The sequence below is a fragment of the Haemorhous mexicanus genome, chromosome 6 (assembly GCF_027477595.1).
Source record: "Haemorhous mexicanus isolate bHaeMex1 chromosome 6, bHaeMex1.pri, whole genome shotgun sequence".
Taxonomy (NCBI): Eukaryota; Metazoa; Chordata; class Aves; order Passeriformes; family Fringillidae; genus Haemorhous; species Haemorhous mexicanus.
Genome location: NC_082346.1, coordinates 22,996,974 through 23,141,152, shown reverse-complemented (window position 1 = coordinate 23,141,152; position 144,179 = coordinate 22,996,974).

Here is a 144,179-nt window from a genome sequence, read left to right as displayed (position 1 = left end):
TGCTGTCGATTATCTATGCATAGTACACCATGTCAAAATGTCATTTGATTTCCAGAGTGTTTAATTTCCAGTTTTGTATGGGTTTTCATAGTTTTAATGTCTATCTGTATAAAATATATATAAACCTGGAGCTCAGCTTTTAGGGAGAATTATACACTTAACTTCTATATATTCCCTTGAAAATTGATCTCTCACACTTTCACCTCTCCCCCCAATCCTTTTAAAATTTGTATTACCAGCTATATAAACCTTCAATTTTTAATCTTTTCTTAAAGTCTGAATTTTGGTCTTAATGATATCTTTTGGGATTGGCTGCTGCAAGTAGACTAGACATTATATACAGTTTTTTTATATGTTTTTATCTCTTATTTAAAAACATTCAAAACAATTAAAGATCTTTAAAGCTGACTATTTTATTATTATCTTACAGAATATTTATTCTTCAAAAACAGAAAAGCAGTTTACTTTTTTTTTTTTTAATTTATGTATCTTATTTTTTAATGTATCGATATTTTATCAGGAATTTGTGTTTCAGAAACTATGCACATGGCAAAAAATAACATAATGCATCTTTCTGTCAGGGCTATTTTTTCCTTCCTCAGTAGGAATAAAATTTTATATTCCTGTTACCAGATATTTTTCTGCAAAATCAATACTCTTGAGTAACTCAGATGTCACAAAAACCTGTCAATAGCACAAACAATTAAAATGTCTTGCTTCAGTAATAATTCTTTTCAATATTTTTAGACTATTAGCATCTGAAACCTCAAGACATTTGTCAAGTCATGTTGACTTGACTACAGTCCTTTGTAGGGAGCATCTCCAGGTTTATCTTAGCCAACAATGATCACTTTTGAAATATTTTGCAGAGAAGGTCTCCTTTTAGCCAGCAATAATCCTCTTGGGTCTGAAGCCCAGAGTGTAGCAGTCTATATTACTGGTGCTTCAGCCCCCATAAACATCTCAGGGAGTCAAGCAATCAGGAGCTTCTTCAGAGAGGAAAAACATTAAATTTTGAAACCACTGAATTGTCAGGACAGTTCCTCTTTTCCACATTTATGATATGTGTCTACACAAGATGAGCAAGAGTTTCTGCTTTTTTCAGGTGTTGATGGATTTGTGAAATGACAAACACAAGTATTTGATTTTACAGACATATGAAAAGTTTTGAGAAAGAAAATATAATAACGGAGACAAGGAATATCACTCCCTAAATTAAAATATGTGATTGGACGTTAACAGATGCAAACCACAATTTTACATACCTCCTATTATAATTAGGTAAAACCTCCAGTGAGATCAAAACATTGTAAAATTAAATCACTTGCACACATGGCTCATTCCATTTTATTTATTTTGTTTTCCAGAATAAAATGTCCCTCTGCCTCAAGTTTTAGTGAAGCGTTTTGATTCTGTATTTGTACAAGACAATGCATTCCTGAATGAATTTAGGAGATTGATTCATTAGATTTCAGAAAGTGTAGGTTACTTCTTTGTCTCAGGCATCAAAAACAGTGTAAGATCCCACAGAGGTAACATTCTTCTATACATTATTTGTTACTATTTCTGGTCTTACAGAGTAGGTGAAAGCATGTGGCCACACAAAACTATTTATTTAAAAATGGGTAAAATGGGTGTTCAAGGAAGAATTGTGTAGAAGTTTCTCAAAGATTCCTTTCTAGCTTCTGACTCAACTGAGTTTCTGAAATTAAAATGTGAACTTCTTTCTGTGTGTGCTCCTCCTTCAGGTCCATGGTAGCTGCATGTGACACACTTTAGAAAACAGATGTACTTTAAAGATAAATATCTGATTTAGGACTTAAAATGGACCTTTGAATGTTCTGCAGTAGATGATAAGTATAAGATTGTGATCTTCTTAACATGAGGAAAATTATTCTGTAAAAAATATTGTTTTGTCTTAGAAACACCTTGTTCTGTGTTTATTATCCTGGAAAGCTGCTGAGTGGCACAGGCAATCCTATTGAGATTTGTGTTTACTAGAAATAAATGGAAAAGACCTGGGATGGTCCATTTGGTTTGTAAATGAGAAAAAGAAAGTTGCTTAATTCTAATAAAAGTTCAGCTGTGAAAAAAACAATTTGCAAAGAGCACAGGGATTATGTTATACTTAGATACTGATGCAGGGAGCAGACTGAAGGTCTTCCAAGTATGCTGCTTCATTGGCTACAGAGCTATTTCCCCATTCTCCATGGTTCAACAATTATTTAAATGTTTTCTAGAATGTAGAAGAGTTTCAATGGAAGTGACACTTCTCAGTAAGTGTAAAAGCTTATATCTGCTAATGTTCTGACCTAGCTGAGCATTTAGGAAGCAGCAGTATTGCTGTCTTTTTATAGGTTAGATATAGCTCAGGTGTCTAACTCCAGTAAAGACATGGCCGTGAGTAATAACTGGCAGAAAGTATCTCAGTGGTTGAGAAAGTGAGGCAAAGAAATGTTACTTTTCTTGGTATTTTGTGCTGGGGAACTGTTACTTCCTGGCTTGTAGAAATCCTTTTTTTTTTTGTTTGGTGGGGAGGAAGTTTTGTTGGTTTGGTTTGGTTTGGTTTTTTTTAGTTAAACATGCATTATATGGGCATCCTGGGCATGCACCTTGGAAGTGTGAATACCCTGACAGGGAGGCAGGCGAGAAAGAGGAAGTGAAAGTTGTTGATATTCTAGTTTAATGTGACAGGAGATAATGTCCTTTTGAACCTGAAATGTCCTTCCACAAGTGCATAATGCACACATAAGCACATCAGAAATTGCACAAGTTGAAGAAAATGTAACCGCTATAGGAAGTGGTGAGACAGACTCTCCTCTGAGCCTAATGCAATAAAGTTGTGCCCACAGTATTGTGCAAATGGTTAATGAATCAATTATAAACAATAAGAGCCTATTCTTCTCTCAAGGCACAGATGTAATTTCTGCTGACTCTAAATGACTTTTTCAAATCATAAGTCATTTGCATATCTAAAGTAAAGAAGCAAATAGACATAAACAACAAAGGTAATGTTAAAATTAAGCAGAGATAAGGTAAAAAATTAACTAGGACTCTTACGGGTACTCCATTCCATTCCATTCCATTCCATTCCATTCCATTCCATTCCTTTTTCTATTCCTTTAATTCATAAAAGTGCTAAGATTTTCCATCATTCTGTGCATCAATGGTGCTTCACAGAGATGGAAATTCATTAGTGTCAGGAAAAAAACCTAGTGTTGACTATGTGTGTCATAGTATAGATGAGCTTTCTTTTTCCATTAATGTTTGGGTAGTGTCTTCACTAAGGACTCTCAATAGAGGAGAACAAGTGGATGATACCAAAAGGGGGTCAGAGTATTGCACTGAAGAGAGGAGATAAATAAATAATCATAGTGAATATTCAACAAGAATTGAGCTCTTTCTTTAGTCTTCTTTGAGAACAGACTTCATCAATTTTTGTTGATGTAGCAATTTACACTTGTACAAAAATGATGACAAATTTAAGATATAAGTTACTTCCATAGTAAGCTGTTTTCTGGCACTTCTATATGCCTAGAAGTATCTTCAGACTAAGTAGGTGGACATTCAGATCATCTGTTATCTGGAACCTTGACGTGTGGCATATGTTCTTCTCTAGAAATGCTATTTAAAGACTGTGGGCTCTTTCCTACATCTTCTAAATTATTGATTTATTATGGTTGCTGACTGTGAAGATAACATTATTTTTAATAAAGAGAAGATTTTTTTGTGCCACAGATGCTTTTGGTCACCTGTGAATATAAGACCTTGTGTACTAGATGACTTTTCTTCAAAATGTATGAGAATTAGAACTGCCCTCCACAAATGTGCATGAATAAGTCTTAATAAGAAGGGTATGGTTGAAGCAGACAGTAATTCAGCATTAAATAAATATACTTATACTGTGGTTTACAATGTTCAATCAGCTCTAGTGATCAGTTTCCCTGCCAGAGTTATCTGCTGTCCTCTCAGGTTCTCTTCATGCTGAACATGCTGCTTGCTCCATCTTACTGCACATAACACATAACTTAGTGGGTCTAGATTTGCACTTAGTGCTCCTTTTCAAAATCAACCATGAAGGAGATGCAATACGTTTTTTCAATATTGCAATCTCTTCAGAAAATCAGATAATAGCTGTCAGATTCATTGTATATGAAAGTGTTCATTCAGGACAGTTGAAGAAAAAACAGGCAAAATATTCTCTCATTGTGCTGTGTATGGTTCAGTAGTTCATTAATTGCTGTCTTACTGTCTGTCTGAACATATGCCTAAATACCCTTCTGACTATATGTATTTTGATGAATGAAGGCTTAAATGCATGTCTGCTACAGTTGTGATAATCTGCCTAATTATGTATTTTGTGTAGATTAGGCTGTATGTGTTTAAACAGTACACACCAATTTTCTTGGAAAATGGTCCTCACATGAGCATGGATAGAACTGGGTCAAGACAGAATTTTTCTGGAGGAAGGTTATGATGGTAGTTAATAATAATAACAACGTGCATGGGTGCTACAATGGACAAGAAGGGGTTTATCTTACTCCTCCTAAAAAAAAGGATGAGGATTTTGACATAGCTTATTCATGGAGCACTGCAGTCAAAGTCAATGTTCTTTTTATGAAGATATTGTAGGTGTTCAGATTTTTCAAGGAAGATGGTAACAAGTAATGTTTAATGGAAGGGAGGAGTCAGAGAATTACTTTAGCTGTGTTCAAACAGACATCCATGAGGAAAACTCATTACTAAATTCTTGAGATTTTTTTTTCTGCACTGGAATAAAATAGGACTGGGGCTCTTGGGAATAATTTATATAGAAACAGAAGATAAATTTGTGTCAATAAGTGACACAAATCAAGATTGGATGAAAAACAGGCCATGTAGTCAGTTGCCCTTTGCCAACAGCTAAACTCCCACCCTTTAGGTCAGGCCTCTGTCCCATGAGATGGGAAGGAAAAAGAAAACTAAGGAAGGCAAAAATAATTGGGTTGAGACAATTACATTAATGAAAAAAGCAAAAACTGCTCGTGCAAGTGAAGCAAAATAAGGAATTGATTCAGTACTTGCCATCAGCAGGCAGATTTCCATCTGCTTTCTGGGAATCAGGGCCTCAGCACATATAATGGCTGGTTGGGAAGACAAATTAATGTCCCTTCCTTTCTCTATCTTTCCCGCAGGTATTACTGCTGAGCACAACATCAAATGGTGTGGAATATCCCTTTGGTCAGTAGGGGTCAGCTGTCCTGACTGTCCCCTCACAACTTCTTGCCCACCCCCTCCTCACTTTGGTGAGGCAGAGGTGGTGGAGAGCGAAACAGGAGGCAGCACTGAGGTGTGTTGTCAAACATGTGTGCTATCAACCCTGTTTGAGTCTTTAAAACAGGGCACAGAACCACACAGGCCACTCTGAAGAAAGTGGATTTCATAACTACATCCCAGCATGATGCTCTCCTCAGCACAGGTGGGAAGGAGAGGATGAATGTTGACACCTTGCAGCAGAACTAGAGAGAAGGTAAGAGTACACAGCAGCCAGGGCAGAATATCCAGCAGCTGTCAAGAGAAGGGAACAGGCAGAAATAGGAGAGGAGAAAGAATGGGAACTAAATGGAGGTCAAGACTACTGTACTGAGTATGCAGCAGCTTCAATAGAAAGCTTCATGCAGGCAGTTTTAGCAATTAAAGAAGCTAGTAAATAAGGACAAAAATATCAGGATGTATTCAACCATTTCAATGCTAATAGAAATAACTACACTGTTTTTTTTTTTTTATTGTTTCTAAACATAAGGAAAACAAGGAGAGACACAGAGATGGAGACACACACACAGGCAAAGATTAAAACATGCTGTCAGTTTAACTATATTGTCCACAATTGGTTCCTGCTTGCCTGAGAGGAGGGTATAGACCCTAAATGTCCAGTTCAGAGGCTTATATTGGAATAAACTTAAAAAATCCCATTTTTTTCTTGCAATGAAAACAATCCTCAAATTCTTAATGTTTAATTTTCCAGTTCTGAACAATTTCTTCAATGTTTCCTATCTGATTCTTTTTTTATCTCATAGACATTGTTACTGACTTCAGATAAAATCAGTTTATCTAACTTATTTAATTTCTAAAAGAAATAAAGTTTGATAAATCATGTTAATTACTTTCTCTTTCAAAATGATTTCCATTAGCTAATGTCTATATATTGCAGGAAATATAAACCAATTTAGGAAGAGAGTTTTCTTCAGTCTTTAACACTCAAATAGCCACCACAAGTGCATTATGAATGTAGATACTGTATTGGCTTCATGGGATGCTGGATAAAAACTTTAATTTCTCTACAGTGATATGCAATTTCTGTTAAAAGTTTATAACCATACTAGATTTTAGAGTATTTTTAAATAAAATATGACTGTTTGTTAAGAGATTACTGCTAATAAGAATATAAGATACTAGAGTTCAATCTTACATGCTATGCCAATAAAATTTTTGAAATATAATGTTCCTATTCATTTTTAAAGGATATGTCTACAAACAAGTTTTTATTTTTTGTGCCGAATTTAAAGAAGAAACTCTCATTTATCTTTAACCCTTACATCTAAGATGCAAGTATAAATACATAAAACAAAAGCTTGAAACGCCTAAATATTACAGGATTGAGTACAAGCAGTGTAAGTTTTTTATTTCTTCTGAAGTTCTCTGTATATTCCTAATGTTTACATTACAGCCTACACTAATTGGATATTCCTCCTTTTTAATCATCTTTAAAAATCCATGTCAAATTCTCATTTCAGGCTACTATAATTTACTAACTTTATAATCTAGTGGGGTCAATGAGAAAGGGCATGTGATTCCTGTGATTTATGGTAGTTTAGACTGTTCAGGAGAAAACGAGGTCTCTGTAATCATTAAATAAAAAGTTATTTTAGCTACTAGTGAAATAATTTTATATGCCCTTATGAGGTACAGTAGAATTGGGATCTTTCCTAATGAAGAGATGCAAATGTGTGGGTATTTGCAATATATAGAAATTGTGACTTTCCAACTGATAGATGACTCTCAATAAAACCTGTTTGAAATATTCATTAATTATCCTTGAAGTTAGCTAAGAAGGAATGAGGATTAGAATGAGGGGATAATATGAAGATAATGTAATAAAAAATGCTGCTGAGTAGGTCTTCTGAACAAATGAGGACATCTGAAATATCACTATTTCCCAAGACAGAGGAATGAGTTTTATTGGTAGAAAATACAAATAGCAAATCAAAGTCAAACATTTTCATTACTGAGGACTAGAATAGTGGGGATGTATGCCATAAATGATCTCAATTGGCAGAGCCAGCTTGAACAGTCTCACTATCAAGTGATATACTTGCATGCATAATTACAAATGTGGAACTAAAATACATTTAACACATTGCACAGACTGAGCCAATTTTTATAATTGATCAGAATACAAAATCATGCCATGCTAATAAAAAATTCTATCTGGAAACTGGACTATATTTATATGTAGATGAAATGGTCACTGGATGTATCTCAATCTCTCTCTTAGCTCCCTGCCTGATAGTATTCTACTTCATATAGTCTTTTACTTCATATAGTCTGAAATTTTTAGGTATTGTGATATATATATGTCTATGTGTTTGTGAACATGGGCATATCAAGATGCATGAAGTCTTTTTGGCACATACATAGAAAATTACTGAAGTTTTTTCTGCAAAAATTATTTTTACAGAGTATTTATGTCTGATGTGTCTACTTTGGTGAAGGAGAATTTATTTTTAAGGAGAATGAATGCTGCACTTTCACTAAATTGCTTTGAAAATCCTTTTCAATTTTTTTCAGACAAGAAGAATAAAATTCCTAACAAGATTTTTAAAGATGATTCACATAGAGATAGAGATTTCAGTTTATTTGGATCCTGGTTAAAATTTCAAAAAGGACATATCCAAGATTTTTGCCTTAATCCTGTTTATTGTGCAATTTAAATCTCACAGCACACAGCACATGATATAGTGCAGGGAATTCCATAAGCAGCACCAGGGGCACAACAAGGGATAAGCCATTAAAACCCAGAGAACTTCCAGTGTACAGAATTGTTGATGATGTAGTGTATATTTACTTCATGTTTCTACTCCTCTACACGTGCTGTAGCTCAAGGGAGTCTAAAGCTCCATCAGATACACTAACACTGCAACATTTTTAAATGCTAATTAGGAGTTCTGTGTGGGTCTAAAAGAGGAAACCTAGTCATAAGCTGTCTTGCATTTTCTGTTTCTGGCCTGAATAGTCTAACATCTCTATAGGAATGTGTATTAACTGCAGCAGCAGGAGAGCATCTTCCACAGTTTCATGGTTAGAGCATCTTAGACCAAAATAATATGTGAGCCGGATGCTGTTTGGCCCAAGGAAAGAAGGAAACCCATTCTTCTGATCGTTGGATGAGAATTCCACACATAATGTAATGTAATTTCCAGCACACTCCATCAGCAGTATAATGAGCAATGTCCTGACAGCGCTGTGCATCCTGTGAATGTGTGTTAGTGTTGCATAGAGCAGCAGGCTTGCACGCTCCCAGGGTGTCCTGATTTTCACAGCTGTTCAATAGCTCTGAAATGTAAGCCTCTACTTTTGTATTTAGCAAAGATTGAGAATTTCAACTTTCAGCAGCTACTTTTTTTCAGATTATAACTGGGGACTGACATGTATACAATTTTATAGAAATCCACATGCATTGCAAATTTAAATAGTTGTTTGATCTTTACTAGGCTTCCAGAATGTAGCTTGTCAACAAGTTCATCCTCCCATACATCTTGTGTGGTAAGTTTGTTAGCTGGTAGATATAATTTTTATCCTCTCTCATAAGTAGAAAAACTGACAGGAGAAAATGAAGTCATTGTTGTCTTTATTTTTGGGGATGCCCTGACAACAGAAAGCATACTAGGTTTATGTAAGAATATTGGATGCACAGCTTATGAAAGAATAAGCCTACCTGAAAATTGTCAAGAGCTACCCACTTTCAATCATTCCTTCTTTGTTAAGTATGTAAAAATGACAGATAAAAAATCCTTCCTACGCAGTATTAAAGGGCAATATGGTACTAAAAAAAATAAGACAAAATTTATTCAGTTTTGTCATTTTTCCTTTAACCAGTTTAGATCCTGAAGGACAGAATAATTATACCCGTAAGACTCACAGAGAATAGAAGTGCTGGAAATATGCTGTAGTGGAATCAAATCAATAACTCTGAGACTACTTTGAGCTCATTTTAAATATTACTCTCTGCTCTCCCTAGATTTGAGCTATTGATTTAGAAATTTCTGTCAAGCCTGCTTTTCTGCATAATTATGTCCTATACTTGTTTCTGTTGTTTGCTTATTTGTTTTTTGTAATGAAACTAGAAAATATGATTGTTGGATGAATGCATAATTGATTAAGTTTGATCCTCAGCTTTCCCACTTTTTCCAGGTAATTCTTGTTTTCATAAACATGAACGTAATTTGGAAAGCTATATGAGGTATCATGTATTAACTCTAGTCTTTTCAAATAGGAGCAGGTGAGGTACAAATATCTTTGGATAAATGAAGGACTTAATATAAATTAAGTATTTGCAGTAGATTATCAACTGAATGTTTTCTTAAAGATTTTCTTTCTATTTTAACTAAAGAATTGCATTGAAATGTAAGCAGCAATGGGTGATCAACTGCATTAGCTTTAGGTTCATTCTCTGAGGTGCTGAGTAGCCTTCATTTTCATGGAAGGGAGCTGAGACAGCTTAGAATTTCACAGATATTTGCAATTAGTGGTTAGATAAATACCTTTCTTAAGAAATAGATGTATTTGCAGAATTTTATACCAGAGATTTGCTCAACCACAGAGATGTAGTTTAGAAACTGGAAAAATTTAGTTAAATCTGCTGAAAGCATTAAAACGTACATAGAAGTTTGCATTTCCCACCCCATTCCCCCCCCCCCCCCCCCCCCCCCCCCCACCACCTTGCCCCTGCATTCCCTTAGAATATTGAACAGAACAATTTTCTTCTATGGTTGAACATTGCTATTAAGTGCCTAAAGTGCACTGAGTGGTAGGAAATTATGTGCTTTGCATTTATTCAGAATAAACTCCAATTTGCCAAATGTTACTTTCCGAAAAAATTAAGAGAAACATAAACATTACATAAATACTCATATGAACATTCTTAGATGGTATGTACTTCCATTATTAATTACTATTGGACTAAAACATGGATAGTGCATGACCTATGAATTCAAAGAATAGTGGTTGTGTGAGAGGGTTTGAAACCCAATATTGTCCTTTGCTGTGGCTTTCATTGTTACAATATTTCACTGTTACAGTCCAAAAACTTAGTGAAAGTTATGATAAAAAACATGAGCTTTTCTAGGTGCTTCTCTCTCTGTGAATACAACATTAGTTTCTGGGTCCTGAAGTCCTACACAGTCACAGCATGGACTCTCTGAATCAGGGAGCAAACCATGGAATCATCTAGGTTGGAGAACGACCTTAAGATGATCAAATCCAACATAAACATACTACTATCAAGTCCAACAAGTGTAAACCCTGTTCTTAAGGACCCTGTCTACACACCTTTTAAAAGTTTCTCCAGGAATGGCAACTCAACCACTTCCCTCAGAAACCCATTCCAGTGCTTAACAATTATTTTGGTGAAGAATTTTTTTCCTAATACGCAATCTAAACTTTCCCTGGCTCAGCTTGAGGCTGTTTCCTTTTGTACTATCACCTTTTGGCAGAGAAAAGAGACCCACCTCTCTACAACCTCCGAAACATCCACAGCCTTTTCCTCATCCACTAGGCAGGTCATCTTGTCCTAGAAGAAGACCATGTTGGTCAAGCAGGACCTGCCTTTCCTAAACCTGTGCTGGATGGGCCAGATCTCCTGCTGTCCTGCACATGCCATGTGATGGCACTCAGGATGATCTGCTCCATGACCTTTCTTAGCACTAAATTCAGACTGACAGACCAGTAGCTCCCCAGATCCTCCTTCTGGCCCTCGATGTAGGTGAACATGTATAATGATAATGATCTTCCAGGATTTAAAGGCTCTTTTAAGCCTTTGAATCACAAAATATTCTGCATACTTCACTGACTTACAAACTTTGTACCTGTTCTTTCTGTCCTTGAGAAAGACAGAGCTTTTGTTTTCCTCTGCAATAGATCTTCTGCTTTAATTCTTGAAAAGTCATAATCTACTGAATTTTCATGCTTTAGGTGTATGTAACAATATATATATATATATATGTATAAATAAATAATTACCAGTATCACTGGTTATGTATTTAATATTTATTTAATATTTATGAAGGACTACAGTCATTTGAAAGCTAATCCATGGAAACAGAGATAAGAGTTTTTAAAATGCTTTTAAAAAGTGGCAGACGTTTAAAGTCATATGAAATAGGCACAAAAGGCTGTCGATGTGAAAAAGGTGGTGCAACACGTAATTGTGGAATTTGTTATGTTAGTATTACCAACATGCAGTCAGTAGACATATGTTTATATCATAAAAGATGGTAAAGTGTGTTGTTAAATTTAGACAGACAACTGAAATCTAAACAAGAATGTTTTAGCACTATGTAAATTTAATTGGACGGAACTGGACCAAAGGGTCATAGATGTTTATGCAATCCTGTTACTGTTCAATGCAGAGAACAAGGTCAAAGTTCAAGCAAAACAAGGAGGAAAATAGAATTCTTGATCTTATGGTATGCTAATAAACCCTAGATGGAAGCTCTGAACTGCAAAACAGACTAAATTTAGGCTCTCTGCTTTTTTTTTCTAGAAATGATTGCTGCATGGTCTGTTAAGGCCCTTCTTATTCTTTGGTTGTTCTTCCCTCAGGAAAAGAATTGATTTACAGAGAAAAGGAAACAGACCAGGAGGCAGAGTAGAAAGGACAAGAAGAGGACTATCCCACGTGTGTCAAATTGCATTCATCATAGGTCGTGACTGAGCACCAGCTACCCTCTCTCTGGTCCAAACAGGCTGATAACCTCCCATTTATATAAGATGCATTACTCATTTAATTCATTTACTGTGTGAATAAATTGAAGACTGAATTAACTGAGTACATCTTTGCAGAGCAATAGCATAACTGCCAAGAATACAGCATTGCTCTGTGAGCTGTGAGTTTTGCTCTATTGTCAAGTTAAACTTAAAGAAACACAGTACTAAAACAATGTCAATCTCAGAGCTTTGAAAGAGTTAAATCTGCACTCAGTTGTTAAAAATATTGTACTGAAATTTAGAATTTTATATTTCAAGATACATATATATAAAGGAATAAAATTGTGAAAGAAAGTTTATAATGATATTCATTAAAAAAAATAACTGTCAATTCCTTCAAAATGGAGATAATAATTCTTTTAGTCAGGGAAAAAACCCATTAATAAACCAGGGAGTACTTTACAAATGATAATATAAATCAGTTCATTCTGATATGACTTCAGTGGCTTACTAGAAGCACCTGAAAATCTTCATTGATGGTGAGCAGTTTTTGCTGGGGACTTGTCTGTATTGCAGTGCTCATCTGTTCTCAGCTGTCAGTGAGATTTCAGAGTGCAGCCTTGGAACTTCTGGTGGAGTTGGAAAAAGCTATGAGTTTCTTATTGCCTAGGGCAGGAATTTGGGGAAAGATACCAACTTTAAAAGTGTTCTTATGATATCTGAGAGTATTGCAATCAGATCTTGCCACTGACACAATCCTGGAGAACCACAATTAGTCAAAGAACTGGGAAGAGATTAAAGAAGTTATATAAGTTGTCATTTGCCTAAAGACTGAAAATGTACTTAAAAATATTCTGGTGTAGATTGCAGGAATAGCATTCTTCAAAAATAATAGCTATTACAAATGAAACAATTTAGAAATATAAAAGATGTGATGGCCAATACAAAGCAAGAAAAAATTATTCCTATTTCATAGGACATTACCCATTTAGATTCCTTGATTTCCCTTTTTCTGGCATATTGGTACTAGTTGGTAATCCAACAATTCCGTGAATTTCCAACGTAGCATAAATGTATCCTTTAGTGAAGAAAACTGTTAATGGTTTGTTTGGAGTAGGGTTTGTGTAGTTTTGGGGGTTTTTTTGTTGTTGTTAAAATTGTTTCTTATTTTAAAAAGAAATGTATTTTGTCTGCAAGCACTTCTCCCTCAAGTCATGGAAATAGCAAAATGCTTTTAATAGCTGCTTGTTACCAGTTATGAAAAAGAAATAACTTCATTGTCTGTTCATGTAGTAGTCAGAAATGAAACTGCATTAAAAAGATGAGTTGTTAAACATTTGAAAATTGACAGTGAATCACTATATGAAGCTGTTAAAGATATTTCTGACTTTAGCAATGACACTCTTTGTACTGTAAGGAGCAAGGGAAAGGAATGTTTTCACCCACAAAAATGTCCAGTTCACATGTAATAGAACATAACAAAGCACAGTACATATGATTATGACTTGACTCTCATAGCTGTTTAGCTAACATTCTCTAACACTTTTCATCTGTCTAAAAGTTATTTCATGATATCCTAAAGATGTCTTTTAATATAGCTTTATATGTATAACTAAACCATATAATATACCTAAGCCAATCTGGCTGTACATGAGTTACACTTGATCATATCCTTGAGCTACTTTCTTAAACACTACATATGGAAAATTCTTCCTTATTAAATTATTGTTTAAGATAGTAATACTAAAAAATGTAAACCAGTCCTTTTCAGTGTTAAATTGAATCATGGACTACTTTTTAGGGAATAAAGAAAAAAAAAAGTATTTCTTAAGGAACATTTTGTTTTATTCAGAGATTAAATTTTGATGAGGATTGGATAATGTGAGTTATTTGCATAAAGAACTGTTCAATATAATATGTAAATCCTTGGAAGTGTTCAGGGCCAGATTGGATGGAGCTCTGAGCAACCTGGTCTAGTGAAAGATGTCCCTGCCCATGGCAAGAGAGTTGGAACTGAATGACCTTTAAAGTCCCTTCCAACTCAAACCACTCCACAATTCTGTAATTCTTTGGAAGTTCTGTGCTGTTTTAAGGTCCAATGTTTAATAATCCAATACAGGTTTTCTCAGTTTTTCAGAGTTCATGAAATATATTGCATTACTTTCTACATTAAAACCATGGAAGTATCACAAATATGTATATTGTTTGTATGTAATCAGATATGGATAAATTATAGAAAATTAGTACATTTGGTTTTTAACCTACCTTAATTTCATATTAATTTTATTAAAGTTATAAACATTTAAAAATATTTTTAATAAAATGCTTGAATTGACTTGATATAAACAGTCATATAAAACTAAATTGAATTCTGTTTGGATGTTTGAGGATACTTGTCAGAAAAATCATTATATGGTTTTCAGAGGTGTTTCTCTACAACAAATCTTAAAGTAAACCATATCTTGTTTTTCATTAGGTCATTCCCTCTCTGCATCAAACTGAGGGAGTCTCAATTCTAATGACAGAGCACAGAACCAGAACTGAATCTGAAGTAAATTAGCAGTTGTCTGCCTTTCTTGGGACATCTTTGAAAATTATCATCTTCTCTTTTGTGTTTGTTAATATTTTTATTCTTAAAATTAAGACTATGAATTAATAGCTTGTGTCCTTTGATTGGACGTTACAAAATTTCAAAGCCATTTTCATTCAATTTTTTACTGTTTCTTCCTGGTTTCTACTGGTTTACACTGGCTATCCTCCTTTCACTGCCCAAACTGAAGTAAAGCACTCCTAGTTTTGACTAATTCTGTATTAATTTTCTTAGATTCCGCTCAGTCAGTGTTTGTATCTCCATGTTCATGTCATCAACTTTATTGAAGCATGATAAAATATTTGCTCAAGTTTAGGTGGATAAAGAATATTGATCCTATTAATTTTTCCTTCCAAAAAGAAGAATAATATTAATGGAAAACTTCCCAATTTTGACTTTAAAGAGGGTTTTGATTCAAGATAAACAAAACCTATATACCGTAAATATTGCAGGCACCTAATTGCTGTGTCTCTTTAATTCTTGGAACAGACTAAGAATCAACAGCAGTGTGAGCCAATATAGTTGTTGACAAGACCAGCAGGTCCCATTCATATTTCACATTTCCTGTACAGACACAGTTTTTTTGCCTGATGGGGTGGGGAACACTTAATGTCACTGTAATGCAAGGAGGCATGTAAGGTGTTGCATTTGATTTCACTCTTTACAACTCCAAACTAGATTTTTCTCTGGCTTAACCTAAAGCATAGTCCAGACAGAATCATCCTGAGGGCCTTTTCTGATGGCATCTTGAAATACAGTGGTGGTTATACTGACTACTCTCTGGTTTGCCATCTGTGCTGCTAGGCCCTAATGAAATGCCACTGAGGCTGCAGTGGAGCACAGCCACCCCTTTGCTGCTGGAGCACCAGAATTGTTTTGGTGTTTTTTTCCTTGCATGTAGGGTCATAAAGTGTGCACTTTTACTTAGTGACTTTTTAAAGTTATTGGTGTATTCAGAGAAACTTTACAATCATCTTTGGCCCCCAGAATATTCTCAGTGCTGCAACCATGTTAATGATTCACAGACACACATGAAGATTGTTTGTAACTCTCTGCATCTAAGGTGCCAATAAGCCTTCACACAGAGAGAGGCCATGTCTCTGTTATGCATGTACAGCTGCTGCAACAAACACATCTCTGATCCTGAGAGGTATTTTTGCTCATTACAGTGCTATATGTAATAAACAGCCAAGGGTTGCATTTGCCAGCCTTAAGTGATGATCACAGAATGCAGTTCTGTCTTGCTCTCTTCTGTCTCTGTTAGTGCAGCATCCAGGAAAAACAATGAGTATATGAGTCAATTTATAAAACCTGTTTTTTCTGCAATGATATATAGAAAAGATAATGAAAAACATTTAGTTTTTTTACCTCATCCACATATGATAATAATTTTAAAGCTGTTGGTTTTGGGTTTTTTTTTACATGCAGCGTATAATCTGTGAGCTTGAGGAATCCTTAACAATTTGTACTACTTCTACCTTAATGTGAGTGTTTCACTTTCTGAACAACCAAGCAGTGTTTTGCACAGGTAAAAATGCAGATACAAGTTCCAAGCAGCAAAAAATCAGACCTTAAATATGCATTTTGAGCCCTCTTTTTCTTTGTGCCCCTTAAACATGAGTCACTCTTGGCAGGAACAGCCAAGCCTTCACGTGCACACAAATGGTATTCTGTTTTGACTGGCTATGCTTCAGTAAATGATTTATATATTAACAAAGAGTCAATGACAGACTGATTTTGGATCTGGAGCCCTGGACTGAATCCATTGCAGACTCTGGCACAGATGATTCGTGATTGTTAGTGTTCACAGTGGCAGCATTGGCAGGGTATTAAACAAAAACTTATTTCTGTCTTCTGAATTGCTGTCTTCAACAGCTCATGATTTCTTCTTCAGTTGATCCCTAAATGTAGCAGATAATAAGACAGAAACTAGGGACAAGTATAAGTCAAATTATTTGAAAAATCATCCTCATTATTATTTATACCTTTTCCTCCAGAGGTGGTAGAATATTCAGGAAGTGTAGGTGTTTGTAACTACTGTAAATATCTGTGGGGTTTTGTCTGCAGTGAGAGCAGCTGTGAAATTTTGCTAAATAATCTAGCTTTGCTGATTGGCATAGGTTATTTTTTAGGGTCATATCAACAATGTGTTACTTAAAACCAGATTCAGCTTTTGAAAACAGAACATTTTTCTTACTTTTTTATAAAATTTGTTCTTTCTTCACTGGAAAAAAAAAGTTTTCTTTGCTGCTGTTAGCTTTTTCATTTAATCCTGTCAGTATTTCCAGATTCACATATTGTTTTATCTCTAGCTCAGAAGACTTAAAACTGAAGCAAGTTTGGAATTATTCTAGTAAATGTAGGTGAAAAGAAAGGGAAAGTGATGGCATTGTCTGCAACAGAAGTATTTTGAAGTAAATCATTTTCATAACTTTTTATTCCAGTCAGCTCAATATTATAGCCAAGCCACCACTGAATTGACAAAAGCTCAATCATAAATTTGCAAAAAAAGTTCAATGATTAAAGGTGAAAACTACTGCAGTGTACCAAGGAAAACAGATGTTTGTTGTGTTCTGAGGCTGAAGAAAGTAACAAAACTCTCAGAATAAAGAGTAAGAATTCTTAAGGTCTTAAATTTTTCTTCTCTAACAAGGATCGCAAAAAGAGCTAATGAAGTTCTTCAATTGTCACTCTTAGGAAAAATTTTGAAATTTCAGCTGTAGAAAGCAGAACTCTACTGGCGGAATAATCAGTCAGTTTACATAAGGCTATTCACTCAGAACCCTACAGTCTGGACTTTGTTGGCATTTGACTGCAACATCCACAAGAAAAAATCAAGGAAATGCACGAAGTAATGCCAATTATTTAGTCCATGGGTTTGTTGAATAAATAGCCTGAGAAAAAGTAAAAAGTCTTCAGAATTTATGTTCTACTCTAAATGCTACCAACCAGACCCTTTAAAATAAAGTAAAGGAATTGAGCTACTTGTGTTGCTGTTTATTGTGCTGTAGGAACAAAGAGCAACCCCTACATTGTGCATCTCCTCTTGATGTTGAGGATTACAAAAACAAACAGCAGAGGGAACAATAATAAAAGCTTACAATCTTTGTGTCAATGGGGTTTGAGAAGCAGAGAAAAAAGACCATTTAAGTATGTTTCAGAAGCAGAAGTAGCAATCTTGGTTTTTTTTTTACCTTGACTGTTTTATTTATATTTCTTTGCTTTTTAACTTGTAGTGAAATGAGGGTCTGAAAGCAAATGAAGCTTTTTAAAGAATTAGTAATTTTTTTTAGGATTTTTCTTATGCTTTAAAGGTCACCAGTGAGAGAATTTTCATGGTGCAAGCTATCTGTGTAGATATGGGAGAACTTGCAAAGACTTCCATTACTTAAAGCTGTGCAAACCTGAAGAAAATAGCTGAACTCACATGCTTGCACTGCTTACCTAACCTTCTTACCTTATTTGCATGTAGCTGGTGTCAGAATTGGACCCATTTTTTCTTGCTGAAGGAACATGAAGAGGATCAACTTTTTGGAAAGCAAAAGCCATCTTTCATATCAAACAGTAAAAAAAACAGTTTTAACATTTGGTAATGCAGCTCATGTGCCACACAGGAAAGTCTGATGGCTTTTGTGGTGACTGGGTGGTGCACCATGCAGCTCTGCTAGGTTTTACATTCCTCTGCTTGGACTGGATTTGTTTGGCAGAGAGTATTCCTGTAGTTTGAGTACAAAAGGGAGAGAAATATGATTATTGTGTGCTTTTTAGGCATAAATGCATCCCCACAAGGTGTTAATTTTGTAATTTTCAAATATGAAAGGAAAGGGAAAATTCCTCCTGGCAGCTATAGGTATTTGCAGCTTGGGTTGAAATAGGCACAATCATTCCCTAGTTTTCCACAGTTTTGAAAAAAACAACTTTTTACATGAATACCTTTGAAAAACATCCAAAGGATTCAGTAATTCATCTCTTAATTAGAAGAAACTTCCCAAGAAACCTATTTCTCTTAAATATGGGAACTTCCAGCTTGAACAGAAGTATGAAGTCTATTTAAAAGTCCTTGGAGCTCTCTTCTTAACTTGACTACTCGCTTGTTGGGGTTTTTTAAATGACTGAAAAAATTCTCCTCAAAGAGAGAGATTACAAGCACCATATTTATAAGCTAAATCTTCAATTATTCTTTTTATTTAGGCTAGATTCTGCTGTCTTGAAAAGGAATAGCATTTTTCTATGCATAAGGCCTGGTTCAATCCTAGCCATTAACCCACAGGATAAAGTGAGTAGAGGAAAAAAGGATTAGCTGTAGATATTGGAACCTGATCATTCTTAAGCCTTAGTTTTTCTTCAAACTTCAGGTATTAAAGAACAGCAAAATCAAGATTGGGATGTATCCAGATCTAGAAAGGAACATAATATATCATGGAAGTGCTCAGACAAATGTACAAGACCACAAAAGGCTATCACACATTTTCTTTTTTTCTGCAAGTATGAATGGACTTTATTTGTGCTCCATAATTTTTAATTAACATACTGGACCTTAGGGTTCCTAGGAGCCCTAAACCCCCTTGAGTTCCAGAGAACTCAGGTAGGTTTGATTCAGTAAGGCACAGTACTCCAATTCAGCAAAAACATTAGAGCTGAACATTTTAGAATGTTTTCAGGATAGAATTTACATCTATCTCATTGACTGTCTTAGTGGAATCTCAAAAGACTTTTTTGTTTTCTTACCAAATACTTCATGAATTAACAAAAATGCATCATTTTACCTCAGTTGTCTCTGAAACAAAAGTAATGTTTTCTATTCAGATTTTAAATAATTTAGTTTTACCCATTTTTAAATAGATATACAAAGGTTGTGCTGGTATACCTGCATTTTTCAAATTCCTATTTCTGCCCAATCAAAATCAATGGTGCATTGCTAGCATAAAACTAAAGACAGGGGGAAACAACTGAGAAATTCCTATTGCGTGGAGACCTTGTCAAGAGAGCTACTGCATAGTTCTCTGGATAAATATGTGCTGAAACACTGAGGTCAGAAACAATCATTGCCTCTTATACCATACTGTAGAAACTGAAGTTAAGGAATCACGTAAGGTTTTCAGCAGAGGTCAGATTTTTCAACTCTTTTTTTCCTTTTGGTCAGGAAATGACCTTCTTGCAAATTTGACCTTCATATTATTTGAACTAAATAAGGCAAATTTAATCCTATGGGTGCATGGGGATAACAATACATTTATTTTGTTCATTCCTTTGGGCATATATATTCACTTTTTTCTTCCTTCACTAGTCAAGGTGTCAGGTGTTTGATCAGGAGGAGATTTTTATTTTTCAAAAAAAAAAATGAATGTTAAAGGGTGGCTTCATATGGTTTTGATCATGTCAAAAAAATAAAGCAGCCTGTTAATCTAGCATTGTCTGATAGAAGAGAGAAAAGCTTTAAAGGTTTATTTTTCTTTATTTATTTCTTAAATAACGTATTTATTTGGAAGAATTTTTAAAAACTCAAGGGAAGGAGGCTGTAGTTTTAGCTGGAATATTTCTTCGCCTGAGTGAGCAGAAACAAGTGTCTGCCTTTGATAACTGTGCAGACATTAGACTCTGAATATTAAAGAGGGTTGGCAGCTACAGTATAAACTGGGGCACTTGCCATTTCTGGACAAAATGTGTCATTCTTACTGGAAAGTCAGCTAGTAAATGCACCAGCATTTTTTCTGCTGTGGTTCTTTTTTGGCAAACTTGAAAATGAAGAATAAAATGAGCTGAACTGGGAATTTGTTAATCTAGTTATTGTCAGGAGATGAGTTTCCAATTTAACTTTAAATGTTGTGTTGTTTAGTGGAAAACCAAAGCTCAGGGAGATTTGCTCTATGTATAAAAAAATGCTGGATAAAAGCACAGATAGTAGATAAAAAGAGAAGACTGCTCTGGTCATTACAAAGCTTACAAATATTTGGACAGGCAGAAAGGTAAGTCAGTCTGCACTATCTCCCTGACAATCCATGCACACCCAGCCAGTATTCTGTAATGTGCTATACTGCAATACACTGCTTGCGTGACTACTGCTACAGTAGTCCTAGACTGCTACATGACACTGTGCTCCTGAAAAAGCTGCATGTCTGATATTGCTGAGATTGCTGCTTGCTCTCAGTTTAGGTACTGCACATTTTAATCCTTGGAAGAGCTGGGGTTATTTAAAGGCAATGTCTCTCTGCTGTGGGTTAGAGTTGGCATGGAGATGGCAAATACTTGCAGCGAGGACCAAAACTTGAACCTTTTCTCGCTGGTATCAAACATGAAAAATCAATTGCTTTTGGTACTTGGAGAGCTGGGCTGCTGCTCTGGAAATGCTAGTAGCTCTTATCACCAGTTCATGTCCATGAACAAAAGGGACCTGTGCTTGATTTCTGGTGCTGATGGTGTTTTGCACACCTGCAGAGCAGCAGTATCAGACCAATCCCTATAGTCTTTAAGTGCAACATCTCTGTCACCTGATTATGTGAGGGAGCTCTTCATAGTTTTTGTATCCTGCTTTCTGCCTCTACTGCTTTAGTTTGACACCTGTGATATGAGGAAAGGAAACCTTTATTCAGCTCAACTACCTAGCACAGCAAACTTCTGTGGAGCAAGAAATGACTGGTCTGTATGAAATTTCTAGACATGTTCTAGTTAAGCGAAAACTAATAATATTTCAAAAATGTGAAATCCACATTTGCCATTAATGGTTTTTTGAGACATCTGTTTATTTCATATTGGGAGCAATGTAATTAATAATACCTGGTTGATCTTTTCAAGTTGCATTGCAGGTGTTCACCAGAGTTATTTGTAGAAATACAATTAAAATTTAATTTTTATATTTATAGTTATTCTGACCATGTTTTCTTTCTCTCTCACTGATCCTGATAGGCCAAAATTCTACCATGTGAACAAACCTTCAAGACTCCTGAAATTATTCTAAATTCCTGTCCTAACTGTCGCTTTCCTGCTTTTTTTCAACTTTTCCTGTCTCCTTGTTTTGCTATGAGATTGTAGCTATCATATGCAGAGCAATTTGCACTTCTGTAGCTAAGCTCTCAAAGTGCTGATCAAACATTAATAAAGCTTCACAGTGGAGCTGCTTAATATTTTGATCACCTTTTTCATGGAACACATATATTCATCTCAACCAGGAATGTGTTTTGATAAATTTTCCATTTAGCAAACATTCTCACAGAGTTCTGAAGCAGGCCAAGCCTGTATATTTCAACAAGAGTTTCACATATCTTGCAAAAAGTTTTTCATTTGAATGATAATTAATAATTGAAAAAAAGTGAAGCCAAATTAAGCATCTTAAAAGCAGAAAAATAATTTAAAAAACAGAATGATAAGATGTGAATTGATAAAATATTTTGCTTTGAAATATTTGCAAAATTTCAGTTCAGTGTCCTATTTGAGATCAAGGAAAGAAATGTGAAAGGGAATTGAAGTGTGTGAATATATTGCTGAATTGTGTTGCATTAGATACCAAATTTTGTCCTGAAAAAAAATGCTGAGAGAAAAGAGAATTTGCATAATCTAATGCATACCTTATGTATTATTAGTAGAATATCAGGTCACTTACAGATATCATTCTTTTTCAGACTATTCACAGGAACACTTTCTGCAGTAACCAATACCAGGCAATCCCAACAGCAGCATTCACTTTTCTGTTTTCTTCTTGCTGTTCTAAACTATAGCTGACATTGTCTCACACCAATTAATGCCTTTAATGATTTTTAGCCTAAGAATGTTGGAATCCCTAATTTCCATTGGCAAAATTAAATTTCAGGTACATTTAACACTAATGATTTGACTTACTGGCCCTGTAGATATTATCTTTGTGTTTTAAACATATATGTATATTTCATGTATATTAACACAGGTAAGTGCTATTGTACAGTGCATTGTACCATTTGAGAAGCAGGAGATATGAGCAGGTGAACAAAGGCTGATGTAACCCCTACATGCATTGGCATCACACTGCATATAAGACACATGACATGCAGGCCTCATATAAATGAAAAATTTCAGGCAGCAGTGAAAAGAAATCACTTAGAGCTTGTTTATGTGAGAGTCTTGGTTCGAAACTGATCTGATTTGTTTACAGACAGATGCCATCAATGCTAAATTCTGAGGAAGGAGACAATACATAATAATTATTCCCAAAGCTATTTTCTAAGGCCTGGATAGGAAGCTTCATTCAGTAGGGTCCTGGGGGGGCTGTGGAAAGATGCTCAGCTCTCTGCTGGAAGATGCACAAAATTCATGCCTCATAGCAGCACTCAGTATCTTCCAGGATGAAGCCCATCCAGATCAGCAAGCACACTGATCCAAGATTTTAATTTAATTTCTGCTCTCCAGAATCAGGAAGTCCATCAGTAAGATCCGCTGTCATTTGGCACAATAGGATTATAGGGTCAGCAATTAGATGCTGTCATGAAGACAATATGCTTAGCACTGGCATTTCTTATTCCTTTCCCATTCAAAATTATCTTCAGCATTTAGCTGATTTTTTGCAGCAACTAAATGCATAGGCTTTAAATAATTCTTTCTTGGCTACATCAGCGTTAAACTTCATTCAGCTGATAACCCTGAGTGGGGCCAAATTACAATGAGGAAATAAAGGAAATGTACTCTTTTATTAAGTAGTCTCTTATCCAATTTAGTAGCCTCTTATGTTAATCCAACTCTCTTTGTTGGATTTGTTTGTTTGATTTCTTGATATTATATCCAGATGCGACAGGAGGCATATTAATAGGACTTGCCTTGCAGTCAGTTCTCTTAATCCCACAGATCTTTCCTAAATTAGCCAGTGTTAACTTGCTGCTATTCTCCCTTTGTGGAAGTGGACTCTAGACTCATTGTTGGGCTAATCAAACCAAAGGAACATTCAATCAAGCCCTGCTCAGTGATGGCAGGCTGTCATTAAAAGCAGGCAAATGTCTCCTCTCTTGCTGAAGTGGTGGGCAAACAATACACAAAATAAAGTTCCTGTACTCCTGTGGTTGAGAAATTTATCTAGAAATGAGGAAGATTTTGCTTTTAATAACTACTCAGCAAAGTTTTGCATAAAAAAATTTTACGTGGATGAGAAATACAGAACCAAGTCTAGGAATGGTGACTAGACATCAGGACTCGATTTTCTTCTTTTTCTCTCAGCCTATGCTGTATGCTTAAAATATCAAGAATCGTTTTCAATCTATCTTTGAAAGATTTTAGCTTTAGAAGGCAATTGTCTGGGGAGGAATGTCAGATGCTTTTTTTCCAAAGTGGCCATTGCTCAGTTTTCACTCAGCTAGCTCTAAATGTGTCTCTTTTCAGTATCCAATTGCCTTTTGATTTTGTTTTGAGAGGTCTTGCATAATGCAGGGAGAAGTACATGCCTAACATAGCTTTCTGTGCTCCACTTCAGAGAAACTGGAGAGTAATGTGGGAGGGAGTGAGAAGTTCTCAAAAAGCTACCAGGATCTACCTTTACCTTTTAAAATTCTTTATGTCTTGCCTAAGGACAAAGGAAAAAAAAATCTGTGTCGTGCTGAGAACTGAATTTTTTTCACATGTTTTTTTCCTCAAGCACATGTCTATTCTTTTTAAGGGCTGACCTAGTGTAGTTTAATTTATGAAATCTGATCAAAATGCAATTCTTTTTTAAATTCCGGCTAATTTACTTTTTATGTTATTGTAAAAGTTTCAAGCAATAGTTAAGATGTGATTCTGCAATTTCAGATTTTGCATAGAAGGCCAAGTTCTACCTTGCAATTAGCCCAGTTGGTCATGGTGCTAACAACAGCAATGCTATGGCTGCAATCCCTATGCAGGCCATTTACTTAAGAGTTGGACTCAATCATCCTCCTGGGTCCCTTCCAACTCAGAATATTCTGTGGATCTATGCCTGGGGTGTGTAGGCCATTATGAAATAGAATGTATTCAGAAGGTAGGAAGGCAAAGGTGTTTCCAATGTTTTACAGATATAACGGGCACAGGTTAGCCCTGCCAGAATTCTATGTTGCTAGGATAGCCCAGAGAAGCCCACACCTTCTGAATACATTCTATTTCATAATGAACTTACACCCCTGCCATTTTCTGAGTTTGTAAACCTGGCACCAGGAATGCAGCACTCAATCTGCTGCACAGGAATTGAAAGGTGAAAACAATGATCAGCCAAAGTCTATTTATTTATTTATTTTTCCTTTGCTGAACATGCAAATAGTTCAGTACATGCAAAGTTATTATTGCTGCAGAAGAGATATCCCAGCATCTGGTTATTGGTTTATGGAAAGGAGAGCTATACTTTTGAGAGTGGAGTTTTCTTATAAAGCATTGCAACTACTGGGTTTATGAGCATTTAAAGATTCTCCAGTGTTCAATGTTTTATATTTACAGTGCTCTAGATTCAGGAGAATTTCAGACCAGAGATGAACAGCAAAATGCTTGATTAAAAATAAACCTCTTAAAATCAAAACAGTTTCTGGCTTTTCTTCCTCTGCAATTTCCAAGGAATTCTTACAGCAGTATGATAGAAAGTATGATTTGATTTTATGACTTTTTTAAAGTCATAGTTGAAAGTTAAAATAACTCCACTCTTACGCTGGAAGTAGTTTTATACTAGGAAAAGAAGAAATGGTTGGGAGATTTTATGGTCTGCAGATGAAATGGAAACCTTGCCCCCAAGTTCTGTTTGCAAGAAAGCAGAGAAATTGCAATCTGTAATGGCTGCAGTCTTTTGAACATTTAAAGTTTAAAAAGAGAAAAAATTAGAGAAAGACCTTCTGTATCTCATAGCTGTGCAGTTCCAACAGATATATTTTATTTTTTTTAAATTCAACTAAAGATAGCCTGAATTACTAGATTTCCTGGGATATACTCAAACTTTTAAAATACTCCATTTATGTTACTTTTACATAAATCTCCATGGAAGTAGAACATTGAACTAGCTTGTCACTTACCAGGTTTTGAGAAGAGAATATCAATTTTATGAATCTGGCTATTGCCTGTGCTGCAAGCTGTAATCCGGTGAACGAGAAAACATCCATCTACTGGCCTGTGCTTTAGCAGTAAGCTGTCACAGCTGTGGCAGCAAACTTTGGCTGTAAGAATGGATTCCAGTCAATAAGACTCATGAGACAGTTTCAGTCTGGATCTGAAAAGACATTAGTACATAACTTACAATATACCCTGACAATAAGCTGTCTCTCTATTTTCTGTTTTCATTGGCAGGTCCTGAAAAGTCCAGTTCTACCTGTTGATTTGGGCACTCATGTGAGTTTTACCTGATGTCATTTTGGCTATATGGAAAACAGTTTCATTAAGAAGCCAAAGCTACAGGCTTGCATATAGGAAAAATGCACTAAAGTTGGAGAGTTTCAAGTCAGACACAAAGAAAGCTTCCTGAACTAAGTGTATCAATCTCTTATAAGGTTTAAATTGCTAAAAACCCAAAGATATTAACAGAATAATACTTCATGAAAGTACCTTCAGAACATCACGAAATTAAGTGACCCTCTGAAAAAAATGAACTATGTCATTCTGCTTTTTTAATATTTGTGTGATGAAAACTAGTATTTTTAATGGCCCAGGAGAAATACACAGCCAGTTATCAAAATGATAAAGAATTTTTGAAAATACTGCACTGCCAGAAAGATTTTCCTTTTTAAAATATTGGCTTCATATAGGTAATAAGGAGGAAGAAGACTTGTAGAAATGTATTTCATCATTTTGAAACCATTAATCTGAAGGATTCCTAATTTAAATCTAGATTATGACTGAAAGTCTGCAACCACCATAAGGGTTTATGGATCTTACTGTCTTGAACTAAAAATGGCAATTACATTTTTCAAGCTGATGGAACATTTTGGATTGAGAATTGAACAATATTACAGGGTAATCACTTCACAAATTAATAATTGTTCCTGTTTATGAAGACATTCCCTTGTCAATTTTGAAAAGTTACAAAAGATGAGAAAAGGAAGACAGTCACACAGCCTGGAGGGAGGTTAATCACATCAGGTTGTGATGTCTTCCTGATGACTGGGTGAATTGTTTCTTAGATTATACTGAGTGTATTAGGTTGGCATTGACTCCAGTGAGAGACTGGCCAACTGGTTTGTAGAGATGGACTCATGCTGTAAATATGGAGATGGGGTGAAAGCATCCTATGGAACTCAACACAGGAAGAAAAAGTACTCAGTTATGCAGGCTGAACTTCCTAGAAGTTTGGGGAGCAATGGAAAATGCTGAAACAAGATTTTTGTCTCTTCATTAAGCCAATAATGTTCTGCTGTTTTACAAAGATGATGTGCTTCTTAGAAGGAAAAACATTTTGCAGCATATAAAGGAAAGGCAAAGAACCCCACAGAATTGTACTTGAGAGAGCAAGAAAAATTATTTTCAGGAATGTGTAACTACTGGAAATTATTCAAGAGGCAGTTTGTGGGTAGAATCAGACATCACTGAACAGGACATAGGAGCAGAGCATGAGGCATGAGTAAGTATGATAAATACCTGAGGTAAAAAAATAAGGAGAAAATAGAAATAGAACATATACAAAGATAACTGAATATGTAGTGGGCAAAGAAGTTTTTACTGTATTACTCAAAATATATTTTTAAGTAAAATAATATTTTAAAATTTTGCTATTGTTTTAGAAAGTAAAGGATGTCAGCTGAAGTTGGCATATCAGATAATGTATTCTTTTTGAGAAAAAGATAACAATGAAGAATTTAAGCCTAAGGAACTGTGAACTTTAAAATAACTAGAGTAACAAGTGAAAAAAAACCAAGACACCAGACAGAAACAGCATTATAAAAAATTAAGTCACAGAACGTATCTCAGATATATGAGCTGTGGAAAACCAGCTATAGCAATGGCAGACAATCAATCATAATTCAATTTTGTGCATTTAAATATTTTTTTAGAAAGGTATAAATCTAAACACAAAAGTCTAAACCTAGGGTAACCACATTCTAATAGCCTTAAAAAAAAAAAAAATAAAAGCACCATTTGGTGAATAATTGGCATACACATACAAAAAAAGTAGCAATTTATTGACTTTGGGATTGTCACTAACTTGTCACAAGTTAGAGAATTTTTGGACATGACTTTTAAAAGAAGGCTACCAGACTATGTAACCACCAAATGATAAAAACTGTTCTAACAAATAGTAGAAAAAGGTCAAAGAGAAAATATGCCACCGAGATTAGCCCAGCTGATTAGAGACTGATGCTAATAATGGCAAGGTTGTGGGTTTGATCCCTGTATAGCACACTCAGGAGTTGTACTTGATTATCCTTGTGGGTCACTTCCAGCTCAGAATATTTTGTGATAATGTGATTGAACACCATGTGTGACCCTTTGCAGGATGCAAAGTAATGTTGTGTGCAGGATGACTTCCAGTCAAAGAGGTTTTGTGCAAAATTATTCCTTGCTTCTCAAAGATGACTGTTAAATGAGAACAAACTTAGGAGCTGAAACCTTCTTCTACAACAGAAAAATGGGGGGGGGGGGAATAAGCACAAATCTCTAAAATGCTTAAACTGAAAAGGAGAAGAGAGTAGGTTAAATAGCACAATCTAAAAACAAGGTAGCAATCCAATGCAAAAATTTAGTAAAAACTAAATGATGAGTACTAATTTGAATGAGAGCCGGCTCGTGCATTTTATATTAAAAATACATTTACAATTATTTTCCTTTAGAAAATAAATAATGCCAAGTACTCACAACTACAAAGCTTTGCACACTGGAACAGGCTCCCCAGGGAAGTGATCACAGTACCAAGCCTGACAGAGTTCAAGAAGTGTTGGGACAAGGCTCTCAGGTATGTGGGGTGACTCTTGGGGTATCTGATGCAGGGCCAGAATATGGCCCTGGTGATTCTTGTGCACCCCTTCCAACTCAAGAAATTCTGTGATTCTGTGAATGGTTCTGAGTGAGACTAATGGTATGAACACCTTGAGTTCGTGTGTCCCTAACACAAATTCTTGAAAACATTTATTAGTTATACTAACCTCGTAAATAAAAGAGTGCATTGAACTCACATGAATCACCTCCACCTGTGAATACTGTCTGCTGTCTGCTGCTTGTCCTCTGCCCACTCTCTCCTCACTGCTTATTTCCCTTTGTCTGGAATGTATTTCGTGATTTCTCAAAGGCAGTTTCTATAGTTGTCATTGAAATTCTTTCAAAGATTCTCTTTTTCTTCAATTCCAGCAAATATAGTCCCAATATCTTCTCTCCCATGGTGTTTTGACAGAAGAGAAGAAGAGGTATGTCAAAGAAGCATAAAACAATTTCAAATATTCACTTTCCTGTTGCTACCATCTTTTTATGTCTATTCTTTCTTGTAGTATTTTATATGCATAAGACTATCTTTGCATTTGTACTTAGCCACAGCTAGTATCATTGTTATTACCTAAAAAAGAGACAACACTTTAGTCAATGACTTGGAGGCACATTTTATAGTTTGTTGCTGCAAAAGGCCTTGTTCTCCATTCAGCTACCACATAGAGTAGCAGCATAATGGTCCCACTGAACTGCAGGTTTAAATGGTGCAGATGAAGGAAGAATCTAATAGGGAGAAATTACAAGAATTAGGAGACTGGTGAGCAGCCGCTGGTGAGGATCCTAGCTGGCTGTTCTCTTCTCAGCTGCTTTCAGGCATCATTAGTGCTGTGTGCTGGCTTGTGCTCAAGGAGCATGGAAGGAAACACCACCCACCGACAGGGAGGATCACAGACTATTTAGCATCTCACTTTCCAAGTGAGATCTAGTTTTCATTTGCCTGTTTGGATACAGTACAAGCCCTGGTTCTTTTGCTGATCATTAAAATGTTGTAGCTCTGATATAAATGTCACACCAGGACAGCTACACTGAAATTCTAGGAGGTGCTAGGGGTATTCAGCAAATTGCTGAACTTGACTTTGCAACAATAGACACTACAGGGCCTGTACAGTATTTCTTCCTGTGAATTGGAAGCAGAGGTGGACAGAAAGTAGAAGTGGTAAACAGAAGCATATATACATAATTTTTTAGATCTAGTCTTCTCTCTTTTTCTGTGTGACTTTCCTAAGTTAGACTGTCAATCCCAGAAAGCTCAGTTCTTGAGACATAGGACAAAACTCATAAACCTAGGGTGGCAAAAGAAAAATTACTTCTCTCAGAGGCCACCATAGAGTGGCTGCATATCACCATGCCATCTTTAAAAAAAAAAAAAAAAAAGAAAAAACCCCTTCTTCTGCAGAATGTGTTATGAGGTTGAGCCTCATTTAGTAGTACATGTGTGTGAAATTGTAAACATATACTACTTCCTAACTTCTTCCTGCTTGGGCAAGCAGAAGATGGCTCAAAAGAACAGAGAATTCACAGTGGAGATGTGAATTTTGGGTTAAAGTTTTGTAACTTGCAGGATGAAATAATGCTCTCCTATGGTTTTAACTCCCTGTGCAGTCCCCTGCTGCCACCTTCTCTTTCGTTAAGTCACTGAAGTTCTAAAGTAAAAGTGCCACTTTCCACTAAAGTGAAAAGCAGTTTTCTACAGGTTTGGGATTTAGTCTTTTCCAAGTCTTTTATTTAATTGGGTTTGAATGCTATTGAAATCTCAAGATTCCTTCCTTTCAAGTGAAATAATGAAGTTTTATTGACTCATATTTTGGGTGATCAGTTAGAAACACAGAAAGAAAGCATGATTTGGAAAAAATACTGATCATCAACCCTCCAGAAAAAAGCCCTGTCAGACATTTTCCCAAATATTGAGGAAGGCAAGCCAAAAAATAAGGGCTTTTTGTTGTTGAGGTTATTGTTCTCTGCTCTTCTTAGTACCTTGTTCACATGCAGATTATGCATTGGTGTGCTTTATGTAATTACAGGCAAATAAATAGTGACATATATATATGTAAACAAAATATGATTCAAACAATTTTTGGTAGTTATTCACTTGACAAAGCAACTAAAAATAGCAAAAAATGGTACTAAAAATAGGAAAATATTAATTGCTTTCATTCTATATAGTTTTAAGTAACACCAAGAAAGGAAAAGGAACTTTTATATGTATGACACGCTAAACCAAATCAGGCAGAATACCAAAGTGTGTGTTGTAAAGAAAAAGTGAGCTGAAAAAAATCATGCTGAAAGCATGTGAAAAAGTACGCTCAAAATAAACTCCAAATCTTTTCTAACAGAAAAAGCTTTGGATCTGAAATGCATGCTTTTGCCTCCAAAAGCTGAGATTTAGTTTTCTGTACTGATCTCCTATATAAATAATCATCTCAAAAATAGTAATAGGACAAAATCCAAAAGTGCAAACAATTGAGGGAGAATAAGCTTTAGAAAGAAAATTTTGGAAATTTCTGGAAAGAAGTTATAGATACAATTTTTGGACTAATCTCTCCTCTGCTAAGTCAAAAGCAGAAGAAGAAAATAATTGAAAGATCACTATTTATTACTCCTTTGTTCTGAAAGTGTTCAATTTCTCTTAAGAGGAAGACTTGCTGATTCATATGGCATAGAGAGCAGAAATGTCCTCAATTTCTGCAGAGTGAAAACATCAGCAATTTTTCAGCATGAAGAGACAGAAAGCTTGACTAAAAATACATAAAAGCACATTTGGAATAAGAGGAAAAACAAGCTAAAAATATTACTTGGATGAGCATAACCTATTTAGGTGCTGTACAACTACTGCTCATTTATGTGGTCCCATATTTCCAGTGTTTTTACAAGGTCATCCATTAACCCTGATTTCTTTTCAAAATGTCTCAATCCAACTGTATTCAGCAGAGCTGTTGTTTAGATGCACACATTTACCTCTAGCTCTTCAGTTCACTTCATCCCTTGATTGCAACCCTCCTCTCAAATGAGTGACTCATCTATGGTGATTGAAATTACCAGTCCTGGAATAGAGGAAAACTCAGCACAAACATTTGAGTTAACTTCAGAGAAGTCATGCTGATTTTAATTTTTTTTCTTTCCATTCCTTAGATGGTAAGGAGAGTGTGGACTTAAACCTGTGTGAGCACAGAGACTGCAATCAGTTTTCAGTACTGCGTATCCATATTTTGTGAATAGTTATTTGGATTTTTCTCCTATTTTTTCTCTCCATCATCTCTAATACCAATAGGCAGCTATTTTACAAACACAGCTGATAAAGTGTTGCAGGGTAAAGTAATGATATTTATGTTGATATTTTTCAATAAGAAATAATCCCCATCACACCTGGTATCACTTCTAAAATCTTCTGCTGCATTATAGTGAGCTACACAACCTCCTGGGTTGCACAAACTTTCAGAATACTTTTAGGCTATTCAGAAAAATGAAGAACAAAATAAGGTAACAATTCTGGAAATCCAGATCAGGAGGTCCTAGAAAGCTGAGTGAATTTCCATGAGGGAAAGGAATTCTTGAAGCTCTGAGACTGTTTTTCTGAGTTGGAGGAGCAGGAGCATCTGCTCCTGCACTTAAAAAGCACCTGGCCAGACACTCAGATGCAGAAAAATGCATGTTCCTTGTCTGTCTCCAAGTAAAAAGGCTCCTATTTTGAACTAGTTCATGCTCAAGCAGTTGTTAAAAATCATCTGGTTCCTGGTACCCCTCTTAATGTTACTGTCCCAAAAGATGGCAGAATCCCATGCTTCCTAGGAGCCCAGGCCTAAAAGTAGGAAGATTTAAAGCAGTTTTCAGAGTCAGATCATCAAATAGGAAATATTTGTTATCAAAAAGGGTTATATATTAAAATAATTTGTGATCTTAAAAAAATATCATTTCCTTGCAAAATTACAATGGCTACCCTCTGGTCAGCTGATGCTTTCACTGGGTAAAGTGTTACAAACAGTCTAGGAAGCAGGTGTCTTGGTGAATCATGCGATACAGAGACAAAACTCAATCATTTGGGGTAAATCTACCATTTCTCTCATTCATTTATCTCTAATTTATTAATTTATAAGAATGATACAGCTTTTATTGTTTGTTTGTTTTTGTTTTTTTGAAAAGGCAAAATAAGGAACAAACCAGATTGTCTGTATCCAAGAAAAGGAGTGGATTCTAGAATGTGGAACATGAGTGATCATTGTAATTTAGAATAGTGAAGTTTTATACTTGATTTACCCTACGCCGTTGTCTGACTCTAAAGTGAAAGAAAATAAATGCAGGCTTAATAAGAGTGAAAACTGCTTCTTTCTCCCAGGGCTTTGGGTTATTGAGTTTGATTTTTGGTTTTGATATTTTTGCTTTTTTTTAACTTTTTTTCTGTTTGTTTGTTTGGTGGTTTTTTGTTTGTGTTTTTTGTTGTTGGTGGTGGGGGGGGGTTGTGGGTATGAAAATGCAGAATTTTCTTATCTAGGAAGAGCAAATAATGAAAGATGTCAAAATCACGATAGATAAATGCATTTAAAGCCTTCTAGCACCTAATAGTTCCTTTTTTACTGTGATAGGACCAGTCATAGAGACATGCTTTCAATCTTCACACAGTGACAAGAAACACACAGCTTGAGCTTGAGATTTTTCCTGGGAGATTGCCAGCTCCTCAGGGAAAGGGTTGTTTTGCAGAAAAGATGGAACAAGCCACCTTCATGGTGGTGACATAACCTATTCAGAAAGCAAGAGAAACTTTGAGAACTTACAAAGGCTTGAATCAAGTGATATTGTGGAGTTTGTTGGTTTGTTTGTTTTTCCAAAATGTTCAGCCTGAAGCTACGGTGCAAGTTCTCCAGCCTTCAAGTTAGGAGTGCAACAAATAGCCTCTTTGTAAAAGGTTGGGTCCTTGTTCCATCTCAAGGGAATGAGCTTTCCCACTACAAAGTCAGAATGGATTTGGTTTTGGATGGAATATGGTCTGGAGATAAAGGTACTTCATGGAGTTTTAACTACACCAATGCAAAGCACTTGTGCTTCTTTCTGATGGATTGTGGAAGGAACAGTATCTTAGAAAGCACAGAGACCAGTCTCCTTCATTTATCCCTCTCAGGAAATACAAGAGGAGGGATGGCATGAAAAAAAACCAAAACCAAGTCAAATCAAGAACAATCAAGCAAACAAAAAACCCCATCAAAACCAGTAAAACAAACTGCTTTAGGCATTTCCCTCTAGCAAACCCGTACTAGATGCAATAATAGTGGCAATAATGATTAGCCATGGTGGATTTCAGCAAGTTAAATGAAACCCTAACTCGTAAAACCTGAGCTATTCTCCCAGCAGGTCTAATAGATATTCCCAAGGGAATATCTATTAGGCAGCCTACTGTGACATCTAAATCTCTACATATTCAGGAGTAAAGAAGGAGAAAAAAGCTGAATTAAGATACAAAGTAATAGAACTGGGGCACACTGACTCCTTAGAGGGGTTTGTTACAAACACTGTAATGCCCAGCACGTACATCCCCAGAGGCTTTTGAGAACATGGCATCAAATAAAGTACCCTGACAGATTTCTGGGTTGCCAGATTTTTGGTAAAAAAATACATCCTTAAAGTTTTATGTCTGAGTCTCCTGACACAAACAGAAAAAATGAAAGGAAGCAAATACAACAGAAGCAAGAGAGACTGTTGAGAAATTTTCATTGGAGATGTTATCTTCATGTTGAAATCCTGGCTTACAGGAGTTGGACAGTAATGTTAAGTGGCAAACCATGATGGCTGAATCCACTTCTGACTGTCAGTTGCCAACAGATTTTTGGTTGACAAGAGGAATTCAATCTGACACATGCAGAAGCATGACTGCCAATTTTGTGAGAAGTATATTTTGCCTCCTAATCCTCAGCTTTAACCACTGCCCTTCCCAGGCAGGCCAGTTTCCATAAAACACTGGGAGGATCTCCTTCAGTGTCCCAGTGATATTCACCTGTAATTCCCAACAGGTTTTTCTGGCTTGCTGGGTGTATATCTATAAACATCAAACAGATTGCACTTTTTTGTTTTCCTCTCAGTAGTATTGGGAGTCTAGTACTAGGAGTCTAGGTTTGTAGAATATTCTCTTGCAATCATTAGATTAAATTGGTAAGGAGGTAAAGAGATTAGTCTCTGCATTTTTAATCCCTAAAATCAAGGGAGGTATTCCAAAGCACAAGTACAAAAATACAGTAACAAACAGCAAGATATAAACACCTATATTTTGGATTTTGAATGTTAATACTGCACACTCCTGGCATATACTTTTCCCCAAATCAGATGTTGTCTTCAGGTCACTTATACTCTGTGGAAATCCTGAAAGTGGAAGATGGCTGGATTGGATGGATGGATGGATGGATGGATTTCCATTTTGGAGCCTGCTTAGCTGATACTCAGCTGCCACTGACAAAAGAAATTTTATAACATTTTGAGCCAAACCATTGACTTAAGGGATTCTTATCACTGGCAAATTTCCTGATATCTCATTTAGTTTGTGGCATCCGTTAAGGTTTTTCTTTTTAAAAAAATCAGAGCATCTCTGCATGTTATTGGGTAGACATTTTCAAGATTCAGCTGATATGAATATATAATGGAAATGCCAATAACCACCATGGAGGAGTAATGAAAACATAGGAACACATCTTTCCTAGTTTTTAACTCGAAATATTATCTAGTTACACATTCACAGATTGAAAATTGTCAATGGTCAATAAAAAAGCACATTTTGTTTATCATTACTCTAAAACCAAATTAAAATTCTTTCCCTTCTTCAGACTGTTTCATATGTAAATTTCATCTATATATTTTAGATGCTTAAATGTGTAGAATTACTAGCCGAAAAAAAAGAAAATGAGAATGCCAAAAGCTATGATGCCTTGATATTTTAAAACAATTATGTCTGCAAAAAATAACACATGAGACCATGTGTAGGTCTATTTGTGGGCAAAAGCTGAAAACTATCATGAGCCAAATTCTTTTGTGAGGTTTTATGGGGATAGAGGGCTTGGAGGAAGATAAGAAAGAGAGTCTTATGGATAAAGTCTGTTATTTGAAAAGATGAAAGTATACCTAGAAAGTTTTGAAATATGGCATCACTTTTTCACAACTTGAACTTCAGGCAGCATATTGACATTAAATCAATTTGGTAATATGAAAGGGCTTCCCTTAAGAAAGGAACAGAGAAATCTAAACTGAGATTGAAGTCTCCCTTGGTCCCATCTTACTTTATTCTCAACAGCAACAAAGTCAAACAAGACTATCAAGAACAAAATCCCAGAAGGCAGTAATTTTTGTTTTCCTTTGAAAATTTTTATGTTTATAAAGACATTGTCTGGGTTTCTGCCTTTAGAATATTAACTAAGCTTTGTTTAAGAGGAAGGTACAGAGTGTGCCAGGAAACAGGAATTAGTCTCTTTAGTCATGGAATTTATTCTCAGTTGTAGTGATGTGTGAATTTGAAGCAACTTCTCAGCTATGGTCAGCTGAGAGAGAGGTGAAGTACTGCATTCTCAGCCTCATAGCAAACGTCTGACAAGCAGAAATAGTTTATGAATAATAGCTAAGGCAGTATGCTCAGCTTTCTTATTTCATCTCTCTCCTTGTGTTATAAATCCATGCTGGCATGAATTTAATTTTGACTTGCTAAGCCTCCTGGGGAAAGGAAATAAATAAAAATTAGCATTTGACCAAAAGAATAGATTTGAGATCTGCATTGAGTGCTTTGTATTCACTGTGTGATGGATGCACTGCCTCTTTCTTGCTGCTTAGGAGTTATTTAAAGGTCCAGCTGAAATGAGTTTCATAATGAAGGAATGCATGAAAACAAATAGTGCAAAGAGCCATTGTGCTGTCCCTCTATCTGCCTTACAGGAGTAAATGTAGTAAAGGAAATATGAGCAGGAGGATGCAAATGAAACATTGACAGGAGTTGTGATAAGTAAAGAAAGATTGTCAATAGAATCTTAGGAAAACAATGACAGCAGGATAAGAAGCAGTACAAGCCCTTCACACTGTTTTCTCGGGTTTTTTTCTTTTTTTTTTTTTTTTTTTTTTTCACAGTGGAGCTTTACATGCTTGAAGGGTTTTGAGCATCTTGAAATGCTGATCATTCATGCCTTGTAAAAGCCAGTCTAAATAAGAGTTATGTTCATTGCATTAAAACCAAGGAAATATCTGTTAGAATTTTTTTTATATTTTCCTAAAGTAACTACGGGTTTCTTTTTTCCAGGGCATTTTCTAACTTTGCAGCTAAGGGCCAGTTTTATATGATTTTCATCTATATTATTGGAGTTATTAGCTGAGAGATCTCAAAAATGAGAAAGAAATTAAAATCACAAAACATCTAGAGGGAAAAACAATCTAATTGCAAATAAGACAAATTAATTCTTCACTCATGTTTCCTATCGGAAAAATGTAAATTCCCTAGAAAGTATCCAGGAAAATGCAAGTAGCCTAAAAAGTATTTTTCAAACCAAATACTCAGTTTTCTATTCAGAAATAATGGTAAAATACAGAGTGAAGAATTAAAATGTATGAAATAATTAAAGAAATTATTAATTTTAATCTTTCTTCCTCTTCATTAAGAGAAGCTTGTGGATAGAAATAAGGATGAAATGTTGACTAGCTACCCTGAACTTCAGTGATAAAGTTTATTCAGAATAAAATTGTGCAAATTGGCACACGGGTTAGTGTATACATCAATTCCCGCTCAAACCTACCTGTTCAAAAGCTAGTAGATGGACTAGTACTAGAGAAATATAGCATTTCCATTAGCAATGGCAGGAAAATGAGGAAGACTAACTAAACATTCAAGTAGAAAAGGCAAGGAGTTACTGTTAGGAAGGCTGGAGGCAGAGCTGGAGGGGAGTTGCATTCCAGGAGAACATCCCCATCCCGATCCCCATCCTGTGCACAAATGTTGCTGAATGTCCCTGTCATGGTGAGGAAGGAGGCTGACTTGTGTTCTAGTCCATGCTGAAAGGCAGAACAGAAACCAAATCAAATGCAGATTCTTGAAATAAGTATGGATTTCTGAGAGCTGAAAGTGATCATGGAACAGGAAGGGGAAAAGGAAAACCAGATATTGTCTTTCACACTTATTTATTTCATTTGGAAACAGCTGGACTGAGAAGACTTCAAAGATTTTGTCACATGCCTTTGAAAAGTTGTTTCCCAGCTGTTTCCTTTTGGGTGCTGGTAATGTGGTCAGTTCATTGCCTTTCAGCAGGCACTTAAGACAGAGGGTAAAAATCATGATCCCATTATTCTGAGAGGGTCATTGTAATTCTTTCCAGCCCATTAGGCACAAATATATTTGTAGACCATTCCATAATTGTAGAACATCACTGAGGATTTCATTAATTAATGTAAAACAAAAACTGTGCTTTATTAATACCACACAAGCTGTAAAGTTCCTCTTTAATCAAACATGGGGAAAGGCTTGTATGTTTGGATTTACATTCATGATAAAATTTTTCAGTGTAAGGTTTTACTGGCCTACATACGATCTATATGGATGTAAAAAAAAATCCCAAACAGAACTAAAGCAGAGAATGAAGTGACTTTGTCATTCCTGTTGGAGAATTTCCTGCTAGAGGCAAATATTGACATTGTGATATCCAGGGACCAAATATGATGAAACTATTGTCCTGGTGAGTCACACACTTTCTCCTCTTGCAGTTCCATGAGAATTTCATCTCCCATTTTAACTTCAGTGTCCAAGACCGTGTTTAGACATTGCAATGGTTTATTTGGTATAACCTGCCTTGGAAAATCTGTGTTAGGCATAAACTATGAATCAATTTTTTCCTAACAGAGAACTTCAAAAGGCTGCACTAGGAATAGTGTATTAGAATCACTATTGTTTAGGCATAAAAATAATCTTTTAGCTTGATACAAATGCTTGCATATTGTTTTCAAAATAAGGTACATAAAATTATAATTAGTTTATGGGTATCAATTTTCAATTGCTATTACAAGTCATTAATTTTAAAAATCACATTAAAGTGCACCCTACCAGTGTAGAAGCCCTATCAAACAGAAATGTACATTAAAGGGGGTAAATTAAAGCTTTATTTTAAAAATGACAGAGTGCTTACTTGCTCTTATGGCATCAGAGTAGTGATGTTGATAAGTGAGCGACAGTCTTCATCTCATTTGCCCAGGCCACACAGTCTGTGGGATTTGATGTTTTGGGGAATTACACATGGCGGATCTATAGCTCCAAAAAAAACCTGGCTTCTCCTTCACATGATTCCATCAGTGGAATTATTAATGATTTATCACTTGTTGTAGGGATTTATTCCTTCAGTAAAACTGAAAAGAGATGACTTGAATATGGATTATGCAAATTCCTCATCTATAACTTTGACACTATTTCCATTGGTTTTCATTCTGCTGAGTTTGACTTCTTTTTCTCTTCAATTCTTTCCCTCCTGCTGGTTTCATTTGGCTGATATTAATACATTTTTTGTCTGAGTACTGCATACCTGCACTGAAATTATAAGTTTGGTTATTTTTCTTTTCTTCATTATTTCACAGATGTGAAATACTGGGGTTGGTAAATACTTCAGGGGAGCTGATCAGACATTGCAAGGTCCTGTCCTATCCTCCAGCACCCTCACTGGGGGTGTGACTGCTGTGTTTCTTGACACTTTTAATTTTTTTCTTTTAAAGTTTCCAAACTCTAAATTCATACAATACATTCAAATATATACAATATATTCAAATCAGTTATTTGATATTGTATTAGTTTTGCAACTAAAAGAAAAGCTGCAATCCAAATATTTTGCAGGAATGCATGGAATTGAAAGTGGATATGTAGCAACTGTTAATCCTATTGGAGTTCAAATAAAGATAGAATCCTGAACCCAAAACTATAGGTAGGTTAAAATATGTGGTTTTATTTTGTGGAAAGCTTTCAACTGCCAGCAAACCTGTCAATGTGCATCTGAGGTATTCTAATTTATGGTAAGAGCTGTGAAACCACAGGCTCTACAGACAGAGCACATATTTAAAGGTTAAGTCCTCGCTATGTTGCACTATTCTTACAACTGTAGCACTGTTTTTGAATGATTCTTATCCTTGCAGCACTTGCTGAACTGTGCCACAAAATCTTATACAAATTTATCCTGGAAATAGAGTTGTAACTAAACCACATTTCAGCTGTATCTTCAGCTGTACTTCTATGTTTCCCATCAGTTCTCATCCAGGCCTTGGTATTCATCTTCTGTCTTTGAATTCACGCTGTAATTTCCAGGCCCATGGAGCAGGAACAACATTTATTACATGTTTGTAATCAAGAAATGAAATCAGATCTTATGATTTGTATCCAAAAATATATTTTAGAAATATGAATAAAATTAAAATAATAGTAATCACAATAAATAACCAGACTAATTAAAATGTAATTCTACTCTATGACTGCATGTTGAACATTTTTTAAATTAATTGTAGCCTTTCCTGAAGAATTAACAGATGCCCCATGTACACCATAATTTGTGCATTTGAATGGGGCAGACTGAAGTGAGAAAAATTGTTCCCAAAAGTTTACCCAAAGAAATATCATGCACACAAATGCTCACAGTCAGTAAAGACAGGAACAATAGACAAAGAGGTTTCAGAACATAAATTTGTGATCCTTAAATTTTTATATAGTTTCATTATTTCTGTATGATATCTGAAAATCTGTCTGTCTTATACCTGTCATATGGTGCTTGAACATCAAAAAGAATTGTCTGCACTTACATAGTACATTTTCCTCAGACATCTTTAAGTGCTTTACAGGCAACTGAATCTCTAAAATGCTGGCTGAGGCTGAGAATCATTGTTTTTTCAATGATTCCACTTATTTATTTTGTAATTATACAATTTTCACAGAAAATCTGTAGCATATTAACACTGGAATCTTATGTTGTAAACTGTTTGTCCTAAACTTCTCTTCAATAAAATTTAAATTCTATATTGTTAGTATCAATATTATTGCATCTGTCTTTACTATAATTTTAATCATCATTTATGTAATAAAAAAAGTGAAGCAAACTAATGCATGAATATTAAATCTGTTTTGAAAAGATAGATGTCCTAGTCACTGCTTTGCATTAATTTTTCACAGTTCCTATAGTTGCATGTTCCTGTAGAGCATCAATTTTATTTAATTTCCTTTTTTGTTTACTGTTAATGAATATCAAGAAGACTTTTTAGATACAGATTCTGTCATGAAATTCTCATTTAAACACAAAGGTAAAAGCTTAGAGTGGTATTGAGATAAAAGCCCTTGAATTTGATTACTGTATTAGAAAATCAATATGGTTATCTAGTATTTTATGTCTAAGATGGAGAACATAGAATCACTTTCAATCATTAAGATAGTTTCAGTGAAAAAATATGAAATAACACCTGTTTGTCATAGGAGTTTTCTTCTGACTCTTCATTTCTTTTTGTGTTTTATACATTTGTTCTTTGCTTTTCTTATTTAGTTTAATCCTACCTGCATGGTTTCCAGTATGCAATGCTTTTCATAAAGATAGTTATGTGTCTGAAAGCTTTTTTAGGACTGAGACCTGTTTCAAAAACAGTGATATCTGCCATGAAATGTGGTTCAGCCCCCTGACCCCAACCAATGCCATAAGCTTCCACAGAGAACAATCCAAGGAAAGGGACAACAATAGGCCTCTGTATTTCCTAAAATTGCATGTCTCATGTTAATAGTTTGTTGCCTTGTCTGAAAATAGTGAGTCTATTCCCCATTCAGCTGAAGGAAACAGAAGTGTAAAAGACTCCAAGTGGCCTCAATGAGTACTGTGAGAGCAAAAAATCCTGATAGTGAGTGCAACGTGTGCCTGCTAATGACAGCTAAATTTAAATACTCTCTCTCTGTTTGAATACCAGCCCTAAATCCCTTACTCAGCTTGAAATCAATTAAATTAATTAACTTCAGAACATTAATTCGTAATTTACTGCAGTCTTCCTGTGATATGAGTGAAGCCTGGATTCCTCCTCAGTAGATAATATCTTTGTGCTAACAGTCTTGGGCTTCTGGGACACCTTGATGGAGTTATTCTCCTTTTAGGGGTGTTGTTGTTTCATTCATTTTCACTTTCAAGCTCAAATGCTCAAAGGTCCAGATCCTGCAATGCCTACACCCCTGGCTTTTAAGGAGTTTAAAGGACTGGTAGCTTAGGTAAGATTTGAAAGTCTTTGGAACACGCAGATAGAGCAGAGCGATGCTGCAGCAGGGAATGCACCTGGGCATGGCAGCTGCTGCCTGGGCTTTTCTGTCCCTCTACACAGGTGGATAACAAGTGCAAAGTCTTGTCAGGGCAGCATGACCTATCCTTGCAATTAAGTCCAAGCAGCAATGGATGCAGTAACTGGTAAAAGTATGGACTCTGAGAACCATTGTAATAAAAAAGTCATGTTGCATAACCACCAATGGGTATCTTGGGACTGTTTACTGTGAAATTTTACTCTTTCCAGAGCTGTAGGGTTTCCTTCCAAGTGTTGGCCACCAAGTTTTTTTCTTTGTTTGACTCCTGAAGCAGGTACTGACAGCGGAAGACATATCATATTAAAGAAAATGAGTCATTGAGAGAACTGATGAATCCATTTCTTTGTCTCTAATTTTTGGATTATCCTAGAACATCATTTATGCACAGGTAAAAAATAGAGGAACGCAGATTTGGGCATCACAGTAATAAAAATTCAGATCATTCTGAAAAGTCTGCTTATTGGTTTCTCTGCTGTAGGCAGAGAGATGTACACAGGACATCAGGACATCTGTCAAAATGGTGTTATAGTGCTTACAGTGTTGATGCTTTTGCAGTCTTTGGAAGCAGAGTTATGTTTTATACCAATCTTATGAGGAAAGTGAGTGCTATCATTGGTTTTGATGCTTTAGTTTCAGAGACATAAAACAGGTGCTTGCAAACTAGAGATTTTTTAAAAATAAGAACTTGCATTTGTTCTGTAACTATTGTATTAACAGCCAAAGGACTAGAGGCTGAAATTGCCCCTGTGTCTCTTCCTTTGGTTGGTAGCTGTTGATGAGCTTTGGTCAGCATTGTTGGTACCAGTGTGCCATCACTGCTTAGTGATGGCTGTTGGAGCATCATCAGAGGGTGCCAGATAGACTTCTCAAAAGACACATGGATAATTTTTAATTTGGTAGGTCAGCATGGTTTTACAGCAGCTGTTGTCTTTTGTAGGTAGAGGATCAGACAGGTATAAAACCACTGATTCCTGTTTTTAATGGTGCAAGGTTTCAACAGGTTCAGGCTCCTGGCTTTAGCCAAAATGTTCTGATATTAAGATTGCATTGATTGGCTCTAAGCTTCTTCAAGCCTTCCCATTCTGGAGCGGTACTGATTCCCACCTGGCCTGGATTCAGCTGCTGACTCCCAGGTTGCCTACAATTTTGTGGAGTACAGCCAAAGTTTTTATCTTTCCAAGGGACTTTAGGATCATCAGCATGCAGATCTTCCTGTTTGTACCTTCTTTTATCTGACTATAGGGCCATCTTGAAGGAAATGCCATCACACCCACTATTGTGATCCTGTGACATATGTTGATTCCCTGTTGCCAGTTAAGTGAGCCTTGAATTGCAGATTTCAGTGCTACAGTTCTGCAGCCCTGCATTCTACAGCAAAGTATCTCACTTTCAGGTTATAAACCAAATGAGGAAATTCAATAAAAATGTAAGTAAATTGCTAACAAAGTGGGCATGACTTGTTTGCGAAAACATTTGTGAATCCAGAGAAGAAATTCCAGTATTATTCATGTCTTGTACTTATAAAACTGTATAATTAAGAAAAGAAGTACAATTTTTTGGCTAATTTCTATAAAATATTTTCATGGTTTGTGTTTTGTCTCTATTTTATATTCAAACATTGCTCTATGATGTACTTGAAGGCACATTATGTTTTTTAGAAACGTGGGAATTATTATCCAAATCCAGTGACTGTTAATCACTTGAGCAACTATTTACATGAAAATTATTTGTTAATATAAAAGAAATTGCTACTAGCTTGAATTTCTTTTAAGGAGATATTTGATGAAGAAAATCTTGTAGCCATAAGTCCAAATGTACATTTAGATGAGAAATATCTTCATTAAAATATTTGGTAGTTTGAATGTAGATATTTAGAACAGCCATGTGACACTTTATGCAAAACCACCTGTGCTGTTCTGGGAATTCTTCAGAATAGTCATATTTTAAAGAGTCTTTATGGGAAAAAGTTCATTTCAAATAATTGCTGTGATTTTTGTACATTTCTAGGCTAGCATGAGGTCAGGATATTGACATATATTTCTATGTATGTAAAATATAAGCCAGACTAGGGCACAGTACTAGCAAGCTATTTAGTATTTTTAGTGTCTATTTACTATTTATTAGTGCCTTCTCTATTTAGCTTTGCTGTGGGTGAAATGGAGCTCTTCAAGGCTGTATCTTTGTATAGCTGAGAGGACAAAGCATTCTGAACTGGCAGTATGAAAAGGACTACTGCAAGTTTTACTCACTTTGCTATTAATTTGCTTATATTTTATTCAATGTTATTGGAAATTTCCCCCCCAGCTAACATTATAAGCCTTCATACCACAACCAGTGGCAAGCAGCACTTTCCCTCAGGCTCATAATATTAAGAACATGTTAATGCACAGTGACAGTGCCCTTAGATCACTACACCTACAGGACTAAGGGAGTAAAACAGGGCTAACAATAACCTAAAGCCACAGCAGACCCAGGGATAACTTCTGTCATGAACAGACACAGCCAGTGCCACTTGGACTTAGGGAAATATCACCTGGCCCTGTTTAACTTGTCACTGCAGATATAGTCTCACCTTTACACTAATAATCCCAGATTTATAGGCTTGTGGTTACTTGTGGATTAAAGTTTTGTTGCATTGCAAAGTGGAGAAACAGGAAACAGACTCTTGAAATGAGTATACAGCTACTATCTCAGGGACAAAGTATGCATGCTCCATCTGCTTTTTAATGGGGTTGTTGAAGAAATCACTTGCTTGCTTATCAAAAGCACAGAAAAATGGTCTGTTAGAGGAAATAAATATATACAGTCAATTTTACTTCTGAGCCAAATAGGGTACTTCCAGGTTACTTGAGGTACATGTTCCATTGAGTTGTTCTAAAAAAAAGATAATTGATTTTTTAAAGTTTTAATCTCTATGGATTTATTTTTATTACATAATTTATGTCCAAATATTCTTCTGAAGGTAAGTGCTATTTTCCAAGCAGACATGTAGGCTGAAGAAATAATTCAGACTCTTTCTCATTTGGGGTTTCATTACACCTAGGGGGTGACCTAGTTCAACCCTACTTAATTTTTAATATCTCATGAAAACACTGCCCATGGTGTATGGCTCAATGCACAGTGAAGAGCCGAGTTGGCCTATGATTTGTGATTAAAATTATATTTAATGCAAACAAACAACTACAGATGAACTTGATCAGAAAAAACAGAATTAATACATCAGTCTTTAGACAGTTTGTGAAGTGAGAGAATGCTTTCAGCTGCTTATCATGCTCTCTGGGCTTAATTGAGTTTCTGACCAATTTACCTCTGCTTTTAATTGCAGCACAATGTAATACTCCAGAATCCTTATTTATTCCCTCATTCTCAAAATAGGGCTACTGATTTCTATGAGAGTGTACCTATGGCAAGGAATTGTATCACAGCTGGTAGAACTGTTATGGTACAGATATCAGAAACTATTATCTTGTATAATTTCTGAGATAGCCTTCCTGTTATTCACTTGACAGAAATTTTGCTGTAACTACCTTCTCTTTCCTTTTTGTAGAAATATTTTTATTTTAATGTCTTATAGTTACCTACCACCACTCTCAGAGGTGGACTTTGATCCTTATGTGTCCCTTCCAACTCAGGATATTCTATAATTCTATAATAACACTATGTGTTCCTACACATTCATGGTCCATAATGACATTATGATGCAGGCAGTGGTTTTGTTGGAAGGGGATTAAGAGGGGCCTTGGGGAGAAGGTAGCATGGAAATCCACGTTTGGTTTGCACAGGTATTTCAATGGGCCAGTGCATGTCAGTGCAATGATCTAAGAGCAGGCAATGACCTCTTACTGCTCAACCCCACCATCCACCCTCCCCCCCCCCAATAAACCCTAACCTCATTTCTCATAAATAAATTGGAAAGATGGATAAATTATTACCAGCACTCTTAAACAATCCTGGCTTTACATGGCTTATCAAAGTCTTCCCTACCAACAGCTTCCTTTCACTGTTTTGGGAGAAAGAGGGTGAAAGAAAAGCAAACAAGCCAAAAGGCTGCACACTAGCCTGAGGCTGAAGTAAATGTATTTTAAAATTATGCCCAGACACTGTGACAAGAGCAATGTGCTGTTAAGGGGTTGGCAGCATCCAGCTGGAGGAATTAAATCTTGCTTGTCTGGCAAACACTTAATAACTTTTTGCAGTGATGATGGAAATGATTAATCCAGATCTGCCTGTAGAATGTCTGTTACCAAGAAAGGCATATTTAGGAAATGCTTTTTTGTCTCCAAACCAGTTGGCTATGTCCTGATTGTAAAGAAACAGAACTTCAAAGTACAGTGAAATAAAAGTCCTCCAGTTTTGGCATAGAATTGATGCTTGCCAACTCTGGGATACCACACAGAGCTAGCACTGAGAATCTTTCACTGAACAGAGCACTCAGAGATCAGAATTTACAACATTGTAACTTAAATGTTATCTTAATTATATTAGAAAATTAAATTATTTCTATGCCCCTACTATTATGTGATTTCTCTTCCTGTATGAATCCTAGGTCATTCTAACAAAAATTCTCACTCACGTGTTATGAGCCCAGAAGGTGAAAAACAGTTCCTCCACCTTGTGGGGATCAGACCTCTCATTTGAGAGCAGGTGACCTTCTTGTTACTCCATCATTACTAAAGACATATTGAGGGGACAAGAAAGTGTTAAAAACCCCCAAAATATCTGTAAAATATTTCTGATACTTTTATTACAATGCTACTGTGCTGCAGGTACTTAACTTTAAAAAAGGTACCTTTAATTTTCTTTCTATTAGAGCTGTGGGCATTTGGGAAAGCAAGCCTGGTGGATTGGTTATCTTTTCTTATATAAATAAATTCCTTAATTAATTTGATTAAATGAAGCTCATAATACATAGCAGCAGCTGAATTAGAAGCAATGGAGGAAAAAAGTATTTAAAATGAGGTCAATGTGAAAATAAATCAGAAGAAAGACACTATAGAAAATAGCAACAAACATCCCTAGAATAATCCAAATTGTAGGCTAGTGCTAGTGCCAATCAGAACATGCAAATGGTGAGATCACATTTACACTTTCTGTGAGCTTGAACTTTGGAGCTAGCAATGGTAATGCTGATCAACTACAATACTGAGAGCAATATTTGTGCTAAGCTTGGGATATATATTTTAACAAATATAAATACGTATTTTTCTTTCTTGATAAATTCCTTACGAGGGAAATTATTGTGGCAAGGACTTAATATAAACTTTATTTAATGCAAAGAGTATAACTGTAAGGTGTACTTAAATTCAGATTTAGCTCCTCAGAGTAGACAAGAGAACTCAGTTTTCCATACTGATGCAAAATGCTTTAGCAAATATTTAGTGGCACATTTTTTCACAGGTATTATTTAGTTAGGCAGGAAAGCAGAACTTTGGACTCCAGAATTCCATTGACAGATCTGCCAGTGGGAGGCCAGCTTCTATAAGTCTTAGCACGTGAATTTAACTGTCTGTTCTAACAAATTGCTTTGGGAACTGAAGTTCTCATGCTTGGTTGATTATTTCTGGCTCTCCAGCACAATTTGCAGCCTGTACACTTGTGTCAGCAGAACTCTGTGCAGGATTGTGTTGAAAAGCAGATTCATGAAATGATCCAGGTTTTAAAGAAGCCTCCTGAAGTGTTTGTTAATTTAATTCTGATCATGATTTGAACCATCCAGTTTATATTAAGGCTCTTTAAACTGTTGTAAGATGAAGAGGCAATAAGGTGATACTTGGATAGGATTGAACAGTTGGGGGTGAGATTTTTAGGAATTGGTAAGCTGAATTTTCTGCCAGAAATGTTTTGAATAAATCTACAGAAGCATTTTTCATAGTTGCTGGAAGGGATTTCCCTATCTTCCATCCATGCTCCATCAGGTGACAGGCTGCCAGTTGAAATATTAAACTTTGTGTCTTATTACTGAATATATAACTTTCAGAGACAGAAAGAAAACCCAACAAAACAAACCAAGTAAATACAAACCTATAATATTTTATTTTCCCTACCTACAGATACCTTTTGAGATGATTGATGCCATTTTTTAAAATCAAAGATTTGATTTGATTAAAATTTTTAGTGCCTCAGAAACGCAGACAGTTCTAAAATTTTTTGCTCTTAAAAATGAATAAACGAACTGATAAGTAAATTGTTACTCTTGTATGCATATTTTTGTAACAGTCTTTTTCTCCCAGAAAGACCCATGGGAGAGTAGAATTGCCAAATTATTGCATTGCATCAGAATATCATCAGTCAAAATAAAATTACAAAAAAACGCTGTTTCAGAAGTAATGGAAGCACCTTAAACTTTGCTATGAGATTTGTGCTTCTTTTCTTTTCTTTTCTTTTCTTTTCTTTTCTTTTCTTTTCTTTTCTTTTCTTTTCTTTTCTTTTCTTTTCTTTTCTTTTCTTTTCTTTTCTTTTCTTTTCTTTTCTTTTCTTTTCTTTTCTTTTCTTTTCTTTTCTTTTCTTTTCTTTTCTTTTTCCTTTTTCTCTTCTCTTCTCTTCTCTTCTCTTCTCTTCTCTTCTCTTCTCTTCTCTTCTCTTCTCTTCTCTTCTCTTCTCTTCTCTTCTCTTCTCTTCTCCTCTCCTCTCCTCTCCTCTCCTCTCCTCTCCTCTCCTCTCCTCTCCTCTCCTCTCCTCAACGATTTTTCTTTCTTCTTTCTCGAAAGTATTAAGCCTTAGACAAAAGAGGGATTGTCAAAGAACATTGCTGGATAAAGCTTTGTATCCCCTAAGGCAAGAGAGTGGAAAAGGAGAATAAAGAAAGGAAACACAACCTAGCTGTGAAATGAAGGAACAGCAGGTACATTGCTGAAGCTGGCAGAGGACAAACGATAAAAATGTCATCCTTTGGCACCAATGTCCCAAAGGTTTTTTGTAATTGCTCCAGAGGACCAAATTGCTGAGCAATGATACAGTATTTGCTCAATTAAAACTAATAATAAGATGCATCTGTGGTGATCCAAAATTACATTGAGGTCTGATGGCATCGGTGCCAAAGAGACATATGGATACTAATGGTAAAGGTTTTCTTTTCCCAAGTTAGTGTTAACATGGCCACCAAGAGATCCTTAAGATGTTTCCCACCAGGCAGCATGAAAGACACTCCTGATAATACTCACAGCAGAAATTAGTTCAGTAGGCAAAATAATTCAAGTGAGTAGAGTTGGAGTTTTTTTCTGTCCTTGGTAGTTTTTTTCTTCTGCTGCTAACTTCAATTTCAGGTTTTAATTAGAGCAAGTGCTCAGTCAGAATTCATCTGAAACTACTGTGCTGCAAAGCAGAAACCAAAAAATTGTGTGGTTTACATCTGAACAGATAAATCCCTGTTTGTTGTCCAAAATTTGAGTGATTTGGCATACAATATCTGTATGTTTCTGGTGTATTTTTTCAGATCAGGCTTGAGATTGAGTTTGTGCCTGAATTTACACAGCCAATTGAGTTAGTTCCATTTGCAGAGCCAATGCACTAATCCTGTCTCACTGTCCTTCTTACTTCTGCAGTGCTTGGGTCAGGGAAAGGCTGGGATGTGGGTACAGGCATAATAATTCTGGTCTCTGCAGGAGTGAAGTGGTACTGTGGTGATGCCTGCTTATTAACACTCTTTGCAGGCATTTCTCTTTTCCATTCTGCTCCAGAAGAAAGACAAACAGGAAAGGTTAAACTATGGGTAAGGAGAAGTGGGAAACTGTTCATACACAAATATGTTGCCCTGGCTGGCCAGTTTTGATATCTAAGCTTTTTTTTTTTTTTTTCTGTTTTCCCTTGGAATCAAGAATTTTAAACTAATCATCTGTGATTTACACTGACTAGGCTGATTGCTCCTGAACAAAAAGGAGGACAAGGTTTTCCACAAGGATACTAGCCTAATGACCTTCACCTCTCCTCCAAGGCACTTCTTTGTGCCCTGATCTCAACAAAGTAAGGCTAGGTCTATAGGATCAGAGTGCAAATATCAGACCCAAATCAGACTTGTCAGCCAGAGCTCTGTTTCAGATGCTGTGTTTTACACAGAAATATGACTGTGTGTTCTCACAGTCCAGCTTTGTTGTGTTCATCTGTCATTCCACCTGAGAGAACCTCAAATGTTGAACACCAGCTTTCCCATGTAAAAGAAATCAAAAGGAGGTTCTGGCTATGTTTAAGGATCCATATGCATGGAACAGTTTTTAATCTAACCCTTAAGAGCTCTAATACATAACTAATGCGGTATTACTGTAGTTAAAAATGCAAATTACTTAAATTTAAAGATAATCCTAACAGAGAATTACATGGGTATGATGATACAAATCTAATTATGATGGTATATTTCACCATATAAGTCCTACCTATTGCTTTTTTTTTTTTCCAAATTTACATAAGAAACAAGTTCTGGAATGAATTTAAAAGCTACACCTGCACAATATGCCTTTCCAGGAGTTCCATATCACATACACAAATGCCCTTTTCCCAGATTACTTCATTTCATGTTGTAATTGCCTCTAAACAAGAAGAATGAAAGCCAAATTTCACTTCTGTATCTAGCATGTCTTCTTTGTCAGAACTGTCACTAGTAAAACCTAAGAATAATTTGCTTTTTTCATCAAAGGTTTGGAGCACAATCATCTCACGTTAAAATCAATATAAATTTTATCATTGAATTGTAGTGAGGAAAATTCTCTCAAACCTCTAAATTCTAAGCTCTTTCATCTGCTTCTAATAGTGTTCATGGTATTATCTACCCGATAAATTCTTTCTTGAGATGGGAGAATCCATATGGTCTAAAGTGTGTCTTGAGAGCTGTAGCAGTTCGAAAATTTGAGGTTTCTTGGAAGTTAATATGTTTGTGTTGTGTCACAAAAAGCTCCGAAATTTTAAATTTCTGTATACTCCCGTATTTTTTCATGTTAAATCACAAAAAAGAACACCAGAAATGGGGATGGGGGATGGATGTGAACTGACAGATCAAACTGATCATGAATTATTCACGTAAAGAAAAAATGGAGAGATAATTTTAGTCACATACTGATTGCAGTTCAGTCTAATCAGAACTCAAAGCGTTTTTAGGTCTTGTTTTTGGCATTTTTTGGTTTTGGGTTTTGTTGTTGTAGTTTGTTTGTTTGTTTGTTTTGTTTTGATTTTTGTGAGACTTGGAAAATAAGAAAAGATTCATAACAAATCCCACATTTCTTTATATTTGTTTACAATCAGCAAAGTGATGCTATCAGCATAATATCTTTGGACTTTAAATCTACTCAGCCACTATATAAATGGATTTGACGTGCATAGTCTGCTGCTAAGATTTATGGTGAGCATTTATTAAAATATTAAGAAGCAATGAAGCTGTTCAGGGTTGTGCTACTATATATTTTGCTGCATATTTACCATAAAGGAATGCATAAACATAGCAAGAATTTCAGCAACTAAAATTAAATATAGTTTTTTTCCCAAATGCTTGCATTGCTTTGGAAATTCTTACATGACCAGATTGGGGGTAGGTGGCAGAGGAGGAAGGGGGAAGAGGCACGTTCTACTATGCTGGAACTTAAATTGAATTTAAGTGGAAAAAAATATTTGCTTTGATATGGATTCCTTCAGTGTTCAAGGCATTTAATGACTTAAAATAATACGTGAATTAAATATTCTGAGCTATGCCCATAAAAAGATTTATGCTCCTGAGCTTTAGATATTGGTCAGTTCTCAGTTTAGCTGCTGTGGCCCTGGCAAATGCTCATATTCCAATAGTCCAACAGCATCTCCTTTTCCTCTTAGTAAAGTTCCTTGAGCACCTAAAAACCTGCTTCTGAATGCTCCCTAGAGAAGCTCAATCTGCACCAAGCTAACCATCTAAGGATGAATTCATGCTTACACATTTCCTTGGGCAGGAAAATGATTCTTCTGCCTTATGTAGGGATCACCCACTCTGTCTTCAGCTGTGACTGCTCGTGGGTGCCTAAGATAGCCTCCAAGCATTAGAGAAGTGGGCATTACCACCTCCTTTCCTGCAGCACTCACCAGTTCTTCGGCAATCTGAGGTTCAGAGACTTCCTGAATTGTATTTTGTCTTGTATTAAACAGCTCTTGATGTGCATGTTTTTCTTCCAGACTTTTTAAAAAAGCTTTTGAAGAGTTTCAACACTCAAACTATTACAGTTAAACTATTGCACAGATTAAAAAGCTGTTGTATCAAGGAGTAATTCCGTTCATTCATTTTGAACCTTCTATGATGATCTTTTTTTCTTTTTTTTTTTCTTTAGGAGATGAGTCCTATTTATTTTTTTCCATGCCACCTCCAATTTTACAGACCTTCATTATGTTCCCTACTCATCCTTCTCTTCCAGGTGGAAAACTATAAATTATGTATTTTTTCATCATACAAAATCCATACCATATCTTTGAACATCACTTCCAGACTTCCCTGTACCTTCTCCATTTTAGCATATTCTTTTGAAATAGAAAGCAGGTATTCCAGATTCAGATGTATCATGAATTTAGCTACGGCATACCAAGGCTTCCTCTTTCGACTTCTTTTCCTTTTGAAATAGTTCCTGGCCTTCTATTTGCTTTCTCAATAATTATTCATGGCTTTACACTTTCTGGAATTTATGATTATAAATCCATATCACAATCGTAAATAATAACAATTTGTTTAGATCCCACTTATTTACAAGTAAACTAAGAATATGGTTTTCTCTATATGCATTGCTTAATATTTATTAATATTTAATTTTGTCTGCTCTTTTGTTATGAAGTTACTCAGTATTCTGAAGTTCTAGAAGTCCTTTGCTGCAGACCATCATATTTCTTTCCTTTAGTATTTAATTTGTTACTGTAACTTGGCCACCTCCTACATTTCATCTCCTTTTCTGATTAATTTGTGATTATGTGAAACAACACAGATACCAATGCAGAGCCACATGTGAGATGTTCCTCTGCTTTAAAAACTGACTGCTCTCATCGTCTTTCCTATACATTACAGAATCTTTATCCATGTGAAAATGTTTCTTTTCATTTAGACAGCCTAATTTCTTTAAGAGGCTTTGATGAAAGACTTTGCAAAATGTTTTTTGAAAATCAAAGCAGGCTACACCAGCTAAATGTCTCTTGCCAATATGCTTATCCACTTGTTCATTGAATTTCACTGGATTTTTGTGACGTGAGTCATGCTGATTCTTCACCAATATATAACTTTTAATCCATGTGGCCCTTAAATTTCATTTTTAGAAAGCATTCTTTCAATTTACATGATAAAGATATCAGATTTACCCATCTGCAGACAAGTTTAGGAGCCTAGGAGGCCAGGGAAGGACAGACCTTAAAAGCATGGCATCGTGATGCTAAAGCCCTCAGTGAAATTAGGCTATATTTGCAGGAAATAAAATTCATAAAGGATATACAGATATTTTTAAGCTGAAGCAAAGTTTTGATGCTGATGTCTCAAGATAATTCATGATTCAGACTTTTCATACTAGAGCCTTAACTGGTTATTAATATTCTAACTGCCTAAATTTGCTTTCTCTATCATTCCCTGTATGAAAGTTATGTATTATCTTGTCTTCTTGGCTGCTAAGCAACCGTAATAATGCCTCTCACAGTCAGCTAACAGATAGCCCTGACTGCTGTTTGCTTAGTCTACTGGTGGTAATAGTACATGAATGTAAATAGGAGAGGGTAGGAATGGCAATAAGAGAACAAATGTCATTGGAACTGACGAGAAATCTGAAGTTAAAGCTTAGGCTGGATAGGTAGCTGAGAGAGTTTCATGTCAGGGTCTGAAATTGAAGGAAGAGAAGCAATCACTGTTGTGGGAGTGAGCTGGCAACTCATTAATTGTGAATTAATTTCTGTATTTAACAGCTTATGAGCAGTGTTAATCATATTAGTGCCTGAGTTCTTATAATCAGCAGTGGATTTATTCTCAGATCATCTGAGTCACATTAGAAGCATTATTTCCTTTGATTTACTGAGACACAAAAAGACATGTAGATCTTGCTTAATTTAGCACCTATGTAAACCTCCGTGAGAGAAGAATTAGGATCTTAAAATCCATCCCCACCAAAAAGATAATATTTAAATTATTAAATATAAGTATTTCACATAGATGTGGGTTTTTTGGGTGAGACTAAAAGGTAAGGATTTTTTGTTTCATTTCTTTGAGATGATTAAACTTCAATCTCATGACACAGATTTTGGAGGATCTATCTACAACACTAATTACATTAATTAATCTTTTCTTATTAATAATTTCCTTATTTTGATGGCCAAGGCTTTCTTCAACATGAGGCAAAGTTGACAAAACTTCAGCATTACCTTTGCTTTTAAAAACCACAAAACTCCATCCATACTCCAAAAATTCCATCAAATTTCATTCTTGTAGAAATTATTAAGACTTCAAAGGTGTAATCTACGTTCTTTCCAGTGTCTCTTCAAAAGGGAAACTTTTGTGTGACCACACTGAAATTGTGCCAGGTAGCCTGCCATCCACACCAGAAGATCAACAGCAAAGAGCAAGAGTTTTTCTCAAGTGTGTAATGATTCCCCAGTTGCTGACACCAATACCAGGAGAGCCATGATAGTTCTTGTTACCTCTTTCTTACCACTGAAATGAATCTGCTTGTTTATAAACAACAGAAGCCCTATTAGATGGTAAAAAATTTTGTCTAATAATCCAGAACTTAGCATGTTATAATAACAGTTTTCCTCTTCTGAGTGTTTTGATAACTTTACCAGAAGAAGCTAGAATTAGAAAGAAGGACCTTGAGGTCAAATGCTCTTTTCACTGAAAATAAGTTCTCGAAAAGAAAGTCAAAGAGCACTGAAATCAATTAAGAAAGTACAAGGTGCTAATGGAACAAAGGTAAGACTTCTTCCTACAGAATATAAACTAAACCTGGCAAAGGAGATCAAAAGCATGAAGTACTTAAAGGTGGGAACATGCTATTGAAATATCCTGTGTGTTACTTGTGGTTCATTTGCTACCTTAGTGTCTGATTTTAAACAATAGTTTTTATCCAATTCCTGTCTCATACTACTACCTGTCTTTTGACAAAAAGATCTTGCAATCTTCCCATTTGCAGTACTAGCAAGGTATGCCTGTCTATAAACTTACAGTAGTACAAGGATTTGTTTTTTAAGCAGGTCATGTTAAAATTTGGTATCAGTGCTCCAAACAAAAATAACAGAGTAGGAAAAGTCTTCATGTTTCAAAAGGTTATTTCTGACTAATACTGCTACTATTGATCTTAAAAATGTTACATTCTTCCTATATACAGTAATTTTATTACAACAACTATACCAGAACACTTTAAAAATTTCGGTGCAGGTGCATACTTTTAAAATTTGTGACTTTGAACTACAGATGCAATATCAATTTCAGCAAAACTCCTTGGCAGATCCATTTGTTATATTCTTCACGTCATAACATCTGACATGCTGATTTGCATGTTTTAGAAAGTGAAAATGTCTAGACATAGATTATTGGAGAGCTAGTTGAAGGTAATCAATCATCTTTGAAAGTAATTAGGAAGTCCATACAACATGACAATCTCCCAGGTACAAAACTTGATAGAAGCATATCAAATCTTTCTAACAGGTCCTGCTAATATTCAACAGAGTTGTTAAGGAAGCCCACTAGACAGAATAAAGAGGAATGGTTGGCAATACATAAGGAGGGAAATTTGGAACTTTTTTCATATAAAGTGTTGTTTTCAGAAATGAAGGCTAGGATAAGCAAAAACTTCATTGATACTTACAGGAAATTGAATATATGTACATGCATGACCCTTAATAAAACAAATTATTTTAATTCTTACAAAAATTATGGTCTACTCTTTACATAAATGTCATTGGAAAAACTAGAAGCCATTCCAGCAAAACCAACTAGAATAACTCAATGAATGAAAACATCACCTTATGGAAAAAGTGCTAGGGAGCAAAAATAACCCCACAGAGCTTGTTTTCTGCCAGGTGCTGGACTGGTCTAGAGCAAAATCCAATATAGTAAAGTCAGTAGAATCTGAGGTGCTAGAAGCTGGAGAGATAAAGTCTATCTGGCTCCATCTGATAGCAATTAATAGTATGCAGTATATTCTAGATGCTGTATAGCATTACTATGCAGATCAAGTCCTCTTATTCCAGTTACATATTAAAAATATAAGATACTAGATGCATCAGCATTGGTCCTGAATACTGCTACAAGATTCAATTTATTTTCTATACATGAAAAGGATGAAAGGTGGTTTTGGTTTTTTTTCCCCCTAAACTACTCAGGTTTCTCTCTAAGACTCAATGACTAATACAAAAATATACTAGATAGACCTTACTGGAAATTTGTCTTCAGAATATTTTTCCCAGGAAAAAATTAGGTTTAGCAAAGTAACCAAAGCCTTCATGGGAATGTTTTCTAGAACTGAGCTGGAAATAAGATCTACTTCAGAATGGATTGGTGATTATAGCACTCAATTAAATTTAAAGCTATCCTTTGCCTCACCCCACTTCTTCCTGACTCAGCTAATAGTCACAGCCTGGAATTTCAAATCGTCCCTGGCAGGTGCCCTAAACTCTCCCTTCTTCCAGTCCAGGTTATCAGCCATTCTAATGTGCTCATTCTTTTTTTAAGAGAAACAGTTTCTTAAACCTAAGGTTTGCACAGATTAAACTTCTTCCTTAATGTTTTGCAGGCTGTATCAAGTGGGGAAAGGTGCATCTGGGTTTACTCAGCCCCCAGTTCCAGTGTTCCACTGGAACACTCAGTGCTCACCTGCAACATTTTCTTTTGTGTCTCTGTTTGTCTACAGCAGTGAGGGAAAACTTCAGAACTCATTTAGGGGTACTTATTTTTAGACAGCTATTGACAGACAGAAATGCTCACATGAAATAGCAGACTTCATACAAAATGGTGAAAAAAAACAATTGGAACAACTAAACTACGAAACAAAAAAACCCAAAGTGCTCACACACTATAGGAAAGAAATGAAAACAAGAAATGTTTTTTCTATTTTTCAAAAAGCAAAGCTGATGCAACAGATCAAGCTCTGGTGCACTTTGCTCAGTGCCAGAGCTATGAAAAATAAAAATGGATTCATGTAAATTTTCAGCCTCCAGGTTCTCACTCCCGGGCTACTATACTCACCAATGATTAGTTCAGAAGCTTGGCAGACAGTAGCACTTTGCCTGCAACTCTGCCAATGGGAATTACTCAAGCATAGAGAATAATCTCAGATAAAGCAGCTGTGAGGAAAAGTCACAGACAGAAAGCCTTTTAGGGACATACAGCTGAATTCTTAGTTCTTGTCATTTAGCTAGCACATCACAACATGAGTAAAGAACATATAAATGAGTGTGTGTGTATGTGTGTGTGTACAGACCATGACATTTGTGTTGGGTTTTTCTATCCTTGAAAAAAATGTGTAAGTTGTATTTCTAAGCAATGATTCTGTCATCAAAGAAGACTATTTTTAGGTTATACCCTCAGTAGCGGAAATCCGTATTTTCTATGGAGCAATGATGAAAACTTTTGTTTATAATCTGACTTCTCTTTTTTAAAGGTTATACTTAAATAGCCAAAACAATATAAGGATTGCACATGAGGTGTTTCCTAACAGAGAATAAACCGTGTTCAAGGTGATTTTGGTGCATTCACTCCATCTAGAAAATATTTCCTCTGGCATTTCCTAAGAGAAAGAGACTGACAGAGTGAGAACTCAGCATGAGAGGGAAATTTTTGAATTCTCTTGCATTCTGGAGAGCATGTAGGTTAAACAGTATCTTCAGATGTTGTGCATGTAGCACAGCCAGACTATGAAGCACAGAGATCAGAGGTGACTTCACCCCATGTGAGCTGAATGCAAAGGAAAGCAATAACGTCTGAAAATTTAGGTTGAAGTGCCCGGTTATAGCATGCATTGCTACAACTTTAAGGAGGAAAGGAAGGTAGAGAAATTGATAGAGCTATTAACTTTTGTCTCTTCATGTGTTTTCAAAGACCATATGCTCTCATGCAGTTAAAAACAGCTTCCTAACAACGTTGGTATCAAGGTGACTTTGATTCTGGCTGCCCCAGTCCTCTGTGGTTGCTCTCTGCAGTGCTTTAAACCAACAGGGATCTGTGACATTATTTATTAGAGAAACCGCTCTTCTTTGGATTCTTCAGATCTTTGGGAAGATAGTTCAAAGCTGTCAATCCCTTCAAGGGAGAAATTTAGAAAGGTAAAAAGAAAAAACAACATAGCCAGGGAGTGATAGGAAGAAAGTAGATGTCAGGGCTCTTCCTTGAATCATACAAGGCATGGATAATTTAGCACACCTGCTATTTCCCACAGAATAAGACAAGTAATTAGGTACATATCCATGTGCAAATTTGAGATGTAGGAATCCACTCACTCCTTCTTTATGGCTTCTAAAGACATCATGAAAGCTTCTTATGCTCATTGACAGTACTTCTTCCCCCAGTTCAGAGGCCATTTCACTATCTATGCCTAGAGATTATGTCATTCAATCAATAAGGAAGCCTTTGCATGCAGTTTCTTTAACTCTGGCACCTGTTAAGTGGGGCAGGTGTGCTTCCTGGAATTTCTATTCCCATAATTATCGGTGCTTACTTAACCCGTATTACATGATTCCAGTAACTCTTAGCAAATATCTTCACCAGGGCATAATGAAACAGTGCATTTTCACAAAGCCCAGAAGAACAATGTGAGATGTCAGGATAAAGTAATCAGTAAATATGTCTTTTTTCCTCAGTAGTATTTAGCACTTGAGGAGATGGATGGAAGGTTTTAACGTAAAAATAGAAACTCTTATTTTTCAAAGCATGATATTTTTGCTTTTGCTTGCTGTCCAAATACTACTCACTGAAAAGTGTCAGTGACCTAAGCACTCTACCTCATTACTTTTTAATACTTTCCTTGGTATCACACAGCATCTAATGATTGAGAGTAATTTTTAAAGAGTGGCTTTATAAACAGCTTCATTTGATGAAAAGAAAGAGGGATAGCGTTCCTTGTTTCTACCTAAAATGATTAGGATCAAAACTAATTTTCAGCATTCATAATGCTCATAATTCAATACATACAGACTATTTTTGGATTAATAAAATTTAAAAATGCGAATAAGAGATAATTGTGGCTTTGCCAGAATATTATTATGCCTAAGATGCTCCAGTTCTGTTTCTCCATAGCATGCTGAGAACCCACTGGCTTGCCTTGCTCTTTTGCATAAGCATAAAGCTTAGCCTACAGCATTTTATTTCCTTTTACCATTATCAACAAGAGCATAGCTATAAATATTAACTTTCCTGAAATACATTTGTTGCAGAAACATAACCGAGAAACTTCCCTCTCATCTTATGCTATGTTATTACTTGCTTTCTACACCAGATGTTCTTCTGCCTGTGAGACTGTTCTTGTTTGGGGAGACATTTAGGACCTCACAGAGTCTGATAGAAAAGTGATCAGAGATAGGAGAAGGGCTCATATCAAATAGTTTCAAGAGAGTCAGAGTCCAAGACCTAAATATTTTCTCTCTTTTTAGAAAAAGGTTTATTTTATTCTACATATACAATGAAGCTACTGTGGTAAGTGCAGGGATGATGAATGTAAAATTACAGATAGCAGCTTCAAGCTATCTATTAAATATCACTCAGTTTGTATAAACCTCTTCAAAGGTTTCAAAAGAACATAGCTATAGGATCCTCAATTATCTTGCTCAGGAAGACTTTCTCTCTTTTCTGTACAAAGTGCCTGGTTAAGAATATTTAAGGCAACAGTGACAAGCTAAATATCATATAATATGTCAGAGCTGTGTTGTCTTATCCAAGCCCGTCAAGGAGTGAATCACTCCAGTGTCTCTGGCAGACCAAGGTGTGCAGTCAGAGCCTTGTGCACGCACAGGCTCACTGCAGCAGAGCAAAGGCAGTGCTGTTTTGGCACCGCTTCCTGTGCCAAACCAGTTGGGTGCTCACCAGCTTGTGCCCTTGCAGGCAAACAGAGCCTTCCTGCAGCATTTTAGGGGTAGCAAGGTGGGGCAGAGCAGAGCACAGCATAGCCCCAACTCAGAACCTCCAAAGCAGCCAAAAGCCAGAATTGTCGAACCTGAAGGTTTCAGCAAGAGAAGCCAAGGACTACCATCCTCTTGAGGGCAGAAGTTTGGCAGAAAGGCAGTCTTTTGGCACAAGGTTTTTAACCTAAAGCTTGGTTCAAAACAGCCCTTTGGCCCCACCCACCCTGGCCAAAGTAACTCCCAAGGAAATGGATGAGTGCATTGCAGTCAGGTATTGACAGGTTTTTGGCAGACAAGATTTATTCAGAGCCTTCCTGACTTTCTGTCAGGACCTTGGTAATGTTGAAATGGGGTTTGTTAAATATTTGATTTTGAGGAATCTACATTCTCCAACAGATGATTTTTCAGCTGAAGAATTTCTGTCGGGTTCTGACAAACTTTCCTGTACTTGGCATATTTGACCTTTCAGCAGCTTTCCTACTAGTTCTGACACATATGGCTCAACACAGGGCCATGAAGTGCTTCATTTCTACTAGCAAAAAAATTTGTCCCTTTATACTGAGAGATGGTAACAGAGCATTTAAAATCACAGTCTGCTCTAACTCACAGCATACCTCTGCTCAGTTTAAGTATACATCATTTAATTTTCACCATTACATACCCAGAGTAGATTGGGACATTAATCCCAAATCATAAATTTTCTCAGATGAAAAAAACCAGGCAGAATTATTTTTTTTTACAAAATAGAAATATTATCTGCAAATATTCATCTTGTTTTTTAATGTGGTTTGAAAGAACAGCAGCGACAACTTGGCATTGAAATAAATTCAATTTTGTTTATAATTAAGCAAAAATGAGTACAGAAATTCAATAAAAGCAAGCAGTAACTGGAGGATTGAGTCAGTTACCTTTTGCTATTATACTATAATCATGTTATATAGAGAGGCTTTCATGACCTTTAGAGCCACTTGAGAATCTAACAAACAGCATCAGGTCCCGCTCTGTCAGCAGCAAAGATTTTTATCAATGTAGTACTGTTACTGCCAGCAAGATTTTGTGCTTCTGCATGTCATTTTGTTTTAATCTAGAATTTTAAAATGTTCTACCTTTTATTTTTATACAGTACACTAAGCTGTTGCTTAGGGAAGTAACTGCAACATTCAATATATATATAGTGCATGGGCTTCTGCCACTAACCTCATCTTGTTTCCATGGTTTTCTCTGGTTCTCCACACATCTAGTCTGTTTTTAAATTGGGTGTTATACATATCTTTGGGAGGAGGAATTATCAGGCAGTGGCAAACAGAATCTGAGAGAGATGGAGCCTTCAGATTGTATTGCTACCTGTTTAACCTGGAATAACCAGCTAAAGGACTGGGGATCTGGATGCTAGGGGTCTATTTATGCTTCTGTCACCAAGGCATTCTATGAACTGAGGCAAATCACTCTACCTCATTAAAAAATGGCATGAGGCTTTTGCAGAGCCACCAGCAAAACCCTACTTCTTCATGCATATTTCTGGTGGATTATTCTTTTCTTGTAGAAACTGTTTTTTGAAAACAGTTGGGTTTCATTTGTTTGGTAAAAGCAAAATTGAATTGCCTTTTCCTGCCAAAAAAGTTGGCTCGAAACTGAAAAAAACCCACCTTATTTCCTAGTAAAAAGGAACTTAGAGGAAAAAAAATAAGGTAATGAATAAATCATTTTCTGCTAGGGAAAAGGTGCTTTGGAGGAAATATTTATCAGTTCTGGTACTGTATGTCTGAGATATCTTACCAAAAAAGGCAGCCTAAAATGAAATATGGGCAGGGAGGAGATGGGATAAATTAGGCCAGAGGTAAATTAGAATTCTGTTATTGTTCAGTCCTTAGGGAAAGAAAAGATTTAATGGTCCAACTGATCTCTAAGATTCTCTCTACTCACTTCCAAATTTGTTATAATATTTACTTCTGGCTTACAGAAGCATGAAAACCACCAATGAACATTTGTAGACATCATATAATAAAAATTCAGATAGTCAATTTACATTTGGGCAAACAGTTTTCTAATATGAGAAATGCAGAAAACATGAGCAAAAAATCTGCTAAAATAAAGAATCAATTGATCAGGAGTGGTCAAGGTTCTCACATTTTAAATTACACCAAAAAAATTAAAAGGCATAGGGGGAAGAATTTTCCTACATTTCTGTCTGTGCCTGTAATCCTGGCCTACACTGTGGGGACAGATATCAGTGCATGACATCTAGTGGTAGATGAAAGAGATCCATCAATCTCTGCTGTCAAGGAAAGGTTCTTAAATTACTGCAGCCACCTGTACCCAGCAAAAATGAAAATTACTCCTATTTTAAACCAGGTGATCACATAAGAAAAATTCATTATTTAAGCATCATCCAGACTGCACTGGAGAATCCATTTCAAGATCTTGGTCAGCGTTCTCAGCTGAGGGAAATATTTGAGCTTTTTGAATTCCTTTCACTGCTTTTTTTTGTTTCTTCCTCCCCTTCACTTTCCTTTTCCCTCCCGGCTAACAAACACAGTTCCTAAAAATAGTTTGATGTGTCTTTTCAGAACTACTTGTCTGAAAAATTGATACTTTACTAAGAAATATTTTTCCAGAGATTTTTGTAATTTTTCTAGAAATAAGACTTCCCTAAATGAGAAAAACACCAAGAACAACAACAAAATCCCAGCCATAACTACAACAACAACAAAAGCTAAAAAACCTCCAGCTCCAAAGAGAAACATCTTCCTCAATCCTGCAGCAAGGCACTTCAAGTTCAAAATGGGGAAGATGGAAGAATTTTTAATCTGAAAAAAATAATGCTCATAAAGTACCAGACTCTCTTATTTCAAATGAGGTTCCAGATGAGTTGGCCTGATAACAGAATGTTAAAGGGTAACTCTCAGCCCAAAATATTAAAATCAGCAAAAGTGTTGACAATTGCAAACTGGGATTTTTTAAATAAATCCATGAGCCACTATGACTGGATGGTGCCAGTCGTGCCACTCTAAGTCAGCAAGTATATCTGTCTCCCATGTGTTTCTCTAATATAAAATGCACTTAAGCTCTTTCAAAGTTAAAATGTTTGGAAAACAATATGTCAACCACTGGGTGGGAATGACGTGGGGCTTTTTCCCCTTTGGACATTTTCATGCTAGCCCTGATTTATTCTGCCTTATTGAACAACCATAAAATGGAAAATATTTGTGATAGAATGTCCAGCCTTGGAGGTGCATTGGCTGCTTTCCACCGAGAGCAATGAAGCCCAGAGCCTGGAAGGTTTAGCAGGTTCAAGAACCTTGTGGTGTTGTAGCCCTGTGTGTGAAGGGGAGAAATCAGGGCTGAGCTGGGCTGATGGAGGGAGGCAGTTGAGACTCAGCTGTTATTCAGACAAACGTCTGTATAAATAGACATGGGCATGAATCTGAATTATCATTCTGAACTCTACCTCCTGGACCATATAGCAGTAATAACCATTAACCTTTTCTAAGGTCTGAATACAGAGATCATCCATTTAACATAATGGCAAAGACATCACAGGGACAGAATGCAGCACATAAAGAACAGAAATGAACTGTGAAAGGACAGTGCAGAGAGGAATTTCTACTCAGCCTCCTTCAGTAACAATGACCTTTGCAGAGTCCTTAGTTTTACTGAGAGTTCATACAGCTGCTGAAGAAACATTTGGAAATATTTGTTGTGTAATGTGAAACAATAATACAGCATGAGTTACTTTTGGTAAGCAGTAATGTTTAATTAAGCTGCAATCTGTGTGTCTTTTCAATCCCACTTTTTCTCCACTTTTTCTAGTACCTCTGCAAGACAGCACTAAAAACTCCTTATGATGATCTGTTTAGAAAGGGGCAAATATTATAAAAATAGTAAAAATATGACCTTGTGTACAGAGCTGCTGCTGGAATTGTTGCTATTACCCATTTGAAGGATGGAGAATTGCAGCAAGACTGGGTGAAGAAGAACAAACTGGTAACTCTAGATGTAAAATAGGCCAGAAAATGCTTGTTCCTTCCTTGATGCAACGCCCATCTCTCCTTCTCTGCCATTTGCATGCTCTCTCTCTTTCTCTCTTGCAGTCTCCACGGTAACAGCAGCTCTGGGATTTTGCTGCTGTTACTGCATGCCTTGGATGCTTCCTTTGCACAGGGAACCACTCACCCAGCCCTGCTGGGGCTTGGATCTTACAGCATCACCCACCAGCAACTCTGCATGTATCCAAAGGGCCAACAGCTGCCAGGCACCCTGGGCTGCAGTATCACTTGACCTGTATTTGTTTTGGCTGTGTGTGGTATATGCTGACAGGTGCTCAGGACAAGGGCAGGAGCTTTCTAACTTGTGAGTTAGGCAGAGGGATTAAATGCATGGAGGTTCATTTGTGCAGGGAGCTACCAAGTCAAGAAAAAAGTCCACCATATAATGAGTCCCTAGAAACAGGAGTGTCCTCTTTTTGAACCTGGGAGAAGAGGTACACTGATGATTAAGATATGGCTTGCAGCGTCTCCTGGCAGTAGTCACACTACTTACTGCAACAATCTCCAAATCCCCAAAGATACACAAGTCAGCTCTGATGTACCATGAAAGTCAAGTGTACAGAGACACAATCTTGCCCTTTTTAGGCTTTTTATGGAAGAAGGAGCTGAACATGTGCAGAGGAAATAAAAGCCTTTTGTTTCACCAGCTCTCATGGAAAATGATGAGAACTGTTTTGACTATCTGCTGATAAGCACTTTTCTAAGTTGGGAAGTAAAAGCTGGGTGATGTTCATAAAAGATCATGGTTGAAGACCACCACAGAAGATTAAGAAAGAAAGAAACCAATTGCATTCCATATATTTTTAGGTAGACACTTGTGTGTCTTCCTGATGCAGGTCAATAATATTTTGTGTCATGAATTTCTCTCACAAAGTGAGATTTTGCTCAGTGGTGGTGGTGTATTACCCATTATGTTATGTTATCTAAACAGGTTTATACAATTAGCATTGGTCCAATGCAGTTTTATTACCTTTAACTAAAAAAGCTTTTTTTTTCTTTTTAATGTTCTACCTTCTAATGAGGAGAGAAATCAGAATTGTTACACAATGGAAAGTTGGCCATATATCTGGAAATAAGAAAGCTTTAAGTCTGTTCACTAAGAGGGTAGCTAGGAAGAAGAGCAAGAACACCAGATCTCAAACACTGGATCTAAGAACTTAAGTAATGTAAGCTGGAATTCCAAATTCTGTGTTTATGACATAATAATAGCAATAATAATAACAACAGCATTTTTCATTCATAGCTTCCGTATAACATTTTGTCCTACAGCTGTGTATCCACAGTCATCACTGAAATAAATTTAGCTCAGGGATAAATGTTGGCAAACAAACAGATCAGGGAAAATCAGCATGCAGCCCTGCAAGAGAAACAAAGACAAATTTTGGTCAAGGACTCAGGGACAAATCCTGCTGGCAGTGAAAGTGCCGTAGGCTATTTAATGTCCACTCAGCATAGAAAGACCAATGTGCAGTTAATGCAGAGGCGTTCCATTTATTTGCTCCATATATGCTGTTTAAATGTTTACCATGAAACACAATCTTTCCAACAGTGCTTTTCCTCATTCACCATTCCAGTGCAGAGATTTGGTTTTTTGTTCATTTGCATGTCAATTGTCCACTTCATTCTTTTAGCTATTTCTCTAACATAAAGCTTTAGATATTTTTAGCTTTCTTACAAAAGATGTCCAGTCAGTCGGCAAAGGTCACTAACTAGCCTATCTATTACCTCTATTCCCCTATTTCTACTGAGACACCTATTACTAAAAAGAAGTCAGGAGTGTCTTGTGCCTAAAGAGCTGGGTTAATATTTCATGCACATGCACAAAATAAGACTTGTCTCAAAATCTTCAGAGGAGAGCTGTTCATTTAATCAGGTTTCTGTTAGTGTTAAATCTCTCTTGCATATTTCATCCACTTATTCTCATTACACTCTTGAGTTGCATGGTATATTTAGTGTTAAATAATCTTCCTGAGTCAAGTGATGTCCTTTGATAAGTTTATAATTCTATTAAGCTTCAATCCTAATGAAAGCATTAGTGTGCAAATACATCTTTTTATTCATCATCAGAGTAAATTCAATGTATGGATAGTGATGAGGGGGGTTTTTTCCACTTTTTTTCTTGAGCTATTTTTTTTTAAACTTAGAATTTTATTTTTTTTTTTGTGAATTAGATCATTAGAGAAGTATAATACTCAGACTTAAATGCCATCTAACAAAAGCATCTGAGATTTGAATAAGTAAATTCAAACAAAAACAGAGACTAGGAAAGACAGACTTCACTGATGTATGGGTGCACACTGGAGAGTAGTTTGACTGTGAACAGGAATGTAGTGAGCCTGGGTTGTGGCATGAAATAAAGAAAAAAAATCTAAAAGGGGAAAAAAAGGAAAAAAGAAAAAGCAGGAACCCCTGCAGCCATTGCATTTGACTTTCTAATAATGTCAGTTTCAGAGGAGAGGAGAGATGGAAATGAGAAAGGGTGCACTTGCAATGCAGTCATTCTTGCTGTCATTGCCTTTATGGCTTTTCAGCAGGCCACAAAAGGCCAATCCACTAGAATATGAATGAGACACAGTCATGGCCCCACCAAATAAGTAGGAGGCAGGAAACCTCCCTGTTTGGGTCCTAATAGCTTTTTCTGGCTCAGTAATCTCTCACTATAAAGGGAAAACAAGACAAGACAAACAAAAAATGATCCTCACTCCCCATATCCGGTCTGTGCTTGCTTTTCTTTGATAATTGCTCTGAAGGGCTTCAGAGAACTGGAAGATTAATAGTCTACAGGGATTTGGTGAAGTAAATCATTCTGAGAGGGAGTTTATTCCCATCAACACATCTTCTGTATTAAATGTGCAATATTGCATATTTAATGCAATAATGCAATTTAATGCAATTCTCATTATGTGTGGAAAGATCTCACAGATAGACATAGGGAATAAAAACATTAAAGGGACCAACAATTTAAACAATTGATGTTCTCCTCTACTGTGTATCTGAAATTCCTTAGAAGAAAAGAGAGGTGCACTGGAAGGAGATATTTTAGTTGACACCACCCTCTTATCAACGCCATGTCTACTCTCCCTTTCTTATCAATTAAACTAAACGCAGCTTGCACTGAATTCAGTTGTGATCTTTGAGCCAACGTGACACATGACCAAACCCATATTTATGATTCTCAGACATCATTCTGTCGCTCTCGGGATTTGCACAGAGCTCAGAAATCGTAAACCACAGCAGAAATTTCAGCTGGCAGAGGAGAGCTTCGTGCTCCTTGGCAGACCACTGCCCAGAGTACTTCCAGCAAACTCACTCTGGAATCTATAGTGTAGCCACGTGCTGGAATTGTTTTGCTTATGAAGACTTTTTTGATGGAGTTAGAGAAAGCTCTTTGCAGCTGTTCAAATGTGTATTGTACCATACAGATGTGCCAGCTCAGTTGAAGGTAGCTGAGGAATATGTGTGGGATCATGCTCTGGGGTGGTGTGGAGCTCCATGGGGTACTCTGCAGGTGACCAGGGATCCTCTGCAGGCAGTGCTGACTCAGGAAACATGAAAGCAAGCTTTCCTCCAGCCCCCTGCTCCTGTTGACAGGAAGATAATTATATAATAATTGCAACTTTAGCTAATTCATTCTGTCATGAAATTACCCAAATATTACTAGTCCCATGAAGTTAAAGGGAAAATGTGGACAAGATTAGGTAATTTGGACCAAGGCCATTTCAGAATGTTAGAGCAATGTTTATGACACAAAATATTTTGCTAGATCATGTTAGCTTTTACTCTCTGCTGCTGCCAACCTTATGAGCTAACAGGAAGCAGAAGTGACAGATCTACAAACCCGACTGAATTAAGTGTGCATGCAAAAAAACCACTGTTTGAGATACATGTAATTTAAACCCTGCATATACTATTACACTAAAAAATCTTTGTGCCTGTGAAAGGCAGAAATATTCCTTGACATAGGACTTCAGCTAATATTACTGTCAGAAAACCAGTTAAGATTTTTTCTTACTACAGTTTCTTTTGTATCTCTAAATTATTTGAGAGAAGAGAGTTGAATAAATATTTTGGGGGATTTTTGCCTTGATTAATCAAGAAAAAAGTGGTGTTAGAAAAAATGAATCTTTGGCAATGCACACTACCCTTGGGTATTTGGATTATACATTTGGACAAGGAGGATTAAGTTGCTTGACAAAATGTTTTTCTTGGACAATGCAATCTCGATTAAGGTGATTCCTGAAGGATGAGAGTCAAAACAATTTAATTCTAGAGAAATGAAACTGGGAAGATTGATCTATATTTTAAAAAAAGCATTCTGCACTGCTATTATGTTCACTGTCTGAAACTAAGAGGACTCATTTCTATCTACAAGGCACAACTACAGGCTAAAAATATGAAAAATATGACTTTTGAATTCAAAATATGGGTCTTTAGTTAAACCTAAACTTTGCACAGTATATATTCATTGTTTTAAATATAAAAAAAAATCTTTAGCATCTAATTCTGACTGATACAGTTTTTAGAAGGAAATGAAGCAGCATAGTATTTTTTCCTGATGTACTCAGTACAAGGCAGGGGAGGGAACAGAAGCTACTCATTGACTCTTTCAGCAATAATTGTCTCACCAATAGCATTGAAAACCATAATTTGATTCTCAAGTCATCTTTAATGAGGTTGTATACATCTATCACTGTGTTCTAGAAAAACATGCTTTGAACCACTAGTCAGTGGTGTCTTTACCACCATCTGTTTATACTTGATTTTTTGGTTTTGTTCTTGTTTCATCTCCTTATTTCTGATGTAAATTAGATTACTATTTCCTTCCTTCCTTCCTTCCTTCCTTCCTTCCTTCCTTCCTTCCTTCCTTCCTTCCTTCCTTCCTTCCTTCCTTCCTTCCTTCCTTCCTTCCTTCCTTCCTTCCTTCCTTCCTTCCGCCACTTCCTTCCGCCACTTCCTTCCGCCACTTCCTTCCGCCACTTCCTTCCTTCCGCCACTTCCTTCCTTCCTTCCTTCCTTCCTTCCTTCCTTCCTTCCTTCCTTCCTTCCTTCCTTCCTTCCTTCCTTCCTTCCTTCCTTCCTTCCTTCCTTCCTTCCTTCCTTCCTTCCTTCCTTCCTTCCTTCCTTCCTTCCTTCCTTCCTTCCTTCCTTTTTCCTTCCTTCCTCCCTCCCTCCCTCCCTCTCTCCTTCCCTCCCTCCCTCCTAGATAAAGCTATCCATAAAGTAGCAGTAGGAAAGAATTGCAAGAGTATTTTTTGTCCAGAGTTTAGATTTTCCAATGCATCATTTTAATCTCTTATCACTTTTACTCATATTTCAAGGAACTAAACATGTGAAGGCTGAAAAAGAGGGAATGAAATTGTAAATTATTCTTATTCTAGGTTCATATCTCCCACCCACACCTGTTCTACTTCAACATCTGCCCTCCAGCACCATCAGGGCAAGACTGAGTCACATAAAAACTGTAGTAGTAGCATGACAACTACAGATAGGAACTCTTAAGTTACTTGATTTAGCCCCTAGCAATCCTTCCAAGATTAAAAAAAGTGGCTTCCTCTGTTGCATGATGCCATCAAAAAGTTCCACATACAACTTTAATCAACAGGATGCCCATTTCACAGCACTTACATCTCATACCCTAACCTTTTTAATTTTCTGTTCTTGAGTTGTTGGGGAAAACTTTTTGTCTTGCTGAACTGTGTAATTTGCAAGCGTCGTAATGTCCCTTTGTGCTCCTCCAATATAAAGAACTTCAGGCAACTTAAAGGGACATACATGGCTGTCCTAGTTACAGCCAGGACAGGGTTTATTTTTACAGTAGCTGGAAAGGTCCTGGCCTAATGTTATTTGAAACATTTCCTGAACCATGAAAGAGAAAACAATTACTTTGAAGCAAAGTAATCTGGATTTATAGCATGTCTACATAGCTCAAATACAGAAGTCAAAATATGTGAACACATGCTTGGTGCATATGTGCATGAGTGAGCAATATATGAAGAATGTATGAACTTAGTTCACTTTATGATGAGGTAGAGAAAAATACTTGAAATACTATGTTCATAAAAGAAGATGAGTTCCAACAGAGTATTTCTATCACACTGAAGAGCTGAAATTTTCTAAGTATGGACAAGTTTGAGATAAACCTACACTTTATACTAATCAGTTTGAATTTGACCTTAGAGGTACAAATCCCAAGTTGCAATGAAGGGAAAGAACTGCTGAGTGAATGTTTCTGAGGAAAACTACTAAATTGAGTAAGATTTGGTTTCATTTTAAATTAATAATTTATTACTGAGAAGTGTTTGGATAAGGTCTATGAAAATACAGAAATGAAACTCTAAGCTTTGAGTTTTTGATGACTCTTTTCACCTGAGAATTTATCTCTGAAATGTAACACTTGATATTCACCAGCCAGAATTCACTTGTTCCAAGAATCCAAAAGGAAGATGCATAACCCAAGTAACCAAGCACACCTGAAGTGCTGAGTACTACACTGCTTAATGTGCATTCAGCACATATTTCACAGCTTTTGATTAACAACTCTCAATCAACTTATTGATTACATACAGATATATAACATATAGGGGCTAAAAAAAGCTGCTTTTCAGACAATTTACTTATCAAAACAGGGGTGTTACAGTCATAACATTATTCATTGAGAGTAGCTTGAATAATTGACCTGAAATGCATTATTTAACAGGAATAAATATTTAAAACCAATGTATCTAATCAAAGGTGAATTAACCACTGCTTGTCACCAAAGAATCCATTGAAAATTGGCCCTTTCCTCTTGAATAAATCAACATACTGAACAACTGCTGAAGAAAAAGGAACCATCATTTATCATTAGAACAATATACTGTATGTGGGAGAATGTTAAATTCTTCCTAGAGACATCTCAGTTTTATTAAACCAGAGCATTAAATACAATGGAGAAATAATTGTAGCAATGGAAAGAACAATCACTTAAATGTTATTAAAATAATGATTAGTCACAGAAAAGTTACTAGATTGAAACATCTCTACTCACACCAAGCACTTTTTATCTGTTGTTACTTTTAGGCTATGAAAATAATGGAGAAACTAGAGAAATAAAACAGAGAAGATGAAAAAATGTTCAAAAAACAGTAAGTAGCAAAAGAATAAAAATCTAATATTTAATTCTGTCTGTCCATGCATTTTAATTGGTCTTTGGCCAGTTTTATATGCTCTAAGGAAGATAAATATCTGAATCCCACAAATTCAAAGCTTTTGTCTCAAAAAATTTACCTTCAAGTTTGGAGCACTGAAAAAAAAAATTAAGTTTATTTTGGCCATTTCCATTTTATAACCTAAAACATGTAAGGTACATGAAATACAGGTCACAAGGGATCTATGTATAATCACTACAGCCATGTTTTTGTATGTGTCTGGTGTGTGTGAAGGGCAAGATGCCATGTTTATCAAAACCCAGTCCAACAGAGGTAAAGGCATGCAATGAAGTTTCTGTGGAGTTTTAAGTTAGAGTAGCAAATAAGGTGTTTTTTTCTGGGACTTTTGCAGCATTGGTTTTTTCTTAATAGGTTATACCTTGGTTTACGATAAAGGTAGAATGGAAGTAAAGAAATAAATCTCCACAAAATTTTGTTGTTCAAAGTTACCGGTTTTTTTCTTTCTTTTTTTTAACTAGACCTGAATGACCAAGGCAAATATGTATTGCATTAGTGCTTTTCCTCAGAGAGCCATGAGTGATGGCAATGAGATATGGAATAGCAACTAGGATGAAATAAATGAAGTCGTATTGATGATGTTGTATCATGGTGTGAAACATTAGCTGGTTCTTTACTCAGCAAGTCAGAGAAGGGAGTACAATGTTATGGTAGATGAGCTTTTAGATATCATATGAAAATCTCTCTGGAGTGTCTGATTCATTTGCCTTGCTTATATGTTCAGGATTATATTCTTCACTTAATTTAGAGTCAGACAGGAACTTCCTTCTTGTTTAGACTGATAAATTTCTAATGCTGGTTTTGCTTTCACTTTCCAGCCTTTCTGTAAAATACATAACACACTTCTCATGATCATTTGAATAGCATCTCTTGAGAACACCTCAGGCTTTTTCTGCTGATTTTGCCTCAAAATCTGCTAAGAATACAAAAGCACAAGCCTCTGAGTTATAAGAAACAGAATCAACATTGTAATAAAGGAAATAAATAACCTGTTGGTGTGTCTTTTTTGGTGAGAAGTATGATTGTTTCTTAACATAACACCAACCAAATATAGGTAATAATGTCACAGGTGTTCCAGATGTTTACTTCAAATTTTGTCTAGTGCACATCTGTCTTGATTAAAAATATTTGACTTAATAAATTGGACTACGCACACTAAGTGATAAATTATGGTGAACTAAGTTGTCTAATGGTTCCCCCTGGACCTAAACACACCTGAATGCAGAAGTGCAAATGGTGCTAGAATGAGAGAAGAACAGCTCATTTCTTTTTCACACAGCAGCAGGGTCTGGCTCATAAAAAAATATCAGATATGAGACCTATTTTTTAAGCATCTAAGGTCTTTGTTTCTTTGCTATCTAAATTTGGAATAACTCGTCTACTTATATCATCAAGAAATTCTTATCTTTATTTGTTTATTAAAACTTTCAGCTCCATTTCCTTCTCTTCTCCAATGCTTATTCTGCCTGTGTCTCATTTCATGCAGGCAAACTTAGCAATCTGTCCACAAGAGAAAGCGTTTTTTTTCCTGCATGAACCAAGACAGAGTTACCTTCTTCTGGTAGTTTTATTACACTGAACTCCCTTGAAGGATTATCAGGGAGAAATACTTAGTCAATCCAGCTTCACACACTTAAGTCAATGGGTTACAGGGGTTGACTAAAGTCAGCACATATGAACATTTGCTTCCATTGCTCCTAGCTGAGGATGCACAATGCAGAACCTGACGTTGGATGAGTTCTCAGCAGCAGGCATTCCACTCCTGCAAAAAGTGTGTATGTGCTATAGATGTACAGAGTTACATGACTATGTAAAAGAAGAAAATAATCTTTTTGGTTTAATAATCTAGCTGCTAAAACCTTGTCTTGTGAATTTCCTGGCAGAAATCAGCTAACTCTCCAACTCTCTAGTCCCACTCTAAATTGTAAGAATAAAAAAGGGCATTTTTTTAAAAAGTGCATGTACTTCAGTGATGCTTTCATACATTTCACAAGTCAAATAGGCATCAAAACAGCTGTGATCCCTTTGTCCTTGGCAATTATCAGAGGATTTGTCTTCAAATTTTGAGTATTTTCATTATTTCTGCACAAATTTGGCTACCTGACAAATTCTGTGTGGGTGAGACCTCTTTATAGGACGCATGAAAGACTCTGATTTGCAGCAGACCCCCTCACTACTGTGCCAGTAGAGCATTTGGAGTAAATACATGCAAAAAAGGTGTACAAGCCATCCTGTTTTCCCTCCTTTTCTGTTATTTAATTTTGTTCATTCGGGTAGGGATTGAAAAGGAGTAAAACTGATCATTACAGAGGCTAAAGAAGGAGGGTTTCCTCAACAAAATGATGACCATGTCATTTTCTTTCTCTAAACTTTAAGCTCTGCATGCTGAAGTCCCTTTCTGCAAATCACTGTATGCAAAAGAAAGCCATTTTATTAATTCATCTGTTTTATAAAAGCATCTGTTTTATAAAGATGTTTTAATGCTGTCATACATGACTGAAAAAATGTTTTTTCAAAAGTGATTCTTCATATGAAAATAACATTTTTTAACATTAGCAGTATTAGATAATTTACACTGAAGAACATTGCAATATAAGTTGTATCAATGATTAATTTAATTACAGAATGACTGAGGTCAGTGTAATTCTTTCTGACTCCTGATGTTTACTTTCAATAACCTGAAGTAAAATTTCAATATAAATTTGACTGGTTTTGATCTGGAGGTTAGTCAGAACCCCTCCATCCCCCAATTTACATTTCTATATTTGTAGCTATACTTCTAACAGATACCACTATTATTAACTAAAATGAAAAAAACAATTGATTTGTTCAAAATCACATTCACATGTTTCTGGCATTAAGAGTATCTGAAAAATGTCATAGCAAAAAATTTAGGTTTCCTTGATATCCAGCCTGTAGAACCTCCCAGGTTTTCGATTTCAGGTCAGCACAAAATGCAAACTCAGTTCTAATCTAAGTCTATAAACAGCAAATAAAATTTTTCACTTCTGGTGTTCCTGGTCCATTGTGAGGTTTCTGTTGTAGTGGGTAGTCGGTTTTGGTGCCAACTTAGAATAACTTCATCAATATGATTTTTTAAAATAGAAATGATCACAAATTAATTTGCTGACCAAAGAAAATTGATAATTAAGGGGTTTAGGTTCTTTCTCTTATTTGTATGGACATATAATTATAATGAGCATTGCCACTTATTCAGCTGAATTATTAGAGATTCCCAGGAGAAACTGAATAGTCTCAATGGCTTTGTTCTTCAAAGATAAACCACAAAGTAAGGGAATAAAGTGCTGTCATGCCCTTTGTGTGAGGAACACGGGGAGTTGTAAAAAGCCAAGAGAACATGGATACATTTTTGAAGTCATTAGGTGGAATTTTCTGTCTGTAGTCAAAAGGGAAATGTCTTTCTTCATATAGCCTTAAGAAACAAAATTTCAGCTGGAATATTCCTGGTCATAAGTATTTATAATCAAAATCTTCTAAATCAGCATGCTGTATTTCCTTTCAGGGAAGCACTGAAACAACTAAAATCTTTTGACATGAAATAAAGCTTTACCTGGGATAGAAAATGTGTAAATAGAAAAGGTGTAAACAGTATGTTTACAGTCCTTGAAAACTGAAATAACCATTTATAAACTAAGACTTATATTTTTGTTTTTAAACTTTTAAATTAATTTGCCATAAATGGGAAAGACTGTACTTGTTTTCAATAACAGAAACAAATGCAGATGCAACTATTTTATTAATTGGAAGAGACATTTTAAGATCTCATTTGGGAAGCTGAAGTCAGTAATCTTTGTCTCTTTTCTTATTAATTATTCTCTATCTGTTTGATGTATTGAGAGGTACTTCAAGGGAAGCAAATTTCCGTGATGCAGATGAATATCAAAACTCATAGCCATAGTTTGATGGGCCAATAAATTAGGACAGCAAAACTGTGAAGAAAAGATTCACCTGTTTATAGCTAGATGATAACATGCAATTTGTGTTAATAAAGAAATAATTCATTCCTACAGTGGATTTTTTTTTTTTTTTTGTCTTAAATTTAAAAGATTTTAAAAGATTTTTAGTTAAACAATCTTACATCTGCTGAAGAGGAAAAACACACATTGGTTCTTGCAGAGATGACAGATATTCTGCGACAGAAATGTGTGGCCACTGATGCTCTGGATTGCAGTAAATCTTGAAGATGAAAGATTTTGTCTGAAATTGAGTGCTGATGCATGCCTGATGCATGCCTGTTTTAAAAATGTATACACAAGCATGCAGGTTTTAAATTATGATATTTTTTCCTTCAGTATTGAAAGATTTAAGTCATTGCCATGGAAACTGTTTGCATCAGATTACTACTTTTCTCTCCAGCTATTTCAGTATCATTATATCTTTGCTAATACTTTATTATTCGCTATCTTTTAAACCCACATGAATTTTGCTATCTAATTTACTTAACAAATTGTGTCTGACAAAAGAGAAAAACTTATAGTACAATAAACAACACTATTAATTACTCTGTGGAGCAGTGAGCCACTATGTTTGTCACCAATGTTACGCCTTCAAAATAATGGCAACCAGTAATTAGGTATGAACATATTCTATTATTAGAGCATATATCCTTTTTCTTTCATTTATGTGTAATAGAGAATAATGAAGTTGAATTTATTATAGCTGTAGCCTTTATCCTGCTAAAACAAAGCACAAGGAAAAGAAGAAGGCATTCAGCCTAGGAACATATAAGAAAAATTATGTCGCTATGGCAACCAAAATGTCATTTGTTATACTTTACTCATTAGAGCTTTGGAGATTATTAAAAGATAAAAAAGCCCTCTAAATTTAGAAGGTCATCAGTTGCAAAGTATTTCCTTCTGAGGGACCAGGTGGTTACAGTTTGAGGACAGTATCTTGAACCTCTTATTCACATGAACAACTCCTTTGTGTAGAAATTTTCATTCATATTATGAAATCTCCCTGCTTAAGCAATTCCTACATAGAAGATGCTGGGATCAAATTCCTATCTGGGAAACACCAATTTAAGTAAACTTTAGCCTAACTCTAATTGTCTTCTGCATCACACCAAAGTAACCAAGATAAGATGCTGACCTCTACTCAGGGAAAGCTGAAATCTGCTTTAAGTTTGCTACTTACTGAAAATTGCATCTAATAAGAAGAATGAACAGCTCCTTAACTAGTTTCTACAGACAATGGAATACGCCTCTTCAGAAATAGAACATTTACTCTGGAACCAAGTTGGATTGTGCATTCTGGAATTGGGCTGTGCAGTTAAAGGGATTGGAAGGAGAAATCCTTGGCAAGAAAAGGAGAAAACTCACTGAAATGTTCAAATTTCTTTTGGGAGACATGAGTTTTTTTGTTTTCTGAGACCTAGTGAGAATAATGTGCTGTTTCCATTCTGCTCTAGCAGCAATGACAGTGTTGAAATGCAATGACATTGGACTGGCTCACATAATTCATAGCCATGTTATTCAGGATTGTGATCAGTAACAGTTCTCTTAATACCTCTGCTACACTGCATATACAATTATGTGCAATTATTGCTATAATACTGCTTTTCCAGCTTCTTTATTCCTTATCATTATGAGAATTTCTTTCTTGTAAACTAGATGCTTCTTGTGTTGTGATGCTTTTTGTTCCTTTTAGAAAAAGATATTTTTAGCCTTTTTCAAGAATAAAAAGTAAATAAATGTTTGCATTTGCATCATGACCCCTGGTATTGCTGAGAGCTATTGTTCTGGCAGAGTTATTCAGGCCTTTTGAGAGATCCTCCTGCCTTTGGTGAGCTCCTCTTAAAGAAGCCACTTAAGTTGGCTTCTATGCTAATGCTTTTCCCTGGATTCTCTTGATAATGCCACTGTGAAGTGTATACCCCAAACATTCAAGAAAATATAAAATACCACAAGTGTGCTGATTTTGTTGTGATCTTGTAATACAACTGTCCAGAGGATATGAATAATTTAATGCAGAAATTTCTGAATACCCTTGTTTGATCTTTCTTTATGCCTGTTTGGTAAAGCCCTCATGTTCATTGCCACCTGGCCACCAGTAACCTCAAGGAGCAGGGATTGTGATTAAATGTACTTATGCAGTTTGTCTTGTGCTCTGATAACATAGAATGATAAAGGTAATGAGGAGGAAGCTGCCACAAGTTAATTTTCTTAAGATCTTATTTTCTTTAGTGCTTAGTCACCTCCCATGATAGTCCTAACCACCTAAATACTGAAATAGACATAATTTTCTAGAGAGATGGGCCAAAGCTCAGAAACTATGCTGATGCCTCCATGAGAGAAAAGTCCAGAACACTGTAATCTGATTGTTGCTTTTTATCCTCCTTCAAAAATAATGTGAAATGTGAAAGTACATTCTCAAGAGAAAATGCCTTTTTCCAGATCCTAAAGGTTTGTCTTAAGTACTGTCAATATTTCTATCTCTATCACTGTGGTATTTTCTGACAGAAAAGGAATCTTTGAAGTGCTCAGGCAATTTGTTGAATACTTTTAGAGAAAACCATCTGATTCCTCTGCTGTATTTCAATACCAAAAGCACCAAGTTGGTCTCAAAGTTGTTGTGTCTGGTATGGATGATTGTCCAAGCTGAACACCAAGTTTTGGAGCTGCTATTACTTACAACTAAATATAGAGAAAATTTCATAAAGTACCTCATGATTACCTGTGCACCATCATTTTTGTATTGCTGCTGATCCCTTTGTGTTTTGCTTCCAGACTTTGCAGTGCTGTTTGGAGGCAGAGGTAGATGCCACTGAAAAAGCAATGATGTCAACCCTTTCCATGATTTTTGTGGATGCAGACAATAGGGATTTATAACTGAATGTTGATTTCACTTGCTTCCTTTTTCCCTGGGCATCCCTGTATCAGCAGCCTTGCAGGAGACTTCGTATTTGAGAAATTAAGAATCTAGGGCACACTGTGTCTGGTCTGTTGGGTATTGCTCTTGGAGAGCCCTTATCTTGAAAGTATTGTCACCTTAGAAATCTGTGCATAAATCCCCCTGGTCCAATTACTGTTATAGGTAGAGATGGACTTTTAATAAGAATTTCGTTTTTTGATAGCTCAAAATAGCTACAGATGGACTGCTGCCACCAGCAGTACTTTTCTCCAAATGTTTTGAAGATGTGCATAAGAGCCCAGATTTTCAGAAACACATAGTTCACACACTTGTGAGCAGTACTGGTTAAAATTGTCTTGAAAATTCAGCACTATACCAGACATACACATTGTTCTTTCCAAATACCATCTTTGTTTCTTCAGTAGTCTGCCACACATATATAAATACTTGGGCTCTATTATGTAAATGTCATGAGGATAATGATATATGAGCAAATAGAATCCTGTTTTGAAAGAATCAATCAATCAACCATAACAAAATGAACACCTGCAATAAGACAGCAATTATAATAAGCACTAGAGTTGGATAAAATTTTTCCCTAATCCACATAAAACAAGAATTCAAGGTTTGGTTTTGGTTTTAGATTTTTTTTTATCAAATCAGTTTGGCCAAAAAATAAAGATGGTTCTCAGATTAAACAGTATTTTATTTAGAAATAGAACTTATGTTCACATCCTTTAAGATGGGTATTTAAAATGGGATGTACTGCATTTAACTTTGGCCAAATAAATAATAATGTTCAGATATCTAATCTATCTGCATCTCTAGGAGCACTTCTTTTTGTTTCTAGCCCTGAAGCTACTGAAAAGTGAGAGACTTATTTATAAATATTTTTCATCTTTATATAGCTCTTCACAGAAGTAGGATGAATCCTCTTTTGAATAAACCTGTTTCCAGTGATTGTGCATGGAGCACATATTGTTCAGTCTAAGCATTTGAATCTCAGGTTGCATTGTTTTACCTAAAACCCCCCTCATTTCCCCTCCACCCCTTCTCCTTTTTTTGTTTGGCTTGTTCAGTCAGCAATCCAGAAACAAACAAACAAACAAACCCAAAAACAACAACAAAACCAAACAAAAAATCCCTCCAAACCGACCTTTTCTATCGCTCTAAAAATGTTAAATATGCTAAATATTCCCATCACAGGAATACAAATTGTCACAAGCAATTCTAGGCCTGTTGTGAGGGTTATGTACAAACATATTGTACATGTATTGTGAACAATAGTCCATTCCCAAACTGTTTATTGTCTCTTAGCTGGGGCATAACTCATGGATAAAGTAAAAGGAATAGGGAGGATTCAATGTCAGTCATAACAATTGAGTCTTTTAGTATCAACAGTAACAGTAATCACAAAAGAAATAAAAGCAAATTGGTCAATCCAACCTTTGTTCAATAGAATGCAGATGGGAAAGAGAGAAAAATAAGAAAAGCAAATAATGTAATGCATATGTAAGATGGATGATAATACCATTCATAATACCATTTATAATTAAGAAATATCAGATGTTCATGCTGCTGGTATGTACAATTTCTGCAACATATACCTAATCTGAATTCAGTGAATCTGTCTTTCCACCCAGCCTAGTCTAATATCTCACCCACACTCATGATTGTAGCAGGCTAGTAATCTTGAAATACATAGTTCTGACTTCAAAAATTGCCAGATTCTTAGCAGGGAAGTATTAGAACTATAGAAGTATTTCAGGTTAATCTGAACATTAATTTTTGATAACATGGAGACTGAGAAACTAGAATTAAATGTCCTGTAAAAAACCCTTTAATTCAGAACACATTAATTGGTTTCAGCTTTGGGCACAGGAGGACAATGCAGAAAATATCATGGCTTGGTCCCAGTGATGGCTACATTGTAGAAATCAGATAAACCAAACTTCAACAGCACAACAAAAAAAGAAAGTTCTCATCCACCTATAAATATGTTGAATTTTGTCCTTCTGACAGTTTGAAAGAATGATGCTGTCATCCATTTTCACCTCAGGGAATTTTTAAAAACACCACAGCAATAGATGCCATCTGTGAGAAGAACATGAAAGATACCATGTGTAGCTGCCCTTGGGATATTAAGGATATACTACAATCCTCTGGTGGCACGTTTTTCCTTGGCAACCCTGAAACAGTGCAACATAATATGAAGGAAGAAGTCAAAATATGATTTCAACAAGAACCTTTCTATGGAAAGGGTTTAGTGTCTTTTCCCACCTTGCAGTGCTTTCCTAAAGAGAGGTGTACCCTTGGGCTGGCTGTCATGGGCACCCAACATGGTAATGGGATAGAGGGTGCTACCACAGGGCACTTGGATTGGGCATGTGGCACCCAGTGTGGCCATGGGGTGCCCAAATTCGTCATTAGGGTTCAGGGTTAGGGTTGAGGGACTTTTTGAAGGGAATAACTTCAGAGACTTACCAAAAAGACTATGTATAAGAAACCATCAGTTTTGCAGAGGATTTGTACCTAGTGGTCCAGCTGTTTTCATGTTTGATTGCCAGAAACAGATCCTATCATCATGCAGACATTATCCTCACAATTTCCTTCTGTGCCTGTGCCTTCCACTTCCTACTGGACTTCTAGAAGCAGGAACCAGCAGGCTGCACTGTCCTGTCTCTTCTGAGCCTGCTCTGACAGTCCAGGCTTTCTAGCCTGATGCTAACCCGGTCAGGTACAAACTGAATCTAATACAGAAATAATAACTGAAATCAACCAAATTGCTATACCATGAAGGCTGGCTGCAGAACACACACAAAACTTCTGTTTATTCTTGGTTTTATAATTACTAATGAATTAATTTGTGTTTGCAGCTGAATAATATAAGTATTTCTCCAGATCACTGAACCATTTCAAGTTATTGAGTTAGTGCTGAAAAGGAAAGAACCACCTGGTGATTCAGATAATGGATTGAGATCTTCTGGAAAGGATGAAGAATAAATAACTAAAGTGACTTAGCATTTTTTTTACTATCTTTTGGTGTTTTTTATTATGATGCACATTTTCTAGTAACAAGTATGGAGAAGTAGAGGTTACTGTCTCTACAGAAGAGAAGGTTGGTTCTTGCTCTACCATTTCTGACTTGCGACCAGCTAAACAGCACACAAATAAACAAAACTGAACTGCTTAACTTTTTTCAGCTTATTAAAAGGCAGTGATGACACACATAATTGATACTTCCTGTTGAATCCTAACCCAGTTTCATCCTGACTTTTCCACTCCCCTATAATCTTGGAGTGTTTATTAGTTGCACTAATTTTATACAGGCTACCACCCCCAATCTAAAGGTACCAATGTAAAGCCTATTTGACACACTGTTATCAGAATGAAATTTCTGTACATTCAGAGGGATCTGGTTTTAGAGAAATATGAAAATATGTTAGCTGTTAACTTTATTATTTAAAATAGCAATTCTGGTGGAAAATCAGAAAGTTTTAATATTAAACTCCTTACTTAGTGAGTTTATTTTAGCCTAGTAATGTTAAAGTTCCCTCTGCAACAAAGAAAAAGTTAGAGCCCTCAAAAAACTCATTTACTTACTCTGAATTTGAGCTCAGAAGAATTTCTCACTTTTATTCACAACAGAAATTACATATGTAGATTAATCTCTCAAACTACATTTAACATAATACTCCACAGCATGTGATTTTTACCTATAGCCACACTACTAAACCAAGATCAGTTATAAAATCAGGACCAACCAGTAGATCCAGACACTGCATCACATACATGCGTAAGAGGCACTGGAGTCCTAAACTGTGTTTCAGTCCTCAGTGAAGCACTGCATTGCTAAAGGAAAAATTGTAATGGGCTTCTCTTTTCAACTATGGAAATTTAACTTCCAGTTGGTACACGTGTCCTCTCAAGTATATATTACCAGGACTTAAACAAAAATATTTCAGCCTAAAAGATAAAAATAAAAAAAAAAAAAAAAGTGAGCATGCTGAGACATTTGTCAACTTGGAGTTGATATTTAATAATACTGATATTTTTCTTATAAAATCTCTACATGTAGAAAAGTTGCAATGACATAGAGTTTGAGTCTCTGTTCAAAGTCTGAATTTTATGAATTGCTTTCTAGACATGGAAATGCATGGTAGAAAGCCTGAAAATATGAATAGGAATATTGGCATCAGTAACTACAGCAGCACAAACAAAATGAAGAGGGATATACTGAGATATAAGGTCGCATAATATTCTGCAGAGCTTTGAAGGTGAGAATGAGAGCTTTAATATGATGGCAAAGAAGGAAATTAAGAAAGGAATTACAAGGATGAATTTATAGATAATGACTGATAGGAGAAGTAGATTATTACAAATACCAAGAAGTTTTATTTTTAATATTCGCCTCCTATTTTGAGCATACAGGTTTTTTGTTGCAAATATTTGTACTAACTTTTCATTCTTTTTCACGTGCATGTTAGAATTATTCCCATTATGGAAAAAGTTCATGTGAAATATGTTCAGGCTTGTGCATTCAAAGTGTTTCTTAACTTTGCCTGCAGATGTGACAGAAAATAGCTTGCCAACACTTAAAAAGGAAGTGGCTTGAAGACATTATTATCTTACACTCTTTTTGAATGGGAGACTGTCTGGTTTGTACTGTAAGAGTTTGTTTTGAGCCTTTCTAATGGGGTGTATTTTGTTTAGAACAAATTATGGCTCATGCATATTGGCAGGAGCTGTGAAGAGTCTTGTAGGTGTCCTGACATGGTGTTTTCTACTCCTGTCCATTTTACCCCACTCCAAGAAGAGCCAGGTTCTGGCCTATGGGTCCTGGCTGGACTGAAGTTAAACTCTGTTATGGGTGTTCTGCCTGATTTTAGTGATGAAAAACCCAACAGGTTTCTTTAATTGCACCAGATCTCTTCCAGTTTAACTGGGCAAGAAAAAACAGCCACCATGTCCAAGTGTGTCTAATTTCTGTGACTTTGAAAAATTGCAGTTTTATTTCAATTACATCTTTAAATATTGTGTCTGTGCAGTGGAACACAAGCAGCTAAAATGAAAGGCTTAGTCATATTGGTGTGATTTCCACACACACACAGACATAAAGCAATCAGAAGTTGTTACATACATTCCTTAAAGCAGCAGCAGCATTTTTCTGTCTGAGTCTAGCACATTATATGCGACAGTGAATTCTCCAAATACCATGACTTAACCACATGGTTTTCATTTTTATCCCACCCAAGCCTACACAATCATTCCGACTCAAACACCTACATCGATTTTAATGAATATGGTTTAAAAATGAGGACAACACAAAATACTGATGTGAAAGGGTTAGCATCAAAATGTTATCAGCACCAGGCTCCAGTGGCTGAGTGCTGGTGCCCTGGTTCCAGTTAGAGGTTAGCAAAAATCTTCTGCTTTGAAACAGAGAAAAAAAGTAATTTGAAAACTTTGATGAAGCTGTCAGGCTCTGAAAGTCAGAGACTACCCTGGGGACAAAGATAATATTACTAGGTAGAACAAGGCCTTTTGGTACAGAAAGATTCATTCTCTTAGAGGTGTGGGTTGAGGATAAAAATTCTTTTAAGGTATTTTCTGATGGAATTATGTTGTCAGAGGTTTTGTCTTTCTAGCTTTTAAAATATATATGGAACAAGGACATCATTAATATGACAATTTCATAATGAACTTTTCAGCTGTTCTCAGCTGAAGAAGGGCAAAACCTGTTCCCTAACTTACATTCAAATACACTTTTAATTGAATGAGTGGTAACTTTTCTTCTTGTTTGAATAGACTGCATTTTTTCCTTTGGAACATCCAAGGGAATAAGAAACAAGGTATGTAGAACACTTACAGAGAGGTGTTAGAGGAACAGATCAGAAAGAAAATTTTAAAGTAGATCAACCACAGACAAAAGTTTAGAAGAAACTTTAGTAGATCATCTAGTTCACTTCATGATTTTACTTCTAAACTTGACAGAGAGGCAGTCAAAATATGAAGGAAAATGTTACCTCTGCTTTGGTGTTGCATGGCAGTATTTCCTTCCTTCTTTCTTTACCTTTTACTCAAATGCACAAGCTGTCATGTAAGCAAATCCCCATCTGTGATACCTGTAATTTTATGAATGTTCCTAATCTTAGCATTTAGTGAACATATCTGGAATTAATTTGTATAGTGAATATTTGTTGTAAGAACTAAGCTAAAATCAGAATCTTCTTCTCTGTGTCCTAAATTGCAGTGGCTGAGATAAGGTGTAGAAACATCAAATTTTCCCAGACTGAAAATATCTGTGTGACATTAGAGTTGCTCAGCCTGATAAGAAAGATATTTGTTTTGAGAGAAATACTGAAGAACAGCATTTGACAAAGTCTTGGGAAAAGTTTTGGTAAAATAAAATGAAATGTCAGGCTTACTAAAATATACCTTTTAAGTGCTATGCCATGTCACTGTGTGGAATTCAGAAAGAAGGATTCAGAAATGTAATATATGCCAGTTGTTTGGGGACTGAATGAGGCCTAGATTTCTAACATCTGTCTAGTACCATGCCAATTCTTATTTTTATAGAAAGTTGCTGAGAAATTTTAGAACCATTTGCTAAGTAAGATAGCCAACACTTTATGTGAGGTTGTGACAAGGCAGCTTGTTTTCTTCCTTTTTTTCCCTTTAAATTTATGTAATATGCTCAGTTTTTCAGTATACACTAGTGTTAAATCCCAGTTTATTACTCTTATGGTACTGGAGAGAGAATAACCTCGTTATATTAAAATTTATATGTAAAGAGACTTGGCCAGAGTTAAAAATTATATATTTTAACGAGTCTAACAGAGGCTCCTGTGGTTTGAGCAACTTTTGTTGCCACGGTAACTGTATGTAATGTTTTCAAAAAGTTTTTTACTCTTTCTTTTGTTTTTGTTTTTCCATGAGAAAGTGAAATAAGTAAGAACATTTACTTAGTAACTAAATAGAGAATTTTTTATTTTATGTTTTGAACTGTCCAGATGTCAACATTCTAAAATAATATGAAATTCTTTGATCATCTAAAACATTGGCAGAAAAGATAAAGGAGAAGCTACTGTATGGATCATGCTCTAGTCAGAAAAAAATAGCTTTTTATCATTTTTGCTTCTCATATGTCTTTCGTGACACCTGAGTGTAAAAGTCAGCTTAAAAGCTTGTCACATACCTAATTATCTTCTTTAGTAATGTGAATTTGTCCATCTCTCCCCTCTTTTGCCTGTAGGTCAACTTCTTCTCAATCCCTCCATGCCATCCTTTTTCATGGAATGTCTTCCTACTTGAATAGGAGCCTAGAAACTCTGCATTAAATTCCTGAGCTTTAAGGAAGGTATTCTCAGCATCTACAAGGTAAGCAGGTGTCAGGGAGAGACAGCTGATCTCTCCAGTTTAATCCAGACCCATGTAGCTGCATACTGCCCCTGTCGTACTGATGCCTTAAGTTTTGGCTTTCACATATTTCAGGTTCTGCCCTGCCTAGGTGTGTAGCTCTGAGCTTCACATTGAGTGTTAGCAAGTTCTCTTCACAGGAAGGCAGACAAAACCATCCTTTTCCAGCCTGAGACCAAAGAACACCATTGCAGCTTCAGGCCAAAATGTATAAACAATGGGGAACTGAAGAGAGCAGACAGGGAGGATGAGACTTCAAAGCCTGAAGCTGTAATTGGACAATCAACCCCAATATGCAAATGGACCAAAAACTTATAAAAGTGTGAAACCTCATGACTGGTTGTCCATTTTGTGACCTTTTTGGGTCCGTCTTGGCTGTTGCCATGGCCAGGGTCTTGTACTCCCAAGTGTATCTTTTAAGGCCTTTTACTAAATACCTACTTTATTCTTTTAACTCTGTCTAGTCTCTGTCGTAGGTCAACCCCTCAAGACATCAGTACTCTTCCAGTGCTTTCCAAGTGTTTGTCATATTGTGTTCCAAATTTTCTGCAGCCTCAACAATCCAGAAATCTGCACTGGAATCAACAAGACAGTAAGTGAACAGCCTAATAAGAAACTAAATTACTTGACTTGTCCACTTCTGCTACATAATACAATTATTTATCAACAATGGATACTATCCTTGTTGTTTCTAAATTGAATGAATATTCACGTAACTGCCTTCAGGACTTTCAACTTGGTCATACACTTAAACAACAGAATTTGAGACAGTTTGGGTACATCTACAGACCCAAGAGATACAATTTGGCCATTATTAATTCCCAAAAGGTCATAGGCAATGTAGCTAATAATACTGAAAAAAAAAAAAAAGAAAATTTGTTTTATTTCATATCTAATGTGATTTTTAATTTTCTTGTCCGAGATTGGTGTAAGCCTTATCTGACTATAAAAAATTCATACAATGGGGGGAAAAAACATGTCACCTTAAAAAAATAATAAAAATAATCCCAGAATGTTTATGAGACTTTCAGGGAGAAAACTCTTAGGTGAAAGAAACAAAATGCACAGTAGAGGCTGCCCCTTGTTTTGGGTTTTCTGCCTGTGCATATCGTGTGCCCCTGCTACCCTGTTGGTCTGCGTGGCAGCAAAACCTGCCTTTTGTCCTTGTGATTTTATGCCCTGCTATTGCAATTTGTTCTCTCTTCATACTGTCCCCAGTGGTTATACTACAAATCTCCATGCCAATAAGAGCTAAAAGGATAAAATTCATATCAAAGTCAAGAATAAACACCTCCTAAAAAGGATTTTATCACCAGGTAGGGAAGCCACCACATTTGATCATTGAATACCTGCTAAGTTCTGTACAATTCACAAAACAGATTCAATGGAGACTCTCATGCACTAAGGATTTGTCATCAGAAAAAGTAAAACTCAAAAATGTCAAACTGTGATGAAGAACTGAAGAATTCTCTCCTGCTTGAAAGCACAGTGTGGTAATGGCAGCTTGCAATACTTATACAGAGCAGCACCTAAAAAATCTTTGCTTGCTCTCACCTGGAAAAACATTGATTTTACAATCTGAAAGGACTGCAGCCAGGGAATGCAAAGACAAACTGAATAACTGAAGTTTTACCATTATCCCCAAAGAGGAAAATTAGAATGTACTTGCTTTTTTTTTTTCTGATAAATTATGCTGATAGCTGAATACAATATGAAATGTGCAGAATCCAGGTTTTGTAATGCAGTAGCTGAACTACAGAACTGCATGATAGGATAAGAGAACTTACAAATTTTTCTTATTCAAGTTTTAAAAGACAATAATAGCATAAATACTTTCATCCTGATAGAGCATGAATCATCTGTCCAAGGCTGCATTGGATACTAATTAATATATTCCCCTTCTGTCACCCCTATGCAATGTTAGCAAGACTTCACGATAATCATTAAGTGAAAAAGATGCACTGTGGAATCTTTTCTAAGTAGTTCAGATTATCAAAGATACCAGTAGCTGTAGCAACACTGGTACTGGCAAGACAGCAAATGAATCAAACTTTTTCACTCTCTGCATTACAGTGAAATTTGAATTGGTTTAATAGTAAACTTTTTACCTAGCACACTGTCTGTACCTTGTGTAAGGGTAAATTATGGATCCATTTTATAGGCCCTGAAAAGCAGCCTCATTCATCTGCTTCCTGCAATAGCACAGCAGTTAATTTATTCAGTGCAAAAATGAAAACTGAGCATTAGCATACATTGAATGATAGAGAATGATATAACCAAAGTCTAATTTTATAGTTTTTATGGTTTGCATGGGAAAGGGTAGAAACCTTACAAATTCCCTTTTATGGATAGCTATGTCTTTTTTTTTTTTAATCAAATCTAGATTGAATTTTTTACAGCTGAAGTGCTAGTTACTTGTGATGAAGCCCACCTACTTGAAACATCTATTTTAGGAAGAGATTAATCACTTGTTGTGCCTCTCTTTCTCTTGACTATGGATGAAGCATAAGGGAATATTCATCTAAAAATAAGACATCTAATCTGAGCTAAAGTTAGGCCAGAGGAATCCTAGGATAACTACCTAAATATGTAGGATCATTTAGTGCTTAAAAAAAGAAGTCATATTGGAAAAATGGAGCACAAGAGACATGCTTTTAAAATACATCTCTCAGCAGATATTAGGCACCTTAACACCCTTGGAAGTAAAAAGGCAGCAGGAATGCATCCAAAGCTGACTTGTGACACCTATAAATATGATGTGCATTAGGTAGGGTGATATTGGAATTACTGAGCCTTGAAGACAAAGATAAATAGAGATTGCAAATAAGTCTATAAAGGTATTTTACAACACTGTGACGGCATAACCACCCAGAATCTATTAACATTTTGCATAACTGTGAGCATGTGACCAACAAATGGGAAAAGAAAGACAGGTGTATTTTTACACAGAAGGCACAGAAGAGACAAGAGTTGTCAAACAAAGAAGATAAATGGATTGCAAATTGATGGAACTTCTATCTGGAGAAAGAAAAATGGGGATAAGTGGTATGGGGAGAAAGAGAACCCATGCTTTGGGAGCAGAGAGCAAATAGCATAAAAATGTCAGGCATTTCCATCTAAGGAAAATCACAGGAGAAAGAATAAATGGCTGGCACTCGACCGTTGGGTTTTTTTTTTTTCCTTTTTATTTTTTTTTAACCATTGGGCAATTGGAAAGCAACGTTTCTGAAACATAGATTACTGGATTGCTGCGCATTGCAGACTAACAAACTTAACCACAGAGTCTAGGCTTAAAGTGTCAATAAACTGTGGTGACAGGGAAGCATGTGGTAAAATGACACCTTTGATAGGATGGCCATGCTGCTCAGTAGCAAGTAATGAGATATACATAGGCATACACATATTTTGAGAAGGATAAAGAGGCACAAAAAATAGTACTTTCTTGTTTTGTACAGCCTTCCAACAACTTATCTAAAGCAACTGATGTCTTAGTTAAGAAGCTGAACATATAGCTCAGTGATCTGGACCTTGCTGTTGAGTTATGCCTTAAAATACGAGTCATTTTAAAAAACTGTGAGGCTTTATTAAACACATTTTTCAAACAGTTGCAGCTCTACAGAGAGAGCACTCCACATCCCTAGTGTTTACATAACAGCCACTTTCCTATTTATTTGCCTTCATGTTTTGTGATCATTCATAGCTGCTAACACCGAGATGCAAGAAACAGTCACCTCCCTTCCCATGTACAGGAATAAAAGCTTTTTCTTTACTCAAAGATGATCTTTCTTTAAGAAATCTGACAGCAGTACTATCCTGACCTAGATGACCTGTGACTGAATTGTTACTAATTAACGATTTTTTCTATCTTTTTATCACCACGCTGTGGGATAGATAAGAGACTGCAAGTTTTGCTGCACTTCTCTGCCTTTGATAAAATATATTATTTTAGCCAATTGAGTGTGAAAGGGAAGGAAACATCCATTTTCCATAAAGAAATGGGAAGACTGGGCCAAAAGGCCACATCTCTAAGTTGTGTTCACATTAATGACCCAGTGTGAAAATAAGGATAACTGATTCAACAGGAATCAAGGAACAAAAAGTCTTGTGACATTCTTGTTGCAAGCAAATATGTTAGGCAATATATGCATTAGGGAATTAGATATCACTGTGGTGGAAGTGTAGAGGACCACTACTTCATTAAAATCACATTTTTAAACAAATTTACCAAGTTCACTCATCACAAAACCTTTATATGCTAAAGGAGCTGTGAGTATAGAATGTTATATGACCAGATGAGTGGTCCTTGGTGATTCACACTTCCTGGTGTTCACACTGCTCATGCTCACTTAAAACATTTATCCATTGTGTCTGGTTATGTTGTGACAGTTTTATGAAGTACTTGTATATAGTTAGGTAAAACTGCTTTAGGATGCTTATATTTAGGTTCAAGGCACACTATTAGTATTTTTTCCTGCTTAGCAGAAATGCTTGCAATTGATAGATGTCACAAGTCTCCTTGGCTGCAATGCAATTCAAACAAGGCCAATAAAAACTCTAAGAGTTTGAGGTAAACATCAAGACTTGGTTTTCTGGTCACTATGCTAAATTATGAAGATTTAATGCCAACAATAATTCTGCCCTGAAAAAATTGTTGTCACCTGATGCTTCCTCACTAGATGCTGCCTGGATATGGTAAATGCAAAACTGCAGTTTCATTGCCTTGCAGTAACAATCCTACATTTTTGATCAGTGCAGTAATTCCCCCCCTCCACTAAAAAAAGAAAACTAAATCATAAAGCACCAGAAATATTCTTATGCTCATTTTTTATTACTTTAAGTATGTAGGAATTATAGTCGACAGAGAAAGCAAGGTTGCTCTGTAATTAATTTTTATAGATACTGCTTCACTGGTCTTATCTCAGCTCCCTGAGTCCTATGGAAAAGCAGTTTCCATGAACCACAGTTTGGAGTGTGCTGCAAATTTTGAGGTTGTTGGGTTCTTTTCAGCAGATGGTATGAACAGAAATTTGCTCATGTGTTAAATCTTTCTATTTGGTGTCATAACTGTCACTCCTCTTAGGGTTTTCCTTATGTTGTGCTTTAACCCCAGACAGCAACCAAGTACCAGGCAGCTGCTCACTCACTCCACTCCACCTTGCCCTCACGGGGAGGACAGGTAGAGGGAAAGGATAAAGCTCATGGTTTGAGAGAAGAGCAATTTCATAATTGAAAAAAAGATAATAACCATAACAACAACCTGATCACACCAATAATGACAATAATAATTGTAGGACTGAGGAGAGAGAGAGTAGCAGAATCCAAGAGAATCTAGTGATGCACAACACAATTTTTCACCTCCCCCTGACTGACAACCCACTATCTAACAGCAATCATCCCCTTTTTGGGTAAGTCTCCCCAGTCTCTATACTGGGCATGACATTCTGTGCTCTGGAATATCCCTTTGGCCTGTTTGTGTCACCCATTCTGGCTGTGCTCAATCCCATCTTTTTGTGCAGCTCCTCCTTGTCAGAGCACAAGATGCTGAAAAGTCCTTGACTTAGGATAAGCACTACTTATCTGCAAGCAAAATTCCAGTGTGTAATCAGCATTATTTTCATACTAAGTCCAAAAACCACAACACTACACCAGCTACTCAGACAAAAATAAACTCTGCCATCCAAAACCGAGACATCCTGGGAATTATGTGAAGCAGATTGGCTACAGAATACTGCTTAGAAGTGTATGCCTCTAGGCCCAAGATAAACATATTTTTCATATCTGACAGCTTTTTTTTTTGTTAGAGAATATATCTAGGTATGAATAGAGCACAGATCTTTGGCCTTTCCAGCGATCAATTGCCCCTGTGCAAAGAATCAAGCAAGTCCTTGTCAAGAAGCCAATATATCTGCCTAAAAAAGAAGCTGCATGGTGGTCTGTCCTGTCACATACTGTTTTCCATCTTTTACTGGGTACAAGAGATATTCATAAGACATACACCAGTAAACATTCAGGAAGCCAAAAAAAAAAAAAGCACCAAAAAAACCCCAACCACATTGAGAAAAAGCTGTAAAACAATTCTGTTCAGATCTCTATAAATCCATTAATGTAGATTTTGATCTGGTGCTGGGGCCTCCTTTACACTTTGATTTCATTTTCAAGCTTTTCTGCTCTTGGGGTTTTCCTATAGGAGTAGCATTTTGTGACATAATTTATTAAAGGGATCTGCCTTCCTTGACAAGGTATTTGTGGCAGTCCACCTGGGAGGCAAACGTGCCTGGAGCAAATCTGCAGCCAGACAACAGACACATATGGGATGTCCCAGACCAGGGGTTTCAACAACTTGCTGAATGCTTCCACTCTGTCTGAAGTATACTCTGAGCTTTTCTCATTAAGGTCTTGGCACTAAGGCAGCTTTCCCCTTACTCTTATCACCACTTGCTCCACGTCAAACACACACCCACACTATACCCACTTTTCACTGGTATGGCTATGCATTGTTGAAAAAGCCAACTCTGCTTCTGATACCTTACACTGGTATTTTAACAGGCAATAATCATTAAAGTCAATCTTACCTTAGAAATGGGTTGAGCGCCTTGGAATTTCCTCAAGCTTCTTTTGGCTCTGCCAGTGTCCAAAACATATTCTGATGCAGAAACAGGACTAAGATCAGAGTTTTCTCCCAGTATTCAGGATTCATGCTTACAGGACTCAATGGCTGAAATACTAAATTTGTTGGAGAACACGTCCCTGACATAATACAGAAAACAAAAAACTCTCCCAAACTAAAATTTCATTCTAAACACATTCTAAAATTAAATTTATTTGCATTTCTGACACTGGAAAATATAATATTTTTCTTCCTACAGTCAATAATTTTACTTGTCCCAATAAATCCAGCTAACTTGAAATGGGACACTCGATTACCCCAGCACAACATGGCAACTTGAATAAATGAGTATGCCAAGTAATTATTCATAAAACCTATTTTTGTGCCATCCAGATAGGAAACATTTCTTCATCAGAGAAGAGAGAATGCCAGAAGCTCATAAGGTCAGTGCTGCCTTTCCATTTTTTTTTCTTTTTTAAAGTCATTCTCTTGTATATAAAGCTTGTTGGTTTGGCATTGATACAACATGGGCTCTTATGATATAGAGAGAAAATCTGTCTGCTTGTCTCAGTGTTTATATTTATATAGTCACTGCTCAGCCCTAAAGCTGTTCTTCAGATCTCTAGCTAAAATAAATGTCACACACTGCTGAATTATTATAAAAATAATTCTGTTTATTTACAAATATGACAACAAGCTGGTAACTTACTGAGATTCTTGAAAGGATTTTCAGTCTTTACAGAGATATGTTCCAGCTAGCCTATTTCCACTCTCCCTGAATATCGTATTCTAAATCCAGCTATTAGCCACTTGCCAATAGATGTGTCCAGTCTTAGTAGCTATGTATTATGATGGATATAAAGGACATTATTCAGTATTGGAAAAGTACTCCTAATGAAAAATAAAAATGCTCTATCTCTTCTCACTTTTTATGACTGCACTTGGCAGCAACTTTTAGGATTAAAACATGATGAGAAAATAAGAATAAAAATTGAGAATGAGATTTCAAATTAAATAGTATATATTGAAAATGTAATATGATAACAATGAAATACAGCATATTTTTGCTTAGTGCCAGTATTTTACTATGCAACATCAATTTTTTGCACATTTAACAAAGAGGACACATTTCCCAACACAAACATTTTCTTTCAAAACCTGCAAAAGCAGTAAAATGTTTATCAATGCACAAATAAATACAAAAGCAATCTCTTCTTTTTAAAACAAAGATATTTGTTCTGTATTTCTCTCAGGTAATTAACATGAGCAAGAAGAAATTGCCATGAGAGAGACTAAGAGAGAGAGAGCACATGAGATTGGGAAAAAATATCTAATGATCATTAGATATCTAATGATATCTAATGATCTAATCTATTGTTCACCTAAATATTTTGGAATATTCAGTGTAACTTTGTCTACAGATTTACATCTGACTTGTTCCAAAGTATTTCAGGCAGTGAAATAATTTCATTAAAAATTTCCTCATGGTGATCCCAACCAATGATCCTGATCAAGGTAGACTAAATAGTTTTAATGTCTATCAGCCAATATCGATAAATCTCTTCTGTAGTAATATTCACAATTTTAAACAGGTGAAGAAAACCTCTCAGAGAGTAAGGGAGGAACATACTTCTGACAGCTTTCTTTCCCCTTTTTATCTAACCAACTTGTGTAAGTTATCAGCATGTGTACATTGTCTGAAAATATATGTGAAGTGTTTTTAACAGTTATGAACATAAATGGAGGATGGAAATAAATTTTCATACAGAATCTCTATGTTGAGTAAAGGCATATTTGCAAAACTATGTCCAAGGTTCTTCAAAATATAGAACTTTCCAAAGGATTAAAAAAAAATCTATTTCAGGAGTTCAAAACATTTGGCCTTAAAGTAAGTGCAGGCAGCTCATTATGGAGTATATGTGCTTGAAAAGACATAAAGAAATGCATGAAAGTTTATTTTCTACATATAGCAAGATGGCAAAAGGTGTGTTCCCAATTTATAATGATGGCATTTCAGTGGGTACAAAGGAGGGCCTTTTCCTCCAAAAGTTATTATTAGCATGCAGAAATCACATAGGAGCAGTGACTACATTGCATTGGGTATTCTTATTTAGAGCAAGTAACCAGGATCATTTGAAAAGGTGAGGTGTACATACTTAACATTGGTCACATATGGAGCTCTTTCTGGTGTTATAAACTGGGATTTTATATTGCACTGCCCAATAATATTAGTAAAGCTGTTTGATGAAAAGTAGAGATTTCCATCCAATGCCAAGGGATTTCGGTAGATGGAATAATAATTCATCCTCTCCTTCTCTCTCTAATGAACTCATCACCGTGATACCTGACAGCCATATTAAAAACCACAGAAGCCAGAAAAAGCAAAAATCCTGAACTGAGCAGCTCTTCAGCTTTTGCCTCCAGCACTGATTTATGCCTTGAATGTAAGAATGTAGTAGATTGATTTAGATTTTCTTCTTGGATTTTCCCACGCAGCTCCCCTCTCTGCACCAACTGGAATTACAAATAGAAACATCTTGCCTTGGTGTGTGACTTTGTGCTGCACACCAGGAGCCCACACTCGGGACAATATCAACAGCTGCACAAGTTTTGGTAGATTCTGCAGAGAGATTTGCTTCCTTCCCTCTTCCAAACTTAGTGGATTTCTACAGATCTCAACTCTGTAAATTAACAAGCAGCTCTTCTCATAATTCAACTCTACCAGTGCAAATGTGAAATTGTTGAGACATTGTGTTAATCTTCTAACTCTGAAACACAATTTAATAAATAATTCCCCACAGGATTCAGGTAAGAACAGATGAGTACTCTGAGATGTAGTTGGGAAAAAAACTAAAGAATAATGCTGGTTAATAAACTGAATCCTGGATTAGAGGTGGTGGAGAAACAGATATCCCATGCATTTTAAATTAGCTTCCATACGATCAAATAATTAAACAGTCTAACAATAAAATAGCACTCATCTAACAGAAGAAAACAAAGGCTTTTTATTTTTTCTCTTTCAGGTGGAGTTGAAGACCCTAATTGGATCTCTTTGGCCTTGTTTAGATCAACACCCTAAGTGTCCTTCTAAGGAGCTTTGGATGATTTGTCCACATTACAGTCTTCTAGCAAATGTGTGTCTAAAATATGTGACGACCACAGATGACCCAGCAGTCCAATAGAAATGAAAAACATATAGTGTGTCATATTTTTCTCTCCAGAGAAAGGAATCTGAGGGTAGTCATAATTTAGATTTGCTCTTTCTTGTATGAAACAGCTCTAGTTTTCCATAGCATGGCAAATAATAACATCTGAAATAAAATATGAGAAGGGACAATACATTTAAGTTGTTGCAACATTTTTCAGAGAATTTCAGAGATAACAACAGTCCTTGTGTGGAGAAGGGGGGGGGGGGGGGGGAAGCCTTCTGACTACACTAGAGTACAGAAAAACCATATACAGCTTAAAAAGAGGAAAACAGTATTTCCTGGATGCCAGAGATAGTAAGGGAAAATAGATGCCCTGGGATCTGCCCACACATCAGCAAAAACAACAGGCTTTCAGCCACAATAAATTACTGGTGTTAGATTAGCTTCAGGGAAAAAACAACCAATACCAAAATAATATCACTTATCTGTACTTGTAAGTTTCAAACCGGATTTTCCAAAGTGGCTGAAAAAGTCACCAGCACGAGTCAGCATCAGAAAGTTCAAGGAAAAGTGCTTGTCCCAAGGTCCCATTAAAAGAAATTTACATACATCTCCTAATTAGGCCAACTTTTCAGTTCTGAGGTTGAAATTATTGAGGGTATAAAAGAGATCTGATTACTTAACAGTTTATTTGGCTAAAAACAGGAAGTATAACCTCTAGAAGGGTTTAGACCTATTCTAACAAGGAAGACAAAAAAATATAAAATATGGTAAAGGTGTCCTTTTTACAATGACTTAAATCGACACCTTGGTTGTTTTAAATGAAAAACAGATTAAACTAGTATGAGACTTCAATTTTTCTTTTGATGGGATTATAAAAATGTAAAACCATTTAAAACAATTCTGTGACATAATTCTGATGCGAAAGAGGGACATGGGGAAAGTTACTAGTTTGTGTGTTTTCTATCTCTGGACCTGCCATTCCTCAACTAAATTTAGAACCCAAACAGTAGAAAATCATTATGGACAAGTTTTAATCTGAGATTTAAGAAAAAGAAATAATTATTCATGTCAAAGCTGCAAAAAAGTTGAGGGCTTTTTTATTTGAGCTTCTAAAACATCAAACTTTTTAGAAATGAAGAATTCCTTTATGTCTTTACTGATGAAGCCAATTGGAATTTGCAAAAAGTATGAGAATTTCAAAGCCAAAATTAAAAATTCTATTTGAGAATCCATGGATACAGAAGTCTCTAGGCTTGTATGTAATCTCTGTAATTTTCTTATATAATGGTAACCCTTCTTATATAATGTTTAAGAATCCAGTGCAGCAGATTTTGATTTTACAAACCACAGAACAGGCTTCAGTCTTGCAGTTAAGGAGACATACTGATATTCCTACAAATTACTGCAATAGTAACTTTTAATTGAATGAGAGCCTGCTGAAAAGAGAGAGACAAAACAGGTTGGAGATGTGCAAAGTAAACAGAAGCTTGCAGAAATACAGGCTTTTTGAAAAGATTCACTGTTATTGCTTCAACTTAAAAAACAGACAAGGGTACAAAGAACTAACATATGTGAAATCTTACATTAAAGTGAGATAGACTCGTTTGGAAGCAGTAATACAGCAGGAAAGCAGCCTGCAGCCAGCAAAAGTGCTGCACAGTGGGAGGCTTATCCCAGCAAACAACAATTCACACCTGTTAATTACTCTGAATAGGCTGGCACACTGCGCTAGGCACAGCGTTTATCCAATGTTTGGAAGCAATAGCAACGTAATTTCTTACACTATTGTTATAAGTGAAATTAAAACTTAACATGAGTCATTTCCTTGCAAATCATCAGTTAACTCATCAAAGCACTTGCCAGAAGACCCTTAAAGATCCAGAATGATAAAGCTATGTAAATAATGTGTATTTCAGTTTCGCTGACAATTATGGTAAAGCTGTTGATGGTGAGATTGCATAAACACTCAATTTCAGGTAAATTTAAACCATCATTAGTTACTTGAAGTCTAAAGTACATGTTTGTATCAATAATAATTTAAATAAAAACCTCGCAGAAGTTTTAATTACAAGTCCGACATTTTCTAATTAGAGAGAGTCAATTAAATTTGAAAGTTTTAAAACAATGTTTAAGTAACTTGAACGCTAGTCCAAATCCAATCATTTAACTTGACACACTTGAACAACTTGAGGCTTTTTAAATTTCATTCTAGTTTTTCATGTTAATGCTTGGATAAACTCAAAACAGAAGGCATGAAATATTTTGGGAATTCTTGCTTTATAAAAATTTATTTAATTAAAAATACTTTTTCTACCTGTATCTACTTGTCTGCCTAAAACATTTTTTGAGCAGAATTAGCAGTCTTGTCCTTAATACTTAACACTAACACACTCTCCCAGCAACTCTGAAGGTGGTTTTCAGTACTAAAGAATTATAAAAATATTGTCTCTGCTTTCTGTGTATTCAAAAAGTTCAGGCTGAATATACTCCCAGACATTCTGCACATTAAAAATAGTAGACTATATAATCATGTCAAGAAACACTTTAAGACAAATAGAAGTCTTAAAGGAGAAAACACACTATTAGGGATTTGATAAAAATTTTATATTTATACAGGCTTTGAATATGAAGAGGACTGTTCTGATTTTTTTAAGAGTTAAAAAGTTCTGAAAATCCAAACCAAATGACAAAAAACCACAGCCACATCCAGTGGTTTTGGAGGGGGTCAGTAAGGAGAAAATTTAGACATATCAGCTGCCTCTAAAAGCATTAAAATTTCAAGTTAATATATTTTATGCTGGCCTTTTCTCAGAAAGCAGGGAGTTGCTCATTTGGAGACTTATTTACCTTTATTTCTGATTCCATCTATATTGACATTAATTTCGCTTTAAAAGCAATTTCCCACTGATTTTAGACAATCTCAATGACCTAAATTACACAACCTTTTTGTGCTCAGGGAACATGAATCCTTTCTGAAATATTTGTACTTAATAATGTATTTCAGGTGTCCACAAAAAAATGAAGGGATCCTGGGCAATATATTCACTCTTGGTTCTGGGCAATATATTCACTATTGGTTTGGTTTTGCCCTTCATTTGAACAAGGAGTTCAAAGGAGTAAGCCTGGTAGTCAGAGTTCACAGTCACTATGATTTCTTTTGTCAAATAGCTTTTCACTTGTGTAGCTAACAATGAAAAGGCCATTATTTGTTACTAAACACAGAATGATTGAGGCTGGAAGAGACGGCTTGAATTCTTCTTTCCCAGACCCCTGCTGAAGCAGGGTCAGTTACAGCATGCTGCCAAAGACTGCCAGTCACCTGTTGAATATCACCAGGGATTTAAATTCCACAAACTCCATGGACCTTTTCCAGTGCTCAACCCCTCTTATAGTAAAAATGTTTTATCTCACATTCAGGTGTATTGTCCTCTGGCTTCATTTGTGCTAATGTTGGTCAGCAACTGCTCATCAAGTTTGTTCAAGGGCAAAATATATTCAGAAAACTTTTAAGTGATTATAATTCCAAGAGTTCTTCTGCAATGATGATAAATTGGGCTTGTACTTGGCCATATTTATAAAATGTTCAATTCCACTCATTGAAATTCCCAATGCTAATAACTTTTCCTGGTGCAACCAACATGTATTAAGTAGACTTTTCTGTACTAATGCCTTATTGATAAACCAATGTATAAATGGATAAATTGATCAGTGGTATGACAAATGGTGAGGTCTGCCTATGGCACTGATGTCAGAAAAACTTAAAAGGCCTCATAGCAACTACGAGTGGGTCTTGAAGTCATGACAGTATGGTGCCAGAGCAATGGAGCTGTGAAGAGTTCCCAGGAGAAAAAAAAATACATTGTTTTTATTTTGTTGACAATTAATTCTTCAGAAATATTCAAGCAGAAACTATAATAAAGTATAAGGTTAGATAATAACTTGGTGGTGGCTGATAGGATGAAAATACCACCTTGGATTACCTTAGATCATTATAATGTTTAAAAACATACTCCTGAGAATAATTTATGTATGTGAATTATATTATAATGTGCTGGACCAAGATCACCAGGGACTCAGGGTGCTGACTGGCTCATACACTATGTGAAAGAGCCCTGCTTTAAGGACAACAGTTTTGCTGACCCAGATTGAACAGCTGTAAAGCCTTGAGAAGATCATCCTACTGTCCCAAGCAGGGGATCAGACAGGATTCCAGTGCACACCAACCGGTTTATCAGGTGGTCCACCTCATTCTCTCCAGTGTCCAGGTGGTAAGAGACTCAAAGGTGCAAAGCTCCAGAGACTTGAGCAAGGACAAAATAGCTGTGGATTCCTTGACTGACAAGTATATTTCATTTCTTCCATTGGAAATAATCACTGGTGTGCACAAAGAAATGTGGTATAAGAAATTTTTTTCTACCAGGTAGCTGCTTGATATCAGAGGAAAAGGTGCCTTTGTTGATGCATCAGGGCAGAGAGTAAGTGGTACAAAGTGGTGGAAGCCCTTTTTCCCACGTAGATGCTCAGTCCTGAGGGAACATGAACGTTTGCTGATGAATTTGGATCTGAGTGCAAGTGATATAGGGTATATACATATATATTTTTTTTAATACATATATACACAGAAAAATAGAGGTGCCTTTAAGTCAGGCAGTGAGGTCAGAGGGTTGACGATTTTTTGCACATGTTACATTTAGTACTTCAGACTTGTTGAATTGGAAATGATGTGTTGGCTCACATCAAGAGAATCCTGGAGGAAACCATCAACTTTTGGAAACTATCATGCTGCCTCACAGCCCTGGTTGAGGAGAAATGCAGGTTATATTAAATGCCTTTACTACTACAGAAGAAAAAATAATAGAACAAGATAAGTTGAAAGGATATACACATGTTTTGGGGTCTGAAAGTCATCTCCTTTTGACCTGAATCAATGTGCTCTTTGTAAGCAGCTAGGACATTGGAAAAATAAATGTTCCAACAGGGAAGGGAAGGATCAATCAGAGGAAATTAATGTTATGGTGCTGGAGGATTCTGACAATGACTGAGAAAGACCAGGGGAAAATATAATGGCGCCCCCAGTAAATCTTCCCATTCCAATAAAGCTGGGAAATGAAACAATGGATTTTTAATTTTTTTTTTATAGATAGCAGAGACAGTAATAACTAGTTGTAAGAGCCCACTAAGTAAATACAAATTGTTGGAGCGATGGGAATAGACCTTTGTGGCCATTCTTCCAATCTGTAAAATGTACCATTGGACATATTAAACTGGTTTATGATTTTTTACATTCCATATATGCCAGAATGTCCTCTTCCATTGTTAAGATGAAATTTGTTACGCAAGTGATATTCTCAAATAACTTGTGAAGACTCTGGACAGCTATATATCCCAAAAGAAATGCAATGAAAGGCTCAGATCCACTGACTAATGGGCCAGACCTTGGAAGAACCTGAGGATGATGTCCCTGATGTGGCATTGAATGTCATAATTCCCTGGGTATCAAAGTAACCAAGTAAAGGAAAGAATGTGACTTCACTTCAAACTACTAGCAAAGCCAGTGAGGGTAAATCAATATCCCATTAGACTGGAAACATAAAGGATTGGAGTCCTTGGTAAATACTTTCTTGAAGTATGGATTGCTTAGATAGTGCCAATCTGGATTTAATACTCCTACTTCAGCAGCAAAGATGCCTCATTTCCAGGAGTACAGACTGGTATGGGAATTAAGAGTAACACAATAACTAGCATTGACTCTATCATACCAAACTCCAGGTCTCGCAAGCATGGAGCTGGCTAGGAGAATCTCATTCCTCAACCTGTTGGTCATGTTTTTTTGATGCACCTCAGGGCATGGTTGGCTATTTGGACTGCAAGCACAGATTTTCAGGTCCTGTTAAGCTTCTTCTCCACCGAAACTTCAAATCCTTGTCCTCAAGTCTCCTATTAATCTGTTCTTGACACAGCCTTTATTTGTGCTTGGAATTGTGTCAATCCATTGTTAGAAGCATTTTGTTAAGTAATTCTGAGTTCAAATTTGATACACTTAAATTCATTAATGTTACTGATTTTTCTTTCAGTTATCCTTTGGTCTTCCACTTCATCTCTTCTGACAAGATGCCTAGGACAACAGCCTGATAACTTTCAGGGTTTGGTTCCACATATGGCCTAAGAAAGGAGCAGTACTGTGCCATCTTAAAACCAGGTGCTTGGTGAATGCCCCTGAATGGGTACATCCTCAAACTCTGCATGGTGCTCAGTATCACTTGCATGGCACTGACCTTGCAGGTTTTTCACAGCAGCTTGCTGTCTTTGTGCTTGGGCCATAATGGGCTGCATTTGTGTGATCAGCTCTGAGACCTTTCTCAAAGAACACTGCATCAGAAAGCACAAAATCTGCCTACACATCTCCAAAGAAACCTAAGAGACTCTTGGGCTTCCTGAGGTTAAACCAGTTTACATTAGATCTGAGTGTTTTGCAGATTGTCACTTATTCATCTCAATAGGGTGCAGATAGTGCTGGATGACCATCTGTCCCTTGTTTCAGCTGCCAGCAATCAGCCACTTGGCAGGGCTAAACAAAGAGTATCTCCATGATATTTAAAGACATACTGGACATTTTACCATGAGATTCCTGCCAGCAGTTCTATATTTAGGAAGCATTGAATTAAAAGAAAACTGAAAGTAAGTGAGTGCTTCAGAGTCAACTGAGTCTGAAGAATAAGTTGAAATAAACACTGAAGCTTTTCAAGGATCTTAAAAGTTTAGTAACTTCATTTAAAATGTTTTTTATTTTTGTTCTTGAATTTTACAAATCAAGTCAAATGTATAATTAGATTGTTATAAAATGAGTGTATTCTACCTCATTTTAGTGTGAACTGGAGTAACATGTATCTTCATGTATCTTCTGACTCAGCAAGTCTTCTTTCCAGAATGAAGTGGGGGTAAATCTGAACTAGATCAAACACTAACCAAAAAGTACAATAGATACTAATTTTTGCTTCCAAGCATGCAAATGGGATAAACAACCAACTTTCTCCACACAAACTGGAACAAAATTCTTCAAAGAACTACTGAACACTGCTGAAATTTCAATAACTTCTTGACCACCATATAATCCCAAAGGACAATGTTCTCCTTTTGGAATTAGAGAGAAATGTATTTCTCATTGCCCCTCTGAGTTTCAAACCCAAACAAATTTGGATAACCATGGATTAATGAAAGATACAAAACTTTCTGGTAGCTGGCAAAAACCACAAAGCAAATACATAGGAGACTCACCATACAGTGAACATTCACCCCCAGAGGTTTTAAGGGACCACTGTGTTGGATTTAGCCATTTAAGTCACTTTTGGTCTTGAATGGACTTCATCAGCATTTTCCGTGGCTTATTCAAAACATTTCTTGAACAAAAGCTGTTTATGACTCATTTCAAAAAAAGAAAATAAAAACAAGAAAAACACGAGAAAAACAAAACAAAACTCATCCAAGAGTTGCTCTTCCTACAATATTACAAGTATTTAAACACATTTTCCATTAAGTTCTGATATAGTTTAAATTTCTCTCCCCAGGCACATGTGGCAGCTGATAAGCATAACACACTGTGCTATGTTACTGCAAAAAATATTTCTTTAATAAAGGAAACACATTTATAACTACCTGTAGCTTAAATTTCCTTACTATCCTGGACATGTCTGAGATTTTTTGTTAAATTCTGATGTAAATTTTTTTGCTCCTGAAAGTTGCCATTTTTATCACCTACTCTGATCAAGTCTGCAGGGAAAAAAGTAATTCTTACTTTCTTTTCTTTTTCCTTTATTTTTCTTTTTTTATTTTCTTCCTAGTCTTAAAGGATTATGTAAATTGTCCTTGTTTTTTGTCTTTTCAAGGTGCAGCAAACCATGTTAGAGCTTTTACAGGCATATGATTATGTGATCAAAGTTATCAAGGAAATGTAACACTGCTTAGTCACGAAAAGCATTAACACAAAAGAACCAAAATTCCTGTTCATCAGTTCAGCTCATGTACAAAAATCCCTAAATGGGGGAAACAAAAAATCAAATAATTTACACCCTAAAACCATTCAGCAGATTGCATTTATACTCTGATGTATCAGGATGATTATGGTGGTTGATGGCCCAGAGAACAGAGGTTGAAATTTAAGTGAAGACTGATAAACAGTAAGTTTCAAGCCACTTTTGATAAAGTGATGCATCCTTAATGTATATTTGCTGAATATAATCCTGTGAGAAGATTTAAACTTTGATGACAAAATCTGAAATCCTCAGCCAATTTAAAACGCATGAGACATGAAGTTAGCATTACAATGAGGCTGATTTCAGATTCTTTTGAGTGGTGATGGTATCAATTAAAACCAACACAAGTAATCATGTAATCTTTTTTTAAAAACCCCAAAAAATTTAGGAATGAAAAATAAATGCTTGAACCTTAAGTTCAGAGAAGGAATTGGAATCTTAGTTTGCTGTGGCCCATGATTTTAGCTAAATTAAAAGACCTCTGTTTCTCCTCTGTATTATTTTTTTCTTCCATCATTGTAGATTAGCTTCAAATAACAAATTATAAGGTATGCCTTGCTACCAGCGTAAAATGGGCTTTATTAGAATTAAATGCCATTTAAAATAGGGTGGTACAGACATTAAGTTTTTCAAAACACCTTTCATAGTAAATACAAGCAATAAATATAATATTGTGAAATCTAATAGAACAGTGCAACAAGCCTTTAGCTCCTAAGGTTCACTATCACTGCTTAAACCTCCATGAACCAAATAGCCTTGGTCTGTGTATTGCAAGGATCAAGAACAGCTTTTAATGAAATTTTTAAAAGTATGATGTGAATAGCTTCAGCAGGTGGCATAAAAAGTTGTAGTGATATTGTTTCATATGCTGCTGAAACAAAATATGTTAGAGACTTCATTTCTTGAAATAGTTGTGCAGAAAAATAAAATACAGGAGAGCTGAATGGATTTTTCATGTGAATTTTAAAAATTATTCAGCAGAAGAAAACAGAAAATTGAGAGTTTTGAAATAAGACAAAAACTGAGAAAGCTTTATGATATGATCACAGCTGAAATTTTTGCAATTTAGTATTCAAGGAGGGAAGACCCTCCTTGCTTTGTATACATGCAATCCACATGCATTATATGAGATCAATTTTATTTATTTAAAAAAATGTCTAGAGATTTAAAGAAAGATGTCAGATTGTCCTCTGTAATGATACCCATTCTTGTGTCATTTTCAGTAGCTGATTATTGTTTTCTAGGATTTTCCAGCTAATCTATACAAGTCACAGAAGACTGCATATAAACCATGCTATATCAGAGGCTCTTGGCCTTCAGTCACCTCTCTTGCACCAGCTGCTTAGCAATCTTTGCACTGGGAATGGGGGGTATGTGAATCCTGGGTTTGATTTGATGGGTGAACAGCCACAGCATTTACTGCATGAATAAATAAAGCAGGCCAAATTCATGCTTTGTCTAATTCCATTAAAATGAATGTGCTTACTCCGGGGATCGAAGTAGTTGGTGGCACAAGTGTGCACAAGAGCAGTAAATTATGGTGGCATCTGCCTTCTTGGAAGATCTAAATGTGAAATACAAAGAAATTTCATGGTGTGGGGGGGAAACAGTTTGATTTATAAAGAATGAACTAGACATTCAGTAATTAAGTAATGCTCTCTTTGACACTGTTTAGGACAAATGTAGATATTTATGTTTCTTTTTTGGTCATTTTTTTCTTCAAAAATACAACATCAGTTTCATTATTGAAACAACAAAGGAAAATAAACCCATAATCATAGGGACTATCATCATCCAAGAAGTGTTTTCCTTGAATACACTTCATTGGGTTTACCTGTCATCAGCCAATTTTGGTATTAAACTCACACAACCTTGCCAAACTACAACAAATAAAGTTGAATGTTAAAAAGCAAACTTTCCTTAAAATTTAAGTCTCACTCACTCAGTTAATAATTCTATAAACTCATGTAGCTTTTGATGCAGTTCCCATTCCAGAAACTTTCTGTCGTACATATATATATATATATACACACACATACATATATATATAAACACACACACACATATATATATATACATATATATATATGTATGTATATATATATATATATATATACACACACACACCCACACACACATACATGCATATATATGTAGGAAATACTGTTGGATCATTTTACCAACAGTATAGTGAATATCAAGGCAAGACCTAAAAGGAGATGACCTCTGCTTGCTTCTGTGTTGGATTGATCCAAATTGTGTTGGACTCGCAGGACAGCTCTCATATAATGAAAGACTGGAGCAGACCCAGACTTAGTTATGAAAAACTACTCATCCCAACAGGGATTAATTATACAACTGATCAGTGTCATAGAGTAGAATCATTCAATAACCCTTTAAAAACATTCCTAAGAGTTATTGTTATTATTAAGCCCCATTTAGGCTTTGACACTTGCATTTCATGTAACCTTAATTTAATCGAATACAAAGAAAAATCTCTTTGGTTTCTTTCTTACCTGAGCTGCTGATCTTCTATAGCTTGAGGAGATATGTCCTTCTGTTCTTTTACCTTCATCAATCACTACCAGCTTGGAATCACAACCTTTTTTCCAATCTTTGACTAATCTGAGAATTATGTACCAGAAGGCAGAGAGAAGGATACTGGCTGATTTTCATAAGATAAAACATCAAAAGTTGGAAAGAAACAGTTTTGTTCCTGTATTAAAGTTATGGTAAATTGACATGGCAGAAACAAAATAAATGAAACTTCAGAGCTTACTCTTCAGATTTCCCTTTTGAATAGGAGAAGGGAAAGGAGAGAAAGAGCGGAGATTTAGCTTGATGTTAAAAGTATGGAAGGGACAAATATTTTATTGGTGTAACCAACTAAGTTTCAGTAGAGCTCTCTGAATCCATTTGTAGTAGCTACATTTCAGACACACTAAACACTTTGTTTATCCTGCTTTAGTTCCATTGGACTAGATATAGTAAATACACATCCTGCCCCAGACACAGCTTATAGTCGAAGAGCTTAAATTTGAAGAGATACAAAAGTTACATGGTAGCAAAGGACCATTAACCCTTTTTACATTAGAGGCTGGGAAAGGGAACAGAACTGCTGCTGTGCCAGTGCCGCATGAAAAATGGATTATTGTCAGTGGGAATGAAAAAAGGCCATGATCTCCACTAACTCAGAGTTCTTTTCCAGCTTTTTTCTTCTGTCTAATCTGCCACTTCAAAATTTTATATTACTTTCAGTTCTCTGGATTTTTTTAGCAAGTTGCAAGTTTTTAGAACAACATAGCTTTGGGTGATAAGAACACTAAATATTTCTCCTTTATGCTAACATGTTCATTAGAGATAGTTGAAAATTTTTATTGAAACAATTTTGGATTGGAAATTTTTTTTTGACAAAAAATCTAACATATATATATATATATATATATATCAGTGTTATTTCATTATGATTAAATTTGACTCAAATTATATGAAAGCATAACATTCTCTTGGTCTCCTCTTTTAACATACTTCTAGTTTTAACAACTTTAATTCTGAGACTGGGAAAAACACAAAGAGAAATATCCTTATAATTTTTTAACTCATCTCCCTTTTTATGTTTGTTTTCTCCGGTTTAATTTATTATCTTTAATAAATCACAATTCTATCAAAGATAAACCACCTGCTTTTAGACTGAAAAAAGGCTGACATGCTAATTGATTAATGATCATCTGCATCCATACTGCTTTTCTGTTCCACCATTTGGGACAGTAATTGACAGTTATAGCAAGTAACCTAACAAAACAATCTTTTTTCATTTTTTGGGACAACTGATCTTAATGCACTGACCCTGCTTTAGAAAGCACAAGGAGTGTGAAAGACAGCTTTTAGATGAGGCGTGGTCAGCACTTGGCTGACAATTAGAAGATTTTTTTGTTGGTGAGTTCAGGCAGCTCTGTCATGGAGAACATGCTTTGTATCCAGAGGAAATTATTGTTTAACATGCATTTCAGATGTTGCTGCTTTTCAAAATTTTACAGAGAGGCATCCAGCATAAGTGTGTCTTTTAGCTCAGTCTCATTCTTCCTCTTCAATTTATTACAGTTTTATGGAAATTAAAAATGAGCTGTGAGAAGAAAGGGAGAAGATATATTTTTGGAATGCTTTAATATCCTGTCAGCAAGCTCTCCAGACAGAGTTAAGAAATTTTGATAGGATGGATATTCTTTTTTCCTTCCTTCCATCTTGCTTACTAAAAATAAAACATAGGAAGATACACAGTTTCACAGCAAATCACTCTGCAATAAAAAGTGCCCATTATAGAGTGTCAATGGGTGTGATAATGTGCATAATTTACTTAGGGGGAGTATGCAATTAGAAAATTAACCTTTTACATTTCTCTCCCTAATCAGGTGCAAGAAAAGACTAAAGAATACCACATTAGTAGCTGTATTTACTGTATTTGCATGCTATTAACAAGAAATTAATTATGCTTCAAAAGAGGAGAATTGCATCTGTGTTTATGAAAAGTACAGTTTGAGATGGCATGGTGGATCTTCATATTCTTTTTATTCTTCCTTTCATTCTGGCAAAGGTGCATTACCAATGCCAGCCATCCTATGGACATGTTCAAACACCTCAATTCTTCCTGCTTTCAGGAACAAATGCATTTGTCATGTGTTTCTATCGTGGTAATTCCAGCTTTGAAAAGGGTTATTTAATGCCAATTGTAATATTTTTTTTTCAAATGAGACGAATATTTTTCTATTAAGAAATGGATAGACACCAATTTCATTATGAAAGAGTAGTCTACAAGTAATTATGTCTTTTAATCACTACGAACTTTATCTGAAATTATTAAGGTAACAAAATTAAAGTCTCCATATCTGGCTGCCATTGTCCAGAATATTTCTGTTCCTGTATTGTCAGCCCTACAAAACATCATGTCTGTGGTGGTCTCAGAGGAACGAGATGACAGCAGGAGATACAAAGGCCAATAGTGCAATCCTCTCTTTCAGCATGTTATACTTTGTGCTATCCTCTCTCAGAAATGACGAGGGCTCTGAGAGGATTGTCCCCTTTTCCCACATACTGAAACAATGTGATTTCTGACATTCTGAAGATTACTGCTCTTCAACAACAAGTACACATATAAACATCTGAAGAAATTTGGTAGAGTTTCACTTGTAAGAGGAAAAGAGTCAGTTTTACTAGGAGCAGTCAGGTTCTGGAAGAAAAAGAGATCTGTTTTGGAAGATGTAGGGATACCAGTATTAGCATAACTGAGATTGACCCATTCCCCTCACAGTAAGGAAAAATTAATCATTAGGAAAAATGCTTTGCCAGTCACTCTTCAGAATGTCTAACATTTCACCAGTGATTTTTTTTTCTTTATCAGGAAAGTTTAGAAGATGGTAAAAGGCAAAACTCAAGATCTGAGCCTCTCTGACAGGGCTATGTAAGTTTCAATTTCCTTCTCTATCAGCTTAGCAATAGTCCCTCATCTCACAGGGGTGTTGACTGACTGAATGCAGGAATGTTTAAAGTTTGTGCAATTATAATGGGGATCAGCATCATAGGCAGCTTGAAAAACTTAGAGAAATTTCAGTTCTACAGACAGTAGTTTTATTCAGATTTTCTTTTTTTTTTTTTTCTCTTCTGTTATTCCTGGATAATACTCCACAGAAATTTCTCTTTATAGAGTTATCTGGGACACCTTATTCTGATTTTGTACTTCACTCATGCTTATTCAGAGTTTCATTCTTGGGGAAAAAAAGCCAAATCTGATTAGCTGGGCTTGTTCAAGAGAAAAACTGAAATGTACCTATTGAAACTAGCTTTAGATTGTGCTCTTGAAGGTGTTCCACTGTGACTAGAAAGAGAGGGTTCAAGTGGCCCCTTTTCAGGGTTAAGTTCACTTGAAGGGAGGACCTCAACCCCAAAATTTTAGTATTTTAGCAACTTGTTAATTAATGAAGTTTAACATATTTGTGGTAAAAGAGCTGTGGTGACAGACTGGACTGATTGCTAGAATTCCTAAAAAAGCACAGTGGTGAAGCACGATCACCTTTTCCTTCTCCTGTGACTCAATTTTGAATATCGAGCAGCTACATTTGTGCTTTTCAAGGTTGCACATACAGCGTGCTTCCTGATGGGAACTAGATAAAGACTCCTTGGGCAGCTTCATGAAGAGGAAGTGACATTTTGTCCACTTTGAACCACAATGGAGAGGATCTCTCCTGAGTGCAGCTGTACAGGAAGGCTGAGGTGGATCTTAAGCAGAGCATTTGCTGGTTCACTGACTTTCCTTACAATTCTGCAATAATGTTGGAATATATTCACCTCAGCACTGTGCAAACAGACTTTTAAAGACTCTACAAGTATGCATAAGAACCTGCACCATCACAGAGTGTCTTAAGTATATGTTGTGTGGCATCACATACATATTTGTGTGATATTACATACATGTATACGTGCATGTATATATGTGCTGTTATCTCCCTGTGCTCATGCTTAAAGCCAGCAATCTTCCTGTGCAAACATGAGATATATTCTACCTGATGACTGCAGGTAAACATTGGTCAGGATGTTGGTTTCACCTGCTGGACAGGCCACACCCCAAATATGGTATGGCAGGTCTGAAATAAATCTATTTGGTTCAGTTGCAAAATGTTTTTTCCCCTGGGACACCGAAAGTGAGCTGTCAGAATTGTGTTCAATAATGCTCAAGTTATTTCCCTGTAGAGGATAGAAATAGAAAAATAGTGCTTAAAAAGTGATCTTCTGGACTGTGTTTTATAATCTTTGTGGGTTATGACGAACTTTCACATTTTTCATCAGCAGGACTATAGATGAGTCACCTTATTGCTTTGGGTGAAACCAGAACTTGTACAATTTGATTTAGTATGTTGCACTGATATGTATTTTTAAACTTAAACTAGTGCTTCAAATGTAATTATTAAAGCAGTTGAGAAGATGCTGACCTGTTTTCTGTTTTACAGTTACATAACAGAGACTATTCCCTGCTCATATTGCTTTTGAAAAGACAATGGGGGCAATCTATTTCATCATACAGCTTAAAGGTTAGCCCTGATGAACTGCTGTTTGCAAGGTTCTGAGGAAAATATAATAGCAACCTCTATCCTTCTGCACCCTAAAAGATAAGAATGCCCCCAGGGACATGGATTACAAATTTGATTTTTTATAATTAACCAAATTGAAGTAACAATATGCTTTAATGAGACATTACACTGAATGGTCATCAGAGTTTATAACTTATTTAGAAGCTTGTTAACAAATGAGCTATTCTGAGTGCTATTACTACCCTTCAATTAATTGAAGTATGCAATAAGAGTACAGTTCACATACAAGAACATTATTTTTAATCCTCTAATATTGCATACATCAAGTTTCCCATCATTATATCAAAGTGCTATGTCTTTTTACTAGCAATAAAATCAAGAACCTTGATAATAATTGGTGACTATTAAACATTTTTGAAATTTGTGAAAGGTCTTCAGCTCATGATACCTTAATTTAGGTAATTTTGGCTTATTTTCTTTTCAGAGAAGGGTGATGAGTTTATGAAAACAAAACATATCACAGGGTATTCATTTCAGTCCGATCAGACCAGAGAACAGAAATACCAATGTAAAAAGGACACAAAAGTATTAGCTAGAGTTGAAAAGGCATGTAAAACTTCTAATTACTTCAAGTGGTTCACATGGTCCCAACTCTCAAGCCTATCTTGGTCTCTCTGGATGCCATTTCTTCCTTCCAGCACGTCAACCACACCATACAGCTTGGTGCAACAAATGCACTGGGCATGCAGTCAGTCCCACTGTCCGTGTAAATGACAACTTTAAACTGCATCGGTCCCAGGGCTGCTCCCTAAGGAATGCCACTTGTCACTCGTCTCCACTTGGACACTTGTCACTCATCTCCACTTGGACACTGAGATATTGACCCTACTCTTTGAGTGCAACCTTCCAGGCAATTCTTTACCTACTGAGTGGTTCATCTATCAGTTCCACATCTGTCCAGGTTAGAGGCAAGGATATTGTGTGGGACAGTGGAAAGTGCTCAGCACAAATCCAGGTAGATGACATCAGTCCTCCTTGCCTCATTCATAGCTGACCACCAAATTTGTCTGGCATGATTTGCCCTTAGTGAAACCTTGCTGACTGCCACCAATCACCTTGTTTGCCATGTGCCTTAGCATAGTTTCCATGATTTTGACAGGCACTGAGGTGAGGCTGACTGGCCTATATCCTTCCCTAGGTTTAAAAATGGGGGTAATATTTCTCTTACTGCAGTCAGTGAGAACTTCACTGGACTCCATGACTTCTCAAAGAGGATGGAAAGTGGCCTAGCCACCTCTTCTAACAGTTGCCTCAGGTGCCCACCATTCTGCCTTGAGCCCAGTTTGAGCAGTCAGACAAAGCAACGTCCTACCTTCAGAGCGGCATCCTCCCCATCCTCCTTCCATGAAAACTGCCACACCTGGTTCCCCAGAGCCATCTCTTATGGGACTGGGGGTGGGTGCTGTCCTCTCAGGTCCTGACTGTGCCTCTGCAGCCAGTCTGCGTGGTTTAGGTTATTCCTAGTAGAAGGTAGTGATTGATACCTGAAAAGTTACAGTAATGTAAACATGGGATAATATGAATCCCATTAATATAAAAACAACCAGTCAAGAGGTCGGGTTTTGTTTTGTTTGCATTTGACCTCTACTGTAGTATTTTAATTTGTTTGGTTGGTTTTCTTTTGATTTATTTTTTTTTTAACAATGTTTGAAATTCAAGTTCTGCAGCCCTTTGCAAGAGCTCTGTGAGTTCTGTCAGTCTTCATCATTTCCTGCATATATTCTGAAGGGTGTGTTTTGCCAGAGACCCTTGTAAACCTTCCTGAAATTGCCTCATGCCAGAGTGGGTGAGCACTCCAATATTGTCCATGAAGATATTACTGCAATTATAAGAACTTAGAGGAAAAATACTTAAACCTTGCAACACTGACAAAAAATAATAAATTTTTGGTTAATGTTTACTTCTATGGATTTATATTATATCCCATCACTTTCAGAAGCAAGACAAGGTGTGAACTTTAAAACCTCTATATAAAAAGGTGATTTGTAGGTGACTGAGAGCTAAGATTAAGTGCAAGTTGGTGGCAAATAATAAATCAGTAAGGCAGTTTTGATCTATTCATTATTATCATAACCTTGACCCAAAAGGGGACTCTGATCAAGAAATACAGCAGGATTCTTATAATATATGGTGGTATTCTTATAATATTTCATCTTTTTTCTATTTACATAACTTATTTCTCTACAATAATAAGAATACTGAATTCAAACTCTTGGGCAAAATTCTACTTCTGTGCCAAGCCATTTATAAGTCATTTGGGTTTTTTTTGTTGTTTTGGGTTTTTTTAGGTTTTGTTTGTTTGTTTGTTTTGGTTTTTTTCATGAGTTGTTTTTTTAAATTCCAAAAATCAAGTTTATGGAATGCAGGAGGGGCATGTTGGTCCATCTCAGGAAATGTAGCTGATTTTTTGTTGGAAATCTGGTATTCTAAGAAGTAATACTCCAGTGCCTTATAAACCAGAATGCTTCGGGGCACTTTGTGTTGGATCTGCCTCTGTAAATATCCGACAAGTAAAAGTTGTCATCTAAACTAGTCATCTAGTCTTCCTTTTTAGTCAATGGTGAGAAATAAACACCTTTAGGGAGTGATTCATCTCACTGAAGATGAGCATCTGGGACAGCTTGGACAAATTGTCTACCTACAATGCCTACTTCTCTCAATAATGACAGCTTGTACTGCTCTGGCTTAGATTGAGACAGTCTTTAAGGCATTTGGAACTAGACAAGACAAATCCCATGTTTCATGCCTGTTTGGAAGCAAAGAAGGCAAAAAAAGAGAAAAGTAACAATAGTTAAACATTAAATTGTTCTAGGAATAAGTTAACCAAATAATTAACCAATATTTTCAGACTATTATTTTCATCTCTTTACTTTTAAGTACTTGGCTAGTGAAAGGGGAAATAATGTTCAGAAATACACTATTCAGCCGGTCTTAACCAACATTTGTTGAAAGATCTTGTGATGTTTACATTTCAAACTGTAAATTCAATCTTGCTTACAGGAATTAAAATGATGGGTTTGCATTTTTAAAGGAGGAAAGCGTAGATTATAGTTTGCATTCTGAAAAAAAAAACAGTTAGAGGAAAGGAATAAGGGAATTCTAGCAGGGTTTTTGAAACACAGATCATCAAATCATAAAACCCAGGGGAAAAAATAAAAATCTTGCATCTCCTTATGAAACCATATGCTTACAGTATAGCAAAAGACAACAACAATGACATAAGATTTGCAGTCTTAATAACCACGTAATAAATCTTAGAAGATACACTAAAAGAGTAAAATTTCAATACAATGCAAATTACTTTGGCAGGAGAGTTGAATTATTTAGGAAAAGAATTTGGACTTGCTGAAACTTACACAGTTGAATAGTGGAGATTGATTTTTAAAGCATCATCATCAGTGGTAAATTCAGGTGGTATTTCCTGATTTTATTTAAGTGTCACAGTAGTCTTTCACTATACAGATGACAGAGTGAAAGAGAGAAGTTATTTTGCTCAGTTTAAATTCTTTGAATTAATATTTTTTGATACCCAATATAGAGATTGATATAGATTTAAAAAACATGTATAGATTTTTTGATACCCAATATAGAGAATGATTGATCCAAGATAGAGATTTTTTGATACCCAATATAGAGATTGATTGATCCAATATAGAGATGATATGATGTGTTCTGCTATTATGTCTAAATATGACTTGAACAATGAAGATATAACCACATCTCCTTTATCTCATGTGGCCTTGGTTTTGGCAATTGAATCTCTGTAGCTTGCTAATTCAAAAAATGAATAGTACCTATATGTGAGTCAGGGAATGCATGCAAATTTTAAAGGACATTTGAAAAAAAATGCAAAGAAACAGAATGCCAACAATAAGCTGGGATTGTTTGCTGGGAATGGAGAGCAAAACTACAGCTTAACTTACAGGAGTATTCAGGACTTCATAAGCACTTTCTACCTGTTCCACAGGATGGTCATGTAAATACTATCATTCAGAGGTACCCAAGGATCTATACCCTTCACTCCCGTCCCATAACCTCCTCTACATCATTCAGTTCTGAATCTTGGTAAGTGCTTCACACAATATTTAGAGTATTACTGCTCTAGGATATCTAGGATATGTGGAAAGTCATAGTAGGTCTGCAAGAACTGTGTGCCCTCTGGGATGCTCACATTTTTCAAAGATGCAAGGCTGAATACACAGGGGAAGAACAGAAACACACTCTATCACCACTATCAAATGGAAGGAGGCTGACTCTGTTCTGCAATGTTCTCACTTGTAAAATATGACTATTGAGTACACCAGAAAGTAGCAACTCTGCAATTTAACATTCATACTCTTTTAAAATGTAAGAATGATAAGGAAAGAATACACTTTTTTCTCTCTTTTTTCTTCCTGTTTGTGTGTTTGACAAATAAATTTTGAATCCAATATGCTGATTAAGTCTCAGGGTGAATTAATTAAAAAACCCACTTACATTCTTCTGTAGATTCAAACTAAGCAATTTCTTTCACTTATTGTATCAACTGCATAACTAATGGTGGGGAAGGCTGCATTTTGGACATGTTTAAAATTTTCTCTTTAAGACTGATTTATTCTGCCAAAGAATGTAAGGAGCAGCTATCACAACCCCTTCAGCCTAGTATCATGTTTCTGAAAATAGACAGTTGTGAATGCTTACTGAAAAAATATATCAGAACCGAGAAATTTATACTGTAAAACTTCCAACAATTTGGAATTTTGTATCTTATGTCAAACTTTGTCTTCAACTTTGTGTTTAATAGATCTTGACATACATTTCTTTCATTTGTTGGTTTTTTAACTGCAAAACAATTGCAAAAAAAATTAAATTTGTTTTTTAATTTTTGATGGTATATATTTTCTTAATAATTATTTGCTTAATAATTTGGACATCACTGAAGTGTTCAGTATCTACATTCAATGAATGTTATTATTGTAGAAGTATGTTTATCAGTCCAGTAATGTCCACAACCAGTTAGGTTTTATAGATCATTTCAGTAAAATCAACAGAAACACCAATTCTCTGTCCTTGAACCATAAATAGTTATTACCTCATCAGAATAACTCTAAAATAGAGCAGAAAGAGGTCTCCAAACTTAGGAAATGCAATCCATACTTTGGATTCAGATCTGCCATCAGAGGACACTTGGGTTTTGTTTTGACCCTAAGTCTATAAAACACAGCCATACAAAGTGTCCCACTCAGTGGGTTCCTCAGAAGCAGGAGATGCTCTTAAATCCTAACACTGCAAATCACTGTGTAAATACCAGGAAATAAGAAGCCTTCTACTGCACACATGCAAAAGGTCTGAAAAGTGCTGGAGAATGCCTGGAGGACGGTGTGCTCCGCCTGTGAACTCTGTGGTGCCTGGCCCCAGGGCCTTCCACTGCCACCCAGAGCTGGCCTTGGCAGCAGCCTGTGTGTGCCTTGCTAGCAGGCTGCAGTGAACAGCTGCAGGGAATGAGGTGATAAATTAAAGAATTATGGTCCAATGATTAGGTCATTAGGTCTTCCTGACAAATGGTTAGCATATTAATTGGTGGTTAAAATTAATATCTCTATTTTGGCTTCAGATAAAGAAGCTAAAGAAAATAATCTGATTATCATTAGAGAAAATCGTCTTTTGATTTAGGCACACACATGTATAATTTTGGAAGTTAATCTAAAAAGCACATAAAAAACCCTTAATTTCTTGTGGTGACTTTTAGCAGGCTGTAGTATTGTCTTTCAGTGAATCCATGGAAACCTCTCTGGTTTAAATTTGTGAGGGTTATCTGAAAAAGATTTTGGAATAGAACGTTATGTAGACTAGCCTCTGTCTCTAGCATTCTCATTCTGAGATATATAGCTCTGTTGAAACAAAAGAAAATTAAGATTTCATTTCTACTGTGTCAGTACAGAGGAAGTCTTTGTGCAAGAAGGCATCTCTGTATGGTTAAATGCAGAACGGGATGCTTTCCACAGGTTAAAGAAAACCAAAATGGCAAAAAAGGCAACACTGTAAATGATACTGGTCCTTGAAAAATCTGAATCAGTATAAGTAACAGGGTAAGATACAGTGTGCAACTCAATCACATCAACTTGAATTGAAGCAAATAATATAGATTAGAATATTTCAATTGTAAGGGACCCAAAACTATCACCCAATTCAACTGCTTGACCACTTCATGGTTGAGTAAAAGTTAGTCATGTTACTAAGAGCTTTGTTCAAGGGCCTTAAAAACCATGTCAGGTGACTCCTTTCCATTTATAGATAACATTTAATTTAATTAGAAATTCTGGTGCCTTATAAGTATGGTTCAATGTTTGACTCCAGATTTGAGGAATAAAATAATGATTTATCTAAATATTTTCTTCATATTTTCTTTCCATTGTTTCTTTTTTTTCACTTTTACAATGTTATACAATGTGAATAAAAAAGTTATGTGGAACCAAAGCTGAATAAAAACCTTTTATATGTCCTTTGCGCCTTTATAAATGCTGACAGTAGGTGAATGCAACAGTGGCAATTTAAATGTTTGATTCTGTGAATTAGATTTTGTCTCAAAGTAAACTTAAAAATATATATCCAAGGGAGCTCTGAGAACTAATGCATTTCTATCAGCTTATGCTCAAAAAATGTGTAATATACATAAAAGTACAAAACTGATACTTTTGTCTTCTGTCTAAGTAGAGGAAGGGGGAAAAAAAACCCACCCACAGTCCTTTCACCATCAAAACATGAGCCACTCCTTCAAAAAAGTACTTTAAAGAATAGATAAGAGTTTTGCTGTGCTGTAAAGGTCAAAATAAAGCTTCTGCCAAGCCATACAGGAAATATTAATTTCATTATGTTGGTTAGGGAGTCCTCACTATATTTGCACAGTTTCTCTGTATTTAAATTTCATTATTTGTGTTAACATGTTACATGTTCTGCAGAAAAGTCACATTAAATAAAAAAACCTGTCTTCTTTTTTTTCCCCTACTTCCACATCTTGCAAGAATTTAGTCTTAGGCAGAGCTTTTTTCCCAACAGATTTTTTAATTTTAAGGGACTGAAAATACAGTTGATAAAAATCTATCCATCCATGTCAATATTACCACAACCTCTTGCTTACTTTGCCAAAAGGGTTTGATATTAACTTAACCCAAGACTTTCACAGACTCTTATATGAAGTCTCTTAGACTCAACAATTTGCATGAATCACATATTTAAACATGGAAGGCACAGAAAATGAAGAGAAAACAGTTGTGAGCTCCAGAATTTACGAGACTGAAAATTTGCAAGCTCAGATAAATTTTATGGTAAATTTTTCTCAGGAGAAGAAAAAGGAAGTGGTGAACTTTAACTGCCAGGTCTTGAAGTACTGCTTGAAAATACAAGCACTAAACACAAATAGAGCTCTCATCCATCTCTAGATAAATTTTACATAAATACATAGTATTTATGTAAAATACATAGTAATCAATTCAACAAAGAGATTTCTATTAAAACTTCATCCAGTTTAGCAGATTTTGAAACTGTAAGAAAAAAGAATCTCTAATGTAAATCATTAAATTTGAATTTTACCAGCAGTGGATTTATTTCATTGAATATAACACTTGTATGATGGAGGTAATGAGATTCCTTCACTGAAGTTTACAGAGTTTACATTTCCTATCTATCACTGACAAATGTATGGTTATAGCCAAGTGAAGAAAATCTAATATTCACAGTTTGGAAAAACTGGATGTAGAAAGGCTGAATGTTAGTTTGAAAAAAACTAAAGCGTTCTCCTCTCTCTCTCCACGCCCACCTTTGGATCTTTTTCATTAAATTAGTTGCTTGTAGCTAATACAAAAAAGTACAAAATATTATTATTTAATATCCTGTGTACCATATTGATTTCCTGTGCAAAACTAACTTAAATTCTGTGATTAATTTTAATTCACTCAGGTTGTACTGATCATAAGTTGCATACCTCTGATACTTGTCAGATACTTTAATTGCATTTTTTATGTCTATGAGTTGTTGTTTCATCTCTGATTTCTAAAAATAAGTACAATTTAGCAAGAAATGCTTCAAATTAAATGTGTGTAGCAATTCAATTCAACTTATTTTCCACAATATTTAAACTTAGACTTGGTAGTTTTTTAACATTCAGACCTTTTTGACATTCATTATTTCAAGTTATTGTAGGACTGTGATTATGAGAATCCAAACATAACCTGAGCAGGTGGATGCACTCCTGTTTCTCCATTTCAGAAACAAACAGTGTTGTCGTTACTAAAATAAGTGTATTGAATATGTGTATATATGCATCTGAGCACACAAGTGTGTGCAAAATACATTTGTTCAGACACATATAAAATATCTATTTCAATGAGAACATGTAATTCTGAGGAAAAAAGTCAAGCTGAATGTGATATTTTCAGTTTCATCACAAGCAAACTAGAAAGGTTTGGTGACCTCAGTCTTTATCAAGGTTCTGTCTGGAGGAGGTGTTTAATATGTGTTAATTAGCTTCAGATTAAAAGGTGAATTTTGTTTTTTTAAAGCTCCCAAAACAAGCTCATTGTGACATATTATCAAGCATCAGTAAGCTAAAGAAGTTTCTACAACTAAGATAATTATTTGAAATTAAAAAATGCATTTTGAGAAATGATAGAGACATAGCAAGCTCAGGGTTAGGCTGTGAGGTCTGTAGCTTTAGGTTGATCCCATAAATTTAAAATTTTAATGCAGCTTCTTTTTAAGATTTATTTAGAAACAAACGAAAAAGCCCTTGCAACAAACAAGCAAATGAATAAGTAAAATCAGAATTCAAAACAGGTGCAAACCAGATCATTTTAGACAGAAATATACTTTTATCTTCAGAAATCTTTTGTCAAAAATATTTTAAAAGCAACTTTTCTAAGCTTTGCAAGAGATATTCAAGTCTTTGAAAAACTTGTGTTCACTGAGCTTTGATAACAATAATGGTGGTATTTCTGTGGTGTACATAATGAAGTGTATTTCAGAATATTTCCCTTCATTCACAGAGATATTACTCTTTTGCAGTTCTTTTGACACAGACAACTATAATGATTTTGAGTTATTTTATTTTTGCCAGAAGATTACGTGAATCCAGTTTGAAGGTAATTAAACACAAAACCCTGAAAAAATTTCATGTGATGATGGGTCTGTTATTAAAGGCTTTGGAGAGCTTTAAAATTTGACCTTAAATGGAGGTTTAGCTCATTACTGGTCTTCCAAGCTGGATATTTTTTCAAAAATCAAGGCTGAACATGGCTTCCTTCAGTCTCTTAAAATAAATAATCCATGGTCTTTTCATAGAAAGCTAAAAGTGCACAAATTAGATCTTTAAACCACCAGGTGGTGTCAGCCATTAAAGGTTACTTCAAACAGTAGCCAGTTCAAGCACTTCTATCAGCTCAAGGTGTGACCCACCATGTCTAGCTACTCTAATCAAAATCAGAAAATCCATAAGAATAATACACAGAAGTAAAGCAAACCTGTGGTTTGTGCTGTCAAGTGCATTGTCAATTGAGACTCTTCTGAGTGCTTGTTATCCCTGCTACTTCAAATCTGTGCAATATACATTCAAAGTTAGTATTAGGTTTGCTCTTCTTGCCATGACCTTGGAACAATGTCCCTCTCATTTCAATAGTTCTCCATTCCATTGCAAAAACAGAAATAAGGAAAAAAAAACTACAGTCAGTGTCTCAGAAGTAGCCTCTGGTAACAGTAAATCCCATTCTACTTATTTTTGCCACTGGATTTAGACAGCTCCTCCTCATCACTGAATGTGGAAAAAAATTGCCCTTTCATTACCACTAGATAAGTAAAGAAAACAGCCATTACCCAATTGCAGCATAGCATTTATGCACAGTGATGCACACTGTTATTTATATTAGTATGAACACCAAATATTTCTATTTCAGAGCCTCATACGGTTTCAGCAAACAAAATAAATAAATAATTAAACGAACAAAAAAGCAAACCCAAGCCTCCTAATGATATTCAAAACCTCGGGCCAGATGTCCTGCCACCAAGAACAGAGACATAGATGTTTCACAACCAGTGCCTGAGGACATTGCCTGCCAAAGGGAATTCTACACATGTAGTGTCTCTGTTGCCATTTGTTTGCCATCATTTCTGGCCTCAGCCTTGGGTGTTGTTGCTGCCAAGAAGAGCCAAACAGAAATGCCTTTCTGCAGCAGAGTGCTGAGGCCAGAGGCAGGCAGACACCCTTGGGTTTGGTTCAGCCCCTGATGGTGCCAGGGTCAGTTGACAGGGGATGGGAAGGAGGGGAACCTCGATGAACCCCTCTCCTACTAATTTGGTGCCAGGGCCAGCAAGTGATGACCAGAGTCTGAAAAGGGATTGCAGGTCAGCAGGAGATATCTGAAGAGCTGAAACAAGGAATTCCAGTCACCCCAGCCAGTAAGTCAGCTTCACTGGAATCCAGCTTAAATGCCTCTATGCAAATGTACATAGCAAGGAGAATTGGAGGAGTTAGAGATGCCTGTGCCTACAGAGCTGTGATCTTATTGGCATCAGAGATGTGGTGAAATGGCTTCTATGTCTGCACAATACAGAATTAAATCAGGCCAAGGATGTCAAAGGCAACACAAAAAACCTTCTATAGGTACATTGGTGTTAAAAAAAAATGTGGGCCCTCTGCAGAGGGAAACAGGACACCTGATTATCCAGAACATGGAAAAGGCTTCCACAGACTCACAGAACTAATTAGGTTGGAGAAGACCTCTGAGAACTTCAGGCACCACCTTCTTGACTAGATCATGGCACTGAGTTCCCAGTCTGCTCTTAAACACCTCTGAGGATGGTAATTCCAGCGATTCCACCACTTCTTTGTGCAGTCCATTGCAATGTCCAATCACACTTTCTGTGAATAAGTTCCTCCTAATATCTAGCCGAAATCTCTCTTGGTACAGCTTGAGACTATATTCTTTCATCCTGTTTCTGGTTGCTTGGAAGAAGAGGCTGACCTCTACCTGGCTACAGCCTCCTGTCTGAGTTGAAGAGAGTTGTTGAGGTCATGCCTGAGCCTTCTCTGGTCCAGGCTCTGAGCAACCAGGTCTAGGGGAGGGTGTACCTGTGTATGGCAATGGGGTGGCAACCAGATGATCCCGAATGTTTCTTCCAACAAAGCCATTCTATAATTTCGTGACTCAGTGTAAGGTGCAAGAGACAAAGCCAGGCACAAAAAAATCTACCATGACACTCAGGGATGGCCTAAATGTTGCTCTGCAGGAGAGGGGCTGGGTGGCAGCCCCCAGGAAGGCTCCCCACAACTCTCCCCGAGCCAGCTCATCACAGAGGTGTGCTGTTCCCTGAGCTGTGACTGCTCAGAGCTGGGGTGGCACATGCAGCTCTGTCCCTAGAAGGGGCTGGAACTGATTATGTCCCTGGGGCCCTGATGAATGCATTCAGCCACCTGGAAAGCCAACCTTAGTCTGCACCCAGGTCTGTAGCTTAAGATCTCTATGAGCAGGGTGATGGCAATGTCTCTCTGTTCCTTTCCTTTTCATTAAAGCTTGAAGGGGAGAAAAATCCAAAAGGGATTGCTAAGAACTTATTTAAAATTAATAAAGATGACTTCCTTATATTGAAAACTGGTCATATATCTCTGATGTTACAAATAATAGGCAGAAACAGCTACAGCAAGTGGAATAAATTTGATAACACTTTAAGTAGATTAGCCTGAGAAGAACATATTGTGTGCTTGCAAGAATAAGAATAAAAAGGCAGACAGAGAAAGGGGAGAGTCTCAAAGGCAGTTTTATGCTCAGAGCACCAGAGGCTGAACACCAGCACTTGGAAAAAATCACATTTGTCCTTTTTAACACATTTCTCTTAAATTTTCAATGATATTACTCATCATGAAATTAAGCTGGAATTTGTAATATCCAGTTAATATCTGATGTTATAAGAGAAGAAAGAGAAGTGGAAAACATTTTGAAAGAAAAATGCCTTGTCCCATTGTCCCTGGACAAGGAGGCAGCAGCATCCTGTCACTGATGCCTAACATCTAATGTATGAAAACTATGGCAAAGGCATTGTAGGTGATCTCTTTGTCTATGTACTAACTGCAGTGCCAGGAGATGGAAAAACTCTTGTTTATCTTCTTTATTTTGATCACTGGAATAAAACACTCTCTATGGGAAATGATAATTTTGTACTTTTCTGCATATTTCTGACATATGGATAAATAATTAAGAAAGTGTTTCCTTTTATCAATGTCAAAAAGTTAGGAATGTCTCAGGACTGTAGCTTTGAAAGATTTTTACATGAGAGTTTGTAAAAGTGCCAGATTGAAAAGTTTCTCTCCACAGGGAAGAAGTAGAAAATGACAAGTGTGTTTCTACAACTTCTCTCCAAACTTCTTCAAGTCTACCCTGAACTTAAACTCAGTATGTTAAAGGACAGTTCATCTGTCATTAATCATTCAGGTTTTTCACCTTTTTACAGACTGCCAGCCTAGTTGCTAGTCATTTAATATTGTATTTTCCACTACTAGCTGAATTTAGAATACCAACTAATTTTATCCTGCACCTATGACAGGGAAGCAACATTTGGTACTTCTAGAATTTATTCATTATATGAATCATCATCCCTGTGCTCTTGCATTCCATGATCTGAAGTAAAGGCCATTTAAATTGCAGGTATATGTCAACTTGTATAGCCAATGAACCATGCAGGCTCTCCCGCCCAGAAAATACCATCACTGGTAGTCAAAGTAACTTTCTGTTTCTGCTGGTTGCTTTCTGACCTCTGCCCCTTAACTTTGCATGCTGAAAATGTCATCTTAGCAAGGCTCTCAAAATTGTTAATCCTGATACAGCTGTCTTGCCAGCAGCAACAGTATTCTTACGTTGAAGAGTCACCGCAGGTGAAATTGGAGTAGTCTCTTCCAAAAACTTTGCTCTTGAAAGCTGTGTTTGTAGTTAAAGCTCTTCAGTATGCCTAAAATGAAATAGATACCCATTCAGACTCACTATGCAGTTTTATCCTTTTCCCCAGTGTTGGCAAAGCCCTTCTACCTGTCAGACAGAAGCTGTGAGCCTCTAACTGTGCACTGGACAATGTTAACATGCCCAGGGTAACTGAGCCAGTGATGATACTAGAAATATTTTGCTTATCTTATGAAGGCCAGAACCCTGGACATTCCCCTTAATGTTTGAGAAAGGGAAAGGAAGGATAACTCTCATACTGGACAAAGCAAGAGACCCTTTCATGAGTACCTGCTACCAAAAATTTTAGCAGTTGCCTATATCAGTTGAAATTTATCAAGAAAATTTTTTGTTTCTACCTTCTTTGTGTCAGAGCAATTTGAATGCTTGCAACTGTTCACATTAGAAAAGACAACACATAAACTCCCCAAACACTTTAACAAGTTATTTAAACACTTTAACACATTAAAATTAAACACACTGCTGCTTCCTGGTCTTTCTGCCTAGCACTAAGTACTTTCCCAGCTACTTCAGCAAGATAGGTCATCCTTTTTAGAGAACATAGCACTTCAAAGTAATGAAATAAAACAAAGTGAAGAAGATGCATTTGTGTGGTTTTTTACTCCAAAATGTTGTCCATCTTTGAAACTTAAGCAGCCAGTTCTTCAGCAACAGTAGCTTGTTTATGCTCATCAATTCCCACAACTCCATTGGCCTTCAAGTTAATCAGAGAAGCATTTGATTTTGACTGGTTTTAATTTCTAAGAGCTGGTTTTGTCACCTTGATTTTAGTTAGACTGCTTGTTCTCCTGATGAAGAGCTGATTTAATGAGACAGTAAATGTCAGATAATATTGGAGAACTGATTCACAGCAGTGAATATCTTGCTCAGATGCACCCTGGAAAAGAGTTGCTTGCCCCAAAGGTTATAAAGTTAGAAAACTATTTCCTTTACCTTAATGCTAAAGGCTTTGAGTGCCAAATCAAGGTGGTAGCTCTGCTGCTGTTTCTGAAAGAGCAGCACACACCATTTGGCTAAATAAACTGTGGGATCCTCTTAATCCCAGGAACTTCTTTAGGTAGAAGAAGAGGATTAAGTTACAAAATACCTGGGACTATTATATCCAGACAATTTTTTTTTATAATAGCCAGACTATTTTGTTTTCTTTTAAAAGGTTGTCATGTCTTGAAACTTTTATATGCACAACTGATTAAACAAAATATTATTTTTCACTATACTACATGTCCATTGGTGTGACACTTTAAAACCTCCTTTCATGTGAGAGTGAAGATGAAACGGGCAGAAGGATACACACACACCCCTCACTCAAACAAATATCATATGGTAATTGGTGATATTTTTCCGTCCTTTTCTAATAAATTAGATTTTTGTATTTGAAGAGCTTTGTCTTTTCTAGATGAGCCTTTTCCTGTTTGTTTATTCTGCAGTAATAGTATCTATTATTAATACAAATAAGAGGATTAGCAATGATGTCAAACCTAGCCTTTCTTAAGACAACTAAGGTTTCTAGCCTGTTGCTGTCAAATCCACAATTGACATATAATACTTTTTCTAAATGTCAACAGATGATAGTGGCAGCTTCACCACATTTCCCAAAGTTCATACAGAGAGTCCAAACTCTTAAAGGAACTCCACAAAATTTTAAGGCAACCAAACTATTAGGGCTTGGCATTTAACATCTATAAGTGGTGTCCAATTTGATTACTTTTTTATCAATTTCCATAAATAACAAAGTCGCATGGATTGCAGGGCTCATAGGAAAATACTAGTGACACTTTTTCTGACTATCTCCATTCTGAAATAACTCTCATTTATTTTTGTTATTTTCTTCATCCTTTCTTACTCTGCCACAAAAAAAATTTATCTCTCCTTAAAATCTTTATTTCCCTATGTTTGTGTCTTTGACCTCTTACAATACTGTGTGGAATGTCTCTGTTCTCTCTGGACATTCCTCTTGCTTTCAATGTTTCCCCCTCCAAGTTCTGTGATTCATCTGACCATACAATGCTCTATATCTAGTTTGAAAAACCCAACTGGTTAAACAAAAAAAAAACCCACCTGAGATTAGTTTATAGCTGACAATAGCTTACAAGTGTTTGGTTTAGATAGTTTCTTAGGCTTTATCAATAAACAATGCTCTTTTGTGAGTTGACAGGCTGTTCATTCTTTACTAAGGATGATTTCATAGTTTGCTTTCCAACTGCCACAGAAATCCGATCAAACACCAGAATTCCCTGGGAGGTTTGCAACAGTTTGACCCTGAAAGAATTTACTATTTGCAGGTCTACCAAATTTTTATTTCTGTAGCAGAGTATGTGAAAGTCCTTTAAGGTCTGGATTTCCAAATTCTAAGCCACACCATATGAGTAGTTCAAATCCCAGTGCTTAGGCACAGCACAAACCATGAGCTCAGCACTCTCTGGCCATTCACCTCTCTGGGGCTGCAGATTAGGAGAGAGCTGGGCATTATGTTCACCAGTATTGTCAGGCTAACATACATGGCAAAGAAGCCAGGGAAATTTAGATATGTAACTTTTCATCACTGTTGAAAAACTAAGCCAAACCAACCACACAAAAACAAACCCAAAACCCAAACCTACAAAAACCCAAAAAACCAAAAACTCCAAAACCACCCAACCAACCAACCAACCAACTAAAAAAAAAAAAACCAAACCTAAAAAAACCCCAACAAACACCGAAAACAAAATAAAACTAAACCCCCAAAACATGAGCACACTCTTGAAATTATTTTGGTTTGTGGGATTTTTTTGCAATCCGTATTTTTCAGTACAAACTCTCTTCCATATGAAAACTCTATTAAGCCAACTAAACAACAAACAAGGGCTATAGATTCAGTTCCATCATCCAAACAGATTTCTTTTGACAAATGTAATACAGCAGCTTTTCAGCTTCACTAGTATTCCATTCTGTTAAGCATTCAATGTAATAAAATGCTCAACCTTGTGATGAAAACATAGATTACAACATTCAGAAAACACATGGATCAAACAAACACTGGTGCTCCAGAACAGCTTTATAAATGAAATGAAGTGTGCTGAAACTTTGGGCTGTTGACAGATATTGATAGATGTTAGAGATCTGAGAGCTCATCTGAAATTTATCTAGACTATGCAAACAACCACATCTAAACCAGCAGAAATGATGTGTTGAAACGTCCATTAATTTTCAAAATGTCAGAGGAGCTGAAGTTTAAATGCTTTGCCGCTCAGCTAGCACCATTAAGGTAAGAGGTGCTTTTCTGTTTAGCAAAAAATCCAAACATACAAACAAACAAGCTAAAACTCAGCAGATCTTTTCAAACCCCCACAAAATTTGTCTATATCATAGCAATTGTTTCCCCATTTCACACTCTCAGATTATTTACTTTCTGTAAAACTCAAGGTTTACCTTGAGTTTTGCAAAATTGCACTATTTTAAGTCAATAAGTTTCTGAACTTCAGAATTGTCTTCAAAAGGTCAAAAAGTCATTGAAAGGAACAAGAAATATGTATATAAACTGGTCTTTGTTGAGCTCTCCTAAACAAGTATTTCACTATAGCCTTTCCAATCAAACTGAAAAAAAAGTGTTTTCATATAGTACCATTTAAACATTGGTTACATTATATGAAAATTATTTCTGTAATCAGTTTCCTGTCACATATAAATTAAAATTTTCTCGTAATTTTCCCTGCAGCACTTTAATATTTCCTTGGAAAAAAAACTGACCTGATGAACTCTGAGATTCTTTATCAAGAGAGAAAACCCTACTGTGATACAGGAGGCCTAGAGTTCCCTTTCCAAATCAAAATCAGAGAAGGAGAGTTATTATCTATCATCTTCCTAGAGACTAAAAGAAATTAAGAAATGCATAAAGATGACCTTAAGGAAAACAATAGAACATTTTGTATTTATCACGCCTAAGGCTCAGTAACAGTGTCTGTGTATATCAGTGCTGCTAAACTGAAACAGTTGCCATGCACTTTTAAAATTTTTTTTCAATCAGAGGTCAAAATAGTATATGAAAACTGGCAGAGATGTCACATAATTTTTTGTTTGTTCATTATAAACAGTTTTACTACTATTTTTCACTCCATTTTCATTTCAAGGAAAATTAATATTTATTAATATTAGAAATTATTCTGAATAATAATAGATTTAGGTGTTGGAATATTTTTTTCTTAACAGCACGAGCACAAGAGAAGCTAAGTGTATTGCAAAAATACAGTGTGGCAGCTGCCTTGCTTTCACTTGCCTTACTTCCCAGTGAGCTTGTGCAAAGGGCATCAGTGACAGAGCTTAGGGTTTTATAATGAACAATTTTACACAGAATATCAGCCAAAGAATTATGGAGCACGTGAGGTGGGCAAGCATAAAGATGTAACAGCAACGTTCCATCAAAACTGACCATGAAAATAAATAGTAAATTATATACATGTGGAAAGGACTATTTAGTTTTCATATATCTGTAAACAGGGTCTGTTCATTCAGTGATAATTCCTAGGGAAAGGTACTGCTGAATTTGAAACTGTAATTTGTTAGAATTTTAGGTTTTAGTTATACTAGTAATAAATCCTTGGTTATAATTGTATATCAGTTTCACTACCCAGTGATTGAGCAAATGGACCTCAATGCCATGTTGAAATAGTCAGCTGGAGATAGTTTTCAATAGAGGAAATGGATTTTACTTCATGATTTCTGCAGTCAATTACTGAGAACTTACTGCTTTGATTTAAATGGAAAATTCCTTTTGGCTGAGCTGAGCCAAGGCCAGAACAAAACATTATTTTCTGATTTTATAGAGAGCAGAAGAGAGGAAATCTGTGATTCACAGAGCAGCACTGACACTTAAGAACCTTTTGCTTCAGAGGGCCAGGGTCTCTCAAGAAGGTGGCAGTCTGAAGGTGTCTGCCTGCCTTGTTCCTTCTGTGTGCAGTGCTGTGACCGCTTCTGTCCCCTTGAATGTCACTGCTGGAGTGTTTGGGCAGCCACTGTCCCCATCCCTTGGGAGGAGGTGACTGCACAGCCATGGGAGCAATCACAGCCTGGCCGGGCTGCTCAGTGTCAGAGCCAAGTTTGCTGTCACCCAAACAGAGGAGTTATTACAAGTCCAATCTCTACAACTTCTCCAGAGCCTCCCAATGGTTTATGACAGACAACTGCTTCTGAGCTCCTGTCAGGAGAATGCTATAAATAACCTGACAGCTAAATGATGCCTGAAGAAGAGGAGAAATGGGTTAGGAGGATTTTAAGGACTTGGAATTACCTTAGATATCCAAGAAAGAGCCTGATTTTTGAGAACTGTATGTAGATTGTTTTAAGAATCCAGGGAATAAAAATAATGGAGAGAAGAACCTTCTCCACTTAGCTGACTAGAGCTGTGAATTCCAAAAAGTGAGGTATCATTCTAATGATGATCTTGAAAAGGGAAGGAAGTAGATATTGAACATCTTGAATTTAGATTATGCTGCAAGAAACTTTACCAAAAGAAATGAGAAAACAAACAAGCAAAAATTCTAGGAAATAGTCTTATAAGAATATCACTAAAAACTACTATTACTTTATAAATATATTAATATGGTTATATGTATAATATTTTAATGGTCTTGTTTTTGTTCTGTTTCAGCCAAAATTACCAGATCCTCAGATGTCAAGGGATATTGAAATTTCAAGACATAACCAAGAGGCATATGGGCATTGCTGTTCAAAAAGGGTCAGAACTTATTAGTCTGTGTCCTGTTCACATCAAATATTGATGCTTCAAATGTTTTGTCTCTTACAAAATTTGGCCTTGACTTATTTAGAAATAAATAATATATATAACAATCCTGGGAAGAAATTAAATTCTGGTCGTGCTATTTATTAAAATTTTACTGACTACAAGGTCAGCAAGTTTGTAGAGTTATTTTCCTTGAGAATTTCTACTTCTTCCTGAGCTTGTGATGCAGGGAACAAAAGTGAATTTAGAATAGCAATAGGATTTTAAGTAGCAATATAAAAAAAATCTTTAAAAATTGTGATTACAGGAATATGGGGACTTCATCTTCAGGAACACTAGAGTGCTGCCTGAATTTCACCAACGATTTCTCTTAGGCTATGAAATGGGGCAACGAAATCTTCATGTGATATAGCACAAGACGCCCTTTTTGCCAAAAAAAAAGCTGGAAGAAAATCCCACACCACCTTCTGCCTACTCTTCCATTACACAAACCAACATGTTTTCCCTTAACTGTCCCTGATACTGAAACTTTTAGAAAAGCACCCAGGCTTGAAAAGATCTGAAAAGCTGCTGAATCCACTACCTCTCTTTGTAGATATTCCAATATTTAGTTGCCATTATTGTGAAAAGCACATGCACTAATTTGGAAAGTGTGAGTTCCAACAATTAAAAGTGTTGGTTCCTGTAGTGTCATTCTTTTCTAAACAAACACTGATTCATGTCAGCATAAAGATAGTGTGAAGAAATGAATGAGCATCTCCCAAGGGAAAGATGATTATTATTCATCAGTACTCAGAGATGCTGATTAATATTTCATGGCTATCATTCAGACTACAGAAGAGAAGAAGACATAACCCATATCAGATATATTGGAAAAAAACCCCCAGGATGATGAAGATGATTATTATTAACATAATATTTTTCTCATGCTACTTAGGACTGCTAAGAGAGATATATAATTTCTTTGATTTTATAGCAACAGATAAAAAATATGCCTGCCAGATGTATACAGGCAGAAGAGAGTGAATCCATAAAGATAAATAATAATATAACAAAATAACAGAAAGATTTTGCAGCAGATTTCCATGTCTATGACCCAGACAAATTAAAATGTAAAATAACATTTGTACAAAAATTAGATAACTTTTATGCAATTAATTTAGCATCATTCCATTTCCTAGTGTCAAAATTTTTAGACATTTTCTCAAATTAACTCAAACAAAATTTCTCATGCAAATTGATTTGAAAAATAAACTCATGGGCATTTTTTTTGACACATCATAGATTTTTTTCTCTATTTTTCAAGCACTTAATAAAAATTGAAACTAGAAAATAGGTGAGATGGTGTTTTTCTTACCAGACATTATCTTTCAGAGAACTGAATACTCTCAATTTTTAAAACTGAGATAAGGCTGAGGACAGAGACTTAGAATTTATTTTTTAATTTATGCTCACCTGATTAATAAGCACTTCCTTCCCAAGATGCTGCATTTCAAAAGAAAGAAAACAGCTTTATTAAGATTAGATGGCTGGATTTGTTGTTTCCAAAAGACTGTGTCCATTTATCTGTAGTTTTAGCCATTATATATTGAGAACAGGGCAAAATTCAAATAACAAAATGTTCATTAGGCTTAAACAAATTCTTTCTCTAAGCAGCAGTATTCAAGAGTTAACTGGATTGGTTCTGTTCTTTGAAAGCATCTGAGTGCTGACCAAAGAGCTAAAAGAGTTAAAAAATTGGTTACTTCAATTTTGACAGGTCACTGTAAGCCTCAACAGAGTTGCACCTCTTTTATCTCAGTCTCATATTTCTCTCTGCTGTCCTGCCACCTTTGTTTATCTTCCCCAAAAATAGTATGGTGTATGTATATACATATATATTTTATATATATATATATGTGTGTGTGTGTGTGTGTGTGTGTGTGTGTGTGTGTGTGTGTGTGTGTGTGTACATTTGTTTGTGTGTATCTCAGACTCTGTTTTTGGAAATCTCATGGTCAACTGCTACAGGGCTCTGCTGCACCATGGCAACTGAGATCTAGAAAGGGGTCAGATCCTTCCAGGCTGAATGGAAAGAGAAAAGAAGAAGAAAGAGATTTGCTGTTATAGATTCACAGACGATATATTTTTTCACCCTCCAAAGAGAAGACTTTGAATCCCAGACATTTGTGGGAGTTTCTCAATTTAAAAAAAAAAAAAAAAAAAAAATCCAAAAAAAGTGGCCTTTAAGGAGCACAAATGCACATCACTCAATTCAAAGTCAGCAGTTTCAGTCCTGCATTTGGTTTTGGTTTTGTTTTCGAAAAATTGTTAAAGAATATTTCCATTTTAAATTTTGCTTTTATTGTCTAAGAAGTTACAACTATTTGAGTTGCAATGAAAAGCAAACATCTGGGACTAAAGCATTTCTAGGTTTCATACTTCTTGAAAGTTGAACTCGTACTGGCAGGAAAAGCATTTGAATATTAGCCTAATTCTATCAATGGCATTTTACAGACAAATCTCAGCAGGAAGACTTGGACACAACCATCCAAGTGCTGGGAGCAGTAGCATCCCAAAGCATCTAAATAGGTGGCCACACATTAGCCACCTATTTCCACAGAAGGTTCTAATTCAAATCTTGTCATATTTCTCTTCTGGTTCTTTGTTTTTAATTTGAATTGCATTTCTAAAGCTTTAATTTCAGGAGTACATTCTAAGCATAAACAACCATGGTGTACAACCTGTTCTAGAAGCAAATCACATATCTTTAGCGGCTTACCTGCAAGAGATTTTGTTCTTGATTAATTGAAGAAGTCTGCAAATTAACCTTTTAGTCCAGGCCCTGAGCAAATCAGTAAATCTTCAAAGCCTTGAGGCCACAGTACCTTAATTACCATTAAAAATTATTTTTAAAATGCAAAAATTCTGCAAAAATGTGTAAATATTTTCTTTTTTTTTTTTCTTTCCACAAAGATACTCTGAGGAAGTGGAGTTAAACTCTTAATGAATATGAACAGAAGGAGCAGAAAAGAAAAATATCCAGTTCTGCTCAATTTTTTACTACATGGTCAAAGTCCTGAATAAAAGTTGACACTAAAAGAGAGAAAGCTAAATAAACATAAAAATTAGTCAATATTACAGATTAAGTCTTTCATACTTTCAGAAAGTATTGATGACAACAAGTGAAGCTTTTGGAGAAGCTTTTGTAGTGGAGAAACTTGCCATATTTTCTGGAAGAGCAAGGTTGACATCCAAAGAACATGTAAAATATTTCCATATTTTAAAGCAACAGATTGCCATTGTTAAAAAAATTAAAATTCTAGTAAAACAAAATGTCATGGGTAAATTTTCCTTTGCCTTCACTTATTTAATGTTGTTTCTGTTTTAAAAAAAATCTTTTATACAATCACATAATAGTTTAGGTTGGAAGATTGGAAAGACCATCTTGCTCCAACCCCAGTGCCATGGACAGGGACACCTTCCACTAGACCAGGTTGCTCACAACCCCATCCAACCTGTCCTTCAACACTTTCAAGGATGGGGCATCCACAACTTTTCTAGGCATCCTGCCCTAGTGCCTCAACACTTAAGTAATATTATAAAGAGAAACTATTTCCAAGTGAAATAATGTTTTGAGATTTGGGTGTTTTTTTTTTTTTTTTTGTGGTTTTTTTTTTTTGTTTGTTTGTTTATTTATTTTGGTTTGTTTTGGTTTAGGGGTTTATTTGTTTAATTTTGAGGTTTTTTTGTGGGCTATTTTTTTCTTTATTTTTCTAAGGTAGAATCATGCAATTTATTGGATTAGGAGTTGAGAAGCAACTATTAACTTAATGAAAAATGTAGAAAGAGCAAAATTTCTAGACAACCAAAAAGCAACATCAAAAGAACTATTTTCTGGTTTATACATGAAAGACAGAATAGGAAGAACAGAAACAAATTAGACAACTCACTGTCTTGCCTCTTCTGTGAAGAACAGCAAAATACATTATATATTATGTAAAGAAAAGCCTAGAAAAAATTAGCTCTAGGATAAGCTTTCATGAGTACTTAAATGTATTAGTTCATTCTAGACAATTTATAAATTCACAGGCTCCCTTCTTCCCAGAAGTGCTTTTCCTTTCTTGACTCTCAAGATCATGCTATTCTGCTAAATTTACAGCTGAAACTCCAGGCAATGTGGAAGCCTCCAAGGCAGCTGTAGTTGTTTCCATAATTCACAACACAAGAACCACCTGAGGTCAGAAGCTGCTTTGATCTTCCCGATTCCAAGGAAACACAATGTCACCTGAGCAGAGGGAAGAAATGACAGAGAAAGCATGGAAAACTATCAGGGGACTGTTCAGTTCAAGCTATAAGGGGGTTTAATGGACTATTTGTGGTATTTTTGTATATGAATTTCAAACAAAATTTCATTTTATGAACATTAAAAATGCCCCTGAAACTATACTTGTGTTTCTTCAATATTATAAATGGGTTTTAGGGAAAGAAAACTCAAATGTTCTCTGTGAGGTAGGAGGTAAAGAGGGAGAAACAACCCACAAACTGTAATTTTGGGAGAATTTTGCATCTCTGGAATGTGAGATGTACAAAAATTCTTAGTATTATCACTTCAGTATTCTCCCATCACATAGGCATTGATGGAAGCCAGAATAATCCTGAGAATTTGACAGCAACAAAGAGGGAATCAGTCCTCTGTAGGGATGGGGAAGGTAATCTTCTTCCCACACTTTCTTATCCATTCAGCTAGCAAAAACAGCATGGACTTAGAAAAGGGCTAAGAATCCTAGGATCCCTATCCCTAAGCATATTTACTTTAAACTTCCAGGTAGCCTGAAATTCTCATTCAGAGGGATGCCAAACTCTTCCCATGTCCTGTGGAATACCTTCTTTTTCATATCCTGACACTATCAGTATTCTCTCCTTTCTGGATAGGCCTGTAGTAGGGAAAGAGTTACTTGATGCATCATGGGTTAACTAAAATAATCTTCAATTTTTCTATTGCAAGCCTTTGCAAAGCTCACTGCCCCTAATTGATTCATTGATTTATTCATAATGAGAAAACAGTGTGCATAAAGCAGATGCTAAACATAACGAGCCATAACTTTAAATCCAAATGGGATCAGTAGCATGGCTAACAGAAAATTATTGCTGTAATTTATTAAGATTTTAAAGGTGCCATGGTGGTAGGAATTGGTTCTTTCATTAATAAACTCTGCAGTGCATGAAAATAACAGGGGCATCTTCTTTCCCTGAAGTATTCTGTGATGGCAGAAGGCAGGAGGGGTTTGCTTGTTTGTTTTTGTTATTTTGTTGGGTTTTTTTTGGGGGGGGGGTTAGGTGTTGGGTTTTTTGTAAAGGAATGAGAGTGATGAAGCCCCTGCAGGGCTTACTATTCTTTCAAAAGAAACCACTAACTCTTTTGACAATACACACTGTGGCACAACAGAAATTCAGTGCAGTGGGACTGCCCTATTGAGCATATCCTATTTCAGGATCTCTCCTGGCTGTACTTACAGCACATGAAACAGGATTTCTTAAGTAGTCACAGCAGCCTATTCCATACCATAAAAAAGTTCTGTCAAGCATGATATTTTCTATTCAAGGAGATTATATTTTTTTTTCCTTCTGTGTATTTAAAAAGCAAACAAACAAAAAATAAAAAAAGCTGGTATTATTAAAGAGAGAGGTCTAACCTCCCAAGAGTGAAGTTCAGAAGGACTGGGATGCAGACATTCCTTTGACCTTAATAAAGGGACTAAACAGAGACAGGACACAACTTATTTCCACTTAATAATAGGAGTAAAAGCTTTGGGGTTTCTTTTGGCTCATTTTTAATTCTACTGCCTTTTAATCAAAATAAATAAGTAAATTAAACTGACTCCTTTTCCTCCTCAGCCATTGCACAAAAGAGAATAAAAACAGGTTACACTGTAGCAAAACTCAGCTGAAAAGTACCATATATAGAGATGTGGAAAACCCACGGACTGTGAGCAGATGGAAGCATTGAACTGAGCTGGGGCTGGCAGCCTGGTCACAGGCTGTAAAAGCTGAAATGCTCCTACAGTGCTGAACCAAGGTCAGAGAGGGCACAAAAGAATAGTTTCAGCTTCACTCTTGAGTAAGCTGCTCACTTTTCTTCTTTCTTTTCTGGCCATCTTATTTTCTCTGTATTTATTTATTTATTTTACTGCAACACAAAGAAGTAATGTCAGTGCTCTACTTCTCCCCCATTTTCTAAAGAAATTCTGATGACAGACCCAGAGATCCTGGTTCTTTCTCCTTGCTTCATGCATTCATTGGCTGCTGTACAAATACAGCTGGGCCTTTGAAACTCAGAGCTAGTGCAATTTTAACACAAAATTTAAACAGAGATGGGTTTTACCGGCTGTGGCGAATCTCTTGATATTTTCAGCACAACACAGATATATCAAAGAGCATTCTTACAAAACTTGGAATTCAGCATCAACTTCATTAATTTTAACAGTATGAACATTATGATTTGGAATATCTGTAGCACTTGCCTTATAGTAAGTCCTTGGTAAGTGTTTAAACTTTTGGCAGCATTTGACCTGTTTTTTAAAACTATACATTTCATGTTAACATTGCATTATGTTAATAGCTTCATCATTATGAAGAGTAGGCATACCCAGCTAAGAAAGGAAGAAGAAAATGAAAGCAGAACAAAGAACAAGAGGGAGAAAAAGTGATGAGAAAAAAAAAAGGCACTTTAAACAAAGGGAGTTACAGTGATTGTAGTTTATATATTATGTAGTGTAAACCTGTATGGAATAAAGGTGCTCTAAAATTTACCTGTAGGGATTTTTGCACCAATAAGAGCAACCATTATTGAAAAATAAAACAAGAGAAAAAGGGTTTCATCCACCTTTTATAGAATAGTTTCCATTTTCTTAGCCTAGATTTTTTTTGCCTCTAGAGGCAGGAGGCATGTCTGTCCATGGTTGTGAAATGAACTGTGAAGTGTATTTTCAAAATAAAATTTTCTAACTGGCATTTAGCCATCAACTTGCTGTGGCTACCATCTCCCTTGAAATGCTGCTTTAGCAGACACTGAGATCCTGAGTAATTTTGGTAGAGTCTTTATATATCACTGTGTATTTAAGGAAAATTTATTTAGGCATTGATAAAAGATAAAAGAAAAGTACTTTCAAACTCAGTATTTACACAGCACTGTCTTGTGAACTTTTTACTGCATGCATTATATGTTTCCATAGCAATAGGAAAATAATCTTCATTTTCTTCACCCCACCATGAATAAACTCAGTGTAGCTGCAGTGATGTTTGAACTCTAAGAGTGTCATATGTCAAAGAGAAAAAAAGCTGAAATTCACTATGGATTTTGGAAAGCATGTAGCCATGGTCAGATACACTGGCTGTTAAATGGAAGAGGTAAAACAAGGTAAGAAATGCTTTATGGTGAAGACAGCTCAACATGCCGGAATGTGGAGGGTTGGGATTACAAGCAACAGGCAATACTGGTTTCAGTTTAGGTACCACACTCCCACCATCCAAGGCTGTTTAAAGTTCTCTACAACATATAAATTATGGTTTTTACAGAAATTATGCTCTGTAGCTTCAACCAGTTTTGTCAGAATAGCATGAGTACATGAAAGTTTGAATCATCTGAGACTGAGGAATAGAAAACATTCTCTACCATATCAATGTGAAAAATTAGACATGATCTGAGGACAAAGTTAGAAAGAATGTTTTTGAAAGCTAGAAATTAACTCAAATTTTCTCCATGTAAGTCCAGCACATTAATTGCAATAGCATAAGAAGTCTTGGAGCTCTGCCTTCTAATTAGAGCAGTAAGAACTACAGATACTGGAGTTTTTGGGGGGCTTTTTTTGTGTTTTCAGTGGAGGAGTTTTACAGTACTATGAAAAAGGTCTAAAGATACTTTAGCATACTCTGACCATTCAGGTTTTATCTTGTCAAAGGAGGATGCCACTGAAAGATCTCAGGGAATATTTTATAGGAAGAAATGTAATTATAAGAATGGGAACACATCATATGCTCTTGGAGTAATGAGACAGACTGACTTTAATGTTATTATCTGTTATTTGCAACTGACTCAAGGCTTTATACTACCTCAGCTGACTGACATAATTGGGATCCTGTGTTCTCTATATGAAAATACATTTCTTCACATCACTGAAGCTGTAAGAAGCGGGGGAGTAACATTTAACACCTTTGGGCTCAAAGGAAGAAACAACAGGCTGGGATTTGAGTTGGTACTTTTAAAGTTGGTTACTTCCTCCAACACTGCATTAATTTGAACAGAAAACACAGATGAATTGAGATCATTAAATTCTCTTTTACTGATAACATTCCACCAACTACTGCTAGAATATGATAATCTGAGGAGAAGGCAGATTTCCTACCATTATTGCAAAAGACAGATACTAATTTTTCCTGTACATAAGGAAAGATAATACACTTGTAAGGCAATATGACTTTTCAGTAGTTAAAATAGTTAAAATAGAATCAAATGTCAGAAAATATGCTTTAATGTTTTATTTGTACTGCATTAAGCTTTTGCCTGATCAAACCTGTCATTTTATTTACACCTTCCCTTTTCATTTTCCAGTGCCATTTTCCAGTGTATGCTACAACATCTTGACAACTAATTTAGTATCTGAAATCATTCTGGCACAATCTGACGTTGATATCTAACACAGAAAGAGGGAAATACCCATCTGTCCATTTCCCCCTCACCCCCAATTTTATCAAAATAAAATGGGACATCAGGAGTGTGATAGACACTAAGGTACCTATCATGAGAGGAGAGAAAACTTTGTACATTTTTCAGCTCTTACACTGGTCTGCCTATACCCAGAAACAAAAAAATTCACTGTCTTTATCTGATCATCCATAAAATACATTTTGTGCAAGATCTGAAATTACCCAATTCTATTAAAATTGTTTTGTGAGAAACATATGAATGTCAATTACTGAATCCTTGTAGCAAAGAATTTCACACCTTATGATTAAATGCTTAAAATGTTTCCTTGCATCCTAGTTAAAAGAATATGCCTAGTATTATTTATGGGTATACTTACATTGATAGAAAATTTCTTTCTTAGCTCAGAAAACACAACCACAAATGAAAGAAGTCACACCCACTTACACCTGCTAAGGAAATTCTGTTAGCATTTAAGGTAAAATAAACATAGCTATTTCAAAGTTAATCACATTAACTAATAATAAAAAAAAAAAAAGCATAATTTGCTTTTGTTCACAGAGATAATTTTTGTTAATTTAAGTTTCAGTCCTGACTTCTTTCAGAGTATTCAATTATATTGAAGTGCAACACCATGAAATATGAGAAAAATCATGACTTATCAAACGATGAAAATTTTAGAATTCCACCCAGGACTCAGATGGGTTTTAGACAGCAGAACACAAGTATTATGTGAATAATACTAGAACTTAATCCGGCTTCTACCCTGAAGGACAGCAAAAAAATGTTTCTATAAATACGTTAGCGACAAAAGGAGGGCTAAGGAGACTCTCCATCCTTTATTAGAAGGGGCAGGCAGTAAATAGTGACAGAGAATGAGGAAAAGGATGAGATACTTAATGCCTTCTTTTCCAACCTCTGTTCATTTCCTTCTGCAAAATGGTTTTTATTGTCCTGTCTTTTAGAGTAAGTTCTGCTTTTGGTTTGAGACAGGAAAATTTGAGGAAAATTTTCTGTGGAGATGAGGCTGTGCCTGGGACATACCAGGTCTTATTTAGAGCTAACTTAGAATCATGGAATCAAAAAATGGTCTGGGTTGAAGAGGACCTTAAAGGCTGAGTAGTTCCAACACCCCTCCCATGGGCAGGGCCACCTTCCACCCAGTAGGTTGCTCAAAGCCTTGAGCACACCTTGGGGGGCTTGCACACCCCCAAGGAGGCAACATCACCAACGTCTCTGGGCAACCTGTGCCAGTGTCTTACCACCCTCAAAGAAAAAAATTCTTCCTTATATTTAATATAAACCTACTTTCAATTAAAAAAACATTCCTTTTGTCCTATCACGACATATGCTTGTAAAAAGTCCCTCCTCAGATTCCTTTTAGGCCCCCTTTAGATTCTGGAAAGCTGCTCTAAGGTCTGATGGAGCCTTCTCTTTTCCAGGTTGAACTACCTCGACTCTTTCAACCTGTCTGTATGGGAGATATGCTTTAACCCTTGGAATATATTTGTCACCCTTCCCTGGACTCTCTTTAGCAGGTCCATGCTTTTCTTAAGTCTGGGGCCTCAGTGGTACAGTCACCTTCCTTGATCTGCTGCCCACACTTCTTTTGATGCAGCCTGGGATGTGGTTGACTTTTGGGGCTGTAAGCAGACACTGCCAGATCATGTTGGGCTCATCAACACCCACCAGTCCTTCTCCACAGGGTTTGTCTCAATCCACTAAAACAGATTCTATTTTTTTTTTTAACTGTGATAACTTTTCCTTATTACATCTTTTCTTCCAAGATGGAGGTCAAAATATCAGTTTCTTAGCAAATTCCCTGCTGAGCTCTTGCTTAGCCAATGATGTCAATTAGTTTATGCTTTTCAGCAGATACAGTTACTAATTGCAGGTTTGCAACACAGAATATCAATAAACCATCTAAGGGTAATTGAGGGCCAGTACAGTCAGCCTCCACAAAATAAAATATGAAATAATTCTTAGATTAGCATGGAAGTAGTTTCTTCTTTGCCTGAGCAATAATTATGTTGGCAATATTGCCCACTTGGAAGATGCAGCAAAATGTACCAGCAAACAGATGTCATCGGAAAGGGCACTTCAGTGCACTCCATAATTATGCCTTTGGTCAAACTGTGCCTCTCTTAAAAGCCTCCTTTATTTATCTCAGAGGTCATGCTAATGGATACCTAATATTACTGGAGATTTTCTACTTGATATGGTGGACATTATCATGAGAAAAATACCTCTGGACAGGGGACTTCATGCTACATCTGCCCTTCCACCTGTGATGTTTTCCAGGACTTCTGACTGGAAATGCTGCTCCAAACAACTGGAGAAGTATTGCCGTAGACCCTGTTGCCTGCTTCTTGGAAACATGGGATAAACTGTGAAGAACAAATTAAAAAGTTTACCTAAGTGATAAAAATAATTAAAGATAAATAAAAAAGTCTTGAAACTGCTACCTCGTCATATAGACATATTTGTGAATAAATAAATCCAGGACTGATTCTATCAGAATAATAGTGATAGAATCTTTACAATTCATGAGGAAATGCCACTAAAATGTGCTAGCAAATGCAACCAAGGGTTCAAGAAAACATTTCCTTCAGTCACACAGTCTCAAAGCACAAGACCTCGGTTGATTCGCTCAATATTTGAAAATTACGACTTGAAAATTTTTGCAAGAGAAAAAGTTTCATCTTTCACAACCAAGTCTGCTCCAGACCAATAAAAGGCTATCCCAAGTTATTCTTGTTTCTTGCATCATCCCATGAAATGCTTTGCTTTATAGGAATTTCAGCCTTTAATTGCAGTCTCCTTTGAGTTCATGAACAATGTCCCTTGGAGCTGTTATCAAGATTCTTTAAGAAACTGTAGGATTTCAAGCACAGTATGTTCCCCAAAGGAGCATACCTTCTCCAAAGATCAATTGTATTTCTGGCTTTTTTTATGGCAGCATGAGCTAATTGATTCCAACTAAAATCATAAATTCCAGTGTTTGGTGACTATAGACAATTTCTAAGGAACACAGAAACCATCCCTACAATGGTTTTTAATTCTAACCTCTTTCCAAATGGCATCTGATGCCACAAAGAATATGTAGAGTCAGTGCAAGCAACCATAGAAAGATGACCTCAGCACAGCATATCAGTTTAAGAAACTCTCAGCAAATTATTTTTTCCTGCATATATTTTCCTAAATGCCTATGAGACCACACCTTAGAAAGAGTCAGAAATGACATCTTAGTGATGGTCCTCCCCCTACAGGAAATTAACGCCGGGGGATTTACGGATTATTGCAGATATTTAAATTATTTTTTAAACGTAGTTGTAGAAAATGAATGGGTTTATTATAAATCGAAGGAGGCCTTTTTAAAGGTGCTCTCACAGAGCTTGAAGCAAGTTATTTTGGCTACAAACAATTTGATGAATATATTACAAACACAACATCTACATATAGCGTGGCTTTTCTTTTTTAACTGAGTCACTGAGGATAAAGGGAGGATTCCCATTCACATATGAAACTGGATTACCTTACACCCTTTGTCTGCCCACTGGGATTTCTATGTCATACAGGAGGACTGCTAAATTGAAGTAATTTGGTGAGTCTCTTCACAGCTGAGTAGTAAAAGTACAAATAAGTATAAAGTTGTTAAACAATTAATTTTCTGTTATGAGATACAGGACAGTTTAATGGTATTACAAGATGCTCAGTCAATCTGTGGCAAGAAAGGAAAATTACATAAGCTACATTTAAAAAATGACATGTCTACTAAGATTAATTTAATGCTACCCAACTTCATAAACTATATCCAGATTATTTCCAAAGACTGGAATAAGTGCTAAGAAAGAATTTTTTAGTTGTATTTCAGCAATATTGCCACAAAGCATAGATCACTCATAAATAAATAAAAGCAGTTTCATAGAAATGCACAAAATATGCATAAGCAAAAATTACTTTTAGCTATTGAAAGTCTCCATTATGCTCATCATGAGAGTAAATTTTCAAAAGTGAAGTTAGGCATAATATTTTCTCTCAGTTTATTGCATAATCTAACTGGAGGGTGTTTTGCACACCATCATTTCCTCTCAATAAATGCACTCGCATTACGTTTTCAGAAAATGAATGCAATTTTTTTTAGTTTTTAGCTGCACCCTTCCCATTTCCTTTAATCACATTAGAAGTCATAGTAAAAAGGTTACATCTTAGCTGAACTAAACATTTTCCTGCTAATGATTATTTGAGCTGTTTTTCAGTGGCTTGTAGAAACTACTGTAGATTAGTGAAACACTATAAGGAAACTGAGATAATACTGCATTTTAACAACAAATAGTAAATGAACAATATATTTTGTAGTACTAAAAGCAGAGTCTTGCAAACACCATGTACAAAGAATAACTATTGTGGAGAACATTGGTGTCATACCAAAGTCACATGACACAATGTAAACATTTTCTTACAAGACAAATAAATTACACATATGCCCAAACACAGTCTCACCTCATGAAGTACTCCATTATCCATGGATCCAATAATGGATCATTTTCCCCATACCAAAGGCTGATAAGCTGTTCAGCACTTTTTCTGCCCATGAATAATTCACCAAGGTACATCTTTTCACATCTGTGTACAAGCTACTTCTACCTACATTTTTCATCTCTGTTTGGCTCTTCCTACCTTGGTGTCATAACATTCTTCTGGTTATTCTCCATGGTTCAGCCCTGCTGACTTCTTTCTTCATCCTAAGGTTTTTTTATTCCCCCATCTACCCATAGCTAATGGGCTTTAAGTGACCTAGGCTTTAAAAAAACTGTCCTTCCTCTATCAGTCCCTTCCTGGAAACTGTAGGCAATTCTCAGCCCTCCTGACATTGTTCCAGAAAATTTCTTCCCAGATTTTGATCTATCTGAATAATTCTTATAACTCTCAACATTTTTTCAACCCTTATGGTAAGGAATATTTCAGTATATTTCTGGTCTCTTGAAGCTTTAGTGATTCTATGCCCAGCTTTTTAAAGACCATTCAGAAATGCAACCACAGAGTCAAAAAATCATGCAATATTCTGAGTTGTAATGCAGGGTAAAAACCTCCAATGATGTTCTTATCTCTGGATCAAAATCTAGTTCTTGACTAAATCTGAACTGTATTTAAATACAAATAAGAGAAAGAAATTTTTCTTTGAAACGTGAAATCTGTGGCTAAAATATCCAAGCTAAATATGCAGTTAGCAGTGTGTGGTAAGAAAATGTTAAGAGGGATATTTGTCTTTCTGTACATGAATAAAAGTTAGACCACTATGCTAGAGAAGAAGGTATACCCACATCTGTAGTAGTAAAAACAAGGATATGAAGTTTCACTTTTTCTAATGAAGAATTCCAGATTTGTAGTTTCAGATAAAATGTAGGCTTGTAAATACACATTCTATGTTTTTTATAAAGGGTCTGTGGTGCACATACAAAAATGAGAGCTCTGGATGATAATTTTAGTGCCCAGACTCATTCAACCTGAGATCATAATTAAATTTTGAGAGCGTCTCATTCCACAGGATTAAATTCTCAGCAATTCTTCATATAAGCACACAACTAAAGTTTGGTTCCATGGTGAATCTATTTGTAGCTTTCAGATACAGTTCCTTTTGTAATGTGGTCTTCGTAATTCTTCCTTTTGAACTTTGGCATTTTCCTGTTTGTATCCAATCACATCACATTTGCATGTATCCTAATCTGCATTAATGAACTAATACATTTCTATGCTTTTATAAGAGTAGCAGGGATTTTGCAAAAAGTAGTCTTTGTGCAGTGAAAGACCACAAGAAAAATGTCTCTGACAAACACAGGGAGCCAAATGCAATCAAATCCAGGACTTGATTATAAAGATTAAGCACCTCCTCTTCATCCCTTTATCATAACATAAATTTTACAGATCTCTTTAAATTTAGCCTGTTGTTAGGACTAGAAAGGATCAGAACTGTAGAGTCAGTTTTCTATTTCTCTTTCATGGGACAGAAAGATCTTAGTTTATGGCCAAGAAGAGTCATACATTGTAAGCTGTTCAAGCTCATAAGATCTGAATGTTATGTATTAGCTCCTTTCACCATTCTTTGTTTTATACTTCTCTTCTGCAAATTTCTAGCTTCAAGTAATGAAAAAGATCTGCAATTTGTTATAATTTCAGTTCTTGTATTTAATTGATATTCCCAAATCATAATAACATATGACTGATGCATGGGAATGAGGCACCACAATAGCAAGTTTTCTTCTGGAAACACTCACTGCCAGCAAATATCAATGTCTTGCTAACTACAGGAATAATGTAAATAGAGTCTGCCTGCCACAACTGTTATGTATAAAATTAGCATAGTTTAAAATTCACGTACAAATACAGAAGCAGACTTCTGTGTATTTATTCTGCTGTGCTTCTGGGGGGAGCATGATTTCCTCAAACCTGAGCAACAATTAACAGTTGATGGCCTGGCCACATTTTACTCATCTTTTTGCTTTACAAACAACTGTTCAGTGTGCAAAAGAAATCAGAACCTTCAGCACTTAAGACCAAAAGGAGCATATGCAAGTCTCTCTGCTGTCAGTCATGACTGCAGTTTTAGTAGGTAAG